The 104,996-nt window shown below is 35.7% G+C and overlaps 1 protein-coding gene across 1 annotated transcript; it reads right to left on the minus strand.

Moving 5' to 3' along the window:
* Nucleotides 1–1,674: 1,674 nt before the first annotated feature.
* Megf9 (multiple EGF like domains 9) lies at nucleotides 1,675–103,799 on the minus strand. The gene is made up of 6 exons (XM_046451250.2): nucleotides 103,012–103,799; nucleotides 46,095–46,296; nucleotides 23,001–23,140; nucleotides 12,969–13,112; nucleotides 8,430–8,699; nucleotides 1,675–6,338 (listed from the first exon to the last, which is right to left on the minus strand). Exons 1-6 carry the CDS (start codon nucleotides 103,655–103,657, stop codon nucleotides 5,887–5,889), a joined length of 1,854 nt encoding a protein of 617 aa, XP_046307206.1. The 5' UTR covers nucleotides 103,658–103,799; the 3' UTR covers nucleotides 1,675–5,886.
* Nucleotides 103,800–104,996: the final 1,197 nt, after the last annotated feature.

The following is a 104,996-nucleotide window of genomic DNA, read 5'->3' on the forward strand; positions in this document are numbered from 1 at the left end:
TCCCAAAGATGCTTTAAATAAAGGAAATAATACCAGCCAAAAGACTTCATATAACCTGGCATATATGGGAAATTTATCATGAGTTTAATATGATTGGATTAAAATGGTAGTGAATGTGGGCAGAGCTGAGGCTCCTCCTTATGTGGGGCACAGATTGAAGAAATAGTATTGGCACACAATTTTTGCAGTTGGTCTGACAACACAAAGGAAACCACAAAAGATTTCCTTCCAAACACTTCATTTATTACCCAAGCCAACTCTTATTACATACAAAGAAAATATTTTGCCTGTTTTTCTCTGCAACTGTCTAAAATGCAGTGTTCTATTCAGAATACAAGGTTTCAAACCAACTTATTAATATAATCTATAAACACATTTTAAAATTAATATTGTATGATGGCTTTCATTTTTGTAAGCAGAAGTATTAGAAAGCCTTACAATAATTAATACAATTTCCTTATAAAATTCCCTTGAAAAACTTATAGGTAAAATTATGATTTTAATATTCACTTAAAATGCTGATTTTCAACCTATTGATTAATGCTTCTCATATATCATCTCATGAAAATATTTTGCTGTTTGTAATTTAGCTAAATTTTTGAAACATAACTAAGCACAATGGTTACTTTGATGTTACTGATTTAATTATAATGGAACAAATAAATGTGTTTAAACATATGCATCTTATATTCCTATGGAAAATGAATACAACTAATTTTGATAATACAGTCTAGTCAATGTCTTGATAGACTTTCATCAAAAGTATATTTAGATTCATATTTACTTTCTCTAGAAATTATCATTTGTTTAGAATTCTGCCATATTTAATTCTGTTCCCTTAGGGTAGTTCCCAATTCAAGTGCATCGTAGAACTACATGTATTAATATATAAAGTGTTATATAGTTACAAAATCTGTTTTCTCATGTGACTAGAAAGGAAAAAACAAGTTTTAAAATATAAATACCAACTGAGGTACAGTAAATTAAGTTTATAAAGCTCTCAGCAAAAAGAAATGCTTGACCTATTTTTTTCTTCTGTTTCAAAGTACTCCTTAGAGCTGGCTGTAGTGGCACATATGTGTAATCTCAGCAACAGAGGAGGCCATAGCAGGAGGATTGCAAGTTTGAGGCTAACCTCAGAAATTTAGCAAAACCTTGTCTCAAAATGAAATAAAAAGATCTGGGGATGTGGCTCTGTGGTAAAGGTTCCTGGGCTTAATCTTCAGTAACACACACACACATGTACATTTGCCACAAAGCACCCTTAGATCTCTAGATGGCATGCCATTAAACATTGTTTAACTGTCAGAATAGAAGATCTTCAAGGGTACCTTAAAATAATAAAAAGGTGTAGTCTCATTATGATTAATCACCACAAAGAACATGGTTTATGTTCAGATTTCTACTAAAAAAAGGAAATTCCTCATAGATGTGAAAAAAATCTGTATAAAAATTTCATAGAAATACCAATGGATTTAATTGGGGAAGAAAAGCACAAATACGAGTACATATTAATATGTATTTTCTTCTCAGGTGTTTGTTTATTTTAAGAAAGGGAATCTTCTTCATGTGGTACTTTTCTCCAAGTAGAAAACATTCTTTAAATATTCTTAACCACACAGACCTATATCAACTTTGACCAACAAAAGAGTAAAACAACAAATCTACAATAGGTACAAATTATATACATTTATTAATAATTTTAAATAACACTCTTGTATAAATTCTTTCATATATTCAAATCATACACAAATTTAGAAATGCATCATGAAGCCTAGTACAGCACATGAGTGAAACATGTTTTTAAAATTTGTGTTAGAATTGTAGTGACATAAACACAAGTTTAATGTTTCAGAAACATTCCCTAATTACTTGGGATGAAATTTAACTTGTTACAGAGTGCTTGTGCCTAGCATTAAAACTTGACTTAAATTCATTTTGCTTTTGGACTAATTTGAATCTGAGGCCCTGGGCTCACATTCTAGGCCTGCTGCTTTAGTTATTGCATATGCATAAGTAACAAGAAGGATTCCCCATTGCTTTGGAAAAAGCATCATTCAACCACCGATGTTTTAATGATTCATAACCTTTATAGTCCATTTGATCCTGTTTGACTTCTTCAGATGAATCAGTGTGTTCTTCCTGCTTTTCCCCTTGGCATAGTGACTGGCTCAGGATTGAAGAGAAATATATGTTAACCTTTCCTGACTCCCAGCACACATCAAACCCATTTTAGCTCCCAAACTCCTTACTCTCAAGATCAAAAGAAACCAAAGGTTCTTTGTGGATGAGGCCAGGAAGACTTTCTTAGCTCTAACTTCTCTGAACACTTTGCAAGAGAGCTTCCTTTGAGATGAGGAAATTCAACTCCTAACCACATAACCCAAAATAGGAGAACCAGTAGATACTAATTACAGGTGGTGTTATATTTACCAAAAAGTGTAGGACCAATGATGTAATAACCCAGTTCTAATTAAATCTTCCAAAAATAAGTACTGTTGCTTTAGCTCCTCATTTCCACAATAGCACAAGAAGGGCTAAATATCTTGAAGACAGTCAGCTGACCAAAATCAACTAGGAAGTCAGTGAGTACTTCTCTGATGGTCAATTATCCTGGGACTATTAAAGCTGGAGAGTAGCCATATAATTCGAGGCTGATACAAACCCTGTTCAAAAATCTCTCTCTTCCCATTCCATATATCTGATTTGTTCTTATCTCTTAAAATCCAGATCTCACTGGGAAAAGTTAAACACTGGGTCCATGGGACCTCAGGATAAATATGAGGTTTTTTTTTTAAATTATCACTTTTTTCCTATAGTTGAAGAAATTCCATTAATAAGAGAGCCCTGGGAGGTAGAGTGGAGGGAGGGGGAAGTAAGGGAGGACGAAGACATACTTAACAATACTACCTAAAGTATCTAACTATCAGAAATGCATAAGGGCTTATTAAAATGAATTAATGAAGATAAAAGTATCACTTAATAGCCTCTGCCATTTCAACGTTGGTATTATCTTGTTGAAATAAAACAGCTCATTCCTAATCCCTAGAATTTTTATTCTTCTAAAGGACTGTTGGGATCCCATTGCTGGATGCCAGAGTTTGCGGGGATGCCTTCAGAGGAAGCAACAGTGTGCAGTGCTTCATTTCTTACCAACTTCCTAGTCTGACTTCAGTGGTAAAACAACTCATGATTGATTTGTATTTTGGAGCAAAATTATTTCCACAAGCAAAAATGCAGGTCACTAAAGAAAATTATTTAAAACACATATTAAGGCCTTAATATTTTTCCTTTGTGAAAAACTATGAACATGATCTAAGAGTTGCTAACAAGATAAACATTGTGATTCAATTTTTTGCAATATCTTTTAAGGTCTCTTTCAAGGAATCTATATGTGGCCAGAATCCTAACTGGTTAGTTTTGGCTCTTAGACTCCAACAGACACTCTTTCTTTCTTTATTGGATTAACTTCTGTTTAACACATTTATTTTTCACCAGCCTCAATCCTGACTTCTTTTGGCAGGAGGTGGGGTATCAGAGAAAGGCAGGTATGTCACTTTACATAATTCCTTAGAATTTCAGGACACAACCTCTACACTTATGCAGCAACTTCTGAGGAAACCAAGCTTCCCCTCCCTGCTTGAAGGGAGTAGATCACCTAAATGAAGCAGAAATGGCAGTTTTGTTTTCTTATCACTAATGTTGACTTCAGATAGTAATCTTCCTGTGTTCTTTCTAGAGTCCTTCCTAGATCTATGGCTCTGCATTGTACCTGGTAATGACAAAAAATTAGAAACATCCACAATGGGACTCTTCCTCCCAGCCTTCTTATGTGTGTGGCTAGGCAAATTTTTGCATCAATGTATAGTTGAAAGAACATGTGCTTCAGAGTTGGAAGTCTTCATTCCAAGCCTAATAATGACACACATTGAGGATCCTTGAATAAGACATTCAGCCCCTCTGTGCCTCAGTCTCCTCATTTAAACGTGGGTAGAATGATTACTTTCTCAGGGGCTATGGTAGGAACAAAGGGCACACACATGGAAAAGTGCTTTGTAAACTACAAAGATCAATAGAAATATGAAATAACTTTAATATAATATAATGTCTACTCTTGTGATCAATGGTCAAATATGCAGAATATCCTCAGGTTACCAGAAGCAGATTCTATGCCTACCTATCCTCTAGAACATCATTTCCAAACCCTGAGAACATTGTAGGGGTCTCCTATAAAAGGTAACAAATTCTAGGGTTTTATCTTAGAAAGTTAGTCAAAGGGGTCAACTTAGATTTCCTAGGTCTAAGAAGTCTTCATTTTTTTCTGTCTCATTGTTTGCTGTTCCTCCTGATAAATATCTGTATTTGACTTCTGGTCACCTTTCTTAGCTTGCTTAATCCACAATCTGTCAATATCATAATAAATGAGAGCAACAGTAGTTGGCCTCCAGGAGTTTAAAAAAAAATTCAACTACAGAGCTACCCTCTAACCAGACAATAAGATTATGGAAGAACTATAGCACTGCAAAGAGAGGGCAAATGAGTGATGGGCTATGTTCAATTATAAGAGTTTTTTTGTTTTGTTTTTTTGAGTGGAAGATATAAATAGTTCACAGGCATTAAAACCAGGGATCCCAAGTGAGATGATGGCTTTTCTTTTGAAAATCAAATATTTCTATCCTTTGGAAGACTAACTTTTACATTCAGGAAAAAATATTTCAATGAGAATGTTTTATGTTAATCTATGTAAAACATATAGAATGGCTAGTGTCTAATTAGGTGAGTGTTTTGGAGAATGTAGCCTGTGTCCCAGCTTAACATTTATTGACTTCAAAATCTATTGCTTGAATCTATAGTAGGTCAAAGAGCATATAACTCTACTTTTAGGTTGAGAAAGGAAAGAAAGATTAGACACATTCAACCTCTTATAAATTTCAACAATGTCCAAAGAGGGACTAAAAATGACTAATGCTCACCAGAGTCCCAGCTCTAGCAATATTGCCATCTATTTTACAGTTTTTTAACCAATACCCATATTTTCTTTTTACAGTGCCATTAACTGCTGTACAAATAAATTCTAGATGATAAAATATGACATGAATTTTTTTTTTACAAATAGATACAAATACAATGTTGACCAGATATGCTACATTAACTATGTACACCTTATTTCTCTAGAGGCAGGAATATTCCTATTTTTAGACAATTTATCATTTACACAGAACCCCTGAGGAGGACCATCAGCTTCCTGCTCCCCCAATGCTGCCTTCTGTTCTCTACCATTAGAAGCTCATCCTGTGCTTTAATCTCATCATTGAGTGAGAATCCTGGGAGGAAAAAAATCAAGCCCTTCTAAAGATCTTCTTGGGACTTTTCTGCCTTTATTCTAGAAACAATCAAGATTGTTCATTGTGATACAGCATAGACACCATCTTTTCCTCAATGATGTTTTTTAGGAGAGTAAAATCAAAATAATCCCTGGCCCTCCTTTAAAAAAAAAATGTTTCAGGAATGGAGATGAAGTCTTCTAGCAGTCCTTTCCTCCCTTCCCAACCATCATCCTGTTACTGTTGGCGAGGCGAACACTTCCCCAACAGTCTATTTGGAGGTCAAAGAGGATTTGGGCTGCACTATGGGGTTCAGCCTTTCCATACTCCCATGTGGTTTGGTACAAAAATATACTTTACTTCAGGTCCTTAATGAATCAATGCTTCAGATCTTCATGGCAATACTAAAAGCAATAGATAGGCTAAGCGCATTACAGATTTGTACCTGCAAATTTCAGATGCACTATTTGCCTTTGCTTTCTCAGCAAACTCTACCCAGGCTTTGTCTGGCTCAAGGGCTGATGCTGTTTTAGTAAGCATTGTAGTTTAACAATCCAGCTCCTTAGGCTTTGTAGTTATGCATGGGTGTCGTCAGGGTCAGCTGCCCATTGGGAGCCACTTCATTGCCATCATCTTCCAACAGTCCCGACACATCTGCATTGGGAATGCTGTCATGGTAGCTGCTAAAACTGATATTATCTTCTTTCAGCTCGATGGTCCAAAAGGGGGCATTGAGTTTCCGGTTTTGGTACTCACGGTACATATATACGGCCCCGACAAATCCCATTAGCAGCACCACCACAATGATGATGACTGTCAAAATGATGATGTTAAATTGAGTCCATGATACATCAGCTAAAGCTGAAGTGCTATTTTCAGAAGAGCTTACTGAAAAGATAGTCTGCAGGGTTGTGGGGGTAAATGTACTATTTATAACAGGGGTGGGCACTGATGTGGTCAAAGAGGCATTGGAAACCAAAATGGTAGAACCTTCAGGTGTTGGAACAATAACTTCTGAAAATAAAAAACAGAGAATGAAATGTAAAAGACAAAATTATCTAGTTTCAAGAAACAATAAAAGAAATACACATGGGAGTGGAAGTGGATGTGGGATGTTGACGTGGTACTTTGCTTTAAGATAATGCAAGTTAAAAATAATTTTTAAAGAAATACAGTGATAAGAATCAGAGTCTGGGAAGCTAACTTGTTACATTCCTGGCTATTCTCCAATATGTGTAATATCTCTATTAAAATCTTTGAGAAAATTCCAATGTTGGAGTTTTCTTTCTTTTTTTTTTTAGTATTTATTTTTTAGAAGTAGTTGGACACAATACTTTAATTTTGTTTATTTATTTTTATGTGGTGCTGAGGATCGAACCCAGGGCCTCGCATGTGCTAGATAAGCGATTTACCTCTGAGCCACAATCCCAGCCCCAATGTTGGAGTTTTCTATCCTTCTTCACTTATGGATAGAATCCTATAAATTCCTGTAAAGGCAGTAAAGATGCCACTACTGAGTTCTAAATCACATGGTTAAAAGTGACAGAGATAGATGGCAATCATTTGACTTATAAGCCCAACATGTCTGATGGCATTTCATGAGGAAGGTAAAATTTCCTGAAACAAATATTTCCTTTAAATACACCTGAAAAACACAATTTAAGTGCTCAAATTTGATGTCCTCCAACAGAAAAAACAAGCTTCCTTTGATTCCAGGTGTGGTAATTCTTCCTTTGTGTAGCTTATAGCTATTTTATAATTAAGGTACTAGACTTTGTACTAGTGCAGCACAGCTTAGTAGAAGGATCCAAGGCTTTGGACTCAAACAAAATTATGTTGGTATAGATAAGTCAATTTTGTTTCTTTTCTTTTTCTTTCTTTCTTTCTTTTATTTTTTTTGTGATGCTGGGATTGAACCCAGGACCTCATACCTGCTAGGCCAGCCAGCATTCTACCCTTGAGCTACAACCCCAGCCTGATAGGACAATCTTTTTTAAAACCTCGGTTTCTCACCTGTTAAATGAGAGTAATAATGTCACTTTACAGAATTCTTGGGCAGAATCAAATGAGATATTGCCCTATACAGCACTATCACAGTTCATGCTTACAGTACTTGGCACATAGATACTTACTAAAATTATTATTGTTGGTGTTATTATTATTCATTACCATAAGTCAGCCAGATAAATTTATCTGAAAAGGGGCAAAGTTTATATTACTTAATAACTTAAAATAAAACCCCAAAAAACTCCTATCCACTAATTAGGTATTCCTTGGTATGGATAAGGTATGAACAAGGTCTGCCTCCCAAATGGAAAAGAGAATTGAGTGACAAGGTCTCCAGTGATAGGGTTCAATCTGAGTCCTTCAGCCTTGATCACAAAAGTATAAGGATATCAAGAAAATGGCAGAAAATTTGCACCTGCCACAGACCAAGTGTGTGTCAACCTAGTATTCAGCATCTGTTAGAATAGTAGATTGGATTGTAGAACATGGTCTAATCGCTCAGTGTCCTAATAATCTCCAAATATCCCTAGCTCATCATGAATTTATAATTCTAAATCTTTACTGAAATTCCCTATAAGAAATATTCTGCCATGTGAATAACTTAAAAAAAAAACCTAAAGAAATATTAATACCATTTCTCCCATCACACATGGAATAACTTAAGCCCAAAATTTGGACAGATGTTGAAATAAACTCTATTCTTAGCTGGAATTTCTAACCAGATGATAGGACCCTACTTGAAAAGACCTTTGATGATCGCTGAAAGTGATGAGAATAAAAGGAAGGAAAGGATAAAAGGAACGATAGGACTTTAAAATTATTAACATGAAAATAAAAGTAGATGAAGGGAAAATGTGAGAACACTTGGTCTCACTGTCGCAATGACTTTGTCTTGGTTCTCAAATTTCTGGAGTTGACTTTGGAACATCAGGAGAGAAGCAGGAAGGGAAGGAAACCTCTGTAGGCAAATATCTATAAAATTCTATTTCCAAAAATTCCTCTGGTGAGATTGGACGGTTTTAAAGCTAAAGGTAGAGGTTTTGAAATTTTCAGTGCTAGGCTTAGATATTAAAAATATAATCTTAGGTGAAGTTTTACCTTTCTTGATGCAATTTCTCTGGAGGTCTCGAACATAACCTTCTAGGCAGTTCTCACACCAAAACCCAGTGGTGTTGTGGAGGCAGTTGATGCATTCACCACTCTCGGGCTTGCAAATCTTTGGACTTTTATCTGGATCCACATGACCATGACACTGGCATGGTGTACAAATGCTGTCAGAATTGTAATAGCCATTTTCACATGTATTGCAGTTCGGGCCTGTATAACCATCTTTACACTGGACACATTTAGGTCCCAATTCATTCGATTCTAAAAGAGAACATCAAATTAATTTAATAAAATCTCAAGCTATAATTAAAAATACAAAATAACTTTTAGTCCTCAAATATATTTATAAAATCCTCCTTACTATTTCTTTTCAACATTAAGAGATATGCGGAATCAACTTACCAATCTAATTTATTTACTAGTTTTCCAGCTTAACATAGAAAAGATGGGACTCTCCTGAGAACCTATTCAGGTAGAATGAGAAGGTGAAAGAAAAATCCTTAAGTTGGGAGTCCAAATAATTGTGATGGTAGCTGTTCTGAAAAATGCCCAGTTTTTTTTTAATTCCTTCTCTTTTTAGACATGAAAAATTGGAGAAATTATTGCTTTAATGAACATTTCCTCCATCTCTTCCCTACTTAAATTCTGGTATATTCCCATACCTCTAATTTTGGTCTTTTTCACTTGTCACCCTGTTCATTCTCCCAGGTGAGCGCATCCACTCACATGAATGACAATTCCAAAATGTGTATTTATAGTCCATTTCTCTGTCTAAAATTCCAAACAATATACTAACTTGTATGGCTGGATCCACAAACATTTCAAACTTAATATAAATTATTGTCCTCGACATCTTCCCTTCCTGAGTCCTATATTCTTCCAATGTTCAGTGAATGGTACCAACTTACATCATCTTTCCTCAGTCTTCCTCCCCAACTCCTACAAGCAGTTATTAATTCATATCAATCACACCTCATTAAAATCTTTCCAATCTACTTATATCTCTCGCCAAATCCACTAAGGGATGTTAGTTTAGGCCTTCATCGTTTCTCACCTAGATTACTGCCACTACTTACTAAGGTGTCTCTTTAACGATGGGACAGTTTATATTCTCTATGATCTTCCCCATAATACTGCACTGCATTTGTTTGTATGTTAGTTTCTCCACTAGAAACAGTGAGTTCTGAAAGCATGAAACTATCTGAATTGGCTGTCCTACCCTTAGTCCATAGTGTGAGTACAATATATGTTCTGGAACACATACATACAGGTCAAATTGGACTGGTCAGGTCCCTATTCAGCTTTTTTCTTTGATTTCCCACTCAACTCTACATAAATACATTTCTAGATGTCCCAATCCTCATTCTTCAAGGCCCAGTTCAAATGTTACCTGCTTCATGAAGATTTTTCTATAGTCCCAGTAGGAAGTTATCCTCTCCCCTCTAAACTCTTATTAAATCTACATCTGACTACTCTCTGTCTGAGTTATGGCTATGTCCCTTTATATTCACTCCACATGTATTATTAACATTAACCAAACATTAGGAATGAAGATAAAATGGTTAAAAATATAGACATGATTTCTATATGATTTGTCTTTATGGACAGAAATCCTCTGTACCTGGAAAAGGCACAGAGAATTTCAAGCATATTGCTTTTGTAAGGCACCATCTTTCAAAAGAAAGTAAATTTAGTCAGCTATTCAACAATCATTTAAAAAGCAACTATCATAAGTGAAGTTCTGTGTTCAAAAGGAAAGTTACTCTATATGAGCCAAGGACAAATATAACTTAAATTCTTATTTATAATTCCTATAAAGTTCTAAAATCTTAAATTCTTGACACCTGTAACACATCAATATGCTTATAAAAATAAGAAAACCACTGTAGAATTCTGATATGATTGATGCAGGTCTAGGTGCTAATACATAATATTTTCATATTTCTAACTCTATAACAGTCCTAATTTATCCTAAATGGTTACTATGTACTTACACAAATAATGATAATTAATAAGGTATGTTACCTAAATGTATAACCTTTTATAAAAAATTTCCTAATATTCATTCCCATGTTCAATGGAATACCCTTCCTTTTGTGTCCCATTATATTCTATAAATACATTTGCTACTTTTCATGCTATATCTATGTGCCTTCCTCTCTACTAGACTGCCAAATCTTTTAAAACAAGGACCATATTTCACTTTTTAGATCTTGGTATCCCTTGTCTAATATGATGACAAGCATGTACCAGGTGCTCAATTACTATTTTGGAATCAGTGAAAGTATCTATATGACCTTTCTATGAGAAGAGGAGTAAATGTGCCAGTTCCCATTACCAGGTATGGCAGCTAATTTTCAAAATGGCACCTAATGCTCCCTGCCTACAAGTCACACTCTTGTGTAGTACCCTCCCACACTTGATAGGATAGACATATGAAACCAATCTCTTGTTTCAGAAACTAAATTACAAAATGCATTGCAGCTTCCATCTTGTTCTCTTGGATCATTCACTCTTAGGGAAAGCCAGCTGTCATGCTGTAAAAACATTTAAGTAACTCTATAAAGAGGTCCACATGGTGAATAATAGGAGACTTTTGCCTCTGGCAAGCTACATGAGTAAGCCAACTTAAAAGCAGATACTACAGTCCCACTTAAGCTTTCAGATCACTGACTACAGCCCTGGATAACATCTTGATTATAACCGCATGAGAAATCTCAGGCCAACACAAACAATGACAGAAAAAGTTAAATAAATTGGATTTTCTTGAAATTAAAAATTTTTGTGCTAAAAAGAATATCATCAAGAAAGCAAAAAAAAAATTAAATCATAGGATAAAATAAAATATCTACAAATCATACATCTTTAAAAAATTATTTTTAGTTGTAGATGGACACAATACCTTTATTTTATTTATTTGTTTTATGTGGTGCTGAGAATCAAACCTAGTGCTTCACACGTGCTAGGTAAGCGCAATACCACTGAGCAAACCCAGCCCTCATACATCTTTCTTTTTTAACATTTTTTTTTTCAGTGCTTATGTTTAAGCCCAGGGCCTTGGAATGCTAGGCAAGTGGTCTCCCCCATGCTGTCCTCAGCCCCTATAAACCATATCTCATAAGGGACTTGTATCTAAAACTCTTTTAACTCAATAATAAAAAGATAAACAATCCAATTTCAACATGAACAAAAGATAAATAGATATTTCTCTAAGGAAAATATGCAAATGGTCAGTAGGCACACAGTTATAAGAAAAGTGCAAATTAAAACCACAATATAATAACATTTCCCATCCACTAGGATGGCTATAATTATAAAAAGACAATATTAAGTTTTGGTGAGGGTGTGGAGAACTTAGAACTCTCATAGAGTATTGGGGAAAATGAGAATGTAAAATGGTGTACTCACTTTGGAAAATAATCTGATAATTCCTCACAGAGTTAAACAAAGTTAAGCTACTATATGATCCAGCAATTCCACTCCTGGTTATATACCAAAGAGAAATGGAGACACTTGTACACACAAAAACAAATGTTCACAACAGTATTATTTGTAATGGACAGAAAACAGAAACAACCCACATGTCCATCAACTGATGAATGGATAAGCATGATGTGTATATCCATAGAATGGCATAATATTTGTCAAACAAAAGGAATGAAGTGCCAGTATATGTTGCAACATGAATGAACTTTGAAAATACCCCATGTAAAAGAAGCCAAATACAAAAGGCCGCATATTGTAGATTCCATTTATATAAAACGTTCAGAATGGGCAAATCCACAGAGAAGGAAAATAGGTTAGTGGTTGCCTAAGGCTAGAGGAAATGAGAATGATTGCTAATGGTTATAGAATTGTTTGTTTTATTTTTTGAGATTTTTGATGGGAAGAGGTGATGACTGTGTTCCAAAAATGACTGTGATGATGGTTGCACAACATTGTGAATATACATTAAAAAACATTTAACTTTACATGTTGAATAAATTGTATGGAATGCAAATTATATCTCAATAAAGCTGCAATTTTAAAAGAAAGGCTGGGGAAGAAGAAAGGAAGGAAGAACCTAACCAGGTTTGTCCAGCTAGGCTGCTTTCAAACTCATAACAGAAAATATGGGAAATAATGAATATTTATTGTTTTAAAGCACTAAATCTTAGGGTAATTGGTTATAAAGCAATTGATAATTAATACACCAGGAATATATGGCATTAACTGTATTTGTAAATAACTGTATAAACATAATCAGCCCACATTATTAAGCACCTTGGAAGAACTAATTAGTAATTGTACCTTCAAATAGGTGAGCAAAAGTTGCTCAGTTCTTGTATTAACTAATTGTGACGGTTTTTAGATATTTTAAGTATCATTTCACATATATATTTGAGTTAGATTGTAAATTCCTAAAAAGGAAAATTTTGCTGCTTTTATAACTTCCTTCCACCTATATATCCAGAACTTGATTCATCGATGAAATTAATAATTATTAATAAAGAATTTGGGGGAGGATTTTTCTCTGAAATGAAGACTTACTTATAGTGCAAATGCCTGTAGATGTCACTGCTGAACAAGGACACCGAAGACATTCTTTAGTGGCATCAGGACTCTGATAAAATCCTTCTTTGCATTCTTCACAGTGAACCCCTTTGCTGTTTTCCTGGCAGTTTAAACAAGCACCTAAAAGAAACAAATTATTTTTAAGAGTTAAAGATTTACACTGAAAACATAACAATTTTCAAAAACCATGCCTGCAACAAAAAGACTGTAAGAATTAACCATGTTATTTCTGTTCTAGCCATGTCTATGAGTTCAGTGTCCCCCAGAGGGAAAGAATGGGTACATGATTAGAGTCACAATATTCCCGTTGGTCAAATGAATGCATACTAAAAGGAGGCCAGCTATGTGCAAAGAAAAATGAAAACAATATAAATATCAATTAACAGATAAAACTGTGGCATTTTCATAGTTTGGATACTATAGTTAAATAAGTGAACTACACCTAGATGCATGAACATGTAAATATCTTAAAAACAATACTGATTTTAAAAGGAAATTGTAGAATAATACATACAGAAGGAGAATACTTATTTTAAAAATTTTTTAAACCACACTAAGCAATAACTAAGCAAATGGCTACATAATACTGCTAAGCCAGATTGATACATACAACATATGTGGTAAAAATTTAAAAGGTATACAGAAAGAGGTAAAGAGAATGCAGAATTTTATGCTGTGCTTGTTTCTGCCAAGGGAGAGAGAAAAATGAGACAAAGGAGCAAAACAAAGAAGACCTCAACTTTATTTGAAATCTCCTATTTTGAATATATAATCATATATACATATATGTGTAAATATGAAACAAAATGCTAAAATGTTAATATTTATGAATTTTGGGTATGGGAACATTGGTGTTTGTCATATTATTTTTCATAGGTTTTTATTTATATTTAATTGTTTGGCAGTGCTGGGGATTGAAACCAGGGACTCTCACATGTTAGGCAAATGCTCCATAGATGAGTGAAGTTTTATAATACTGCTCCTTTGGTACTCTATTAGTAAGGTTGCTGTACAGACACTAAAGCAACATAGCAACTGAAAACAGGGACAAGAAAGTGCAGTATAACACACATTCCCTTCTTTGCAGGCCACATATATTCAAAAGAACACTTAGAACTACTACCTCAGAAATAAGTTAGTAAATTTTACAAAGAAATCTAGGAAGATGATGGCATTTTACAAGATGAGCTAAAACAGTTCAATACTAATACTGTTCATAGTCTGATTTGTTTTCTTTTTCTTACTAGTGAAATATTTATTTTAAAAAGATAAGAGAATGGGGGCTGGGATGTGGCTCAAGCGGTAGCGCGCTCGCCTGGCATGCGTGCGGCCTGGGTTTGATCCTCAGCACCACATACAAACAAAGATGTTGTGTCCGCCGAAAACTAAAAATAAATAAATAAATAAATATTAAAAAAAAAAAAAAGATAAGAGAATGAAGCTATGAAATAAAATGGCCTAATCACTGGAACAATATTTGAAAAGCCCCCAAAATGTTATTAATATGCATGTCAAATCTCAATTCTTAGGTGATTACAGAAGTCCCCTTAACTTCACCAACTTACTGGGAAAGAAATCTGTGATTTAAGTTTTACCTGTGATTTAAGTTGAACCTTGATGTAATATTATCACTTTAAATCATATAATTTTTAAAGACCCATTAGTGTTAATGCACATATAGAATTTTTCACATATAGAATGAAACAGCATATAACTAATAAAGCAATAAGCACCGTAAGTATTAGTTTCCTTCCAGGCCTTTTTATGTCCTGATCCCTCTTTAGTCTTATACGTTGTGACAATTTAAAAAAAAAAAAACAATTAAAAAATACATTCTAGGAAAGTGTGGATTTGGCTCTATAAAATGAAAGAATCTGAAATGTCAAAGTGTTGTACAGATTACAAAAGCCAAAACCTGCATTTTATGCAAAATCTGTCTACCTGATCTCCTTGTATTAAATATGTTCAATGAAAAGAAATTCTAAGAGAAAAAATCTTGACAAAGTGCTAAACTTTAAACTTTAATATAATATAAAAATACCTCAAAAGAGTTAAACAGTTCTGTAACAAAATTTGGACATTTGGGGTAAAATATAATTCAACAATAAGCTCTTTTTGTATGAAAGAAAAGGCCATGTTGCTATTCTTATTTTATATGTATATACTTTGAATACTTTGTTCCTACAAAGCTACTGGGCCCACATGCTTATTATTTTGGTGCTTTCTACCATTCTAGATAAGACCACAAGTCTTTGAAACTGTTGCAATATAATTTCACTATCTTAAGTCATTTACTTACTTTACTTTTACTTTAAAACAAAATAAAAGCCAACAAACAAACAAACAAACAACAAAAAAAAAACCCAAAAGCCCTAAACAATAAGTATGCTATCTTAAAAGTAAAATGAAAACAAATGTTAAGAGTAAAAATCATCAATTCTTAAATATCCTTCACATTTTTCTTGTTTTAAAGACACCATGCACCTGGAGTACAGATATGGAAAAAGAAAATTATTAAAGACAGACCAGACATCATTACACTGGAACATTTATAACAGTTATGAGGGGCAACTGTCCTTTCAGTGGTTTTCCTGTCTCTGATTTTCAAATTGTCTCAAATACATGTGTCGTTTTGTTTTTATTTTCTTAATTTTTTCTCATTAGAAAAATCAATATGGTCACAAATATATCACATATAAATAAGTAAATGTTGCAAGAACTCAAAAACATCTCATATAGAAACTTGAAGGTGATTAATTTTTATAAAACAAAAATCATAACCTTTAAAATACACATGTAATAGAAACTAATAATGCAAATTTGCTTTTATAATTTGAACATAAGGTTGTAGATTAAAAAATAATAGCTCTGTTAGCACAAAAAGACGGGGACAGAGGCAAACCTCACAAATCAGCTCAGCACTTTATTCAGGAACAAAGTTTCACACAGGAGCAGGGGATGCAGGGACGAAATGACACTATGGTGGGACACACTTTCCTGGTGAAAAATGAGCCCCTGAACAAAGAAAGGGCCTGGGCTTATATAGGTTATTCTGAGAGATGGTCTAGCAAGATTATCAATTTTCTTTGGGCACCCAGGAATTTGGAGTTTGTTCTATGAATCAGTGAAGGGGTCAGTTTTAGTGCTTGGGAACTTGGGGTCTGTTTTATGGGGCAAAATGGGAGGGAGTCTAGGGTCAGTGGTCAGTTTCTGGGATATATCGTATTGGACCTAATGGAGGGCCTGGGGTCAGTGGTTGGTATCTGGAAAGGATTTGTTTATATAAGGATTAATGCTTCAGCCTCTTCCCAGAGACTGCCTTTCCATGTTTGATGGACACCTCTTCCTCAAGGTTTGTTTTATCATCAGGAAAGAATATATTGCGAAAGGATCAATGCTTTCAATGTATGGCTTTCTCACTCCCTTTTCCCAAGTCTCACTACTTTTGGTGTTTGTCATTTTCCATACCTAATAAGCTCCTTTTCTACCTCCATTGTAGCATATATATATATATATATATATATATATATATATATATATATATATATATATATATTGTTGTTGTTGTTGGGCACAATACCTTTATTTTTATTTATTTATTTTTATGTGGTGCTGAGGATCGAACCCAGAGCCTTTGCAGGAGCTAGGCAAGCATTCTCTACTGCTAAGCCACAATCCCAGCCCCTCCACTGTAGCTTTTTAAAATAGCTTACAACTCCTCCAAGAGACAATGTAGCATAAGAAATATAATATGAAATTTAAGGTAGATCTGAGTTCTAATCCCATCTGATCCTTTCACCAGCTATGTGATCTGAAACAAACAGCTTCTCTGAGTTTCACTCTTCTAATCTGTAAAATGGGATAACTCTTTGGCTAATGATTTAATGTAATCTTAATAATTCAAAGGTGAAAGACTATTCTATAGTATATAATGTTTTCTATTTACATCTCACTTTCCTCATCTATTAATTAAGAAAGCTGAACTAGATGTGATCTAAGTTTCCTTTAAATCTAAATGTTGAAGATATTTCTTTTATGATAAATGACATAAAAATATGCTGAAGTTTAATGTTGTTCATTTTGCTCCACATAGAACCCACCCCTATATGTAATGATACTGCCTTAAAATGCACATTTTCTTTGCTGAAAGATGGTCAAAGTTTGGTTGAAGAAGAAAGGGAGGGGGAGGGCCAAGAGGAGGAAAGAAGGGGAAGAAGGAAGAGGAGGATGAGGAGGAATCAGAGGTGAAGGAAGAAAAGGGGGAGGAGGAGGAAAATAAGAATGAGGAATAATAATGAATGTTTCCTAAAGTGATTTCACATTCCTTGGCTAAGCATCTCAAAAATTTGGTAGGGGTAACCAAGAAAATAATTGGTCAAAGAAAGGAATGTAGGGCTCTTTTCCAACTAAATTTAAAGACAAAACTTTGAAAACATAAATTGTCACCTGTAAAAAGCCTTTTCCTTATTTCTTTTTTTTTTTTTAATTTTACTATTTCATAGTTTATACATAAGCCTGTCAGAAATTCAGCAATGTATTTTTGTTATGGCAAGAAATGTCTGATCCTCTCTATAGGATAGAAGGCAAACTTAAACCTGTCAAACCGAAAGAAGGCCAGAATGGCCTAATAAGTAAGAGTAACAGGAGATAAGGTTAGAAAGAGGATAAGGCTAAAAAATTATATTTTAAATCAAGTAGACCATGGAAAGAAGTTTGAATTTTATTCCAAGAGGGATGGCCATTAGAAGGCTTAAGCATGGGAATGTTATGGTCTTATTTTACATTTTAAAAAGATCATTCTAATTGTTACATAGAGACTGGGTCATGGGCAATTAAGGGTGGGGGGACAGGGAAACAGACAGGAGGCAGAAAGGCTAGATATGAGAATGTCAATGTAGTTCAAAGATGATAGTGGCTTGGACAAGAGTGACAGAACAAAGGTCAAGAACAGCAGAAGGACTTAGTGTATTCTGATGCTGACAAAACTCACTGATAGAATGGATTTTTGCAGTAAAAAAGACAGTAATCAAATATGACTCCCAGGTTTTGGAACTGAGCAATGGAGTAAATGATACCAGTTACTAAGATGCAGATCAGGCTTAGATTTCAGGGCAATTGAAAAAGTTATTTTAGATGTGTTAGGTTTATAATACCAATTAAAGCATTCAAGTGAAGTGGTCTGTTGGATATTTAAGTGTGGGTATCAAGGGAGAAACGTAAATCTATATATAAGAATTATATATCTAATTTAAATTGAATCCAGGGAACTGAATGAGATCAGTTAGGGAGAAAGTATAAATGGAGAAGGACAAATTTGTCAAGCTCTGAAGCATTATAGTGCTTAGAGAAGATCTAGCAAAGCTGATCGGAAAGGAAAAGCTAGTTACATCAGGAGAAAACCAGGAAAAGTATGATAGCCTGAAGTGAAGAACATCATAGAAGAGAAAGAGACAGTTGACTCGGTGAAGCTGCCCAGATCATTACTCACATGGGACGCTATGAATACATGGAGGCACTTTAAAAGAAGTGTACTATGTAAACACAAAGTTCTAGGTTAAAAAATTACATAGACCCTCTCCCACTTCCATTTTAAGAAAAATATGACCAATAAAGAAAAATCAGAAAAACACAGGAGTGGAAAAACAGCCAACCAAAGAAATCTCTCATTCAGGTTTTAAATATTTTCTTTGAAATCTTTCTTTGTTTATAGAGATTTGTGGTTTGTTATTTAAATAGTCTAATTATATATAGTACATGTCGTTTTATAACCTGCTTCTTTTACTTTCTCATGTTGCTACATATTATTCTTGACAATATTTTTTAGGAGTACCGGGGGTTCAACTTAGGGACATTTGACCACTGAGACACATCCCCAAGTCTATTTTGTACTTTATTTAGAGACAGGTCTCACTGAATTGCTTAGAGCTTTTTTTTTTTTTTTTTTTTTTGCCAAGGCTGGCTTTGAACTCATGATCCTCTTGCCTCAGCCCCCCAAGCTGCTGGGATTACAGGCATGAGCCACAGCACCCAGATTCTTGACAATATTTTAATTATAACATAACAACAGTCACTGTTTACTGATTGCTTATGATAAACCTGGCATTCTATTAGGGCTGTACAAATGTATTGCATTTCATCTTCACAACAACCTATCAGGAAGATAATTCTCAAAATAGATTCCTGGAAGCAAAATTACTAGATCAAAGAAGTATTTTTTAAGATTTCTGATATCTACGTCAAATTGCTACCCATAATGTTCCCACTACATTTTACCACAAAAAGCACTTGGATAGTCACTTCAAACTGAAGTTGTAAGGGTAGAGTAGGATTAAGGACTGTGAAATATAGTAAATGGCCACCAGAGGGCAGCTGTATCACAGTGCTGTTTTTTCAACAAATCCAATTTGAGGTAAAAAGAAAGACTCATTTTATACAAAGCTTGCAGTTTTAGATCAAGTATTTGCACTCTTTCATGTTGGATTCCTCTTTCATTATATTTCCAAAAGGGAAACCATTTATTTCTCTTATTACGAACTGCTTTTAGAAATCAACCATGAAAAGGATTTCTTTTGCCTTCAATTATTTTCAGAGCAAGCACAGGTTGGCATTTACTTAACAGTAAAGAAAGCTGCTTCATTGCTGCAAGGACAAATAAAAGCGAGAACCAGCAATGTACACTGCTTTCTGCTATTGTCAAATATCTACGGAGCAAGCAAAATTGATGAAGCACTCCTATTGTTACCCACTATTGAATCTCATCTCTTCCTGTGTAGGTTTTGCTACTTATTTGTTCACTTATTCAACAAACATTCAGTGAGTACTTAACTATGTCAAGAACCATGCTAGAGACTGCATGTAGAATGTGGAACAAAACTGATATTGTTCTTGCCCTCTTGGAATTTAAGAATGCAGTGAGTCATATGCAACTCACAACCACAAATAATAAATATATAATAAAAAATTGTGATAAGTGCTAAGAAAATAAAGAATAAGTATACATGAGAATATACAATAGGGAAGTTTTCATTTAGCAGAGAGCATCAGGAATTGCCCTCTAATAAAGTGACCTTTCATTGAAGACCTGAAGGAGGATTATGACTTAATAAGGAAAGGGGGCCCAGGTAGAGGCAGATCAGAACAATCATTCTAGTCAGAGGAAAGATCATGTATAAGAACTCTGGGACAAGGGAAAACAGATTGTTTTAGAAATAAAAGCCAGTGTGCCTGCATCACAGAGAAAAGAAAAAGAACAGCACAAGACATTACTGGCAAGTAGACAGGGAACATCATATAAAAAGAAAAAAAATATAGCACAATTTCTTCTAAATCAATTTCCTTACATATGCTTCACTAGAGAGTACAGGATTAGAATTAAGAATGAGCTTTCAAAAGAGCTTTTTCCATGGTATTTTCAATTTCAAACATTTTGCTACTCTGTTCTCATCAAAATAATTGTAGTACTTGTCAGATTAGTGTGCTCTGATTTTTTGGTTGGTAGTAAAAATATTTTTAAGAAAGTGCTTCTAATCCTTACATCTAGGAAAATTGAAAATCAGAAGTTAATTGTCTTTAGTTTTTAACAGTGACTAAGTTTGCCTAAATGTGGTTTTCTTTGTTTTTATACTGTGTAGGGTTTGCTGAGCTTTCTGAATCTGTGGGCTGATGTCTTTCATCTGTTTGGAAAATTCTTGGTCATATTTTCAGATTCTGCTTTGATGCAACATCTCTTTCCTCCATTTCTGGGTCTCCCACTATTTTGTTAGACCTTTTGGCTGTGTCCCACATGTCTTTTCTGCTTTGTTCTTTTCATTATATTTTCTCTAAATACCTCAGTTTGGGTGTTTTTAATTGCACTGCATTTGGGCCTACAAACCTGTCTTCACTGTGTACAATCTGCATTTAAACACATGCAATGAGAGATTAATTTCAGATATTTTATTTTTCAGTTCTAGATTGTCCATTTGATTTTGCAGGGGAGATGATACTGGGGATTATATTCAGGCGCACTCAACCACTGAGCCACATCCCCAGCCCTATTTGAATTTTATTTAGAGACAGGGTCTCAGTGAGTTGCTTAGCACCTTGGGCTGACTTTTAACTCAACTCACCATACTCCTGCCTCAGCCTCCCGGGCTGCTGGGATTACAGGTATGTAATTCCGCACCTGGCATTTGATTTTTTTTTTTAAACAGAGTGTAATACTGAATTGAAATTTTACTCCTTTACACCCATTTTTTCTAACGTATCTTCTATATTCATAAATATTAATTTTAGTTATTTTAAAGTTTTTGTATGGTAACTCTAAATCTGGATTGTTTATGGTTCCTCTTCCATTATTTGTATTTTATCTTTATTTTAGTCACATTTTCCTGTCTCTACATTCTCTAGTACTTTTTTATCAGATGCCAAACATGGTATAAAAGAACCAAAGGGTCCTTCTTTCCTCTGTTAGGCAAACATAAGGAAAGGATCACCACAATTCAATCAGAAATTAAAGTGGGTTGAAAATGAATGGAGTTTTAGCATGAGTCATTTCACCTCTGGTTCATCACTTTGTTTGTCCTGGCCCTTTTGACCGAGAATATAGCAGTCCTTCATCTCCTTAGCCCTAAAAGGTTTAGTACTGACCTTTGTTGGTTTGAGCCTAGATCCCATGCATCTTCAGTCTGGCAATGTTTTAAGAAAGAGATGGTCATATATTGTAGTTGCTATCCTCTTGCCTCAGCCTTCCAAGTAGCTGGGATTACAGGTATGCACCACCATGCCTGTCTACTAAAAGGATTTTGTCTCCTTAACACAAAACTGACATTACTAAAAGGATCTTGTCTCCTTAACACAAAACTGATATTACTTTCTATCTTATAGCCCAGCCTTCCATCTCCTGCATAGTCAGCTAATGTTCTGTGGGAAAACTAGCCTTTTGTTTAGGGTCCCTCTAATTTCCAACCAGCATACAAGCCCCAAATGATTGCCTAATGTACTTCTTGTAACTTTCCTCAAGGAGAAAGACTTTGCTTAGACCAAATCTATCTTCCTAGTCTATACCCAGAATCAGCAAATGTTTCCTGGAAAGAAAATGCCTAGGGCTGGGGAGGTGGCTCAAGTGGTAGCGCGCTCGCCTGGCATGCACAGGCACTGGGTTCAATTCTCAGCACCACATAAAATAAAGATGTTGAGTCCACCGAAAACTGAAAAATAAATATTAAAAAATAAATAAACAAAATAAAATGGACAGGTTTCTTTGTTTAAAAAAAAAAGAAAGAAAGAAAGAAAGAAAATGCCTAGTATAGGGATCCAGCTTGATCTGACTGCAGCCATCTTCAGTCATAACTGCCATGACTGTTCGTGAGTAACCATAGCTTGTTTCCTTGCATGGTATCCTAGCACACTACAGATATACAAAGCCATTAGAGGAGTACGTGGAGTTTTACAACTGGATCCTGGCACCATCAACACAGGGAATGTGCCTGACATCTTTGATGCTAGCTTAAGATAAACCAGGTACATTCCAGCTTAGACGAAGTTAATTTCGTCCTGACTATTATGTAAGCTTCTACCCTCTGACCCAATTTTCAGGTATCCACCAGTCTTGTTGCCACCCCGACTCTGCTTCTGTCAGTAAGTCTCCAATAAATTACACTCCGAAATCTTAGACTTGTCCACATCTTTCTTTGGTATCATGGCACCTTGTGGTCAATTCATTTACACTGGATTTTCACACAGTATCTGGTGATCGGCTTACTTAGGAAGAGTTTCAAAGTGTTCTGTCATTTCTGGAATTTTAGTTCATGTAGCTTTCCTTGCTTCAATAGCTCTCCAATAAATATGATTTTTGAAATTAATATATTTTCTCCAAGATGTTATTAAAGAGTTTGGTTTGCTGTGACCTATTATATCCTACTTAGAAAAGACCTTTATTAACAATTTGAGAAGAATCAACATACACTGAAATATTTCAAAATTTAAAAAATGAAATAATTATATGACAAAATTAAGGAAAATATGTACCTGTGAGAGAATCACAACTGGCAGATCGATTATTGCATTGACAGGGCAAGCAGCCATTCTCACTAAAGCCATAATATCCATCTTGGCATTGGTTACATGTAGGGCCGGTGACACCCACTCTGCACTGGCAATTCCCAGAACTGCAAATAGAAGCAAAGACAATGAACAAAAGTAAAGTGGTTTGAAAGTTTTATCATCTAGTATCTCAATACAGATGATCTTTTTTTTTTCTTTTAATACAGATGATCTTAATGTAGCAAAGAGTTTCAACTAGATTCTATTTGCTGTAAGAGTGATTTTTATTTTACATTGGAAATTGAAAAACTTCATGATTATATAAATACAATATGTTACTAATAACTAATCATGTGTAACAATGAATCCTACCTACTTGCATAGCTTTAAAAAATGATAAAGGATTCAGTGGAAAAATTGAAGTTCTCAATGCTTACAAATCTTTGTTTAGTAAGTGCTAGGGACCAGAACTTGTATGACTACTGTATTTCTTTTCTGGATTATCCCACAGTTTTATTAGTCTCCATCCCAGTCTGGGGGAAAGAAGAAATGCCACCTAAACCTCACCATGCTTCTAGCTCAAAAATATTGAGACCAAGATCTTAGTGAATATGTCAACTAATATCCCTTTAGATACTACAAACTTGACATAATTCTCTATTTGAGGCATAGGATATATTTAAATAGTAGTTCTAGTAATTAAAGTGGAATTCACAATTAAGTAAATGTGACTAGAAGGGAGACTTCTATTGTTTTATTTAGTCTATATAAAAATTTTAGATTACCAATCAAAAAAAAAGGACAAAGCACCTAAAGTAAGAAATATTTTATTTAGTATTCCATCTACTCCTACTTAAATATTTTCTTACATATCCATTATAACAAGAACACCATTTCTTTCCAATCATTAAAATCTAAATCTTTGGTGTCCTTTTCAATTCCTCTAATTCTATTCCATGCTCTTTATGATCATCCACTCATATCTAATATATCACCAATTTCAGTCAAATTTTCTTTCTAGCTGGGTGCACTGATGCACACCTGTAGTTCCAGGAGAATCACAAGTTCAAAGCCAGTCTCAGTAGCTTAGAGAGTCCCTGAGCAACTTCACAAGATCCTGTCTCAAAATAAAATAAATCAATAAGTAGAAAAGGCAAGGGATATATATGGCTCAGTGGTTAAGTTCCCTAGGTTCAATCCCAGTACCAAAAAAAAATTCTTTCCAATATTTCTTGGTATTTTTGTTTCTTTCACAATCATTCCTAATATAATGTCTCTCTTCCTCTTTACCTCTAAAATTTTCTCGGCTTTCCATGAAACTTTTCTCTGACTGGTCCATAGGGATCTTTCAGCTTCCTGACTATATATTCTCCATGTCGGACATTTTGATCCTAATGTGATTTGCTCTATATTCTTACACTATGCTGTCTTATTTAGATTAGTTAGATTGTAAAAGCCATGAGGAAATGGGCATATTATGCAGTTTTCTTATCATTAAGACCTAGCTTAAGGGCTGGGTCTGGGGCTCAGTGGTAGAGTGCTTCCCACGCAAGTGTGAGGCACTGGGTTCAATACTCAGAACCACATAAAAATAAATAAAGATATTGTGTTCATCTCAAGTAAAAAATTTTAAAAAGACCTAGCATAAGTATAGGGATCAAGTACTGTAACAAACTGTTATTACACCTTATTAAGTAAATTTCCTTAGTCCAAGGACCTTGTATGAGCCATCTTGGTATACCCTCAGAAAGAATATAAAAGATAATGCCTGGTTTGTTGAGGCATTTAATAAATACAAATGTTCAATAAATATATTAACTAAATTTTAGAATTAAGCACTGTTGGGGGAAATAAAGATAAAGGGCAACACAAATTATTATAATATCAGAAAAATTACAGTACTTTCCTTTTTTTTTCCAATAGTGACATTTCTTTATATGCTCATTCTGGACTTCAAAATTTTAGATTTCATCTGATTATATTCTGGCACCAGCCATATTGAATAAGAGAAAATTCTTAAATTGAAACTGCTTTTACAAATAATTTTTCTTAGAGATGTAGCTCATAATAAAGAAACCCTATGGTATTGTTAATTTTAGTTCAGGAGCCCAAGCTAAAATTGTTAACACACAGATTTTATGCATCAGTTAAAGCAATCCCCTATCCCTACCTCATATGCTTCTATTTCTGTACTAAAAATAGAAGTTCTAAATTTGAGAGTTTTTGTAACCTAGCATTGAATGGAAATAACACAACTTTAAAGCATATGTATTCTATTTGTAGTGTATAAACTTAAGGTTTATTATTATTATTAATTTAACTTAGGATGTGCTTCTCTATAGAAAAATAGAAAAAAAAAACAGTTCTTAGAGCTTTAATCAAATAAAATCAGTCCAAAAAAGAAAGAAAGCCAGGCTTATATAATAATACTTACCACATCTTAATGCCTTTTATCCTAAGGAATCACCTATTAAATTCTCTAGTCCTATTAAAAGTTGAGTAGTATATTGGGTCATGTAATTTCTTGGCAAACAACTAATTTTACAGAAAATGTAAAATGGAGTCATCTAAAAGCAGGAGTAATATAATAATGATGATAATAATAATAATAATGTGTCCCCTTTATTGAGGGCTGTGTTGGTAAATACACATTCTCTCTAATCTTCAAGGTAATTCCCAACTATAAGGGTCATAATCCTCATTTTACTATTGAGAGAATTCAGAGATGATAAAGCTATTGTCTACAGCCAGTGAGTCAGGTTTATTTATAGCAAGCCAGACTTTTCACATTCTGTAGATCCCAAGCATCACCATTACCATCTATACAGGTGTTGACTTTAGTGATACTTTTTCTGTTTAGTCCAGAATAAACACCTGCCAAGTAAATTTACTTGCTGCCAAATAAATTTCAGGTTTTCCCTAACAAGAGCTGAGCAAGGTTACTGCTCCAAGAGCAACATCTGCCTAACAAAGTCCGAGGTTCTCAGAGACACAAACTCAAAATATTTTTACGTTTAAGCTATATTAAAGCTTAATTAAGTTCGATCTTCAGTACCACATAAAAATAAAGATATTGTGTCCAACTACAACTAAAAAATAAATATTTAAAAATATTTTTAAAAAGCTTAATTAAACTTTGTACTGATCATATAGAAGATAAGCATTTGGTTTTTTAAATGTAACAGAAATTTACCAAGCATGTCTATTAAGTAACTGCACAAAAGAAATCCTACACACATACATAATGCAGAGTCTCACACAAGTATGCTCCAAAGTACTAAAAGATCTGGCAAAGTAAATTTGTATTCATCAAATATGAAGTACAAGAACATCTTATTACAACCCAATTGATAAATGGGCAAGAAGAAATATAATCATAGAAGAAGAAATGCAATCAATCAACAAACATATGAAAAAAATGTTCAAGATCTCTAGCAATTAGCAAAATGCAAATCAAAACTACAATGAGATTCCATCTCACTTCAGTCAGAATGGCAAACGTCAAGAATACAAGCAACAATAAATGTAGGCGAGGATGTGGAGGAAAAGGAACTGCAAATTGGTGCAACCACTAAGGAAAGAAGTATGGAGATTCCTAAGAAAACTGGGAATGAAATCACCATTTGACCCCATCATTCCCCTCCTAGGTTTATACCTAAAGGACTTAAAAACAACATACTATAGTGATGCAGCCACATCAATATTTATAGCAGCTTGATTCACAATAGCTAAATTATGGAATCAACCTAGGTGCTCTTCAACAGATGAATAGATAAGGAAACTGTGGTATATATACACAATGGAATGTTACTCGGCCTTAAAGAAGAATGCAATTATGGCATTAGCCAGTAAATGGATGGAAATGGAGAATATTATGCTAAGCAGAATAAGTCAATCCCAAAGAACATTTTCTCTTATATGCATATGCTAATTCACAATAAGAGGGGGGAAAGAATAGAGGTACTTTGGATTAGATAGAGGGGAGTGAAAGGAGGGGAGGGAGCATGAGGGTAAGAAAGAAGAAGGAATAGGACATTACTACCCTATGTGTATATATGATTACATGACCTGTGTAACTCTACATAGTTTACAATGAGACAAATGAGAATTTTTACTCTATTTATATATGATTTGTCAAAATGCATTCTCCTGTCATGTATAACTAATTAGAAAATACAAAAAATATATTTTAAAAAAGAATATCTTATTACAAAATAAGAAAGAAACAGTTAATTTAAGTCCCTTTATGCTATCAAAAAATTACAAAGGATATCATATTATTTCAAAGAATGGCTAAGAACATTTCATTAACCCATTTCCAAGGCTTTTTAGATGTTAATCAAAACATGTTAGCTCCTCATTCCCTAAAATATATTATTCAGTATACAAGAGGATAAACAGTTACTTCTAATGATGGTGTTTGCCTAATTCACCATCTGTAAGTAAAAGGTATTACCTTGGAATACAGAATCACTTAGTAATATCTCATAGCCCTAACATAGCCAATGTTCCAAAGTAGTGGCTTGCCCTATCAGGGACTTTTCCTTAAAAAATCCGTTCTGGGCATTAAAAGGTCTGATGTAAGCAGGCATCTTTCTCCCTGGATAATGTGTTCCTTAGTTGTCTATTTGAGAAAAAAAATCCAAGACTAACTTCATGAATCCAGATAAAGCTATTGTCTGAGTCTGGATACCATGCTTCAGTCTTTCCAGGGTAGATTTTGAAATAACAGGAAAGGAGGTGATTTCCTGTCTTTAAAAAAAAAAAAAAAGCATAGTTGGGCACAGTGGCACGTGCCTGTAATCCCAGTGGCTCGGAGGCTAAAGCATGAGGATCACGAGTTCAAACCTAGCCTCAGCAATGGCAAGGCACTAAGCAACTCAGTGAGACCCTGTTTCTAATAAAATATAAAATAGGGCTGGTGACATGGCTCAGTGGGTGAGTGCCTCTGAGTTCAATCCCCAATACTAAAAAAAAAAAAAAAAAAAAAGTATCTGTCTGTATCTATACATCTCATCTATATCTACATCTGTATCTATATATCTACATATATGTAGATATATGTATATATATATGAATGACACAGAGTGGGAAAGTTTGGTTGTGGGGATGTTACTCATGGCCCATGGCCAGTTTCTGCATGTATAAGAATTAAATCACTCAGCAAACATAAAGCTTTGCCTGTGTGACTCCTTTTATAGAATAAAGCCTTTATAGCACCCGCTTTCATGATCTCCCTCTGTTAAAGACTGTTGAATTCTTTCTGAAGCAAAGGTCAATGATATAAATGAAATGCAAAAACAAAATCAAAAAAGGCCTGTTAACATATCACTATGCTTAACCATAGATTCAAAATAAAAGAACCCAAGATTCACAGCTTCATATGTGGAGAATAAGGGTGCAGAACTGGATTTTGAATAAAAATCAGAAATCTATACTACTGAGATCAGCTAACAAAAATTTTAAGATAGAATTTGCTCATCTGGTATCACTTCTTAAAAATGTGAGTTTATAGTAAAGTACTTACACAGTATATAGAATTATGTCACAAAGAAGAATATAGAATATTCATTAAAAAGCAAACGCAGGAGGGCTAGGGCTGAAGCTCAGTGACAGAGTACTTGCCTAGCACATGTGAGGCACTGGGTTCAATCCTCAGCACCACATAAAAATAAATAAAATAAAGCCATGCTGTCCATCTACAACTCCAAAAAAAAATTAAAGAAATAAAAAGCAAATGCAGGGCTGGGGTTGTGGCCTTGCATATGTGAGGCACTGAGTTCAATCCTCAGTACCACATAAAAATAAATAAATAAAATAAAGGTACTGTGTCTATCTGCAACTTAAAAAAATATTTTTTAAAAAAGCAAATGCATATACCACACTAAGTATAAATAAACACATTCTACACATTTCTTAAATCATACCAAAACAGGATTCTCATATTTTCTTACCATGTCAATGTTATATAATTTATACATTCATGGGTATGAACAAATATTGCAAGGTTTTAGCAATTAAAAAAATACTTCTTGAGGCTAAGGGTGTTGTTCCATGGTAGAATATATGCTTAGCATGTAGGAGGCCCTGGGTTGGGCTCAATCTCCAATATCAAAAGAAAAAAATTAATAAACAAAATTAAAGGAAAATCCCCAAACTTCATTCTCAAACATATATAAATAAATATAAATAAATAGTTATTGATTTCTCAAAAGGAACCTCAAAAGTGTGTCATCTCAAGACATGGCACATATTTATGTCACAAAAATTCTAGTCAAACTGATTTTTAAAGGTTCTGTTCTGTTTGGGTGGAGAATGTTCAGAATTTCCACTATTTTATAATCATATTGAATAGGTTGGAAGAGTGAAATGCAGAAAGGAAGGTATCAGCATTTAAGGGGGGAAAAATAGTCTAAAGAGACAGAGTTTGGTTCATAGTCTAGTCCGCTAGTACTTTTTTCTCTTAGCTTCAGTATTCTCATTTGTAAAATGAAGATAATTATTCCAAACTTTGTAGGGCTATTGTGAGAATTAAAGACTGCAACCACAGGGAACTCAGCAGTGAGCAGCTAAGTTCCATGTGGACACAATCTGAAATCAATACAAAATTGCCAATTATAAACTCTCGGACACATTCAAAATAAATTTTAAGAGGTAGCTAAGAAAAACTTTTCTCACTAGAAAATGTTTTTACATGGGAAGGTAAACAAAATGAAAAATTATTAACAATTCTAACTTCATGTTTGTGACATGGTTTAGTGAAAGTAATGAAAAAAATAGCTTTCTTTTTTGTTATGAAAGAAATTCAATAATTGGACATTTTGGCAAAAGATCGTCTGTTTCTCTGTCTACAGTCATGGAAAAGACTATTATGCAACAAGCAAAGCTCCTTTTCTGAAAGAAAAAAGGATAGCTTTATTGTTGAAACATTGGGCTCTTATGCTAAACATTCCTTGTATTTTTTAGGACAAATAGTCTAAAATATGTTTAGAGGAAATCCGTATTCAGACAGAAACTCTTAATACTCAGAAAAGAGTATTATCTAATTGCAAAAATATTTTCTGATAACTGATCTTACCAAAATCAAATTTAAAAATTTCCTTGAAAAGCCAAAAGTAGAACTTAAAGGTAAAAGAATAAAAAATATCCTATTTCCAGGGCCCAAACTTGGGAATTCTAACTTAATTCAACCAGAAAAGTTATTACTTAATTCTTTCAATTTTTTTAACAGAAGAAACACAGCCAGAAGAATTCTCAAACCTACTCAATGACCCCATTATTTTTATAGAGATTTCTAAATTTAAAAAAGTCATTTTGAAAAGAAAATGTAGAGATAAACATGGGGACCAGGTATCATCTAGATAAGAAGCTGCTTCTCAAATATGTTGATGTTTGAATTTGTGACCAATATGAAAGTTTTACTTGATGAAAGTGTAATTATTAATACCTGGTTTGTGTATATACTCTGTTCCAACAATTTAACTTAAGGTGTAGAATTTAGAACTCATTTTCTCACAGAAATGACAGCATAAGCGGTGGCTCAATTTTCAGATTAGCAAACAACCTGCTTAACCTTAAATGTTGATATTGATAGTACTAAAGATCAAGCCCTTTTTTTTACCCAAATTCTGAACTGTATAGGGAGTACAGTGCTCAGGAGGCACTAGTATGGATTATAAATAAAGTACACAGCATGATATTCACAAATTATTTAATGTAATCTTTTCAATTTTTGTATGACTTTCATAAATCTCAGTTTTATCACTTTCTGGCTGATTTTTTTTTTCAAATGTAGAAACAACAAGTTGTTTAAATGTGTAAGTCAACCTTTGGTTTTGGGGGACAACATAATGTCCACTTAACAAGTTGTTTCTACATTTGAAAAAAAAAGAGTAATAATCCTTGTTTCAAAAGGTTGTGAGGATTAAAATTAAATATTTAAGTGCCTTCCAAACAGTAGGAGCACTACATACAGTAAAATATAAATACTTTGAATATTCTCCACTGGTAGAGCTTCAGGAACATAGTCAATGGTAGGCAGAATAAGAAACTGGGTATTTGTCTTCTAACAGTATTTTTTTCTCTTTTCTTATTTATTGATTACTTCTATGAACTTAATAAAAGCAAGCCAGAAGGATTTAATGTGTTTAATTCATTTAATAAACTTGCAGTACCTCCAAAAGAAGTTTTTATGTTAATCTTCTCAGTAGTCATTTAAATATTTCTTCTAATAAATGAGAGATTAAAAACATAATTGCCAAAGAAATGAGACACTGCTTCTGCTGTGTCTCAAAACAATTCTGACTTTATTTCTTGTTTATAATCTCTCTCCCCAACTAGAATGTCAGCTCTGTGGAATCAGGGTGTGTGTGTATGTGTGTGTGTTTCATCCCCTGCTGCATTCCCAGTGTCTGGCATAACACCTTGCACGTAATAGGCTTTCAAACTTTGTTTAATGACTGTATGATCTGGCTCCAAAAATCTACATATACTTTCTTCATAACTCATGATGACTTCTAAGTACAAAATTTGTTTTCATTTTAGCCCATTTAATATTTTCCATGCACTTAAACTTGATACTTTATGTCATGTTTAAATAAACCTCTCAGAATACTGGAAATGGGATATTCATTTTACATGAACAAAATGGACATTTAATGAGTGGTGCATGATGGGCAATAGATCTTATAAGACACAGATCTGTTGGTTTGCTTTTTAAAGTAAGAAAAGCCCACATTTAAAAGTATTTTAAAAGAAAAAAATATTACCCCTCAAAGAAAAATCTATTTTGCTTAACCCCTATTAGTAGATTTGATTAATCTATTATGGCCCTGCCAAATGGGCCTTGTTAGCTTATATAATACTCATATAAGCGAAAAATAGAGGTTGGACTGCTCCATCAACCTCCTCTTATTTCTTCTGATTTTCTTTTTTATGTAAGTCAACCTTAGGTTTTGGGGGACAACATAATGTCCACTAGATCAGTGGTTCTGACACATTAACATGCAACAGAATCTTCTGCAGGGCTTGTTGAAACACTCATTGCTGGGCCCTATTCTGAAGTTTTTGATTTAATAGTTCTGGATTGGGCTCAGGAATTTGCATTTCTAACCAGTTCCCAGGTTATGCTGATATTGTTGGTCTGGAGACCATAATGGGGAATTACTGTACTACATTAACTGGAAAAACAGCACTGTACTTATTTTACTCTATTTTTATATCCTTATACTTGACTGATAAAATTACTTAATTTCTACCTCCAGCCTTAGTGCTGAACCATTAATTTGGTATCAAGCCTGACCTAAGAAAAGGGTATTTAAGGCATTCAGCCCCAGTAGTGGATCATCAAGCCCTATTTGCTGCTAGTTCCTTTGACCTTAGACCTCTATGTTCTCTATGACTGAATTACAACTATTGTCCTAGTTTCTCAATGCCTGGCTTCTAGTCCCAGTTACCCTGCCTCCCACTTCCCACCCCAAATACTAGGTCCATGACACATGCTTTCAGACCTCACTTATGTCAAATGGCTGTGATTTAAAGCCCAGCAAATAAGACTTTCTGACACCTCAAACCATGAACTCATCTTTAATAATTATAATGTCCTAATTTCTACCTTTTCATTTCAAGTGATTCTCTATATATACTTTCATAACTTCACTTTACCTTCTATGAAACATTTATTTTCATTGTAGCTCAAACTGATTTCTAGGTTTAAATTTCCATGGGTTAGTACCTAAGTTGTTGATTCATGCTCACCCACACGGAGCCCTGCATTTCATATTGAGATGTGCATACTGCCATATCTAATTTTGCTCATTCTGTTTCAGGGTACAGTGGGAAGAGCCTCGGAGCCGGAGAGATCTAGGCTTGAATCTAAATTCTGCTATTTACTAGTTATGCCTTGTTGCTAAGTAACATAGCCTCTAAGAGAAAGATGAATGAGTTGTTTCAAGAAGAAAAGTTATATGTGTAAAGCTTTGAGCATGGAAGTTTAATGGTGTTCATTAATGTTAATTTCCTTCTGTTCCTCCAATGCCTCTCCTGAATCATGCAGCTTCTTTAGACAAATAAGTCAGCCAATAAAGCTAATATTTCCTTCAAATATCTATAATATCTGTTTTGGTGGACATTTTATTCAATTGCTGAACTTTTTTTAATTTTTAATTTTTTAGTTGTTGATGGACCTTTATTTTTTTATTTATTTGTATGTGGTGCTGGGAACTGAACCCAGTGCCTCAAGCATGCTAGGCAAGCGTTCTAAAAGCGCCACAACCCTTCAATTGCTGAACTTTTAAAATATCAACTTAAGACTAGCAAAAGTAAAAATTAATTAAATGGTCATAGTGTATGTGTTGGAAATTGGAAAAGCGGGGGGGTATGTTACTGACAACATAAACTGTATTTTATTTTCTTTTTCGGGGGGATGGAAGTGGTACTAGGGATTGAACTCAGAGGCACTCAACCACTGAGCCACATCCCAAGCCCTATTTCGTATTTTATTTAGAGACAGGGTCTCATTGAGTTGCTTAGCACCTCGCTTTTGCTGAGGCTGGCTTTGAACTCGTGATCCTCCTGCCTCAGCCTCCTGAGCCACTGGGATTACAGGCCTGCACCACTACACCCAGCTGTGTTTTCATCAACATGAAAAACATATCTATGTCCTCCCCATATACTTTTTAGAATAAAGCCAACTTGAAGGTATTGAAAAATCTATCCAATATAATAAAATGTCTCCACAGAAAAATGAACCATCAATACTTTTCCTTGTGCCTCCCTGATCTACAGCACTGGGGTATATACTAACCCAGTTCTGAATGCCATGGGACTTTAACTTAGTAAAAGAATATGGAATATCATGTTAGAAGACTTTGAATTGACTTTCCTCATTCTGGTAGTTAATGGTCATTGAAGCCTGGGCTAATGATGTGATCTTGCTTTTATTATTATTTCTTATCTGTAATTTGGTAGATAATCATCCTTATCTACCTATTGTTAGAATCAAAATAAAAGAATACTATTAATTGGAAATTAATAGTTTTAATTACAGATACTAGTAATTTTTTATATATTTTTATTTTTTTGTAGTTATACACAATAACTTTTTTATTTATTTTTATGTGGTGCTGAGGATCGAACCCAGGGCCCTGCACATGCAAGGCGAGCACTCTACCAGTAAGCCATAACCCCAACCCCAACAGATACTAGTAATTTATATTCCCTGGAAACCAATTTAATTTATAAACACAACAAGAAGCTTGAAAAATCCACTGGAGGTAATCCAGGCAAACTGTTGGTAGGAATACAAATTAATATAGTCATTATGAAAAACAGTATGGTGGATCCTCAAAAAATTAAAAATAGAACCACCACATAATCCAGCAATTCCTTTACTGGGTACGTAGCCTTTTTTTTTTTTTTTGTACCAAAGATTGAACCCAACGGCACTTATCCTTTTTATTTTTTTATTTTGAAAAAGGATCTAACTAAGTTGCTCAGGGCCTCACTACATTGCTAAGGATGGCTTTGAACTTGTGATCCTCCTGCCTCAGACTCCCAAGCCACTGGGATTATATATTCAGCATCCAGCTGGGTATATATCTAAAGGAAATGAAATAAGTATATTGAAGAGACCTCTGTACTCCCATGTTTATTGCAACACTATTCACAATAACCAAGAAGTGCAAACAACCTAACTGTCCACACCAACTGATGAAGAAATACACACAAAAGAATACTATTCAGTCATTAAAAATAATGAAATTTTGTTATTTGAAATAACATCGATGGAACTGGAGATCATTATGTTAAGTAAAATAAGCCAGGCAAAGAAAGTACTACATGATCTTATTCATATGTGGAAGATTAAAAAAAGGTGATCTTATAGAAGTTGAGAGTAAAATGGTGGTTACCAGAGATTGGGAAATGTAGCAGAGAAGAAGGAACAGGAAAAGGTTGAGCAATGGTTACTAAATTATAGATAAGAGGAAGGAGTTCTGGTATGCCATTGCACAGTAGTATGACTATAGAGAAAAATTATGTACTGTATATTTCAAAAAGCTAGAAGAAAGGATTTTGAATATTTTTACCATAAAGAAATGCTAAATGTTTAAGGAGATAAATATGTTTAACCTGACTTAAACATTACACAATGTATATAGGTACTGAAACATCACATGATACTCTATTAATATGTGTGATTTTATGCTTTTATATACGTTAAATTTTCAATTCAACTTTAAAAAACCAAATTGGTGAAATACACAGAATGTGTGTTAAGAATTAATCTACACAGAACCTTAAAAATGAAATTCATAATTTTGATCTAATCCTACATATTTTGTCACAATAATTAAAGCTGAAACACATGTGTCCCTTTTCACAGGAAATCTAGAAAAATTTCAAGTTCAAATCTCTCTCTGGGATTGAAAAATTTAGATATTTTGAGTGGAAATTTTACCCAGGGAGGGAAAAAAAGTTAAAAGTTCTGTATTTCTCTCTACCCTCCAAAAAGCACATTTCTTCCTATGGAAAAAAAAAATACATGAGATGCAAAAGTCATGCTGATTTAATTCTCTTTCAGGGGACACAAGAAGACAAAGCCTTCTCTGTGGGAACAAGAGTTCTTCTATTTAGACTAATGTTTCCTCCACATAAGTTCTAGAAGCTTTTCTTTTTAAACTTTAGAGGAAAAGGATATTAAATCAGGCTATGGGTTTGATTGGATTTCCTAACCATATTCTAATTATTTATCTATAATGGCAAGTCCTCATGCCAACAAAGTAAGTTTTTTTCCTTATCCTAATTTCTCTTCTGAACTTAAGGCTAAGAATTATCACTAGGCCCAGTAACTTTGCCCTCATAATAAAATAGTAAAACTAGGCCTGGGGAAGTAGCTCAGTTATAGAGCTTGCCTAGCATTCACAGGACCTAACTTCAATTCCCAGTGCTAAAAGGAAAGTAAATAAATATAACCAATATATATTTCCTTGGTTGCTCCAAATAATAATTCAATTAACATTCTATTTAAAAAGAATATTTTCCCATTAATGTCCTTCTTCTGTCCAAAGCTCCAATCTAGTATATCACTTACACTTACTACTCATGTTTCCTTAGCCTCTTCCAATCTGACAGTTTCTCAGTCTTTTTGGTCTGTTATGACCTTGCAGCTTTTGAAGAGTTGGTCAGGTGTTTTGTAAATGTCCCTCAACTTGGGTTCATTTGATGTCTTGTCACAGTTAGACTGAGGTTATGAATTCTGAGGAAGAATATCACATAAGAAATGTACCCTTTCTCATCTCATCATATTAGGGGGTACATAATATCCACATGACTTATTACTGATGGTATATCATTTAATGTTATCACTCAAATGATAATTTTTTAAAAAAGTTTTTAGCTGTTGAGAGACCTTTTATTTATTTATTTATATGCAATGCTTAGAATAAAACCCAGTGCCTCACACATGCCAGGCAAGTGCACTACCACTGAGCCACAGCCCCAGCCCCTCAAATGATAATTTTATAATGCTAGGAATTTACCTATGTGATAGTAAACTTAAAGGCAATTAACAAACACAAAAGGCAGAGGACAGATGTGGTTTGAGCCCGTTTCTACAACTTACTAATAGTCTGTTTTGAGGCAAATTAAGTTTCAGTGTCTTCATCTATAAAATTGGAACAATACAATTCAAATTAATTATTATTTTTTTAGTTTTTTTAGTTGTAGATGGACACAATACCTTTATTTTGTTTATTTATTTTTATATGGTGCTGAGGATCAAACCCAGTGCCTCATACATGTTAGGTGAGTGCGCTCTACCACTAAGCCACAACCCCAGCCCTCAATTAATTATTATTTTATCCTTACAATTTAGTACATATAAATCACTTAGCCTGGTACAAAGCCAACATTCAATAAATGTTAATGTTGGGGGCTGGGGATGTGGCTCAAGTGGTAGCGCACTCGTCTGGCATGCATGCGGCCCGGGTTCGATCCTCAGCACCACATACAAAGAAAGATGTTGTGTCCGCCGAAAACAAAAATAAATAAATATTTTAAAAATAAATAAATAAATGTTAATGTTGGTCATTAACAGAGTTGATGATGGTACAGGTTGAGCATCCCTAATATTAAAATCTGAAATCTGAAACTTTTTGAACACAGACATCATACTCAAAAAGCTTTGGATTTTGGCCAGGCGCAGCAGTGCATGCCTATAAGCCCAGCTGCTCAGGAGGCTGAGGCAGGAGGATTACAAGTTCAAGCCCAGCCTGGGTAAATTAGTGAGATCCTATCTCAAAATAAAAAAATAAAAAGGGGGCTGGGGATGTGGCTCAAGTGCGGTAACGCACTTGCCTAGCATGCACAGGGCGCTGGGTTCGATCCTCAGCACCACATAAAAATAAAGATGCTGTGTCCACCAAAAACTGAAAAATAAATATTAAAAATCTCTCTCTCTCTCTCTCTCTCTCTCTCTCTCTCTCTCTCTCTCTCTCTCTCTCTCTCTCTCTCTCTCTCTCTCCCCCCCTAAGTAAATAAATAAAAATAAAATAAAAAGGGCTGGAGATGCAGCTCAATGGTATAACACCTGTGGGTTCAATACTCTGAAAAAAATGTTTTGGATTTTGAAGCATTTCAGACTTTGGATTTTTGGAGTAGGGATGCTTAACTGATAAAGACTATACAAATATCCTAAAATCTGAAAAGCTACAAAGTCTGAAATAATTCTGGTCCCAAGCATTTCAGATAGTCTACTGTAATAATGTTAGTATCATTTGCAAGTTTGTGGTATTTTTGACTCAGAATGAAGTCAAACTATAGACCAGAAAACACTGTGTTATAAGACTTTAAAACCTTTTAAGTGTAGTGAAATGTCCTATTAGGAAGATGTTTAACTAGAGATTAAAAGTGTGGTTTCTTTCTTCTTTAGAAGAGAAGTTTACAATTGCTCTTCCATTTGGGCAGTAGAGAATAACTGAAGCAGATGCTCCTAAGTCAATTACTTTATAACCTTAAATATAAAGTTAAAACCCTTTGTATTTCAAATGGTTAAAGAATAGTGTCTCACCCTTGAAAAGAGAGGAGGACTTAGGGTTGGTTGGTGGAAAGACTCTGCAAAATGTCTTCAACCTTTTGGGACTAACTTGCACACTGGATATGGTTGCATGTATAAACTGAAGAAGCTGATTATGCAGATCTACAATTTAGAAGCCCTAATTTAGAGTATTCTTGAAAGAACTTGGCATTAAGGGAGTAGTTTCATTCTCCCTAAAAAAAAAAAAAAAAAAAAAATCACTCGGACTCTGCCAGGATCTGGACCAGTAAGAGTATCACTGCAGAAGGGAGCAAGCATTATCCACCAGGTTGTTCAGGATTAGACTTCTACTCACAATTCACATTGCAGTGAGAAACAGCAATATCAATAAACCAATCAGAATCATGTCCCTTTTATGACTACCATCACAGGACTGACCCATAGAGTTATTAAACAATTAGTAATTAACTATTGAAAAATGAGTTCTCTCTAAAAGACAGTATTGAACTTTATGTTACTGAGGTATAAGAGAATCAGAAAAATTAATAAGAAAAAATTGGAGGTATGTCTATATTTGAGCTTTGTTTGTGGAAAAGTTTGACACTTATATAAACTTTCAATTTCTACATATCTGCTACCCCCCAAAGGCCTCCCTATAAAGATTAACCATTTTAAAAACTCTTAAAAAGTAAAGGGCCCTTCAACTTGTTTTTAGCAACCCAGAAAGAACATGAGTATGAGGACACTCAGCAGCACAGCTTATAGGGGACTAAAATCTCATGGGATACAGTGGGTGGTAGCAATTTAATTCCTGCAGCCTGCAACAAAGGAATAATGGTAAGCATAGCGAGGGGTATGAACCTGAAAAGAACCCTAGACTAAGTATTTCCCTAAATTCAACTGAGAAATACAAACTTAGATTATACAATGTATTAATACAAGAAATGGAAAATTTCTAAAGAATTATGTACAGAAACACTGCTGTCATGTCACCATTCTCACCATCCTCCACTCTGTCAATATTCTCTCATTGTTATGTATATAACTAAACTAGAAGCTCCTATGGAACGAAACCCATTGTCTTGTTTGTATTTTATCTCTCATAAAGTTTATGAAATTACCTGCACATAGTATAGTATTTGGTGTCAAGAAAATATTCAATTGTTTAATAAATGAATTTCTTGATACCAAATAAATAAATAAATAAATGTAAAGATATTGTATCCATCAACAAGTAAAAAAATATTTTTAAAAAATTCCAAATTGACCTAAAAGTGGCTTAACAAGGTGAAGCAAGTAGAAGAGTCTACAATAAGGCTTAAGGACAGTGACGTGTTTGATCAAAAGAAATATCTCTGTTTCATAAATTTTTGTTCAGATCTTAAAAAAAAAAATCAACTCGTGACATTCACAAAAGTCATCAGTAGCTGAGGAAAAAGGTTTTTTTTTATATTCATTTGACTACAGTTGATATCTAATTAATAATTAGAAGACCAGGAAGGCAAATTATGCCCTGTATTAAATGGAAGTTTTAAGATAAAAGTGCACCAAAAAAACTTGGAGCTTTCCAGACTGAACTAGTTATACATCATTTACACTTAAAAATCTCAACATACTCAGTATCTTTTTCTGAAAAACCACTTTCTGATCATTTATTAATGTTCAGCTTTTAGAATAATTTGTTTTTTCCATGATCTTAACATGAACCTTGGTGTGATATACTTAATATACCTTCTAAGATATAAAGCACTTGTTTATTTATGGAAACAATGAACCATAATAACAAGATAAAGGATAAATTGAGGTACTTTTGACCAAGATGGATACCTCTTAAAAAATTCCATTTTCAGGTAAAAAATATTGAAGTATACAAAAAAAATCTGATACTGGTATAATTAGAGGAGTAACAATTGGTGTACAGAAAAATGTTATTTTAAAACAAGAGCTATGTCTTCTATTTTTCTATAATATAAGAATATACTAGCTTATAAGATTTTTTGAATTTGTTTCTAGCAATCAAATCTTTGCCTTACTCTTCCAGAATTACAAAGTACTAAATAAGAGTTTGCATAAACAGCTGTTTACTCCCAAGTATTACACAAGAGATGATTTTTAGAGCCCTAAATGAATGTGTATCTTGGAGGTGTTTTGGCATTTATTTGAAATTCATTTTGGTATTAGTTTACTTCATAAGTAAAATTTGCCTTATATCCTGTAGCATATTCCCATCAGCAAAAATGCAAAGTAGTAAATAATTCAAAATATATTGTATAGCAGCAACCATAGATTTTATGGAAAGGATATTAGGTCATTTTAAACTTCTTTATTATCTTACTAACACAATCTAAAATAATACATCTTGTCTACTAACCTATTGGGGATACTAAAAAAAATTCTCTCATCAGTATATAATAGTCTACATATAAAGTCAGACCTGGCAGTATTTTTAAGAGCTACATGAAGAGATTTAGGTTTTGACTAGTAATACTGTGTTTTGACATCAAATACTATCCATTCATTTATTAAATCTATATCAAAATGTAAAACAGGAAAACATTAGAAATGTGTTCCCAAAGGAAAAATGAAAAGTTCATATATTATAGACCAACTCTTTCCAATTAAACAGGTTGGAACACCAATGGTGACATGAGGGGGTGGCCATCTGTCAGTACATAAGGGACTTTGTGTCTGCATACAAAGGCATTGCTCAACCCACATCTGGCTCCTGCAGCCAAAATCTACCCTCACTAGGGCAACTCCTGCTGAAATATAATGGCATAAAGGACAGGGAAATTAATTTTTTAAAAGTCAGTTGTTTGTTCCATAGTTTTTCAACATGTGAAAGAACCAGGACAGAATTGAGTCTGCTTTTTTACTTTTATTTATTTTTGGAATGAGAACAGGGAGTCAAAACAGAAGAGAATTTGAGTAGGTGTTAGATAAGATTTCTCATCTCATTGTATAATCTTGGGAAATTCAATTGAACTCTCTCTCTCTCTCTCTCTCTCTCTCTCTCTCTCTCTCTCTCTCTCTCTCTCCCCCCCCCTCTCTCTCTGATGGATAAATTACCTTTATTTTATTTATTTTTATGTGGTGCTGAAACCTCACACATGCTAGGCAAGCCCTCTACCAATGAGCTACAACCTCAGCCCTCAATTGAATTCCTATGTTTTACTCCATCTGATAAGTTCTTTTAATCTCTCTTTCTTCCTAATTTATAACTTATAAGGCAGACCTCAGTTTTGTGCTCCTCTAGAAATCCTTTCCTTATAATTTCAAATTACCCCTATTCTTTTCCTACTCTAAACAACTCTACTTACAAATTAAACATATATTTATCAACTATTTTATATTGTATTCTAGTTGTTTGTGTCCTTTAGTCTTGCAACGATTATAAGTTTCTTGACAAAAGCAATTGTAATATTGTTTTTATTCTAAAATGTTGCCTAATACAAAGAGAAGGCAATATAATACATATTGCAAATGACATTTGTTCATCAAAGGGATGATCCTCTCATGTTCTAAATTTCTATTAATCCCAAACTGGGATTAGCCCTTATCAAGCAGAGCTATTTACACAGCATGAGTTACATCACATGAGGGTTAAGGTCTAATTACCAAGGACAACTAGAAGCTATTCCTAGAAAATAACAAGTAGTCTAAGTCATAGCATCAGTTTCTTACAATAATCACTCTCTTGACCCAATACCTGAGATTTTGAGAAAGGTTATATCCACACAGTGGCTAGGAAAACATATTCTAGATCTATATTGCAAATGTTTCAATGTTACCTCTTTTGTTTACTGTTATCTCCTGGTAAATTAGGCAAATTACTTAACTTCCAGTTGTTTTCCTATACAAATGAGATCAGCAATAACAGTGCCTATCTTATATTGTTGCCATGAAGATTAGATGAATAAATCACTGAAAAGGGCTTAAAATATTGCCTAATATGTATTTAATTAATTTTCAGCTATTATTATTCTAAAATATAGAATATTCAATTTTAAATGGTATAATAGGGTTTTATGAGAATGGACGCAAACAAGTGAAAAATCTTTCCTTTATAATGAATAGTTTCTTTTTTAGCTTATTAATAAAAAACAAATACCTCAATTCTTTCTTATACTCAAGTCTGGTTGACCTAGTCCTGCTCTTTTAAGATACTGATTCAATTCCTCACTACTTTCTGTTATAGTTTAGATCTGGAATGTCCCGCCCAAAATAAATATTATTCTGCATTAAACCATAGAAAAATGTTATTTTTTCTCTAAAATGTACATACCTATCCTTGCAGCCAAAGACAAATAAGAAATCAGGAAAGTAAAAGAATTAAAGATTGAAAAGAGGAAAAGTGACTGGAAGAGAAGTGAAGAAAGAGGCCAAAGTATTGTGAGGATTATCTAAAGATAAGGCAATCATCTAGAACTCTGACAGGAACATTGTCAAAGAGACAACAGTGAGCCATGTGTATAAAATAAGGGGTGATGCCGGAAAGCAACAAGGATTTGTTTGGAACAGCATAGTCTGTTGCCATGAGCTTCACAGGTTTGTTTGTTTGTTTTTTCCTAGGAGGAGAAAGGGAGAGCACTCAAGAGGTATGAAGAAGATATCTATTTCAACTCCAGGCCCGGAAGTAAGTAGTAACAGAGAAAATAACTGCAGGGGAAGCAAGGTCTCTCCAGATTTCACTTAGAAGAAGCTGTAAATGGTTTGAGAAATCAACATATGCAGATAATATAAATTCATATGTTACTTCATTGTCAAAAGAAACCTACAGGATAACAAAACCTAGAAGTTACACATAGAAAATAGCCCATGCAGAGTAAATAATAAAACAGGTATTTTCTACCTCCTTCCTAACTTTAGTCATTCATTACTGAAAATCAGATGTTCTATATGAAATACTAACAAAAAACCTATCTCTCAATATTTTGAATGAAAAAAAAATACAATTCAAAATGACCAAAGCCAGAGTTATAGCTCAGTGGTAAAGCACATGCTTAAGCACATGCAAGACCCTGGGGTTCAAAACTTAGTACCAAACCAACAAACCAAAAAAAAAAAGTGTACTAAAATATAGTTAAGCACCCCAAAAAGGTAACAAACTCCCAGGTTAGAAGCAAAATGTTGAAAACATCACTTCTGGATCAAAACACATTTCTAAGGTTATCAACAGCTTATAAGGCATTAAATCATCTTTGTTGATATCTGGTAAACCTTTTAAATAATATAAATGTGATTCTGATTCTAAAATTATAACTAGAATTTAACACAGACTCCCACACATTATTTTGTTAAAGATGTAGTATATGGCTTATTCACTTTTGGACAGAAATACAAATTTTTCTTCCCTAAACATCAGCCAAACACATTTAACATTAAGTAATTTGGGGACATTTGGGAGTCAAATACTAAGAGACTTTCTAATAGGAAAAAAATTAACTATGAAGTCATTCTATGGAGTCTTCATATTACATTTGTTCAATTAGACTGAATGGCTATGTTAGTGTAAAAATAGGGCAAATTAACAATCCCTACCAAACATCAGAATTTTCATATTCCAAGTAGGAAAATAGTAGCGAACTCCTCAAGAGAGTTTCTGTGAGAATTAAATTAATAAGTTAGCAGAGTGCCCTAGTACATAGTACATGCTCAATAATTATTAGTTATTTATCTATTCCTATTATTTTTATTATCTGTCTAGCAATTGTAGCTTATAAATATTTGTACATACAGAATATTGTTTGATCCTTAAGACATAACAACTGTATGCAAGAGAAAGGACATGGATTTCCACCTCAAAAATAAAATGATAAATGCTTAAAATAAGTGACTTGCCTAAAGTTACTTGGTCATCTAACAATACCCACCCTGACTGGAGATAAGCCACCTATAAACCAACAATTGCCAAACTTTTTCTTAAAAGACCATATGACTTGCAGGCCATATGGTCTCTGTTGCAACTATTAAACTTTGCCACTATAGCACAAAAGGAGCCATAAACAATGCTAAACAAATGGGTGGGGCTATATTGCATTAAAGCTTTATTTATGAAAACAGGTTATGCGTTAGATTTGGTTCAGGGACTATGGTTTGTTGATCCCTGCCCAAAACTTTTAGGTTACCAGTCCTATGTATTTTTCTAATACTTTATGGTCACTACCTATTTTCAGGATAGTGATTTATCATTAACCTTCTAATAGCATTAACCATCAGGGACAATATAAATCAGAAATAATTTGTGAAAGAACTTGAAGACAGTAATATACACTACATAGATATTATTGCGACTGTTTTTTCCTCTTCTCCAGCTTTTAAAACTCTCTTTGCCTCTTTCCTTATTTCTTTCTCCTTTAATAAGGCAGTTGGCTTTAAAGTAAATACTTTTCTATTTTCCTAAAAATATAGAGGCAAATATGTTTGCAGAATCTTATCTTAAAAGATATGGTGGACATTTGATGAGATATTAAAATAAACACACTTATCAATGTCTTGTCTTAAAATAGTAGAAATGTGAAACTTTGTAATATAACTTATATGGACATGGGTTTTTGGGGGGAAGGGAGAGGGTGAAGTAGAGGGAACAACAGTAAGCAGCTATTATATTCTCAATCTCAAAGAACAGAGTTATTATCAGTTTTCTCATTAAAGATGTTACACAGGGGGCTGGAGTTGTGGCTCAGTGGTAGCGTGCTTGCCTAGCATGCATAAGGCACTGGGTTCGATTCTCAGTACCACATACAAATAAATAAAATAAAGGTCCATCAACAACTTTAAAATATTTAAAAAAAAAAAAAAAAGATGTTACACAGTGTGGTAGTAAAGACACCAGACTTGGAAATGGAAGACCTAATTTAGAATTGTTTTTTTTTCAATTACTATCTTTGTGACCTAGTAACCTACATATAAGGAATTGCTGTGAAGACTAAGACAAATAACTATGTTATAATACCAAGCATCATAAACATTGATTATTGTTGCATTTGAAGTTATAAACTTCCTAATCAAGTACATTTCTATATGTGAATAAAAGTACAACATGATACAATACAGTGCAATAACATGATTTATAAAGCGTCCAAAATATCTATTGCTAAGGATAAAGTACAAAAGCATTTTTTTTTTGCCAAGAAGATGAAAGTTCTTTAAAAACATTCCCTTGTGTAAGCCAGAAATATTCTTTGAAATTAAAACAAACCAGGATTTATTACGTGATGTGTGCTGAACATTTTACATCAACTCATTTAACCTTTACAACAATCTTGAGACGAAACTGATCCAATAAAATGAAATGACTTGCCCACAGCACACAATGTCTTGGATTTATACCCTGGTTACACTGATTCTAAAGCTATATTCTTTTTATTACATAATATTCTTTTCATCTTTTTGACTTGGGATCCACATAAAGCTAAGTGCCTTATATAAGGCCAAAGAATAATTAATTTTGGTGTAGTAGTAGGTAAACTTTACATAACAAGGCATGGTTTCACCAGATTAAGTCTCTCCAAATCACAAACTTTTTCAGGGCTATTTAATCTGGTTTTGGCCTCAAAAATGTAATGGTAAATAGGATGAAACCAGTCTATTTACCATTATCTTTTTAAAAAATGGATATAATCAAGTGAAACCTTAGATGTTCAACCCTAGAATTTTGATAGGAGAAAAAAACCAAAAAACAAGTTTCCTTAAACTCCAATCATACATTAATAAGTAAAACAAAATATTTTCATTGGCTATATCTAAAAGTTAGCCCTTCCAGAAATCAGATTCCTTCCTTAATTTTTTTCCATGAAATTTAGAGAAACTATCACAAAATAAAATTGGTGTCCCCGATGTTTTTGAAGAACTAAATCAGAAAATTAGAAGCTTTTGGGTTATGATATTACATGTAACATACAAAGTGAGGGAATAAAAATATATAAAATATTTTATAAATTTATGATCATTCTTTCCCTTTATTTAAAAGAATCTTTATTTAAACCACCCTTTTTTCCCCTTGCTAAAATAGAATGAACTTTACCTCCATCCTCTATGCTTACCTGTTGCAGAGGATGCTGAGGGCCCCATGTAGACTACAGTGACATGGCAGACAGAGCCCAGAAGTGTGATTCAGGTAAAAGCCCTCCTTGCAGGCTTCACAGTGAAGTCCCTGATAACCTTTCTGACACTCACACTGCCCTGTTGTCAGGTTGCAGTAAGTCACATCCAGGCTTCCAACCCTAGAGCAGTTACATACATACTCTGAAAAGGAAAGGAAAGAGACATATCAAACAAAGTTCAATACCCTCTTAATAAAATGAGCTCTATTTTATTTCTCATAATAAATATTTGTGACAAATTTGTAAGGCTTGATAAATTATTTTTATCTAGTACTAATTTACTTTCTATACTGTTAATTTACATTAGGAAAAAGTAAACAGGGAACATAAAATTATGTATGGTTCATAATTATAAAGCTAACATCCTCAATTTCCCTTCCAGTACTCTTTATGTTATTAGCTTTTATGAATTGGAAGCTTCTAAAAGCAGGCTTATCTACATGGCACTGAGAGCACATGCTAGAAATGAAATGTGAAATAATAAATAATCCCACTGCATAACAGCAAAGACCTCTAAAATACTGATGATTGAGTCCAATAACATATACAAGGTCATATAAGATTATGTCACAGCCGTAATCATGAGCTAATATGTTCCACCTAGGAAGAAACTAATAGAGGATTGAAGATTTAAGGTAAGGAAATGATAAACAATGAATCCAGAATAAAAAGACTGCAGGTTCATCAAGATCAGTAGTAAAAACCAACCATAATGTGTCTTTCCCAAATTGAAAGATTTAGAAAACAAATATTTTCTTTAGGTATATTTCAAGCAGCTCTTTGGATGAAAATAATTAGAAGCCCTTGGTTTTATCCTTCTAATACAAAGACTTATTTGAAGGTTAGGATTTTTTTTTTTTTTTTTGCTACTACATCTACTCATTTTATTAAAAGGAAATGATTTTTAACATAGTTTGACATATAATAAACATAGTATTTTGTAAGCACCTCCAAAAAGATGTAGCAGAGAAAACAAAACTTAGAATATATTCTAGGTATATGTTTCAAAGCTTCAGTTCAAAATAGAAATGAACTTAGACTAAAAGAAGTCAGAGAAATCTATGGTACAAATTATACTCATGAATAGGTAAGACAGTATATAAACTGGTAACATACTGATAAAAGTTTACTTCGGAAATACAATCCTTAAATGCTATTTTTTAATTGTTTTTCTAAAAGTTCCTGAATAACTGCAAATGCAGCGACTTGAGAAAAGTTAAAAAGGGATGTTCCTTTTTATCTAAAAAGAAAGAAATTAAACTTCAAAATTCTTTGTGTGATCACACATATCATATCCATGCAAGACAAAACAAAGGATTCCACGAAGAAATTCCCACTTGGCCAACTCTGTACCTCCTATGCATCTTCAGTTCCTAACCGTTGGTGTCAGTTAATAAACAGGCTCTTCACACTTCTTTTAATTTATGCACATAGTGGATGATTTGTTTATTTTATGCATATCCCAAGCATGGATAGTGGATTAAAAATTCCAAAGGAAAGTTCAGATTTTTTTAGCCCCAAGTATAGGAAAGGAATCGGCTTGCCACCACAATCAATGTTCTTTGTTTTGGGACTGGTGATGTGGTTCAGTGGTAGAGCACTTGTCTCACATGTGCTAGGCCATGGGTTCAAGCCCTAGCACTAAAGAGAAAAAAAAAATCTTATTTTAACTAACCTACATAAGCATGGTATTTCTTTGAAAGAGTTACATACTTTTACTTTATATTTACTTTCCAGGCATGTGTGTGTGGTGGGTTTTGTATATAAGAAAGGCATGTTCAGTAGCTTTTAAAGCTGCCAACAACAACTTCATGGTAAGACCTTTGCTTCACCAAAAATAGACAGAATGCTTAAAATAACATTTTTCTTCTGGAATTTGGCAGAAATTCAACATATATCCAACTCTTCCTGCTGGACAAATTTCATCACAGGTTAAACTAACCAAATTATGCTGGTACAGAAAGAACTAGCTAAAGAAAAATAAAAAGATAAGAAGTTTCATAATAAAGACAGTAAATTTATTCTACTTTTAATATTAAAAGTATTTCCATCTGAATACTCAATCAGTATTCTCAATGAATCAGATATAATTAGCAGTATTTTTTAAAGAATGCAATTAATCTAAGAACTCAGAGATTAAAAACACAGTATTTTTTTTCAGTAAAGATTTAATGGATAAAACCTTTAGTACTAACCAAGTTCATTGGCTATTTTTTTTACTGAGTAAATTCAATTTCTTCATTACCTCCTGAACATACTCTTGTTAGTTCCGTCTCTTAACTTTTCCTCATTCTGTGCACTTGAAATGTTTTCTGTTCTTCACATATTCAAACCTTCCTCCTATTTCAAGAAACTTAGTCCACCATAACTTCTAACTCTATTGCCCCTACTAACACCTACTACCTGGAACTCTCCTGAGAATGTAAAGAGACAATAAAGCAAAACAGTTCTGAATGCAGACCACAGAGGCAGACAGCTAAGGTTTACCATGATACTCTCTCACTAAATTTATAACCTTAGGCCAATTAGTTAACCTCTGTGTGCTTTCATTTTCTCATCAACAAACAGGGCCTAGTAATACTACCTATAACACTCATCCCCAAAAGTGGGTTTTGGAAGTACTGCAAATAATTAACATAACAGCTGGGGAAAAGTGGGAAGTGATACTATAAAAAATAACATAAATGTAATTCATTTGTTAGATTCATAGGCCACAGCTTTGTTATACCCTATAGACAAGATCTGAGAGCCTAGGAATGGATTTATTACCATGGCATCTTTGGACAATGTCTAGAAAATGGAATTAGTGCCTTGTTATACAGAAATCCAAGTTGTGAGCCATCCAGATAAAAAATAAGAGGATAGCCTGTAATACTAGGTTCCATGCATCACTAATATGTGTGCCTACAAACACAGTGATAAAACAAAAGAATTTAGGATGTGGTTTCAGAGAGGATGAAAAACAAATATTCATTAATTATATGCCATGGTACTAATCATCCTACCCATAGTAAGGTGAATGGCAAATATTTTAGCAAGAGAGACCACCCTGGTTGTGGGAAGGAGGCTGACATCAAGACAAAGATGTGCTATCGTATTAATACTTTTCCCCAAAATAAGCAAAGAAAAGGAAGCAAGAACAAAGCACACCAAGTGTCAGAGAGCGTGTACATCTTTTCATTTGTAGCTCAGAATCTGAAGTTCCTTGATTAACCTCAAATGAAATGACCTAAGTGAAATGAAAACTAAAATCTCAGATCCTTCATGGTTCTGGACATTTGTGGGGAACCAGATAGGAGATAATGCAGAAATAATTCAATCCCTTAGTAGAATGCCAGCAATATGAAAAAGAGAAAAGGAAATTTCAATGGTAGAAGCAATGGGAAGGACTTATAGCAAAGACAACAGGAAATGCTGACTTTTAATGAGGAGGAATCTCAGACACCAGAACTCAAAGGAGTCTCTGACATGATTAATGGTAGGTCATTAGTGTGAATGTTAATGAGAATGAAACAATATGAAGAGGACACCAAAAGCTAAACACAAATAGTATCAATTAAATGCCAAAAAGTTCATTCGGTTGCCTAAGTAAAAATATAGAATAAAAATTTGCCAAGTAGCAGGTTACCTTCCAATGCCCTATACTTCTTGGGAAAAGTATATTCAGAAATAATTATTCAGAAATAATTAAAGCAATGTAAATGTTCACAGAGAGAATATAATCTTTGGCAATTTTTTTTCTTTTTGTTGTTTGCAGTTTCTGGAGAACAATGAAACATAGTGATTTGAACCCTGAAGAAGAATAAGAGAATAAAATCTGGTCCCAAGCTGCTTTAAGCATTTGAAAAGAGAAATTCAAAGGCCCGGGAGTTAGGGGTGTGGTTCAGTGGTAGAGTGTTTACCTAGTATGTGCCAGGCCCTGGGTTTGATTCCCAGAACTGGAAATAAAAGAGAGCAGGAGGAAGGGAGAGAGAGAGAGAGAGAGAGAGAGAGAGAGAGAGAGAGAAGAAAACACATATAAAGGCCCAGAGAAAGAATAGTTCCCCAGAGAACTTCAACTTATGAAATAATTTTGATGTAAAAATATCCAAAGAAATCACTGCATACAAATCAAATGGTGCACTTTTTCAAACACTCCTTAGTAAGGACCAACCAAGAGAAAAATTTTGCTTGTAAGAACCACAAGAACCTTTGTACACAAACACCTGTCTTGATAAGCAAATCTGTTATCTGCAGCTATTTTGCACTAATGCTGGGAGTTTTAAAAAAAATATTAATTAGGCTGGGGATGTGGCTCAAGCGGTAGCGAGCTCGCCTGGCATGCGTGCGGCCCGGGCTCAATCCTCAGCACCACATACAAACAAAGATGTGTGTCCACCGAAAACTAAAAAATAAAAATATTAAAAAATATTCTCTCTCTCTCTCTCCTTAAAAAAAAAAAATTAGTTGTGATAATATGTCCTAGTGAATATGTCCCCACTCTCTGTGCTTCTGTTGTAGTTAACTATGATGTCTGGAGGCACAAGCAATTTAATACAATAGTGTGATAGCTAGCTCTTTATAGGTTAAAAAAGAACTATAGCCAGTGACAGTGACATGTTCCTCTAATTCCAGTGGCTCAGGAGGCTGAGGCAGGAGGATCACAAGTTTGAGTCCAGCTTCAGCAACTTAGCAAGGCCCTACCTAAGCAACTTAGGGAGACCCTGTCTTAAAATAAAAAAATAAAAAGGGCTAAGGATGTAGATCAGTGGTAAAACTCTTCTGGGTTCAATCCTTAGTAGCCCCCCCCCCAAAAAAAAGGAACTATAAAAGCAATAAATAAAAAATTTGAAGATGTATGAAAAACTTGTTTCTTCAGTCAATTCATGATGCAAACCTCTTAAAACAAAGAAATGTTAAATTGATAACAGTATGTTGCTAAGCTAAAAGTGATTATAAACAAGTATTGCATTTAAACAGATATTGGATAAATAATTGAACTTTAACTAATACAGAGGAATCTAGTTCATGAGTACATCCTGAAATTCTACTAAATACCCTTGCAAAACACAATTTACAATTTACAATTCCATATTCATTTAATAATAATTTTACTCATGCTTTTCAATATTTCAACTACTATTATATATGAAGAATACCAGGGGCTGGGGTTGTGGCTGAGAGGTGCAGTGCTTGCCTAGCACGTGCGAGACACTGGGTTCAATCCTCAGTACCACATAAAAATAAATAAATAAAATAAAAGGTATTGTGTCCAACTACAACTAAAAAAAATTTAAAAAAGAAAAAAAGAATGCCAAAAAAAACTGTTCTAAGCTTCTCCTAAACTTTTCACTCTTCCTTTATTCAGAAGACATATAAAATATACTGTATTGATATAATCTTTTATTCAATATCAAATAAGCAAAAACTAGAACAAATATATTCAAAATGCATTAAGATTCAGTACTTCCCTTGTAACTAAAAATTTAAAAACATTTAAAAATTCAATTAATAAATTTAAACTTATCTGAAAAATATTTCTAAAACATTATTTTTATGAACTATAAGCAAAGTATTCTAAAATACACTTTTATAATTAAAATAATAATAAGAACTGGAGTATAGCTCAGTGATACTATTTGTCTAGCATACACAAGGCCCTGGGTTCAATTGTCAGCACCACAGAAAATACAAAAAGAAAAAAAATTATAAAAGGTGGTTTTGAAATATACCACTAGATTTTATTTTTTCCAAATATTCCTTAAAAGAGGGGAAGGATGTTCCTCCAAGGCTTCAATATATCTAGATTTCACTTCTCTATTTGGACCTGCATACTTGATACTTCAGTATCATTACTAGAAAAACTTTACTTTATAAGTCAATAGCTAGAGGTCATTTATAGTTACGAAGAAATTGACCATACTGAGTTTACTGTTACATGAAAAAAGTTGATTCCAGGATATGAAACATATGGGGAGTTTAAGAACAAAAGTCAGATAACATGGTCACTTGTCATGCTGGAAGAATTATTACTTCCTGCATTATATCTTAATATCAAAGAATCAACCATGCTTGCATCTTCTCAGAGAATAACCTCCTATGCCTCTGCCTTTTCTCACCCCTCCTTTTCCCCCTATTAATTGTGGCCCAATGTTTGAAAATAAAATGAGGCAAAGAGTACTAACATAAAATAGGTACCCAATAAAACATTATTATTTTTAATATGTGGATTTTATTATCTTTATCAGAAGAGTATTATCATTTACTGAACATATATTTAAGACTCTGATAAATATTTCTCAGAATAACGGCCATTCAAAGTTTAAGTGCAAAAGAGAGAATTCAAACCATAGCCTCAGCTGCAAAAGCAGATAAAAGTAGTTCTACTCTTTACATATACATCACAAACATTATAAGAACATACACTGAATGCAAGTCAAAGAGCAAACTAAACATTAGAATGCAAAGAGTGTATTCAGGATATAGCTCCGTTGTAGAGTGAGTGCTTAGTAAGCAGAAGGCCCTGGGCTCAATTCACAGCACCAACAACAAACAAAACAACAAAAACAAAAAATGGCAATGATTAGCCATCTGTTAGAATGGCTAAACAAAGCAAACAAAAACCTCACAATACCAATTCTTGGCAAGGATGCAGAACAACTAGAACTTTAAAAAGTCACTTGTGTGAGTCAAAACAATAAAGAAACTTTTGAAAATAGTTTGATCATCTCTTACAAAGTTAAATGATATACCTTTACCATATGACTCAGCAATTTCATTCCTAGGTGTTTATCCAAGACAAATGAAAATGTATTTTCACAAAAATACTTGAACACAAATGTTCATAGCATCGATATTCATAATCACCACAACTTGGAAAGCATCCAAATCTCCTTTAACTTGTGACTGGATAGACAATGGTACAGCCACAAAATAGTAATAAAAAAATAATAATCCACTGGCATGCAAGAGCATGAATAAATCTCAAATATGTTATGCAGAATAAAAGAAGCTAAACTCAAAAAGCTATATTATATGATTCCATTTACCTGATATTCTAGAAAAGACAAAATTATAGGGGCAGAGAACAGACTAAGGCTTTGCCAGTAGTTACAGATAGGAGGGAAAGGCTGACTACGAAGGAGACGCACAGGGGAATTTTGAGTGGGAAAGGAAACTGTTTTGTATCTTGATTATACATTTATCAAAATCAATAGAACTGAATATTCAATGAGCAAACTTTATTAGATATAAATTTTTAAATAAGCAAAAATTATATTTTTAAAAAAAGCAATAAGGTTTTATTAGATTAGATTTTTAAACTTTCTTGAAGGGATGCCTTGGTGTGCTACAAGCAACTACTTTAGCTGGACTGTGGTTTTAAAGTCAACCAGAAGATTCAACAATGGCTCAATCCTTTACTAAGTAAATGTTACAATTATTACATAAGGATTATTATGATTATTACATAAGGAGTTGTATAACATTCTAGGATTTAAAATGCTGTCTAAATAAAAGGAGTGGCAATTACTATGTGTATGGTATATTTCTTCTTTTCCTTTTGGCTCCAACTTAAATTTGGGGATGTAATTGCTCTTGTGTAAAATGAGGGAGAAGAGAGAAAAAAATGAACAATAAAAGATGTACAGGATTCCCATTCCTTTTTTCACTTACAATTGTTTATTTCCTTTAGATATTCCTCATTAAAAATTTGCCTCTAATCAGGCACAATAGCATACACATGCAATCCCACCTACTCAGGAGATTGAGACAGAAAGATCACAAATTCAAAGTTAATCTCAGCAATTCAGGGAGGCCCTTAACAACTCAGTGAGACCATGTCTCAAAATAAAAAGTAAAAGGGCTGGGGATGGAGCTCAGTGATACAGTGCCTCTGGGTTCAATCCCCAGTACCCACCCACCCCCCACCAGCCCCTTAAGAAAAAACTTTGATTCTAAACTGTTTAAACAAAGACCAGGAAAACCCATATAAAGATAACAACTTTGAGTCTACACAATCTATCCAATTTAGAACTTCATCTTTTTCAAAAGCCCAGGATAGGGGCTGGGGATGTGGCTCAAGCGGTAGCGTGCTCGCCTGGCATGCGTGCGGCCCAGGTTCGATCCTCAGCACCACATGCAAAGATGTTGTGTCCACCAAAAACTAAAAAAAAAAAAAAATAAATATCAAAAGCCCAGGATAGGATCTAGAAAAAAAACAACATCTCTTCTGGTTTTCAAATTGAAAAGAAAAGGAAAAATGATTGACAAAAATCAAATAATTCTTAATTCAAACCTCTATCTGTGTATTAATTCTTTAAAAGCCAATGAACTATATTATCTTTACTATGTGTATGGTATATTTCAAAATACACTTTTAATTAGGACCATATTTCATCTTTGTAGATTTGGAGAAAAGAAATCTCAGAAAAGGAATCTCATTCTAGGGAAAATAAGTTATCAACAGAGTTTTTATTTTTATAAAGGTTACTCTAGCATAATGTTGATACTCACATTACATTTCACATGTATATTATGCCAAGGTAGGGTCACAAATCTTTGAAAAGCTGGGAAACTTAATATTAAAACTGTTGAATTTCTTGAGTTAAGCCAGACCTTGTAGAAATGTGGAAAGTTTTAAGTCACCACTTTCAAAGAAAAGCTTTAAGATTTACCTCTTCAAATGAAAATGTAGCCATTAAATTTTCCAATCACAAGTTACTATAAGGAAACATTTATTCTACTTTATGGTGGACATATGAAAATAATGGGGCTATAATCCAGTTTTTGTATTGTTGTTTAGTGCTACTTGCCCCTGGCTCATTGCCAATTTTCCAAAATTCAAAGATAATTAATCTAATAATTGAGACAAAAAGACAAGTTCTGAAAATGTAACTGATAACTTTTCCTACTAAAAATGAAGACAACATTACCAGTTATTGAGCATGTACTATCTGTGTATCAGACATCACACTAGAAACTACACATATATGGTATCCTTCTGCCAGTCTTGCAATATAGGCAGTTTTAAATAGGAATCTGAGTCTCAGAGAGATGAAACAAATTATTCAATTAACCAGGACTGGAGAAAGGACAAGAACCCAAATGAATAACTCCTAAGTACATTCATTTCATCAAAAGAAGCTTCTACCTTTGAAAATGAGTAAAAAAAAAAAAAAAACCCACCAGACAGACCAAGAACACCTTAAATCAGACTTTGCAACTAATTAAATAGTTCTATGATCTTCAATGAGTCTACTTACTCTGAGTTGTAGTAACTTAATCTATAAAATGTGAATAATTTTCATCTATCAGAAAAAAGGTAAAATCATGTACTGTCACATTTGCTGCTTTTGGCTTATAAATACCCATTTTTAATTGAATAACTAGTGTATCTAGTAATCCTAATAAGTCAGAAAACACTTTTCTTTGAAAGTTTAAATATATATATGCTATGTTTTCAGGGAAAATTCATAAATTTGAAATTGCTCATTAAGAGCAAATTTTCTCATCATTTCTCTAAATTTCTCATAAATGCTTAATATAGAAATGATCAATATGTAACTATTGAGTCGGGCATGGGGGCACATGCCTGTAATCCCAGCGGTTCTGGAGGTTGAAGCAGGAGGATCGCGAGTTCAAAGCAAGTCTCAGCAATAGCCAAGCCCTAAGCAATTCATTGAGACCCTGTCTCTAAATTAAAAAATACAAAATAGGGCTGGGGATGTGGCTCTGTAGTTGAGTGTCCTGGAATTCAATACTTGGTACTCCAAAATAAATAAATAAATATTGAGATCTACTCAAAACCTGATTTCATTTTATGAAATAAAATTAGAGCTGATCAATTTAAAAACCAAAGGTCAGGGCTGGGTTTGTGGCTTAGTGGTAGAGCACTTGCCTGGCATGTATGAAGCACTGGGTTCAATCCTCAGCACCACATAATAAGAAATAAATAAAATAAAGGTATTGTACCCATCTACAACTAAAAAATATTTTTTTTAATAAAAGGTCTTCACAATGAATTAAAACCCATAAAATCCAACACAGGATACAAAAGACACAAAACAACACACAGAAGCTGAAAGTAGCTAAATAAAAGAGATGAAGTAGGTAAATAAAGATAAAAGGAAAATTAGTAGAGCTCTCAATATGAGGTAAGAATAGACTTTGGGGGGGAAAGCATTATTAGGGGCAAAGAGATCTTCTCACTACATAATGATAAAATGTATAATTGATTAAAAAGACAGAGTTCTAAATTTGTATGCATCTAAGATTGTAGCCTAGAAATATACAAAGTAAAATGGGAACAAATATGGTATTATCTGTGATGATGAAGAGGGATAAGGATGTACTTTCTATTTAAATAGGATATTAACTATTTTATCTCCAAGATGTGTCGCTTTTCTGGAATTTTTGGAAATTATTCCCAGAAATTAGAATCAGAAATGAGACATGACAAGAAATACTCTAAAACAGGAGGTGGGTTTGGATACCAAGAATTAGTACTGGTTAAACTATAGCTTTTGCTCATTTTCTAGCAGAGGAAACCTTCTTTTAACCTAGAATTGGAAGAATTATGAAAGTTTCATGAAATCATGAAAAGGTTGGAAGAAAAGGGCAATTTGACTATGCTAGAAAAATATTTACTCTAAAAGATCAATGTTTTAATACTTCTCTCATTAGATTCTGAGTCTCTTTTTTCCCCCTAAAAGTTCTTTGTGCCTTCTGCTATCTATCCTCAATCATGTTCCTAGAGTATTCCTAGAAAAAGTCACTCTATGAAGACCTGACCTGTTAAAGGTTTTACTCCATTAAGTCCCTAGAACTGCTCCAAGATCCTGGGACTTATCTTACAGCTTCTATACCCACTGCCTGCATAGGCTATTTCCAAAGTGCCCTTCCCTTTTAGTCTTCCATTCCACCCTATGACCAAACCATTAGTTCATTTCCAACTTCATGGAAAGGAATCTTCTTTCTCTTTCTCTCTTCTTCCCTTTCTCTTTCACTCAAGTTTCCCTCCAAGTTTCAGCCTATCCACCTCCTTCAAGATCAAACGATCTCTCCAACTGTGCTCTTTGTCATATCCTCTCCCAGCTCTTTACAGGAATCAGCCCTCCTCCCCCTTCAGCGTTTTTAGACTTTCACTTTTCCCAGAATCTTTCTACAATATGCATTGAGTTCTTCATTATCTAAAGCATACTTTGTTTAATCTCCTGCTCTGATTAACTATCATTTATCTTCTAAATAAAATTTCTCACACCAAAAATAGACTGCCTCTTTTTCCTCACCACATGTTCTCTTCTTAATGTTCTATAATCTTTTCCAAACTCTACTGAAAATTCTTTCTCAAAAGTTGTGACCCAAAACAATATCCTCATCGGGCCATATTATTCTTAACCTTTAGCTTTCTCCCCCACTTTTTTAAGGGGTGAAGTGTTGCTGAGAATTAAACCCAGGGCCTCAGACATGCTAACCACATGCTCTACCACTGAACCACATACCCATTCACACCCCTTCCTTTCTGAAACTCTTTCCTCCCTTGGTATCTGTCATTAGACAAACAATCATGAGTATTGAGAATTTACCTGTCAAGTCTTGTCCTTGTGCTACCACTGCCACAAAGAGAGAAACTTGTAATAATGGTTCCCATTGAATCCTGTCTCTGTATGTCCACGTCCCTTTGTATTGTGATATTGCTGCAATTTCCCATCAACCCACTGTGAGATGTCCTTATGAACGAGGCATAATTGAGGTGAGAGTTCCAGATTCCAGGTCTCAGGGCACCTTGCATCTTCTGCCTTCATTAATTCAGTTGCCATGTAGAGAAGCAAGGGCTAAACTGTAAAGGTCAGGCGTGCGTCGGAGGAAGAGACCACCAAGAGACTGTCTCATGCAACAGCAAAGGGTTTATTGGGATCCAGCATGCTGGGGTTCAGAGCTCACTTGAATAGAGCAAAGAGCCCTGAGAACAGCTTAAGCAGAGCTTATATACTTTCCTTGGAGAGGGCAGGGAGGGAAGTTCATTGACGGGTCAGGGCGAGTGGGTGGTTTGCCTGCAACCGGCAGTTGGGGACAGCACATTTTGGGAACAAGATTAGCAAACAGTTCTCAAGATTATTAACCTTTCAAAACCATTGAATGATAAGAAGACTCCATGGAGAGAAACTTCACAGTTACCCAGCCATCTCCATCAAAGCCCTAAACATATGAGTGAGGCCATCTTAAATCCTCTAGTTCTAACTTATCTACCAATGCAGCAACATGGCCTGGGAGAGATCACAGAAGAACTACCCATCACAAACACAAATAAATCATTGCTATTGCTTCAAGACACTGAGGTTTGTGGTGAACTTGTTACACTGCAATAGATAGCTGATATATTCAGGGGCCTGAGTCAGATGATTTTATCATAGCCTGTCAATATCTTGGGCTGGAGCTGGCACAGCAGCACATTGTAATCCCAGTGGCTCGGGAAGGCTGAGATGGGAGGATTGAGATTTCAAAGCCAGCCTCAGCAAAAGTGAGGTGCTAAGCAACTAAGTGAGATACACTGTCTCTAAATAAAAATACAAAATAGACTATTTCCAAAGTGCCTTCCCTTTTAGTCTTCCATTCCACCCTATGACCAAACCATTTGTTCATTTCCAACTTCATGGAAAGGAATATCTCTTGGGCTGCAGCTGGAGGTCTGTGGTTGAGTGTTTGCCCACCATGCTTGAGGCCCTGCATTTGATTCCTAGCATTAGAATCAAATGCTTTTTGTTTCCCTGGTTGTAGACACCCAACTAGACTCCATCCATTACATAATAGTCAAGTTAATCTTCATCAAGTCAGACTCCCTTAGAAAGGTCAATGTTTCCTTGTTATACTTTCTTGGTTTGTTTTTAATATTTGCTTTCTCAAAAGACACCTTATTGGGATCTGTTAAATCAACTCTTTATTACAGTACATGGAGGAAACACAGACAAGGTGGTAATAATACTTAGTAACAATTTAAGATCAGTTCAAAGAGAAATCTGAATTGTTTTGGGAAACAATCAAGGCTAAACACTTACACAAACCTGATAACTATGTTAAGGGGGAAAAATATTACTAGATATTATAGACATTTTTCTTTTTTAAAAGTTTTTTTTTTTTGTTTTAATTAGTCATACATGACAGTACAATGTATTTATGCACTTTGATATATCATACATAGACAGGATATACTTTCTCATTTTTCTGAGTGTACATATTGCATAATCGTATTGGTCATGTAGTCATATATATACATACAGTAATAATGTCTGTTTCATTCTACTATCTTTCCTATCCCCACATCCCCTCCTCTCCCCTCCCATCACTTCCCTCTACACAATCTAAGGTAATGCTATTCTTCCCTAGTGCCCCCCACCCCCTCCCCTCCCACCTTATTGTGAATTAGCTTCTGCATATTAGAGAAAATAGTCGGACATTTTTCTTAATCAATTATTTGCCTCTTGGTTCTTTGACAGCCCTATTTTTTTCTTCAATTGTGCTAAAATATATATAACATAAAATTTACCACTTCAATAATTTTACATATATGGATTCAGTGGCATTAAGTACATTCACATTGTTGTACAATCATCACCATTATCTCTATCTACATCTTTATTACACTTTACTATTTTCAATTTATTTGTTTGTCTATTTATTAATTTGCTTCTTTACTCCACCATCAGAACATACAAACAAAGGTAACAGTTAAAAATAACTAAATACCCATGAGTTCATACTGATATAAATAAATAACAGAATACATAAATAAATGAGAAGAGTCAGCACTTCCTTACACTAAAATTCCTATTACTTAAAGGTAGAAGAGATGATAAAAACAGAGCAAGATATGAAACATGGCATCTTCAAAAGGCTCAGAAGTGTGTGTGAGATGCCCATGGGCCACTGAGTCAGCACAGCTTAACCAGTTTGGGAACTCTTCCGCTACTTATTATAGGACCTCAGGCAGATGCAGAAGCAAGACTTTGAATATAGCTTGTTTTTATAATACCAGTAAATGCAATAAAGGAAAAACCAAGGTTTAGTGAAGTTCACAAGTGAAATCAACAGGTACTTGAGTGCCTCCTCAAAGAACAACCAAAGAAGGGCAGGGACATATCAACCTCTATACTGTCTCTCCATTTGGGAAAATTGGCTCCAATGTTTGGAACAGGTGGCCATGACACAGAGAATGCTCACCTAAAAACATGAAAGTGTCAAAGCACTAATATCTTCCGTTGCCCTAGGTTTAAATTCCCTGTGAAGTTAATACTTTGAAATATTCTTTCCCAGATGAAAATAAAACAAAACAAAATAATAGGGACTGGTAGCACAGCTCAGTGGTAGAACATGTGTTTAGCATTCATGTGGCTCTGGGTTCCATCCCCAGAACCAAAAAGGGAAAAAAAAAAAAAGAAGAGAAGAAGAAGAAAAAGAAAGTAGCAAATTACCATTAGGCAAACACCACAGTAATAATTGTTGAGGAAAAGAATGTAAAAAAATTACTGAGTGAGAGTATTTGAGAAATAGGATATTTTCATGGCCTCAAAGTATCTCTTAACCAGATGCTTTGTAAAAACATAAAAAACCAGTAACTTCTTAGTGGAAAAAACTGGCAGACACTATTTAGTAGAATGATTAAAATTAAATCACTAGTAATAAGACATTTTCAACATGTTCCATCTGATATAATGCACTAAGAAGACTACAATGTCACTTTTATGGTATATTTATCAAAACTGCATAACCTTAATTAATCATGAGGAAAACATCAGGCAAACTCAAATTCAGGGAAATTTTAAAAAAATGATTGATCTGTGCTGTTCAAAAGTATCAAGGTCATATAAGAGGTTGTGAGGGGAATGGGAAAAAAACAAGGAGAGAAATGAATTACAGTAGATGGGGTAGAGAGAGAAGATGGGAGGGGAGGGGATGGGGGATAGTAGAGGATAGGAAAGGTAGTAGAATACAACAGTTACTAATATGGCATTATGTAAAAATGTGGATGTGTAACCGATGTGATTCTGCAATCTGTATTTGGGGTAAAAATGGGAGTTCATAACCCAATTGAATCTAATGTATGAAATATGATATGTCAAGAGCTTTGTAATGTTTTGAACAACCAAGAAAAAAAAAGTGTCAAGGTCATAAAACATAAAGATTATCCTAGAGAGAACTAATTCTGATTAGATAGAGAAGTCTAAGGAAAGTTATCAACTAAATACAATGTGAGATCCTGTGCTTGGATCTACAACCAAATAAAAGACATTGATGGAAAAAGTGATAAAATTTAAATAAGATCTGTAAATTAGTAAGTAGTATTGTTATCCTGTTAACTCCTAGTCTCAATGATTTTGATAATTATATAATGTGCTAACATCAAAAAAGAACAGAATAAAGAATATATAGGAAGTCTTTATTAATTTTTCAAAATTTTCTTATAAGTAGGATTATCTCAAAATAATATTTTTTAAAGTAAAGGAGAATTGGGTATGGTGACACATGCTTGTAATCCCAGAGACTTGGGAGGCTGATGCAGAAAGATTGCAAGTTCAAGGTTGGCCTCAGCAAATTAGCAAGGCCCTAAACAACTTAGGGAGATCCTGTCTCAAAATAAAAAATATAAAGGGCTAGCAATGTAGCTCAATGGCAAAGCACCTGTGTATTCAATACCCAGTACCAAATAAAAAAACAAATAAATAAAATAACAACTATAACTTTAATAACTCAATATCAGAATAAATATGTTATAAAGTGCAATGCTCCTAGACTTACAATGGAGTTATATCCTGGAAAACCACTGTAAATAGAACATATCTTGTCAAAAATGTATTTAAGACAGCTAAACTCCCAAACATCATAGCTTAACAAAATAGTACATTATAGAGTATGTACTGTTTATGCTTTGCTGTCACTGGCCTCGAATCACAAGTCTAATAGAACATCTACTGCTAACCCAGGAAAAGATCAAAATTCAAAATGTGAAGTACAGTTTCAACTGAATGCATAGTGCTTTTACACTGTCATAAAGTTGAAAAAAGTCATTAAATTAGGGACCACTTGAAATAGCAAAAGATCAAGACAAGAAACAGAATTCTTCTTAAAATCAGTGATCCTAAGCCAGATCCAGTAGCACATACCTGGCTAATTGGGAGAATCACTTGAGCCCAGGAATTTGGGACTAGCCTGGAAAACATAGATGGTTATAAAAATCATTCCTAGAACTAATAAATAACTTTAGAAAGGTTGCATAATACAAAATTAACATTAAAAAATCAATTGTAGGGCTGCGGTTGTAGCTCAGTGGTAGAGGACTTGCCTTGTACACATGAGGCACTGGATTCGATCCTCACCACCACATGAAAATAAATAAATAAAAATATTGTGTCCATCTACAACTAAAAAAAATATTTTAAAAAATCAATTGTACTTCTACATATTATGAATTTGAATATAATTTTTTTTTGAATTTTTTAATATTTATTTTTTAGTTCTCGGCGGACACAACATCTTTGTTTGTATGTGGTGCTGAGGATCGAGCACGCTACCGCTTGAGCCACATCCCCAGCCCCGAGACTTCATTTTTTTAGAGTTGTTTTGGTTGAGCAGAAGGTCTCCTCCCTGGCTAATGGCTTGATAGCTTGTTTCTTTTTAATGCCAAATAATATTCCTTTGTCTGAAACAATAGCTATTTTTACATCTAAAGTTACTATACACAGTCCACCTTTCACCAGATATTTCAGTAAAATGTACAAAAAAAAAGAGAGACCATAGGCAACCTTGCAGGAAGGATACTATTTTGCTACTTTCTTGTCCTCTTACTCTGCAAGTCCAGAGCCCAGCAGAGGACAGTGGTTCTATTTATCTTTCTTGGTTAGAGATGCTACTAAGTTAACATCCTGACATTATTAACCCAAACAGTGACTGGCCTCTTATCCTTATAATATATTGTTTTCAATAAAATAAATCTTATAAATTCGTTCAAAGATCTTTTTATTCTACACTCTGTCTTGTAAATTATGGGTATATATATTTTTTTCATCCACAGTTTCCTCTCCGGGACTAAATAATGTTGCTTCTTTCAGCAAAATAGAAATTTCCTTAACTATAGGTAAGAGTATACTCAACCCAAAATTCATGAGATTTGCACAATACAAATTAGGGTTCAACATCTTTTCATGACTAAATAATAAGATGGCATTTTTGGGGAATATATATATTTTTTCTTTTTTTATGCAAAATTTTTTTTAAATTTTTTATTGTTGGTTGTTCAAAACATTACATAGTTCTTGACATATCATATTTCACACTTTGATTCAAGTGGGTTATGAACTCCCATTTTTACCCCATATACAGATTGCAGAATCACATCAGTTACACATCCATTGATTTACATATTGCCATACTAGTGACTATTGTGTTCTGCTGCCTTTCCAATCCTCTACTATCCCACCTCCCCTCCCCTTCCCTCCCCTCTTCTCTCTCTACCCCCTCTACTGTCATTCATTTCTCCCCCTTGTATTATTTTTCCCTTTCCCCTCACTTCCTCTTGTATGTACTTTTGTATAACCCTGAGGGTCTCCTTCCATTTCCATGAAATTTCCCTTCTCTCTCCCTTTCCCTCCCACCTCTCATCCCTGTTTAATGTTAATCTTCTTCTCCTGCTCTTCGTCCCTACTCTGTTCTTAGTTACTCTCCTTATATCAAAGAAGACATTTGGCATTTGTTTTTTAGGGATTGGCTAGCTTCACTTAGCATAATCTGCTCTAATGCCATCAATTTCCCTGCAAATTCTATGACTTTGTCATTTTTTAATGCAGAGTAATACTCCATTGTGTATAAATGCCACATTTTTTTTATCCATTCGTCTATTGAAGGGCATCTAGGTTGGTTCCACAGTCTTGCTATTGTGAATTGTGCTGCTATGAACATCGATGTAGCAGTGTCCCTGTAGCATGCTCTTTTTAGGTCTTTAGGGAATAGACCAAGAAGGGGAAGAGCTGGGTCAAATGGTGGCTCCATTCCCAGCTTTCGAAGAAATCTCCATACTGCTTTCCAAATTGGCTGCACCAATTTGCAGTCCCACCAGCAATGTACAAGTGTACCCTTTTCCCCACATCCTCGCCAGCACTTGTTGTTGTTTGACTTCATAATGGCTGCCAATCTTACTGGAGTGAGATGGTATCTTAGGGTGGTTTTGATTTGCATTTCCCTGACTGCTAGAGATGGTGAGCATTTTTTCATGTAGTTGTTGATTGATTGTATGTCCTCCTCTGAGAAGTGTCTGTTCAGGTCCTTGGCCCATTTGTTGATTGGGTTGTTTGTTCTCTTATTGTCTAATTTTTTGAGTTCTTTGTATACTCTGGATATTAGGGCTCTATCTGAAGTGTGAGGAGTAAAGATTTGTTCCCAGGATGTAGGCTCCCTATTTACCTCTCTTATTGTTTCTTTTGCTGAGAAAAAACTTTTTAGTTTGAGTAAGTCCCATTTGTTGATTCTAGTTATTAACTTTTGTGCTATGGGTGTCCTATTGAAGAATTTGGAGCCTGACCCCACCGTATGTAGATCGTAGCCAACTTTTTCTTCTATCAGACGCAGTGTCTCTGATTTGATATCAAGCTCCTTGATCCATTTTGAATTAACTTTTGTGCATGGCGAGAGAAAGGGATTCAGTTTCATTTTGTTGCATATGGATTTCCAGTTTTCCCAGCACCATTTGTTGAAGATGCTATCCTTCCTCCATTGCATGCTTTTAGCCCCTTTATCAAATATAAGATAGTTGTAGTTTTGTGGATTGGTTTCTGTGTCCTCTATTCTGTACCATTGGTCCACCCGCCTGTTTTGGTACCAGTACCATGCTGTTTTTGTTACTATTGCTCTGTAGTATAGTTTGAAGTCTGGTATCGCTATACCGCCTGATTCACACTTCCTGCTTAGCATTGTTTTTGCTATTCTGGGTCTTTTATTTTTCCATATGAATTTCATGATTGCTTTCTCTATTTCTACAAGAAATGCCGTTGGGATTTTGATTGGCATTGCATTAAACCTATAGAGAACTTTTGGTAATATCGCCATTTTGATGATGTTAGTTCTGCCTATCCATGAACAGGATATATTTTTCCATCTTCTAAGATCTTCTTCTATTTCTCTCTTTAGGGTTGTGTAGTTTTCATTGTATAAGTCTTTCGCCTCTTTTGTTAGGTTGATTCCCAAGTTTTTTTTTTTTTTTTGAAGATATTGTGAATGGAGTGGTTGTCCTCATTTCCATTTCAGAGGATTTGTCGCTGATATACAGGAATGCCTTTGATTTATGCGTGTTGATTTTATATCCTGCCACTTTGCTGAATTCATTTATTAGCTCTAATAGTTTCTTTGTAGACCCTTTTGGGTCTGCTAGGTATAGAATCATGTCTCCTGCAAATAGTGATAATTTAAGTTCTTCTTTTCCTATTTTTATGCCTTTAATTTCTTTCGTCTGTCTAATTGCTCTGGCCAGTGTTTCGAGAACTATGTTGAACAGAAGTGGAGAGAGAGGGCATCCCTGTCTTGTTCCAGATTTTAGAGGGAATGCCTTCAATTTTTCTCCATTCAGAATGATGCTAGCCTGAGGCTTAGCATAGATTGCTTTTACAATATTGAGGTATGTTCCTGTTATCCCTAGTTTTTCTAGAGTTTTGAACATAAAGGGATGCTGTACTTTGTCGAATGCTTTTTCCGCATCTATCGAGATGATCATATGGTTCTTATTTTTAAGTCTATTGATGTGGTGAATAACATTTATTGATTTCCGTATATTGAACCAGCTTTGCATCCCAGGGATGAATCCTACTTGATCATGTTGCACAATTTTTTTGATATGTTTTTGTATCCGATTCGCCAGAATTTTATTGAGGATTTTTGCATCTAGGTTCATTAGAGATATTGGTCTGTAGTTTTCTTTCTTTGAAGTGTCTTTATCTGGTTTAGGTATCAGGGTGATGTTGGCCTCGTAGAATGAATTTGGAAGTTCTCCCTCTTTTTCTATTTCCTGAAGTAGCTTGAAAAGGATTGGTATTAGTTCCTCTTTAAAGGTTTTGTAAAACTCTGCTGTATACCCATCCGGTCCTGGGCTTTTCTTAGTTGGTAGTCTTTTGATGGTTTCTTCTATTTCCTCAATTGATATTGGTCTGTTTAGGTTGTCTATATCCTCCTGACTCAATCTGGGCAGATCATATGACTTAAGAAATTTATCTATGCCTTCACTATCTTCTAATTTTTTGGAGTATAAGGATTCAAAATAATTTTTGATTATCTTCTGTATTTCTGAAGTGTCTGTTGTGATATTGCCTTTTTCATCCCGTATGCTAGTAATTTGAGTTCTCTCTCTTCTTCTCTTCGCTAGCATGGCTAAGGGTCTGTCGATTTTGTTTATTTTTTCAAAGAACCAACTTTTAGTTTTGTCAATTTTTTCAATTGTTTCTTTTGTTTCGATTTCATTAATTTCAGCTCTGATTTTAATTATTTCTTGCCTTCTACTTCTTTTGCTGTTGCTTTGCTCTTCTTTTTCTAGGATTTTGAGATGAAGTGTGAGATCATTTATTTGTTGGTTTTTTCTTTTTTTAAGGAATGAACTCCAAGCAATGAATTTTCCTCTTAGAACTGCTTTCAATGTGTCCCATAGATTCCGATATGTTGTGTCTGTGTTTTCATTTATCTCTAAGAATTTTTTAATTTCCTCCTTGATGTCTTCTATAACCCATTGATCATTCAGTAACCTATTGTTCATTCTCCAAGTGATGTGTGCTTTTTCCTTCCTTCTTTTATCGTTGATTTTCAGTTTCATTCCATTATGATCAGATAAGATGCATGGTATTATCAAGTAAGTCTAGGTTATTAATTGTGTTATTGAGTTCTATAGTTTCCTTATTCAACTTTTGTTTGGAAGATCTGTCCAGTGGCGAGAGAGGTGTGTTGAGGTCTCCCATGATTATTGTATGGTGGTCTATTAGACTCTTGAACTTGAGAAGAGTTTGTTTGATGAACATAGCTGCACCATTGTTTGGGGCATATATATTTATGATTGTTATGTCTTGTTGGTGTATGGTTCCCTTAAGCAGTATGTAGTGTCCCTCTTTATCCCTTTTGATTAACTTTGGCTTGAAATCTATTTTATTTGATATGAGTATGGACACTCCTGCTTGTTTCCGAAGTCCATATGAGTGATATGATTTTCCCCAACCTTTCACCTTCAGCCTATGTATGTCTTTTCCTATCAAATGCGTCTCCTGTAGGCAGAATATTGTTGGGTCTTGTTTTGTGATCCATTCTACTAGCCTGTGTCTCTTAATTGGTGAGTTTAAGCCATTAACATTTAGGGTTATTATTGAGATATGGGTTGTTCTTCCAGCCATATTTGTTTATTTCTGTTACTAAACATGGTTTGTTTTCCTCTTTGATTATTTCCCCCCCCCCTTTACTGTCCTACCTCCCACTGTTGGTTTTCATTGTTATTTTCCATTTCCTCTTCCTGTAATGTTTTGCCGAGGATGTTTTGAAGAGATGGTTTTCTAGCTGCAAATTCTTTTAACTTTTGTTTATCGTGGAAGGTTTTAATTTCATCTTCCATCCTGAAGCTTAATTTCGCTGGATACACAATTCTTGGTTGGAACCCATTTTCTTTCAGTGTTTGAAATATGTTATTCCAGGATCTTCTAGCTTTCAGAGTCTGTGTTGAAAGATCAGCTGTTATCCTGATTGGCTTACCCCTAAATGTAATCTGCTTCCTTTCTCTTGTACCTTTTAAAATTCTTTCCTTATTCTGTATGTTGGGCATCTTCATTATAATGTGTCTAGGTGTGGATCTCTTATGATTTTGCACATTCGGCGTCCTGTAGGCTTCTAGGATTTGGGATTCTGTCTCATTCTTCAAGTCTGGGAAGTTTTCTCGTATTATTTCATTGAATAGACTGCTCATTCCTTTGGGTTGGAGTTCTGTATGTTCCTGTGTCCCAATGACTCTTAAGTTTGGTCTCTTAATGTTATCCCATATTTCTTGGATGTTCTGCTCATGGTTTCTTAACAGTCTTGCTGAGCTGTCTATGTTCTTTTCCAGTTGAAATACTTTGTCTTCATTGTCTGATGTTCTATCTTCTAAGTGTTCTACTCTGCTGGTAGTATTCTCCATTGAGTTTTTAAGTTGGTTTATTGCTTCCTGCATTTCTAGGATTTCTGTTTGTTTGTTTTTTATAACCTCTATCTCCCTGTATAGTTGATCCTTTGCTTCCTGGATTTGTTTGTGTAATTCATTGTTGAACTGATCTTTCATTGTCTGATTTTGCTGTCTAATGTCTTCCTTGATATTCCAGATCATCTGAAGCATGTATATCCTGAATTCTTTATCTGACATTCCATCTGCTGCAGCTGTTACCTCTTCTAACGTTGAGTTGACCTGCATTGCTTGTGGTCCTTTCTTTCCTTGTCTTTTCATACTGCTTGCATTTCTTTCTGCTTGGTGAAACTGTTGTGTTTTTGAAATGTTTTTTCCCCTATATATTTATATTGCTCTTGTATAGTTGAAAAGTCTCCCTTGCAGGGTCGGGCAGCGGTCTGCCTACCTTGCAGGCGTGGGCGGGGGCTCTGCTCTGCCCCTCCTCCAATTGGTGTGAGGTGTCTACCACGCCTGCGGACCCCTGGGCCTGTTCTGCCGGTCGGTCGCAGGTCTGCCTACCTTGCAGGCGCGGGCGAAGGCTCTGCTCTGCCCCCCCTCCAATTGGTGTGACTTGTCTACCACACCCGCGGACCGCTGGGCCTTTTCTGGGCGTGGGCGAAGGCTCTGCTCTGCTCCTACTCCAATTGGGGTGACGTGTGTACCACGTAGGCAGGCCGCTGGGCCTGATCCGCCTGTCTGTCGCAGGTCTGCCTACCTTGCAGGCGCGGGCGGCGGCTCTGCCCTGCCCCTCCTACCACGCCCACGGACCGCTGGGCCTGATCTGCAAGTTGGTCGCAGTTCTGCCCACCCTGTGGGCACGGGTGGCGGTTCCGCTCCTCCCCCACTCCAATTGGGGTCACGTGACCACCACATCGGCGGGGCCTGATCCGGGCGTGGGCGAAGGCTCTGCTCTGCCCCTACTCCAGTTGGGGTGACGTGTGTACCACGCTGGCAGGCCGCTGGGCCTGACCCGCCAGTCTGTCGCAGGTCTGCTTACCATGCAGGCGCGGGCGGCGGCTCTGCCCTGCCCATCCTACCACGCCCGCGTACCACTGGGTCGCAGGTCTGCCCACCTTGCAGGCGCGGGTGGCGGCTCCGCTCCGCCCCCTCTCCAATTGGGGTCACGCGACCACCACGCCAGCGAGCCGCTGGGCCTGCTCCGGGAGCAGGCGGCGGCCCGGCTTCTCCCCTCTGGCTCGAAGACAAAGCGAGAGAGACTCGGGTGTCTGTGACTCACCCTCCCTACCAGGAGACCAACTGTTTCTGTCGCCGCTGGTATTGATGAAGTTCTCTCATCCGCCGCTTTCTGATGACATCAGATCTGTGCCATGTTGGTATCCTATGCGAATGGCAGCACTTCGTTCCCTTTGCCAAGTGACCAAAGCAACGGGTGAGTCCTGACCAGCCCTCACAGGCCCTGTCTTAGTCCTGCTGCCACTGTCCACGAAGGCTCGGTTGGTATTTACCTCCACAGTACTCAGCAGGACCCGGACCGAGAAGCAGTTTCCGCGGGCTCCTTAGCCCTGGGCCAGAGCAGTTCCGGAGCCGCTCCGTGCTCGGTGTATGCTCCGATAAGAGCAGGCTCCAAGAAGCAGTCTCCGCGGGTCATCTAGCACTGAGCCTGAGTAATCTGTCTGCAAGCCGCAGGTGAATGGCAGCCTGAAATTACCTGTTCTATGGCTGAATGTGCTGCGGTCAGTCGAAAACAGGGATGGTGACGTCAGCTCTCCAAGATGGTGGCCGCTGGCCTCCTCTGTGATCTGACCGGTGTGGAGAACCGAATTGGACCACTTCCTTCCCCCGTCTCAAACCGAGAATTCAGCACTGAGTACGGTGCTTGCACGGCTGGCAGAAACTGCAGCGCTGTATCCCTGCGTCGCTATCTCTTCGTTTCCCAGTGCGAGCTGCAGACTCTAGCCGCGGGGCGATTTGCTGAATAAGCAGTGTTACCCTCCGTGCGACAAATCTCTCGAGTTTGAGTCCCAGCAGCCGATTCTCGTGCGATGGAAATCCTTCCTCCAGGTTCCGGACCACCCCACTATTGCTGGAAATTCCTAACAAGATAGCCTTTAGCAGTCCTGACTCGTCATTCTCCCACACAGTGACGAGGCACACGGGGGCAATGCACTCCCCTCACCGCCATCTTCTCTTGATGAATATAATTTTTAAATGCCACTTAGAATAGCCCCCAAAATATGAAATGTTTAGATATAAATTAACATAATGTATATTACCTTTATGTTAAAAACTACAAAATAATGAAGAAAGAAATCAAAAGATTTAAATAAGTGGAGAGGTATACCATAAATAATTAGATCTAAAATTCAAGGAATCCTAATCAAAATCCCAGGATTTTTTGCTGATATTCACAAGCTGGTTCTAAAATAAAAATGAAAAAGTAAGACAAACTGAATAGCCAAAGAAGAAAAATGGAATACTTACAATAATTGATTTTAAGATTTACTATAAAGCTGTAGTAAGCAAGACAATATGTTACTGATGAAAGAACAAACACTAATGGCCAAAGAAACAGAATAGAGTTCAGAAACAGACCCTCGAAAACATCAACTAATTTTTGACAAAGTAAAAAGACAACTCAATGGGGTCTGGGGTTGTGCCTCATGGGCAGAGCACTCGCCTAGCACGCATGGGGCAGTGGGTTCGATCCTCAGCACCACATAAAAATTAAAAAATAAAGGTATTGTGTTCACCTACAACTAAAAATAATATATATTAAAAAGAAAGACAACTCAGTGATGAAGGGTTAGTTTTATGTTACTTTTCCAATAGTGTCAGAACAGTTGGATGTCCACAGGACGAAGACTAAAACTTGACTGAACCTTACTTTATACCAAAACTAAATCAAAATGGACTATCACCATAAATGCAAAATGTAAGACTATACCACTTAGAAGAAACAGGAGAAACTATGAGTTAGGCAAATCCTTGGGTTAAGCAAGAGCTTTAACAACAACACCAAAAATAAAATCCATAAGAGAAAAATTTGTAGACTTTCTTAAAACACATTGTTCTTCAAAAGACTAGTATAAAATGAAAACATAAGCCACAGAATAGGAGAAAATATTTGCAAATTGCATTTCTGTCAGAGGACTTGAATCAAGAATATATAGAGTTCTAGGGCTGGGGTTGTGGCTCAGCAGTAGAGCACTCGCCTGGAGTGTGCAAGGCCCCGGGTTTGATCCTCAGCACCACATAAAAATAAATAAATAAAAATAAAGGCATTGTGTACAACTAAAAGAAATAAATATCTTTAAAAAAAGAATATATAGAGTTCTAAAAACTCAACAATAAAAAAGTACAATTATAAATTGGAAACGGCCAGGAACTATGAGGCTGAGGCAGGAGAATTCCAAGTTCAAGATCATCCTGGGCAACTTACTGAGAATATTTCTCACATTAAAATTTTTAAAGGGTTAGGGATATAGCTCTGTGGCAGAGTGCTTGCCTAGCCATGTGTGAAGCCTTGGTTCAAGCCCCAACACTGAAAATTTTAAAATAGGAAAAATATCTGAACAGATACTTCACAAAAAAAAAAAAAAAAAAAAAAAGATATGGCAAACAATCACTTGAAAAGATGTTCAATATCTTTCATTGGGAAAATATAACTAAAATGATAATGAGGGCTGGGGATGTGGCTCAAGTGGTAGAGCGCTTGCCTAGCATGCATGAGGCACTGGCTTTGATTCTCAGCACCACATAAAAATGAAATAAAGATATTGTGTCCACCTAAAATAAATAAATAAATAAATATTTAAAAAGAAACATAATGACATACTACTATATACCTAAGACAATGGCTAAGTTTTTAAAAATTAGCAATACCAAATGCTGATAAGGATGCTGAACAACTAGAATTTTCATATGTTGTTGATAGGAATGCTTAGAAAATAACTTGTCAGTATCTTATAAAATTAAATATATACCTTCTATATGATCCAATAATTCCACTATTGACATCTACCCAAGAGAAATAAAATCCTGAGCTTACAAATAAATATAACTGAATGTTTATAGCCACATTATTCATAATCAATAAATTGGAAATAACCCAAATGTCATTTAGCCAGTAAATGGTTAAACAAAATATGATCCTTTTATTATTTATTTATTTTTGCAGTACTAGGAATTGAACCCAGGGACATTCTACCCACTGAGTTATACCCAAAACCCTTTTACTTTTTATTATGATACAGTGTCTCACTAAGTTGCTCAATCTGGTTTCAAACTTGCAATCCTCCTTCCTCAGTCTCCAGAGTCACTGAGATTGTAGGCATGCACTACACCTGGCAATCATATAGTAATATATTTTCATACATAAATATCTATTTCTGACATTAAATTGGTTTGACTATTCTTGTATCAATATACTAAAAAAGAAGTTCTAATAACTATAGTTTCATAATGTGTTCCACTAATGAGTTTATTCTTCTTTACAATTTCCTTTAGTTCTTCATAAATATTTGTTTCCATCAGAATTCTGTTGCCACATTCCTTCTAAAAAGGAAAGAGAATTCTATTGTAATTTTCCTCAAAATTTCACTTATCCTAAAAATTAATATATCAAAAACTGGCAGCTTTTATAATATTTAATTTGCCCATTTATGATCACTGGTATGCCTCTCCATTTAGTCTTCTTTTATATAACTAAGTGAAAATTTATAATTAAAAATATGCATATCAGTTTCATATATACTTTGAGATTATTTCTACATCATTGGTGATAGTAGTGCTTAAAACTGTGATCTTTTTTTTCCATTATATCTTCTAACTAGCATTAGTTTGAAATAATTATTGACTTCTATTTTGGGTAATATACACAGTCATTTTGATGAACTCTTATTATTCTTAATAGTTTTTCCCCTTGATTCCCTCAAGACTTCTATTTTAAGTTATATGTTATAAGGTCTTCCATTGAAGTCATATTTTATCTGGTTAATAAAAGATTCTGGGTTTCTTCAATCACAACAAGTTATTGGTAAAACAGAACAAACTGTTTAATATGATTGTTTTTCTTAACCACTAATTAGCCTATTATTAATTATAATAAGAATAATTACCATTTTCTATTATCTACAATGTTCCAGCCTTTGTTAGATATTTTACTTGCATGAACATTTACCTTCACATAACCTTGTGAGGGAAGGGATTACAAATCTAAGTTTATCAATAGAAAAACTAAAACTCAGAGAAGCTAAGTCCTTGCCTAAGACCATGAAGTTCAGTAAGTTGGTGAGGTAATATTCATACCCAGGATTCTTTTACTCCAATTCCTTTTCTTATTTCACTTCACAATATAGTCTTCTTCCTTGAACAAAAAGAGGAGTGATGGGGATGCATCTCAGTGGTAGAATGCCTAGTATGTATGAGACCCTGGGTTTGATCGATAGCACTGCAAAATATAAAGGAAAGTAGGAAATCTTTTTAACCTACTACTACTGTCCAATAGAATTTTTTCCAATCTGTTTTCTTTATAAACAAGTGACACCAAGTCAATTGATTACCAAATGGTGTGGTGGGAACAAACAGTTGCTCAAGCTTCAAAATTAATTCTCACTTGGCTACAAGGAACACCTTGCATTTATTTCTGCTAAAGAACCTAAATATATTGTTCATAGTCAAAGACACACACTCAGGTTTAATATTTGTTATCTCTTTATTTTATTTAAATGCATTCTCATAGCTAAAATAATTCCATTAATTAATATTTCAAGTATCTGTCTTTAAAGAGTGTGCTAATTTAGGGCCAAAAGTTCTGGATACTGACTATGTTAAATTGCCAAACTGCTGTGTGAATCTAGATTAAACACTTATCTTTTGTACTACGATACTATTTTTCCATTTGAATACATTTTTCAAGGCTTTAAGAAAACTAATTTTGACATTTAATGAGTTAATTGTTTATTGTTGAAATTATATTTTATTGTCAAGTCATTATCAAATTTAGAATACACAAAAGATTTAACTTAGTACTGCCTATAAGACTTGAAAGAGGTCTAGGGTTGTAGCTCAGTGGCAGAGCGCTTGCCTAGCATGTATGAGGCACTGGGTTGGATCTTCAGTATCACATAAAAATAAATAAATAAAATAAAGGTATTGTGTCCATCTACAACTGAGGGGGTGGGAGGGAGAGATGTTCCTTTTTAAAAAAAAAAAAAAAAAGCAACTATCCTTAGTTACTATCTACAAAAACTATCTTAGTAACTATTCTTGAATGTATATGGGCTTTTTCATTGACAACATGGTCACAGCAACACCAAGTTTAAGGGGAAGCAGAAGGCAGGGGGAACAAATAGGAAATAAATCCCAACAACTTGGGCTGGGGATGTGGCTCAAGCGGTAGCATGCTCGCCTGGCATGCGTGCGGTCAGGGTTCGATCCTCAGCACCACATGCAAACAAAGATGTTGTGTCCACCAAAAACTAAAAAAAAAAAATAAATATTGAAAATTCTCTCTCTCCCTCTCTCTCTTTTTAAAAAAAAAAAAAATCCCAACAACTTGAAATCTGGCTCCATGCCCCACTAGAAAGAAATCAATCAAGGGTAAAGGGACTCAGGTTCAAATCTGAAACCACGGTTCATGGCTCTGTAATATCAAATTTTATGCCTTCTTTTGAAACTTGGATAATGATGCCTAACTTAAAAGAGTGTTTTAAAAACTGAAAGAAACAAGGCAAACAAACAAACAAAGCCTAAGACTGCCAGGTATGGCAGTGTACACCTATAATGCCAGTGGCTCCAGAGGTTGAGGCAGGTCCATAACAAGTTCAAAGTCAGCCTCAGCAATTTAACAGAGCCCCCGAGCAATTCAGCAAGGCCTTGTCTCAAAATAAAATTTAAAAAGCCTATGACAATGGCCTCTCCACCCTAGTTTAGCAATTTGTTTGGCAAAGCAGCAGGCATTATGATAGATTGCAGAAATTAGAAACTAAAAGGGATCATCAGAAATGTCTGAATGTATTAAAAATATTCTGAATAATTTCATTAATGACTTAATCTTTTTCCTTTCCACCCTCCAACTCAATGTCTTAGTCTCATAGCCAACATAACAGAAAGCATAAGAAAAGGAACTCCAATTTCAAGCACTGTGGATTGCTTCTGAGGTTGAAACTAGATTTGCTTTAGTGTCTCTATTTACAGAAGTCAGCTGAGCGGCCTAAAGGCTAGAAATATTTGCTGTTATGGCTGGAAAATGTGTTCAGAAAAAAAGGAGTGCAAAGAGAGTAAAAAGAAAGGTCAACTTTAAAAAAAATATTTATTTTTTAGTTGTAGTTGGACATAATACCTTTATTTCACTTACTTATTTTTATGTGGTGCTGAGGATCAAACCCAGGCTCACACATGCAAGGTGACTGCTCTACAGCTGAGCCACAACCCCAGCCAAGAAAGGTCAACTTTAAATGCCATCCTAAGGCACCCAATGATGTAACCCAGGAACTCTTTCTAATTTTCAGAAAAGGGAAGGTTGGTTTCACATACTCAACTAATTCTTAAATATATTATTAAATTGATAGCTTCTGGGTTATTAGGAATAAATAAATATATATATATTTGGTTTCAAAGTTAGACCATTCTAACCTGGGAAAATACATTGGGTATATGGTGAGGGATACTCCTCATACTCAGAGAGAAAATCTGCTAAATATTGTTGCAGCAAAGACTAATCAGGAGGAATAAAAGGAGAAAATACATATTGGAAAGATAAATTGGGACCCTGAATTCTAATCTAGGAAATTTTCACTTGGTCCTATATGAGATGATTCTCCCCAGAGGATCCCAGTACCACTAGCTTCAAAATCACCTGAGGAGCAATGTAAAACACTGATACCTGGGACCCAATGGGGGCTATTTAGGAATATTTATTGTTACAAGCTTGAAAACTGATTCTCATGTGCCCCAAAAATTTGTCATAAGTTAAAGGGAGAAATGGAAAAGCATTAATCAATCTCATCATGTGTTCAGAACTAAGAAATAAAAACAAATAAAATAAAAAATAGCAATAATAATGAAAAAGTAACTAACACTACTACTACTTATTGCTGTGTTTATTTATTTACTTAATTATTTATTACATGACAGACACTGTTTTTAGGCACTTTAAATGTACTAACATTAAAAATTTACAAGGAACTCAAAAGGCAGATACAGTCCTTATCATAGAGAAGATAAATAAATGGAAGCAAAGGGAAATTAAATAATTTTCCCATAAAGAGTCCAGCTGGGATTATGTTATTTTTAAGAAGAGTAAAAGAAGAATTAGAGAAGGGAGAGTAGATGAAATAGATCTATTGATAAATTACTGCAGCAATGTAACAGGAGAAGTTTGGAGGAGTCTGGACAGTCACTAGTAAAGATTGTTTCTTTAAACATACAGGTTTGGCATGGTAAGTAGCATTTGTCTGTGTGTTACACAATAAAATTTAGTCAGCTTGCTTGTTTTATGAATAATAATACCTCAAGGTGGAAAACCTACCTGCTTATAGTTGTCTATAGGGCTAGGAAGGAAAATAGCTGGGCCTTGAGTATTTCTAAAGAACATTTAAATAGAACTACATTTTTCATTTGGAACTGGAAGGGGGCTATCTTTGTGTTCCCTATCTAATCCTCTTAATCTTCAAAACTTGTTGAACAATTCTTCCCACTCCTGCCACCCTTCACTACTACCAAATACTTACTCGGTATAAACACTGTTCCACACTGCAAGCCATGAAGTACTTTGCTTTATCATCATGACTAAGCATTTGGGTAACACTTCACATGCAAAAAGAATACTTACTCCTCTCTTCTAAGTGCACTGCTCACTCCTACTCTTCCACACATTAGTGGAACCCAGCCCACTCGTATATACTTACACGCTTATGGGATCCTCAAAAGAAAACTGAGATGGTCAGAAGTTACAATACTAAGATAAAGAGTAGAAGACTTCTTTTGCTTTTTTTTTAATTTTTATTTTTAATGAGAATTTGGAAGCACAAAGGTGTGGCTAGGAAAGAGAAAGAGAGAGAGAAAGGGGCCAGAGATAAGATATAGTCCCCAAGGGCATGTCCCCAAGGACCTATTCCCTTCAACCACATCCTACCTCCCATAATTTCTACCATCTCCCAATGGTCATGCGAATTATGAATCCATCAATGGATTAATCAATTTATGAGGCTAGAGTGCACCTGATCTAAATCCTTTCCTAAAAGCTCCACCTCTGAATGTTGTTGCATTGGGAACCAAGTCTTCAATACATGAATGAGTCTTTGAGGGACATGCCACTCCTGAAGTAAGAACCCTGATAAAGTAGGTGGTATTTGCTAAAATACCTAAAGGAAACAGACAAAGTGAAGTGTGCCTATTAGCATTTGCCTATTCTTTCTTTTTTGCTTCTGATTTCATATATACCATTCACTACTTTCTGTATTACCACAGTCTTGGTGGCATTGTAAAATGGTGCAATACCATAGAAGATAGTATGATAGTTCCTCAAAAAATTAAAAGAGAACTACCATATGATCCAATAATTCCACTTCTAGGTATTTATCCAAAAGAACTGAGAGCAGAGTCTCAAAAAGATATTTGCACAACCATGTTCTTAGCAGCACTACTCAAGATAATCCAAAGGGTAGAGCAATCCAAATATCCATTGATGAATGAATGGATTTTAAAAATGAATCAATCTCTCTCTCTCTCTCTCTCTCTCTCTCTCTCACACACACACACACACACACACACACACACAAGAATATTTATTCAGCCTTAGAAAAGAAGGAAATCAGTCAGGTGCACTGGCACAAACCTGTAATCCCAGGTTGAAGACAGCCTCATTCCCAATAAAAAGGGTTGGGAATAATTCTCAGTGGTAGAGTGTCCCTAGGTTCAATTCTCAATGCCAGGATAAAAATAGAAGCAAAGGAAGTCTTGTCCCATGCTCCAACATGGATGAAACTTGAGGTCATTATATTCAGTGAAAAAAGACAGTATATGATTCTACTTACATGAGTTATCAAGAATAGTCAGATTCATAGAAACAGAAATTAGAATGGTGGTTACCAAGAGTCTAGAGGAGGGGGAGAAGGGGTCATTTCACAGGTGTAGAGTTTCAAATTTGCGGGATGTAAAAGTTCTAGAGATCTGTTTCACACTACTGAATTGTACATTTAAAAATGGTAAATATTGGCTGGGTGCAGTGGTGCACACCTGTAATCCCAGTGGCTTGGGAGGCTGAGGCAGGAGGATGGCAAATTCAAAGCCAGCTTCAGCAATGTCGAGGTGCTAAGCAACTCAGTGAGACCCTGTCTCTATATAAAATACAAAAGAGACCTGGGGATGTGGCTCAATGGTTGATTGTCTCAGAGTTCTATCCCATGTATCCCCAGCTCCAAAAGGTTAAAATTTATATTTTTTAAATCACGGTTTTAAGGGAGGGACTATCATTATACAGTAAGTATGTATGTATTTCTTAACTTACCAAAGAAGCTAGCTAGGGAATCTTAAGTGCTGGAACTTAAGGATCTGATTATGTGCTCTACCACTACTTTCTTTTTATAGATAACTGAAAGTTATAAGTAGTACACTAATTTCCCTAATAAACTTTGAAGCCAGGTAGACTAGAATCCAAATAATGGTTCTAATATTTAACTGTAAGCCTCAGTTTTCTGACCTGTACAAATGTGGAAATTAAATGAACAATGCAGTATGGGGCCTGGCACACAGTTCCCCTTCCGTTTCAACTCTAATATGGCTCATCTAGTGTGTTAGAAAATTGTTAAATACTAAGGTAGGAAAGCAAACAGGAAAGGGAGATGAGCCAGTGGACAGGACTATATGCGTGTTGTGGGAGTATGTACAATGCCATTTTACATAGTACGTACAAAGGAGGCATGTGGTAAGCAACATTCTGTTATAGATAATTAAATGAATGAACGTGAACAGAAGAAGAGAGGGAGAATAAGATCAAGAACATGAAAACAGAGCACCTTAATACTTCAAGAAGGTTGCAAGAGAAGTGAGTCTTGGCAAAGCATCTGATTATTAATTCAATCATTTGACAAATCTGTATTGTACCAAAAATACTACAGATACAACAAATAAGGAAGACAGACATGGTTCTGATACAGACATGCTACAGATACAACAAATAAGGAAGACAGACATGGTTCATGCCTTCATACAACTTATAGAGAAATAAGAACAAAGCAGCGATATAGTATGATACTAAACAGAAAATATGCTCACAGTGTTAAAGGAAAATATAGTACCTGTGTTTGCACATGAAGAAATACATAATCTAGATTTTTCAGAGGAAGGAACATATAACTTGGGACATAAAGAATGAGGGGAGGGTCTGGGTTTGTGGCTCAGCAGTAGAGTACTTGCCTAGCATGTGCAGGGCCTTGGGTTCAATCCTCAGCACCACATAAAAATAAATAAAGGTATTGTGTCCAACTACAACTAAAAATAAATAAATAAAAGAATGAGGAGGTACAACCAAGTACAGGGGGGAAATATCCCAAAGGCAAGGGAACAGCATGTGTAATAATATGGAGACAGAGCATAGTACCCTAGAGAACTGGGAAAAGTTCACTGTGGCTCAAGCATAAAACAGGAGGCAGGAGTGATAACACATGAGAACTTTCCTAAGAGCAAATGAGTAGCCATGGAAGAATTTTATACAAGAGAGAATGATATGATCAGTTCTGTATTTCAGAAACATAATTCTGGGGGGCAGTGTGAAAACAGACTGAGAAAGAATAAGGCAAAGAGACATTTTAGCAGACAGCTAAAATAATCCAGTTGATAGATGAAGACAGCCAGAGAAATAAATGCCAAGAATATGTGCATGCTATTATGGCCACAGGAAATTCATCATTACCTGCACAGGATGGTATGCTCATGTCCTAAAAACAGTGTTTTTCTACACTGTAGTTTTTAAAAAATCAAATGTGCCAATAAATTTCCTACGCAAAAGGTAGGAAATTGCATAAAATCAAAGACCCTAATAAAACAGGTCCATAAAATGTTACCAGGATTGTGCATAATCACCTAAAGTCATTATGCCCTTCCTAAGATAGCACCTTTCCTTGATTGTGTGAATATCTGAAAACAATTTTCATCTTTTCTCTTTCCAAAACAATTTTTCTACCCATTTTAACAGCTTCTAAGATCTTAAGATTCATGCCCGGCTATGTAAGAGGCAAGTACTGCTTTTCAGCTGAATAAACAAAGCAGACAATGAGGGTAATGTGGCAAACGGGTCTGCCCACTCAGATATTTTCCAAAGTAGGAGTTCATGCTGGGCTCCCTCAGTTGGAAAGCCTAGGGGGGATGAACATTCCAGATATATAAGTGAACTAATATAAAAGTCATACTTCATCAGCACTATCATTTCTGCTAATTGTTAAGTGAACAGTATACAAAACTTTGGGGAAATTATGAGGTTCAGGGGTTTGAAAATTGAAGAAATTGTATAAAGAAGGTAGACATACTGGGTGGGGTATTTTGTTGGTAAATCCAGACCTGATACACTAGAACAATTTTACTCACCCACAGAGTCAGGAAAGCAATAAACTTTCATCAGTTACCTCAAGAGTCACTGTATGTATATGTGTGTGTATATATATATATATATATATATATATATATATATATATATATATATATATATATATATAAATATGTGTGGCTGCAATCAAAGATTAAACCGCTCAAAATGAAAACGATTTGGGGCTGCAGATGTGGCTCAAGTGGTAGCACGCTCGCCTGGCATGCGTGTGGCCTGGGTTCGATCCTCAGCACCACATACAAACAAATATTGTGTCCGCCAAAAAACTAAAAAATAAATATTAAAATTCATTCTCTCTCTCTCTCTCTCAAAAAAAAATGGGAACTAAATGAATTTCTTTAAAAAAAATGAAAACGATTTGTATTTTAGGATATACTTTGAAAGACTAATGTTTTGTAGCAACCAAATATCAGATGTTTGGCTTGGGTGATGCAAGTTTGAGGCAGCTTCTCTATCCTTTTTTCTTATTCAAAATGAACAGTACATTCCTAACCAGGTCTGTTCAGACACCCAGGGTGCTAGTGAATGGTAGTACAGACTCTTCAGTGACCAAGCAACCAATATCCTGGAATCTGAAAAGAACTTTATATAATGAAAAGTTCCCCCATCAATAGACCATTTGCCTGAGTTGTTTTCATAGTTGCAACTGACCTCTGCTGGAGACCAAAATTTCCTCTGTATTAGTCCTAAAGTCACTCTACTAGCTAAAATTTAAGGTAGTGGAGGAAGAAGAACATACTTTAAATTCATAACAAAAGATAGAAGGAATTGGGTGATCAAAGAATAAAAAGAATGTGGACCATAAACTTAAAAAAGAAATATAAATAGTTAAGTTTCTTGCATTTGATAAATATTTATAAAATAAACATGGTTCAATGAAAAGTCTCTTCACAAGTGGTTTGCAGCTTATATGACCATTGACAAATCACAGTTTTTCTACATGTAAAAACTATATAATAATCTGTGCCCTATTCTATAATAACAATTCATTCTCAGTTTTCATCCCCATTTGGGCCATACTATGAATTTAGCAATGTCAGAAACAACAACAACCAAAACAAACAACAACAACAAAACCCACCATTTTTCATTACTTCTCCCAAAACATAATCAATAAAGCATCTAGATTTAGCTTTAGCAAAGTAAATAGATAAGAGTATAGATTAAGGCAGGATTGTCCATGAGAGGTCCAAGAGTATAGATAAGCCAGGATTGTCCATGAGAGGTCCAGTTGGATAATAGATAGGAGAAAGGTGATTGGTTTGCTCTGTTATATTAATATTTATGTATGCTCAAAACTTTCCATAACAAAAAGTTTGTAAAATGGGCATGGTGGCACACCACTGTAATACCAACTATTCAGAAGGCTAAGATGGGAGGATCACAAGTTTGAGAAATCAGCCTCAGCAACTTAGCCAGATCTTGTCTCAAAATAAAATTTTTAAAAAGGGCTAGGATGTAGCTCAGGTAGAGTACTTTCCTAGCATGTACAAGGCCCTGAGGTCAACCACTGCATTGCCAAAAAGAAGAAAAAGTTTTAATTGTCTTTAAATGCATATTTCCTTGGGTTTTTGTTTATGATAGCAACGACACTGAACCCCTGAACAAGAAATCAGACTTCAAATATGCACACACGGCAAGAGCTCTTCACCAAGATTAATTTGAATAAGGTAGGATAGATTAAGTGCATTTTACCAAAATTTCCTCAATGTTTAGAAAGTAGATGAGCTACTATTTCAGGGATGATTCTGAAAACTATTATTTATTGAATTCTTTTCCTGTATTCTCACTGTTTTAAGTGCTTTACCAACATAGTCTCATATAGTAATCAGTGCTCCAGGAACTGGGTTAACAGAGAGGTAAGTGATAAAGCTGGCATTAGAATCTGGTTAATGTGACTTCAGAGCCTGTACCTTTAACCACAAAACTGTTTTGGGCAGTTTTGGAAAGAATTAAGAGAATAAAACTATTTCAGGCTAAAAAGTATATATGTACTGCCTTGTCATGGGCAGCAGTGTAATATTCTGGTGTGGTATGGGGGAGTGGAGAAAATTTAAATTAGGTTGATGGATTGAATATTAAATTGTAGCTATGTTCCATTCATTATTACATGACATTGACTAAGTTAAATAACTTTCATCCTCAATTTCTGCATCCATAGGTTGGGGTAAGTGGCTGGGAAGTGAAAATGTTAGAGAAACTAATACATAGTATCCCAGGCCACTGTATTTGTGCATGAGTGTCTCCCAGACTGAGAATGCATAGGTCCACCACTCTCTCCTCAGCTCCTGGCACAGTGCCTGGCACACAGGTGCTTGCGTTTGTTCAACATAACACCAGATCCATTAAGAGGTCCAGCACCAATTGCAAGTTTTATCAAGTCTCTAATTTTAGTCTTCTAAGACAACAACAAGCAAAATAGGCTTCAAATGTTTACTTAATAAGAGAGGATATAAAACTAATTCATATCCCCCTCTATTATTATGCCATCTACCATGTAAACCCTTTAATCCAAATTAATGCTAGAAAAGATTTAAAGAGACAGTCAGTGGTCTCTAATTATCTTTCCTAGGGACCAATTATACTTCTACAAATACACCAGTTTTCAGACTTACCTTTGCAAAACACAAATCTTACCATCTTACTTCCTGGCTTGAATTATACTTCTTCATGGCTTTTGGAATAAATTTCTGTGTATGATATGGAAAGCACTTCATGATTTGACATTGCCAACTATTCCAGCCTCAAATCTCACAATTCCCAGTCTCATGGTTACATTTCCTCTCCTCTCTTATCAAGCTACTCAGAACTTTAGCTCTTTAAATGGGCCATACATGTGCTCTTCTACCTTTTGCACTTTCTCACATGCTGTTCCCTTTTCCTACAGTGTCCTCCTCTACCACCACCTATTTGTTCTCAAAACTCAGATCAGAGAAAACTTCCTTCAGAAAGCCTACCCTTAAATGTCTGGGTGAGGAGTTCCTTCTTTGCTCCTTTTAGTGTCCTGTACACACCACTATGATGGACCTTCCCATTCTGTAGTCTAATTTTTTGTACCTTCCACTGTGTTCTCTAGAACAGAAATCCTATCTTAATTGTCTAGGTGACAGTAGGTATACAGTGGTTGATTAACAAAGACCACCTTATTTTGTTTGTAAGATCACTGGGAAAGCTAAGTGCAAACTTATTAGCAAAAGCAAAGCTTTTTCCCTATTATGTAAATAAAAATGAATGCAGGGCTGGGGCACAGCTCAGTGGTAGAGAATTTGCCTAGCATGCACGAGGCCCTGCATTTGATCCCCTGCACCATAAAAACATAAAATAATTTTTTTTTAATATATTGTACTTGGGCACAATACCTTTATTTATTTATTTTTATGTAATGCTGAGGATCGAACCCAGAGCCTCACATGTGCTAGGCGAGCACTCTACCAATGAGCCACAACCCCGGCCCTAAAATAAAAAAATTAAATTTTTTAAAAATGCAAAGTCAAGTTGAACCATCTTATGGAAGCATAACTGAAAACCAATTTGAGCATGAGGAAAATTAAGTAAATCAGGAGAAAAGAGGATCTGAAATTTTGTCTAGTTAAGAAAAAAAGGAAGAAGAAGAAAGGAAAGAGGAAGATACCATTGCAGATTGGTCAAGCAACAGAGAAATAGAAAGTAATAGCATCCTAACATTTGTGGCTTTAGTTCTTGAAGAAACTTAATCACTGATTTTAAATGTGTATTTCTAAATGAATACTCTATTACATGAGATTAGAAACTAAATGGCATGCAAAGAGAAATGCTAACTTTTTAATAAACTCTTAAAAGGCCTGTTGTTAACAGGAAAGAAAAACAAGTCTAGGAATTTTTCAAAAGTATTATATACAAGTTAAAAACGATTAATACACAAAAGTTGACAATACAGACAATAGCAACTCAACACTATTATTTGCTATTGTCTATTTATGACCAACTTGTGTTTCGTCTTTTATACCAGCTAAAATGGCCCTAGTGTTTGAATGCATACTATTTATATAAGTTTACTCATCTGACTCGTAACAGATACTCTAGTCTTCTCCTCTGGAAACAATCCACTGTACAGACCAGTTAACAACAAATAAAAATGAAAGCAAAATTAAAATGGACAAAGTAGCATGTGAGGATATGCTTTGTTCTTTCAGGTAAAGTGCACACTCTCTATTACAAGTTCAAAGAATCAAGAGGAAACTGGAGAAGATAGTAAACAGGTCTAAAGAAAAACAGAAAAGAGAAGCAAAGGAGGAAAAGAGGCATTTAAAATAACAAGAGGAGCTACAACAATAAAGTAGCATTAAATTCAATCTATTTATAACATGCTAGAAAGTACCTCAAAAAATAAAATATATCTAAGTTTGAATCCCAGCTAACTGGCACTTCCCAGCTAGATGACTTATTGGGCAAACAATGTCTCCTCTTAGACTCAGGTTCCCTACTGATAAGATGGAATAACACTTTCTATCATCAGAATTCAGAGAATTAGATGTAGTAAAGAATTAAAAGGATGGGAGTAATAAGGGTAAATAGGTATTCAAAATATAATCATAAAAAGAACATCTAACATTGAGGGACTGGGGTAGTGGCTCAGTGGTAGAGCACTTGCCTAGCACATGCAAGGCACTGGGTTTGAGCCTCAGCACCACATAAAAATAAATAAATAAAATAAAGGTATTATGTCAAACTACAACTAAAGAAATTAAAAAAAAAACCAGCTAACATTTAGAAAGCCAACTTATGCCAAGAATTCTGAATACTTTTACACATGCTATTATTTAATCCTTAAAATAACTCTGTGAGGTAGTCATCATAATTATATCCATTTTACAAAGGAGGACACTAAGACATGACCCAAGGTCACACAGTAAGTGGTAAAGAAAAGAATTCAAATCTAGGAAGTCTTGCTCCAGAAGTGACAGCTATCATTAATGACAATAATTTTTAAGTTTGGCTTGAACAAAAGCTTTCTTTCAGCTTGGTTTAATTCTGCTTTTGTTCATGCCAAAACACTAACCTCTAAAGTTATAAAACTCTGGTCTACAGTATCTCTCTACCAGTCCACTACCCTTATACAAATCATGTTACCATTAGAGGCCTCCACTTCTTCAAAGAGAGATGCTACTGTCCTGGGTTATTACACTTTTCAAAATATACATACAAGATAGTTTGCCCAATAGCCTTTTTTTTTTCCCAGAAGAGATACAACCTCAGGACAAAGCTAGTTTTTAAAAAGAGAACAAAAGGGCTGGGGTTATGGCTCAGTGGTAGAGCACTTGCCTAGCACAGGTGAGGCCCTGGATTCAATCCTCAGCACCACATAAAAAATAATAAATAAAAAAAATAAATAAAGGTTAAACTCTTTTAAAAAAGAGAGAGAGAGAACAAAAAAATGTTTATGTTGAACAGGTATTCTACTTCAGGCCATTTTTGTTGCTATTGACTATGGTGGTAGATCTGGGAAAAAATTCCAAATTGCACTTTTCTGGTTATGCTTCTGAATAGAAGGAAGAGTTAGCCAAAGACAAATATGGCAGTTTCTATCCACTTACTGTCTGTGATCTAAGTGAAAAATATGATATGATACTTCAAAATTGTCATTCTCATTCAAAGATCTGACAGTATCATTTCTAGAGGTAAATAATTTACTATTTAGGAGTATTCTCTTCAATAAATAGTCACTGAGGACCTATCACATACTAAGAATTAATCTAGCTACTAAACACACAGTGAGAGAGAGGAAGAGAGGGAGAGGGAGAGACAGAGAGACTGACAAAGACAAATATCCCTGCCTTTATGGAACTTTCATTCTAGTGGTGAAAGGAAAAAAAGATTTATGCTTTAGTGCAATTCAACCATTTATTGAGTATTTATCATATGCTGAACACTATCTTAGATGGTGTGAAAAGAGTGCAGACAACAATACGACATAGACTATAAGCTATTTGAAAACATGAATACAGATGAGTCAATTACATAAACAACTAATACCTAAAAAAAAGGTCTTTAAAAAGCAAGAATTAAAAGTGTTAATAATATTAGAATGTATAGGGTACAACAGTACTATGAGGCTACAGGGATAATGTTTTTCGAGGACAAATAAGTTTGTCAGGTGGCCAAGAAAAGGGGTGTGACAGGCATCTGTCATTCTTTCGGCAGCTTAGTATCATATTATAATTTCCTACTATCTCAGAATCCCTTCCTATTTAGCCTTGATTCCCCACCACAGAGATTCATAATTTTGGATTCTTATTTTCCTAGCTTACCCTGAAGCCAGGGCATGAGCAAGTGACTGGGGCTCTAAAATCAGATGCATGCAATTAAAAACTAATGATTCAAGGAATGAGCATAAGGCCCTCTCTCTAGTTGCTAAGGAGGGAATGGATGCAGTATGACAATTAGATGTAGTACCTGCTATTGCATCCAGTACACAGGGTTAGCAGCGTCAATGGTGCAAACTACAGAACCTATGCTCCATGGTGTCAGTTGCACATTCATGGATGCAATTAGTTATTACTTTAGCTCCATGGCCTGATTTGGTTTCCCTAGAGATTCTCGGGGAACTCCTCAATATCTTATTAATAAACTCACTTTCTGATTAAATCAACAGTCACTGATTTCTGTTGCTTACAATTAAGATCCCTAGTGATAAATTTTAAAAAAGCTCTGAATCTAGACAGAGCTGAATTTGAGTTATGATTCTACATTTTACTAGCTATGAAACCTTGCTCAGTGTATAAAAACTCTCAAAACCTCAATCCTGGCTTAGTAGCATGGGGACAGCAATACATATTTCTTCATAGCTTCTTTTGAGAATTAAATGAGGTCATGGTAATTTATTTAAATCTCTTTGAATCTGACAAAGAGTAAGAACATCACAGATGATTGCTTCACTACTACTAATGATGATGGTATTTGGAGGAAAATGTAAGTAATTTGATTCTGCTAGAGATTAAAGCATAAGGAAAAGGGTATAGGAAATAAGAACAGAAATGGGTAAAGTTTTAAGTCATATTAAGAAACATGAATTTATTGGCTTGGATCACTTAACTGTGTTTAACAGGAGAATCGAATATAAATATTATCTTAAATTATTAACTGGAAGAATGGTGGGATTAAGTTTTATATTATATATGTATTCTCAACATATATAGTTTGACCTGACCACAGTATTTGTGCACTTGCAGGATGTAATAATATTATTATTGCTGAGTGCTGATGTAATACCTACTGAAGCTTCTAATAAACAAAACCACCAAATTTTTTAATATTATCTGTAAATACGTTTTGCAACTGGATCAGATGGGGCTGGATCTATAGTTGAAATAATAGTGGCTCCTCTGTCTGATCTGAGAGACAACTAACCTTTGCATGAGGAGGGAAATTTATAAAAGGGAGAAAAGGAATGCACACTGAGGTGACAGGCAGAAGTATGGATCATATTTGCAAATCTGATATTCTTCAATAACTTTAATATAATCAAATGTCACTTGCTATTTTTTACAACATATTGTTTTACATCAACATTTTGATCTCCAGTCCATATTAAGTTAAAGATTAAAGGTTTTATTGTTGAGTCAAGAACAATCAATACTACCATTCACAGTGTATGGTTATTACTTGTCAAATGCTAGTAAGCATTACACACTCTCTGTTAGCAACAACCCTTCTAGTGCTGAAGAGACAATCACATAGTTACCGTTCAGTCCTGGATTAGATTTACTATGCTCCTCTGTTTTCCACCATCATCTTTCTTCACAGCTATATCTGTCTTTGAGAAATATTCACCCCTACTCCACACTTATATCTGTCTTTGAGAAACATTCTTTGATCTAATTTTAATATTTATAGTAACTACTGAAAGCAAACCTGGATCACTGTGTTCAACTTAGACCCAATGCTGACAGAGAAAAAGTATGATCTTGTTGGGAGAAGCTAGAAAAGGTGGCAAAAACAGAACCCAAAATGTGTTCTGTAACCATTGAATACTTTATATCATTTTCTGCTACTCCCATCTGCTTTGGCAATGCAACACAGCTTACTCCAAGGAAGAGAAGTTTATAGACTTTTGAGTCAGACAGAGCTGATTTTGAATTCTAGATCTAACACTCAAGAACCCTAATAAGTAGGTATTATTATACTCATGTTACAGAGCTCAGTACTGAAGCCTAAGAAGATTATGTGACCTGCACTTGTATATGCAAGTTGTATTTGGCATGCTTTAAAAAAATGCCAATGTGCTAACAACATAGAATTGAATAGTCCCGTCTTTCTATTGGCCAAATCTTATTTTCACTCTAATAGACCATATGTGGCTAGGGCCTGATGCCTATAAAAGATCCTCAAAGAGTACAACTGCCAAACTGGACAATGGCTATTTCAGGAATTCCCTGGAGTCTTATCTTTGCATTTACTTTTTGAAAATAGCTTGCATGACGTCCAGTTCTGAGCAGTTCCAATACTGTTTGTGTCTAGCAACATAGCACAGGATAATTCTCACTTGATCTGGTCCACTCTAGAAGGAAAAGTAGTAGCCATTGCCTCAAATATATTGGTCCTACCCTGCACTTAGAACTACCTATTATAGAAGGTTGATCTGTAGCAATGTGCAAGTATTCCCAATTATCAATGTGTTACCAGACTACAGACTGTGTCAAAGAATCTGGTAGATGTGTTAATCTAGAATTCATAGACAAAGTTTTCCCTGCTGTTTTCCAAACATTGTGAATAGGTAATAAAACAGCATTAATAATAATAAAGGCTATTAATTTATGTGCTGATTATTAAGCACTGCTAAATTGACTTACATGCATTAATTAATTTAATCCCTTCTCAGTAATACTACAGTTCACTATTGGTTTGATTTCAAAGTTCAAAACTCAGAGAATAGACATCATTGTGTAAGATACCAGTTTCTGAAGGACAGAGCCTTCTTTGGCCTATTCTTTGGCATACTGTCCAGCATAGCACCTAGGCCTTTTGGCAATGTCTGAGCCAGGCAGACAGATACCTTGACTTCTCCCACCACAGTATTGAAAATACCAAATACCTAGCTTGGTTCCAGACTGTTTTAGGATTTCAGGGGCAATCTGAACCCAAGAAAAAGCATGCTTGCTCTGGAGCTGACACAAGAAAAATAAGTAACTGGTCTGGTTCTGCCAAGAAGCACCAAGTCTCAAGTAAAGTATCATTTTATTATCCAAAATAGATTTATGTTCTTTTTGTTGACATGATAAATAATTTAAATGTGGTAGATTTTTTCCTAGTTTTTTAAAATATTTTTTAGTTGTAGTTGAACATTATATCTTTATTTTATTTATTTATTTTTATGTGGTACTGAGGATCAAACCCAGAATTCTTGCACATGCCAGGCGAGCACTCTACCATTGAGCCACAACCCTAGCCCTTTTTTCCTATGTTGATCTGTCATGTATTTGACTTCAGAAGAGAGCTAAATCCAACTCATACCTTTGTTTCATAACAAATAAGTGATCTCATTTATTGCTGTGAAAAATGGAGCAATATATGCAATTAAAAAAATATTGCTGGGCGTGATGGCACACACCTATAATCCCAGTGGCTCAGGAGGCTGAGGCAGGAGGATCGTATATTCAAAACCAGCATCAGCAACTTAGTGAGGCTCTAAGCAGCTTAAGGAGACCCTAACTCTAGATAAATATAATAAAGGGATGGGGATATGACTCAGTGGTTAAGGGCCCCTGAATTCAATACCCACTACTAAAAACAAAAAATTAAACTCAGATAAAACTTTATGGTATAGTTTTTTTTCTATTAGTATCAGGAGGTACCTATATCACGGTAATCTAAACATAGTAAACACTCAAAATTTTCTAATTCAAATTATAATAATAGCCCCAACAGCATTATTTTCAACTTTATTTGAAAGATATCCCATTTCAAAACATTAAAATGTGCTAAATCAATTTCAAAGCAATACAGTCATACAGAATATCTCAGTGGCAGAAAGGAGGATAAAATACTGATTTAAAAAGTATTCTGTAGTTAACACTAAAATGTTTCCTTTCATTACTTCTGGGTTCATTTTTTATATTTTTATTCTTTGTATTTTGTAAAATGAACACTTTTTTTCAATCACAAAAACTATTAAGTAGAATCCATTCTAAAAAGATCAACCAACAATATTAAAGATTTACAAAGCACAATTTATTTCTGTTGTGATTTAATATGAGATAAAGATTACATTAATTTCTCAAGGTAGTATGGGAAGAAAAATAACATTAAAGAATCTCAAGTCTGGGGCTGAGGCTGTAGCTCAATAATAAAGTGCTTGCCTCACATGTGTGAGGCACTGGGTTCTATCCTCAGCACCACATAAAAATAAAGATACTTCATCTACAACTAAATAAATATTTTAAAAAATCCCAAATCTTTGGAAAATACCAGTGCATAATAGGTTATAAAAATATGTTAACTACAAAATAGTATAAAATATATAGAAAAAAGCCACATGTAAATGCATGTGTGCAGGGGCTGGGGATGTGGCTCAAGCGGTAGCGCGCTCACCTGGCATGCGTGCGGCGCGGGTTCAATCCTCAGCACCACATACAAACAAGGATGTTGTGTCCCCCAAAAACTAAAAAATACATATTAAAAATATTCTCTCTCTCTCTCTCCTCTCTCTCACTCTCTCTTTAGAAATAAAAAATGCATGTGTACATTTCTTTGTTGCCTTTAATCAAAATTGTTTTGTTCACATTACATTATAAACTAATATAAACCATGTAATCTGGAAAGAATACCACAAAACAGCTTGAATTCTATAAAGCCTTTGTGGAAGAAAAAGGAATTTATATGTTACTTCTCAAAAAAACCTTGGAAGACTGGATATAATGTTTCATTTTATAGTTAGGGAAACTAAGTCACAGGATCATTAAAATAATGTGCTCAGTAATTCACAAAATGAATGAAAAGAAAGACTGGAATTTAGTTATTCTGATTGCCATTCCACAGCTGGACCATTCAGTCCTGCTTTGTAGACAAGTTGAAGCAACAAACTAACTTAAAAATTAAAACCAGTTGAACAGGATAGGTTTGCAGGCAATACACCAACAATTCAATATAATAATACGAGCTAAATTGCTTTGTGTGTTTGGAACACTGTATAACTATTCATTAACCCACACAACATCAATGGATGGTGGGGTTATACTGTTAATGCTGTATATATAGAACTGTAGGATTATAACTAGCATAATGTCAACAAGACATCTCCAGGATGTCTAACCAAGCCTCCACATACAAATAAAACAGAATAAGTACGTTGAAATGCTAAACATGCCTTCTTTCCCCCCATTATTTCCAGTAACCCTTCCCATACTACAATTACATTCCTATAAATGACTGATAAGAGAATGAAGAGATAAAAAGCTATTCATCCAATCCCTTCATACTGAACAACATCTAACATTTCCTAGGATATTTTTAAAGAAATTTCACCTTTAAAGACCATTTCCAAAATTAAGAGAACTAGGGAATATCATATTCTCCTTAGAGATAACAGTGTTACTTCTAATCTCTCCTTTTAGCTCACATACATCAAGTAAAATCACTAGATTTTTAAAAAAATAAATAATAAAAATATAAGAAGATCCATGAAAATATGCTAATTTCTAGGAAGCATGCAAGACTGAATTGAGTTTCCAAAATCAATTTATCTAACATTTACTAAATACAAATTATTTAACATTCCCCATCCATTGAAAACATTCCTACTCTTTATCATTTTTTCTATGACTAAGCAGAATACATTCCTTTTTGCAAATGAATAAATTTCCTCTTCCCTGGGAGCTTAACTCTCTCCCTGGCAAGGCACCATATAGAACAGCTGTTATATTACCAGTATAAAAGCAATCCCATCTGATCTAATTGCAAAACATATGGATAGACCAAAACCAAATTTTGGGGGTCTCTGTCTCTAAGGAAAGAAACAAACATCTTAAATTCAAATTTTGCACAATTTAAATAAGATCTATATCAATAGGTTACTTAAATCAATTTTTTAAAGTTTTTTTTATTGTTGTTATTGTTTAGTAACTGGGGCACTTAACCACTAACCCATATTCCCAGCCCTTTTTATTTTTTTATTTTGAGACAGGGCCTCGCTAAGTTGCTGAGGGCCTCACTAAATTGCCAATGCTTGCCTTGAACTTACACTCCCGCCTCAGCCTCAGGAGCCACTGGGATTACAGGCAAGCGCCACCATCCCCAGTTAAGAGCATGATTTAAATTCCCTATACAGAATAAAATGGAGATAGAACCAATTCCCTGTTTTTAGCCTCTACTGAAAATCTCAGTTAACCTTTTTTAACAGTACAGAATCTTAGATACATCATCCCTACCCTGTTTAAGATTTTTCAGACCTCAGGAACAGTCTCCTTTCTTGGGTAGTGTCTTCAGCAGTCTCCTTTCATCAGAATCTCTGTGAGACTAAGCAATTATCTCTAATGTAGATCACACTTGTTGAGTCAATGACAGAAATTGTATTTAAATGGCTCTATGAAATATCATCTGGATTGATCTTACATAAGTAAGGCCTTGCCAAGCTTATCACAACTTTTTATTCTTTTTTCATTTTATTTATTTATGAACATGAAATTAAAATTGGACATATTCATTGAAAAAAAACTTTAAAAACTTCAAAAAACACAAAGAAGGGAATTAAAATTACTCATAATTCCAATACTCAGCCTTAACAAGTTACTATTTCCATATATTTATCTCCTCCTGTGTATATTGCTCCTAAACATTAACATAATGTGAGGGTTTTTGGGTTGGTTGGTTGGTTGGTTTGTGGTGTTGAGATTGAACCCAGGACCTTATGCAAGTGCACTACAACTAAATGAGCTACATCTCCCAGTCCTATTTTTTTAATCATAAAATTTTAGACTAAGAAAATTCCTATTTCAAAAATCTTCATAGGAGGGCTGGGGATGTGGCTCAAGGGGTAGCGTGCTTGCCTGGCACGCATGTGGCCCAGGTTCGATCCTCAGCACCACATACAAAGATGTTGTGTCCGCCGAAAACTAAAAAAAATAAATAAACATTAAAAAAATTCTCTCTCTCTCTCTCTCTCTCAAAAAAAAAAAAAGATTAAAAAAAATCTTCACAGGAAGAATAAATCCAATATACAAACAAAATGGGAAAAGAGCTAATCAAAGCATGGGTGGGGATATGGGGGTGAGAGGTGAGGGGTAGGAAGTGAGATAGTCCAAAAATAGAACCACATGGCCCCTCTAGTACCTACTGACTCTCACACACATCTGAAGAACCCTAAGTCACAAAATGAAACAGGTTAAAACCACCAATCTAGTCTCTCATTTTACAAATGAAATAACCTGACCAAGATCATAGGACTAGTAAAAGAACTAGTAAGAACCTAGAGATCCACATTTTACAAAAGCTCAGCTTTTTTAACTTAGCTGTACTTTCTATGAGTCATCAGATATTCATTTGTCTATTGCTCTTTCTTTAAGAAAAATAGAAGACACAGAGTTATATAACAGAAAAACGAATGATTAATGAAATATTTGAGATCTCAAAGAGCTCCACTTGCCCTAAGTAGGCACTTATACTATTACCATGAACTAAGGGGAAAAAAATGGAGAAAAGTTCATTTCTAAATTAAAAGGCCAATTACATTATTTTCCTGTATGTCTAATGTAATTTCATTCATTCAATCATGAAATATTTATTGAGAATTGTCTTGGGCCAGACTGTGAAGATATAAATGTGAACAAATAAACAGAAGTCCCTGTCCTCATGGATAATGTACTCCTGACAGTCTTGGGCAAACTACTTAAGCTTTCTAAATCTCAGAATCTGCCATCCATAAGATAAAGCCAATAATATTTTACTATTTTATTATTTAAAAGCTAAATGATATGATGTATGTAAAAAAATCCTGATAGGTAGTCATGAAGCCAGATTTAAAATTAGGTAGTCAGTATAGTTAGGAAAATCGGGTCTAATATCGAGTGAAATCTAAAATGGAGGCCATGTTGAGAATGAATTCCCAGAAAAGTTGAGCAACTCTTGGAATGTTAATGAAGTCCAGGAAACAGCCCCCAAAAGATTTGAAGATAGCCCATCCCAAAGAAATGTTAATGAACAGCAAACTTAAAGATGCTGACTCGGAAGTGCCCAGATTACTTCTTTGGCCCACCTGTGTCCCACCCCTCAAGCCTTCCCACCTACATTCCATCACGGAAAACTATAAAATGGAGAGACAACCGCACTTCCACGGATTCGACCTCTTGGGTCCCCTTCTTCCTCCAGGAGAAGTCTTTTCTGCTGCCCTTTAATACACTTCTAATTTCTACTCTGACCTTGCCTTGGCATGCTTCTCTGGTGTTATTCTTCAACACTGGGGAAGCAAGGACTCCTCACTGGTCAGAGTAGAAATTAGGTCAACAGCAGAACAGTCAGGTATATAATAATACATGCTCAGTTAACATTAGTTACCATCCCTGCCTAAGTGTTAAATATCCTATTGAAAGAAGCAAGGAATATTTCAATCTGAAGAAATGAAATTTAGATGCCCTCCCAATCAAGTTCTCTAGTTCACCTTGTCATCTCTCTCACCATTTACTTTCAATTACTACTGAGGTATTTCTATAACATTCAGCCCCATAAAGTGCCTAGGAAAGAAAGCCTCATCTCCAAATACCATTTTTACATATTTAAATATGGGCAACTAAACCAGCCAAAGATTTACATTCAGCAAAATAAACTTTGTGAGGATAAAAGTCAGAAAGAAAACATCAAGTGTGAAACCCACCAAAAATTTGTAAAGGTTTGGTTAATGTTGACTAATAAAAGTATCAACAGGAGACAGAACCCAAGTCCTTTTTTTTTTTTTTCATTCATATAATACACAGAAATCAATAAAATGTGGATGGCAAAGATTGAGGATTTTAAGAGCGCTTTGTAAACCACATTTCACTGCACACTTGTTAATTATTAGAAGCACTCTGTTCACTATTAACTTTAATTACATTTCTACAGGGAAAATTCTGTCATTCAAAATATTAAACATTTATTTCTCAACCAAATTAAACTTTTATATTGATATGCATCCCAAATCTACCTATAAACAAAACAGTTCATATTATTCATAATCATAAAGAAAATCTCTAGTTTCTCAAAATACTTGATTTTATTTAAAGGTAGATAACTTTTGTTATGACAGTCTTTTCTTCGTTGCTCCTGAGAAGAGGGTGGAGGAAAGCTGAGCAATAAAGACCCCAAAGCAAAAAGAAAATATTTTCTCTGTTTTTTTTTTTCCAAAAGGATAATCAACACCATATCCTGAATATGTATAAACAAAAATATGTATAAACTGTATAAACAATGACATTTCCTTGTCAGGTGGGCTTAGTAATCTAAATTAAGTAAGCTAAAAACAAGTCAATAGGAAAAAAGTCAAAGTCACAGAGAAAGACAAGTTTTATTCTGAGTGCAAAGTGTTCCACCCTGTGCACCCTGACACCAGGACATCTTCAAGGACTTTTCATTCATCTAGAAAGACCTCTTGGAAGAATTAGGCTTTGAGGAGGCATTGAAGGAGGACAAAGTGGCAAATTGTTGGAGAGGGTAATTTGGCTCCTGAAAGAACATGAAAAGAATTGGTAAAGCTAAGACTGAGACAAAAAAAAAGAATAAGAAGACATATAGAAGAGTTTACATTGAAAAAATAAGCAAAAAGAATGGAAGGGGTTTTTTTTCCCTAAAGAAGAAAAATGGAAAAATATTTGACAATAATTATCTGTGGACCAGTGGCATTATTAGAGATTGTTTTTGACACAAATTAATCACATGTACTTAAATACATCTAAAAGCATAATTATTTTGAGGGAGCCTTTACAATGATTCAAATGCATATGGATCTAGACATAATCTTTATCCTTTTCATCATGATTTTTAAAAATCTCCCTTTAAAGTTACTAGTACAGGTACAGTTGTTTCTAGTGAAAAAGAAATAAACCGAAATATACATTTTTAAAAAACACTAACTGATCATAGAAGAATTGCCTGTAATACAAAGTCAAAATTAGCAACAAAGATTTTTATATTATACCTAAAGAAAACAAACAAAAATCAAGATCAAGGCAAAAAGCATAGATTAAGGCTATTTATAAATAAAATTTTCCTCTAGTGTTTTCTTTCAGCTAAATGAGATCTTACATTTCTATTCTCTTCTGATCTATTAAGTGCCCTAGAGCAGAACTCTCTCTACCCATAATTTATCCATCAGTAAAACAGCACTGTGATACTTTTCTTACATTCTTTTTATAAGAGTGCCAGGGTGTCTGGAAGTTAATATATACATGTTTAGAAATGCAGAGATGAAAAGTAATGCACAGTTTAATTTTATGGGTCTTTAGTAAAATCAAGATAAAAAGACCTAGTCAGATTATTTCAATGTGTAAATTTTCAGCTAGCCAGGAGGCTTCCTAGAAATATCATTCAAAAGCTTTGAAATTAACATTCTAGAGTGTATGGTGTTCCAGAAACTAATGAAACTAAGGAATTTCTATAGAAACTAGGCACTTGAGCCAGGAGTAAGACATAGTAAATTTAAGAAGTCCCTGGTCCTACCCCTAAAAAAGAATTCAGACAAATTTATCCTTCATAGACCAGAATAAGAAAAATTTAATACTAAGTCATAAAACATTATAAAACAGAAAATTGTAGATTAATGAATAGTGCACAAAGGAGTAAATGCCAAAGAACACTGGTCTCTCTGGGCCTCAGTTCCCCTTAAAACTATAAAATAAGGATGGGGTTGAGGAGATAGCTCAGTGGTAGGGTACGTGTTTAGCATGTACAAGTCCCTGGATTCCATCCGCAGCACCAAAAAATAAACAATGAAAATTAGTATGATGACAGCACCTAATTCAGTACCTAACTGCTCTGAGGATTAAGTGAGTTAATACATTAAGACACTTAGAACAGTGCAGGAACATAGTAAGTATGTTTGCAATTACTACTACAGTGGTCCTCATCCCTCAAACCTGATGCTAAGTATCAGAAGCTCCAAAACCAAAAATTTGGCATCAAAACCTCACCTAATCAGATGCAAGGCTACTTTTAGTCTTTATGTACCCAATTCAGTGTGCATTTTGTTGCAGATATCTTAATGTGTTTGATTACTGGAGGCTATCCCAGCTTCACTGGTATGTATTTTCAGACTTTTCCTAAAATCTCAAAATTCTCAAATATATTCAGCTCCAAAGGTTCTGGATAAAGAATTGTGAGCCTAAGCTGGGCATGGTGGCGCATGCCTGCAAGTCCAGTGGCTCAGGAGGCTGAGGCAGGAGGATCTGAGTTCAAAGCCAGCCTCAGCAAAAGCAAGGTGCTAAGCAACTCAGTGAGACCCTGTCTCTCAAAAAAATACAAAAGAGACCTGGGGATGTGGCTCAGTGGTCAAGTGGCCCAGAGTCCACTCCCCAGTACCAGAGGAGAAGGAGGAAGAGGAGGAGGAGGAGGAGGAGGAGGAGGAGGAGGAGGAGGATTGTTAGCCTATATTATCTTGGGAACCTACACAGTTTCTATTTCCTTAAAACAAATGGTATCTTCTTAAATAGCTGAAGTAGTAAAACCCTGAGCTATTAGTAGAAAATGTTAAAATAAAGAGAGCATTTCCCAGCATAGTTAGGAGGGCCCTAGATTCCCAGAGTGTTCCTTTCAAATAGAATACATTTGTAAAATTTCATTTACATGCATAATAGTTAGGGGTTTTCAAACTCTAAATTCTAGGGCTTGCTTAAACAAAGTCTACACTCATAACTTGGCTGACAAACAATTCAGGTTCTTTAGGGGCATCAATGTGCCTGCCTTGAATCATATGTATCAAATTATCACAGAATTTCAGAGTTGAAAAAGACCCTTGAGAACTAATTTAAACTGTTATCTCTTTCCTTCCAAATTGTTTTATCATCCATAAATTTACTTTGTCATGTGAGGTAAGAATAATCTGCCCTGACTTGTTCTTAGAGTCTGTCTATAGGAACACCCTGCAGGTAATGTGAACAAATTGGGTGGAGTACACTGGCAAACTTAGGATCTAAAAGGATGACTCGAACCTAACACAATCAATCTTTATAAGTTTGGCAAATGTCTCAGGTTATATTTTATGGAATGACATGACTCATCCAGCACATTTTTTTTTAAATAAAAGCTTTTGCTATCTCAATGGACTCTGAGCAAACAACATAATGTGGCGCCAAAAAAGCTACTATGATTAGGAACTAACCACATCACCATCAGTATCATATCCAGAAAAATAAAGTAACTAACTGCCCTCTCTACTATGAGCTGGCTGGAGCACATCTGGAGTATTAAATGAATCTCCGTTCCACATTTTGGAAGAGTCACAGAAAGACAAAAAAATCACAATCAAGGTGACTGCAACAGTAAAAAAATGTGAAAACACTCACATAAAGACCAGTTGAAGGAGTTGAAGTTATTTAGTCCAGACTCAGAGGGAATACAATCACTATTCCCAAATTCTTGAAGAAGGGCCATGCATGGCACATTGGGAATACACTTGTTCTACGTGGCCCCACAGGGCAGAATCCCACCAGTCAGTGTTAACTACAGGGAGAAATATTTCAACTAAATCTACATAAGTATTTCTTAAAATACCCAGGGCCATGTTAGAAAATAATGGCTTCTAAGGTTCTATCCAGCCCTAAAGATCTATAATTCAAAAAACAAACATTTGCCATTATCTCATTACTCCTATTATTATTACTCTCTAGTATCATGGTATCTCCCTTCGCTCTCTTAAAATGTCCTATCCAGCCAACCCATCAGCCCTATGTTCTGCCAGGTTTCTGGGGGAAGAGTTCCTACTTGTGGGGCAAGTAGTTTCAGTTTGTAGATAAGGGTCCCTGTAAACAAAAAGGGCCCTAAGTGAGGAGTAGGCAAGAGCTCTCAGAAAAATTTCCATGATGGAAATTTTTATTAATTCAAAAAGCACCTATAAGACTAGCCAACCAAATAGTAATGGCACTCAGTTCTTATAGGAACATTAAAATTAAAAAAAAAAAAAAAAAGCCCTATACAACCATGTACAGCTTCCGCAGTCTGGGCACAAATCACCGAGCAGCCACAAAAGCACTTGTATGTTCAAACAGGAAACTTTATTGCCCGAACTCCACCAGCACTCCTAGCACACTCCTGGGAACTCTCTCAGCTCTCCACCCGGCTCCGCCCCAACTCTCCGTGGGAACTCCAAAGTATCCTGCACCCAGCCACCCTATTGCCGGACAGTAAAGGTCTATATACAATTGAATACACAGCTTAACATAATCATCATCATCTCAATGGCTCGCTGGCTTCACGTCTCAACCACCCCCTTCTGGCAACATGCCATGCGTCATCCCAACTAGGCTGTGGCCCTCAACTTACAGCCACAGGAATGAGAAGTTTTGCTCCATTTGCGTACTTCATGTCAAAATGCAGTCCAATGTAAAATTAATTAATTAATTAAAACAAAAACAAACAAACAAAAAAAACCTGTACAATCATCTTCCCAAATGCCAAGGAATCTAACTTTGCAAGTCAAACCAGCTCTCTCAAATTCAAATACAAATTTTCTCTGTTAAAGGGATATGTTTACTATTTGAAGCAGACTAGAGTCCATGCTTCTCCATGTTTTTTAAAGCAAAGTCCAGAAGCACTCTTAGTGTCTATAGATTGGTTAAATAAATTATAATACATTCTTACAGTGGAAAGCACAACTATTAAAAAGAATAAAGTAGGGCTGGAGGTGTAGTTTAGTAATAGAGCACTTGCCTATGCATGAGGCACTGTGTTCATTCCTCAGCACAGAAAATAATAATAGTGATAATAATAATCACTATAATCATAATGTAGACCCTAGGTACTGGCATGAAAAAAAATAGTCCATGATGCATAATTAAGTAAATACAACTGTTAAACAATATATATAGAATTTTTTCATTTTAAAAACTATTTTAAAATATTCTGTGTGTACATTCATATATACCCAGAAAAACGTTTGAAAAAAGATCTAACAAACTGCTAGCAGTAGTAACCTCTAGGGACCAACTAGAACTAGAAGGTAATGAAGGAGTAATTTTCACTTTTTGCTGTGTAGACTTCTGGCTGTTTATATTTTTTCACTGTTAGGGTTACTTTTATGTTTTAAAAATAATAAAAGTAAAATAACATTAAGGAAAAAGACTTATTTATCAAAACTAACCAAAGCAATTGCTACCTAAATGCCACTTTCCTTGAAGACTTCAATCAGAAGGAAGAAGAGCCTTATTTTCCCTGTGAACTCACATGAAAATTGGTATTTGTCAGCATCAGCAAAATTGAACATCCTAGTTTAAGGGGACAAAAATGGGTATCTCTCCTTAAACTATGGCTTTTATACAGAGAGATTGCTTGAAATTCCATAAAATCTAATTCATTCTTCCTCTATTCTGTTTTACTAAAACAAATAAAAAATCATCACAGTTCCCTACTAATTTTCTCAAATGCTTTTCTACCCATGAGAAGGGTGGGAGCAGGAAGTCTGGTTATAGGCATAGCCAACATATAAGGGGTGCTTATTCAGCATTAGGAACTATAAGCACTATAAATGTATTAACTTATTTAATCTTCACAGCAATCATATAAGGTAAGTACTATTATTACCTTCATTTCACAATTGAAGAAACTGAGGCCAGAAAGATTAAGTTACCTAGCCAAGTTTATATATCCAATAAGGTGCAGAGCTGGAATTCAAACCTAAGAATGGATAGTCCATATTTTCAACCATCATGCCTCCTGTTTTTCAATAATATGCCAATCTCTCTGTATAAAAGCCAAAAGGCACCACAGGTAAAAACTCAGTTAAAATAGTCCTTGAATCTGAAAGAGATATAAATGGTTTTGGGGGTGAATAATCTGAGTTCTTCCTTTTGTCATTGCCAAGTTCCAACTCAAGACTCAAGATAATATTAAGGATCATAACCATGTGGGGAAATTCTCTACAAATTAATTTACAGTCCAAGGTTCATACTTGACAACACAGTAAACCACTGAGCCTAAGAATTAGGTCAGTGATCAAGCTAGGCAAGTGCTTTAGACAAATCTCCACCCCCACTCAAAGTACAGAACTCAGAAAATCTTGTCCATCACCTTGACAAAGTAGATTTTATTTGTTTAGTTCCCATCCCAGTTGAAGGGGGAAAGAACAGAAGCCATCTCTAACTTTCCTTGAAGACTTCATTCAGAAGGAAGAAGATCCATATTTTCCCTGGGAACTCACATGAAAATTGGTATTTGTCAGCATCAGCAAAATTGAACAGCCTAGTTTAAGGGACAAATCTGGGTATCCCTCCTTAAACTATATTTTTCCAAACATATTGACCTTGTAATTGAGAAAGAAAAAAAAGTGCAAGGAAGGGATTTAACCTAATTTTATAAACTGCTCAACCTAGATATACACCTGTCCCAGATGACCTACTGAATCTACTTATTTGCAGAGAAAACATGGATTTTTTTTTTTTTATTTTTATTTTTTGGCCTCAAGTGCTCTGTACTACTGTTTTGTAAACAAAATCCTCTTAATATCTCTTCCACCTGACACACATAGATCGGATATTTACATAAACAAAAAGATATGAATAAGGAAACTGGGGCTTTGGGAGAAACCCCTTACAGTCAGCTTTGGCCTATGGGTTGATGGAGGTACTGTGTTGCTGTTCAAACTTCCCCAAATAACCGGGCGGGGTGACCCGCTGAGCCAACCAAATCCAAAACCCTGTTTGGAAAGAGATGCGATGCCTTCCACACGGCAGCCGGCCCCTCCCGAGACAGCACAGCTCAGGGGGGACAAAAGACTTTCCAGATTTGGGGGTTGGGGGGCTAGGTGGAGCTTGGCTCTCCCTTTGGAAGCCGAAATCTGGGGATCCTTAGGACAAGAAACGATCAATTCTAGGGAAGCGGCCAACCCTAGATGCCCGGGGGCTGGGGAGGATGGGCAGCACTGGGGAGGACCCTACCCGAGTGGCCGCGCCCGGACTCACCTGGGGGAGGAGAAGGGGCCTCGGTGGCAGGTGGGGTGGGCGGGACGCTGCTGCCGCTGCCGCTGCTGCTGCCGCCGCCGCCGCCGCCGCCGCTGCTGTTGCTGCTGCCGCTGCTACTGGTAGGAAAGAGAAGGGTCGGGGTCCCGGGAGTGGTTGGTGCCAGAACGGTGGTCGCTACAGGGGTGGTCGGCGCCAGGACAGTGGTCGTCGAAAAGGTGGTGGGCGCGGGTCTGGTCGGCACCCGAGGAGTGGTGGGAGTGCGCTCCACCTCCGGAGGGGTGGTCGGCCAGGGGCCGAGCGGCGCCTGAAAGGTGGTCGGAGCGGGTCCGGCCGTCGCCCGAAGAGGGGTGGTCTCCGGGGACTGGGCTGAAGAGGTCGCAGCCAAGGGTCGGCTGGCCGTAGTCCGCGGGGGGCCGGTCCTCGGGGTCTGGGTCCAGAGAGCCGTCGCCTTAGGGAAAGGGTGGCTGGGCTCGTCCCGCTGCCCCGGGCCAAGCGACGCGTCCACCTGCCCCTCGGCCCCGCCGCCACCGGTGACATTCCCCGCCGAGGCTGCAGAAGCGGCAGCGGCGGCGGCGGCGCAGCACAACAGGGCGAGGCCGCCCAGACTCGGCAGGCTCCTCATGGCGTGCTCGGCTCCGCCATTCATTCATTCAGCCAGTCGGTTGGTCAGTCATCTTCTCCGCTCTGCACTCCGACCGAGGAAGCCGCCGCAGCCGCCACCGCCACCCGGCGCACCATCGCCACCTCCCTCTGACAGGCGGCCGGCCCCGCGGGCGGGCCCCAGCCAGGAGAGAGCGACCGGGCCGAGCGCGGACAGCCCGCCCTCCTCGATTGGCAGCCGTCCCCAACCAATGGGAGGTCACGCCATCCCACGTGACCCACCCGCTTCCCGGCCTCTTTGTAACCTCGGTGGCCAATCAGAGCACGCCGAAGGGAGGGGGCGGTACGTAGGGCGGGAGGAGGGTGGTGCGAGCCCCGCTCCAGCCGGCCGGGCTCGCTGCGGCCCCCGCTTTGTCTGCCCGAAGAGCGGGGCGCGGGCCTCGGGCACCCGGCGCCGCGGAGTAGACAAAGGACGCGCCCCGTGCGGCAGACGCCAGGCCAAGTCGTCTGCTCCACTGGGCTGTGAGCGCGTCCCGGGGCGGGGAAGCCGTTCTTGGGAGCGTCCCCGCCTTCCTAACAATGGGGCGCCGGCGCCGCACCCGGGATCGGGCGGGGAGTGGGCAGAAACCCCGTTATAGGCGCGAGAGCCGCGGGGATGTAGAGCTCAGAATTCCCTTTGCTACCTGGGAGAGTCTGGCATCAGTCCTGCAAAGTCTGCACTGCCGTTCCCATTTTAGAGATGGGGAAACTGAGGTCTTTGCTGAGCGCCTCACTGAACCCATGCTTCATGCCGTGACAAGGCACCTGCTGTGGTCCAGGCGCTGGGCCGGGCAGTTCTGGGAGGTCTGGAAACGGGTCAGGAGCAGAAGGTGCAAGCGCCTTGCGTAAGGGAGGCAGACACACTTATGCACTTTACCCTAATTCCCCGGAAGACTAGAATCGGGCTTCTTGTCTCTCTTGCCGAGTGGTTTTGTGGCCTGAGCCCAGTTTTCTCACCACTAAATAGAGATGATTGGACGCATCCCACCCCCTTCTTAGAGCTGTTGTGAGAATTAAGTAATATTCCTACAGGGCTTAACCTAGTGCCTGGCCCACTGTTGTAAACCCTTATTAATGCTAACTACTCAGTGTGCCGTGTCTGGACAAGCCTAGGTTAGAAAGCAGCCAGAGGTCTCAGCCCTGCTGTGTCCCCAGAGTCTCCTGCCTGTTTCAGGGATTGGGGTGGGGCTGATAACGTAGCTTGACCCTGTATGACTTTAAACCCTGAATGAAGCTGGAAATGGGCACGCAGCCTCGCATTATTGGCCCAGGATTCAGAGCTAGGTCAGCTGCTGCTGCTTCCTCAGCTGAGCGGCTTCCAGGGGCAGCCAGGCAGGACGAGTTTG

The sequence above is a fragment of the Marmota monax genome, unplaced genomic scaffold (genome assembly GCF_021218885.2).
Source record: "Marmota monax isolate L192 unplaced genomic scaffold, Marmota_monax_Labrador192_F-V1.1 WCK01_AAM20220418_F8-fsc00020, whole genome shotgun sequence".
Classification (NCBI taxonomy): Eukaryota; Metazoa; Chordata; class Mammalia; order Rodentia; family Sciuridae; genus Marmota; species Marmota monax.

Excerpts from the sequence above, each read along its gene's own strand:
- Megf9 (XM_046451250.2), bottom strand. The coding sequence starts at position 103,657 with ATGAATGGCGGAGCCGAGCACGCCATGAGGAGCCTGCCGAGTCTGGGC. Across the intron at positions 23,141-46,094 it reads CTCAGCATCCTCTGCAACAG|TTCTGGGAATTGCCAGTGCA; the intron begins GTAAGCATAGAG and ends TTCTATTTGCAG. Across the intron at positions 6,339-8,429 it reads GAGAAATTGCATCAAGAAAG|AAGTTATTGTTCCAACACCT; the intron begins GTAAAACTTCAC and ends TTTTATTTTCAG.